Genomic DNA, 144179 nt, shown 5'->3' with positions numbered 1-144179 from the left:
ACTCTATACCCTAAACTCTATACCATACACTCTATACCCTACATTCTATACCATACACTCTACACCCTACAATCTATACTATACACTCTATACCCTACACTCTACACTCTATACCCTACACTCTATACCCTACACTCTACACCCTACACTCTATACCATACACTCTATACCCTACACTCTACACTCTATACCCTACACTCTATATGCTACACTCTATACCCTACACTCTATACCCTACACTCTACACTCTATACCCTATACTCTATTGCAAACACTCTATACCCTACACTCTAATCCCTACACTCTACACTCTATACCCTACACTCTATACCCTACACTCTTTTCCATACACTCTATACTCTATACCATACACTCTATACCCTACACTCTACACTCTGTACTCTACACTCTAATCCCTACACTCTACAAGCTTTACCCTACACTCTATACCCTACACTCTACACCCTACACTCTATACCCTACACTCTACACTCTATACCCTATACTCTATTGCAAACACTCTATACCCTACACTCTAATCCCTACACTCTACACTCTATACCCTACACTCTATACCCTACACTCTACACTCTACACTCTTTTCCATACACTCTATACTCTTTACCATACACTCTATACCCTACACTCTACACTCTATACTCTACACTCTAATCCCTACACTCTACACGCTTTACCCTACACTCTATACCCTACACTCTACACCCTACACTCTATACCCTACACTCTACACTCTATACCCTACACTCTATACCCTACACTCTATACCCAACACTCTATACCCTACACTCTATACCCTACACTCTACACTCTATACCCTACACTCTATACCCTACACTCTAATACCCTACACTCTACACTCTATACCCTACACTCTATACCCTACACTCTATACCCTACACTCTACACTCTATAGCCTACACTCTATACCCTACACTCTATACCCTACACTCTATACCCTACACTCTATACCCTACACTCAATACCCTACACTCTACACTCTATACCATACACTCTATACCCTACACTCTACACCCTACACTCTATACCCTACACTCTATACCCTACACTCTATACCCTACACTGTACTCTCTATACCCTACACTCTATACCATACACTCTATACCCTACACTCTACACTCTATACCCTACACTCTATACCCAACACTCTATACCCTACACTCTATACTCTACACTCTATACCCTACACTCTATACCCTACACTCTATACCCTACACTATATACCCTACACTCTATACCATACACTCTATACCGTACACTCTATACCGTACACTCTATACTCTACACTCTATACCCTAAACTCTATACCCTACACTATATACCATACACTCTATACCCTACACTCTATACCCTACACTCTATACCCTACACTCTATACCCTACACTCTATACCCTACAATCTATACCCTACACTCTATACCATACACTCTATACCCTACACTGTACACTCTAATCCCTACACTCTATACCCTACACTCTACACTCTATACCATACACTCTATACCCTACATTCTATACCATACACTCTACACCCTACAATCTATACTATACACTCTATACCCTACACTCTACACTCTATACCCTACACTCTATACCCTACACTCTACACCCTACACTCTATACCCTACACTCTATACCCTACACTCTATACCCTACACTCTATACCCTACACTCTATATGCTACACTCTATACCCTACACTCTATACCCTACACTCTACACTCTATACCCTATACTCTATTGCAAACACTCTATACCCTACACTCTAATCCCTACACTCTACACTCTATACCCTACACTCTATACCCGACACTCTACACTCTACACTCTTTTCCATACACTCTATACTCTTTACCATACACTCTATACCCTACACTCTACACTCTGTACTCTACACTCTAATCCCTACACTCTACACGCTTTACCCTACACTCTATACCCTACACTCTACACCCTACACTCTATATCCTACACTCTATACCCTACACTCTACACTCTATACCCTACACTCTATAACCTACACTCTATACCCTACACTCTACACTCTATACCCTACACTCTATACCCTACACTCTATACCCTACACTCTATACCCTACACTCTATACCCTACACTCTATACCCTACACTCTACACTCTATACCCTACACTCTACACTCTATACCCTACACTCTATACCCTACACTGTACACTCTATACCCTACACTCTATACCATACACTCTATACCCTACACTCTATACCCTACACTCTATGCCCTACACTCTATACCCTACACTCTACACTCTATACCATACACTCTATACCCTACACTGTACACTCTATACCCTACACTCTATACCCTACACTCTATACCATTCACTCTATACCCTACATTCTATACCATACACTCTACACCCCACAATCTATACTATACACTCTATACCCTACACTCTACACCCTTTACCCTACACTCTATACCCTACACTCTACACCCTACACTCTATACCATAAACTCTATACCCTAAACTCTATACCCTACACTCTACACTCTATACCCTACACTCTATACCCTACACTCTATACCATACACTCTATACCCTACACTCTATACCCTACACTCTACACTCTTTTCCATACACTCTATACCGTACACTCTATACCCTACACTCTACACTCTATACCCTACACTCTATACCCTACACTCTACACTCTATACCCTACACTCTATACCCTACACTCTATACCCTACACTCTATGCCCTACACTCTATACCCTACACTCTATACCCTACACTCTGTACCCTACACTCTACACTCTATACCCTACACTCTATACCCTACACTCTACACTCTATACCATACACTCTATACCCTACATTCTATGCCATACACTCTACACCCTACACTCTATACCATACACTCTATACCCTACACTCTGCACTCTATACCCTACACTCTATACCATACACTCTATACCCTACACTCTACACTCTATACCCTACACTCTATATCCTAAACTCTATACCCTACACTATATACCCTACACTCTACACTCTATACCCTATACTCTATTTCATATACTCTATACCCTACACTCTACACCCTACACTCTAATCCCTACACCCTACACTCTATACCCTACACTCTATACCCTACACTCTATACCCTACACTCTATACCATACACTCTATACACTACAATCTACACCCTACACTCTAATCCCTACACTCTACACTCTATACCCTACACTCTATACCCTACACTCTACACTCTATACCTTACACTCTATACCCTACACTCTATACCCTACACTCTACACTCTATACTCTACACTCTATACCCTACACTCTATACCCTACACTCTATACCCTACACTATATACCATACACTCTATACCATACACTCTATACCCTACACTCTATACCCTACACTCTATACCCTACACTCAATACCCTACAATCTATACTCTACACTCTATACCATACACTCTATACCCTACACTGTACACTCTATACCCTACACCCTATACCCTACACTCTATACCATACACTCTATACCCTACATTCTATACCATACACTCTACACCCTACAATCTATACTATACACTCTATACCCTACACTCTACACCCTATACCCTAAACTCTATACCCTACACTCTACACCCTACACTCTATACTATAAACTCTATACCCTACACTCTACACTCTATACCCTACACTCTATATGCTACACTCTATACCCTACACTCTATACCCTACACTCTACACTCTATACCCTATACTCTATTGCAAACACTCTATACCCTACACTCTAATCCCTACACTCTACACTCTATACCCTACACTCTATACCCTACACTCTATACCCTACACTCTATACCCTACACTCTATACCCTACACTCAATACCCTACACTATATACCATACACTCTATACCATACACTCTATACCCTACACTCTATACCCTACACTCTATACCCTACACTCTATACCCTACACTCAATACTCTACAATCTATACCCTACACTCTATACCATACACTCTATACCCTACACTGTACACTCTATACCCTACACTCTATACCCTACACTCTATACCATACACTCTATACCCTACATTCTATACCATACACTCTACACCCTACAATCTATACTATACACTCTATACCCTACACTCTACACTCTATACCCTACACTCTATACCCTACACTCTACACCCTACACTCTATACCATACACTCTATACCCTACACTCTACACTCTATACCCTACACTCTATATGCTACACTCTATACCCTACACTCTATACCCTACACTCTACACTCTATACCCTATACTCTATTGCAAACACTCTATACCCTACACTCTAATCCCTACACTCTACACTCTATACCCTACACTCTATACCCTACACTCTTTTCCATACACTCTATACTCTATACCATACACTCTATACCCTACACTCTACACTCTGTACTCTACACTCTAATCCCTACACTCTACACGCTTTACCCTACACTCTATACCCTACACTCTACACCCTACACTCTATACCCTACACTCTACACTCTATACCCTATACTCTATTGCAAACACTCTATACCCTACACTCTAATCCCTACACTCTACACTCTATACCCTACACTCTATACCCTACACTCTACACTCTACACTCTTTTCCATACACTCTATACTCTTTACCATACACTCTATACCCTACACTCTACACTCTATACTCTACACTCTAATCCCTACACTCTACACGCTTTACCCTACACTCTATACCCTACACTCTACACCCTACACTCTATACCCTACACTCTACACTCTATACCCTACACTCTATACCCAACACTCTATACCCTACACTCTATACCCTACACTCTACACTCTATACCCTACACTCTATACCCTACACTCTAATACCCTACACTCTACACTCTATACCCTACACTCTATACCCTACACTCTATACCCTACACTCTACACTCTATAGCCTACACTCTATACCCTACACTCTATACCCTACACTCTATACCCTACACTCTATACCCTACACTCAATACCCTACACTCTACACTCTATACCATACACTCTATACCCTACACTCTACACCCTACACTCTATACCCTACACTCTATACCCTACACTCTATACCCTACACTGTACTCTCTATACCCTACACTCTATACCATACACTCTATACCCTACACTCTACACTCTATACCCTACACTCTATACCCAACACTCTATACCCTACACTCTATACTCTACACTCTATACCCTACACTCTATACCCTACACTCTATACCCTACACTATATACCCTACACTCTATACCATACACTCTATACCGTACACTCTATACCGTACACTCTATACTCTACACTCTATACCCTACACTCTATACCCTAAACTCTATACCCTACACTATATACCATACACTCTATACCCTACACTCTATACCCTACACTCTATACCCTACACTCTATACCCTACACTCTATACCCTACAATCTATACCCTACACTCTATACCATACACTCTATACCCTACACTGTACACTCTAATCCCTACACTCTATACCCTACACTCTACACTCTATACCATACACTCTATACCCTACATTCTATACCATACACTCTACACCCTACAATCTATACTATACACTCTATACCCTACACTCTACACTCTATACCCTACACTCTATACCCTACACTCTACACCCTACACTCTATACCCTACACTCTATACCCTACACTCTATACCCTACACTCTATACCCTACACTCTATATGCTACACTCTATACCCTACACTCTATACCCTACACTCTACACTCTATACCCTATACTCTATTGCAAACACTCTATACCCTACACTCTAATCCCTACACTCTACACTCTATACCCTACACTCTATACCCTACACTCTACACTCTTTTCCATACACTCTATACTCTTTACCATACACTCTATACCCTACACTCTACACTCTGTACTCTACACTCTAATCCCTACACTCTACACGCTTTACCCTACACTCTATACCCTACACTCTACACCCTACACTCTATATCCTACACTCTATACCCTACACTCTACACTCTATACCCTACACTCTATAACCTACACTCTATACCCTACACTCTATACCCTACACTCTACACTCTATACCCTACACTCTATACCCTACACTCTATACCCTACACTCTATACCCTACACTCTATACCCTACACTCTACACTCTATACCCTACACTCTACACTCTATACCCTACACTCTATACCCTACACTGTACACTCTATACCCTACACTCTATACCATACACTCTATACCCTACACTCTATACCCTACACTCTATGCCCTACACTCTATACCCTACACTCTACACTCTATACCATACACTCTATACCCTACACTGTACACTCTATACCCTACACTCTATACCCTACACTCTATACCATACACTCTATACCCTACATTCTATATCATACACTCTACACCCTACAATCTATACTATACACTCTATACCCTACACTCTACACCCTATACCCTACACTCTATACCCTGCACTCTATACCCTACACTCTATACCCTACACTCAATACCCTACAATCTATACTCTACACTCTATACCATACACTCTATACCCTACACTCTACACTCTATACCCTACACTCTATACCCTACACTCTACACTCTATACCATACACTCTATACCCTACATTCTATGCCATACACTCTACACCCTACACTCTACACCCTACACTCTATACCATACACTCTATACCCTACACTCTACACTCTATACCCTACACTCTATACCATACACTCTATACCCTACACTCTATACCCTACACTCTATACCCTACACTCTATACCCTACACTCTATACCCTACACTCTACACTCTATACCCTATACTCTATTTCATACACTCTATACCCTACACTCTACACCCTACACTCTAATCCCTACACCCTACACTCTATACCCTACACTCTATACCCTACACTCTATACCATACACTCTATACCCTACACTCTACACTCTATACCCTATACTCTATTTCATACACTCTATACCCTACAATCTACACCCTACACTCTAATCCCTACACTCTACACTCTATACCCTACACTCTATACCCTACACTCTATACCCTACACTCTACACTCTATACCCTACACTCTATACCCTACACCCTACACTCTATACCCTACACTCTATACCCTACACTCTATACCCTACACTCTATACCCTACACTCTACTCTCTATACCCTACACTTTATACCCTACACTCTATACCCTACACTCTATACCCTACACTCTATACCCTACACTCTATACCCTACACTCTATACCCTACACTCTATACCCTACACTCTATACCCTACACTCTACACTCTATACTCTACACTCTAATCCCTACACTCTACACGCTTTACCCTACACTCTATAACCTACACTCTATACCCTACACTCTACACTCTATACCCTACACTCTATACCCTACACTCTATACCCTACACTCTACACCCTACACTCTATACCCTACACTCTATTCCCTACACTCTATACCCTACACTCTGTACCCTACACTGTACACTCTATACCCTACACTCTATACCCTACACTCTACACTCTATACCATACACTCTATACTCTACATTCTATACCATACACTCTACACCCTACAATCTATACTATACACTCTATACCCTACACTCTACACTCTATACCCTACACTCTATACCCTACACTCTACACCCTACACTCTATACCATACACTCTATACCCTACACTCTACACCCTACACTCTATACCATACACTCTATACCCTACACTCTTCACTCTATACCCTACACTCTATACCCTACACTCTATACCCTACACTCTACACTCTATTCCCTATACTCTATTCCATACACTCTATACACTGCACTCTAATCCCTACGCTCTACACTCTATACCCTGCACTCTACACTCTATACCATACACTCTATACCCTACACTCTATACCCTACACTCTACACTCTACACTCTTTTCCATACACTCTATACCGTACACTCTATACCCTACACCATACACTCTACACCCTACACTCTATACCATACACTCTATACCCTACACTCTTCACTCTATACCCTACACTCTATACCCTACACTCTATACCCTACACTCTACACTCTATTCCCTATACTCTATTCCATACACTCTATACACTGCACTCTAATCCCTACGCTCTACACTCTATACCCTGCACTCTACACTCTATACCATACACTCTATACCCTACACTCTATACCCTACACTCTACACTCTACACGCTTTACCCTACACTCTATACCCTACACTCTATACCCAACACTCTATACCCTACACTCTATACCCTACACTCTACACTCTATACCCTACACTCTATACCCTACACTCTAATACCCTACACTCTACACTCTATACCCTACACTCTATACCCTACACTCTATACCCTACACTCTACACTCTATAGCCTACACTCTATACCCTACACTCTATACCCTACACTCTATACCCTACACTCTATACCCTACACTCAATACCCTACACTCTACACTCTATACCATACACTCTATACCCTACACTCTACACCCTACACTCTATACCCTACACTCTATACCCTACACTCTATACCCTACACTGTACTCTCTATACCCTACACTCTATACCATACACTTTATACCCTACACTCTACACTCTATACCCTACACTCTATACCCAACACTCTATACCCTACACTCTATACTCTACACTCTATACCCTACACTCTATACCCTACACTCTATACCCTACACTATATACCCTACACTCTATACCATACACTCTATACCGTACACTCTATACCGTACACTCTATACTCTACACTCTATACCCTACACTCTATACCCTAAACTCTATACCCTACACTATATACCATACACTCTATACCCTACACTCTATACCCTACACTCTATACCCTACACTCTATACCCTACACTCTATACCCTACACTCTATACCCTACAATCTATACCCTACACTCTATACCATACACTCTATACCCTACACTGTACACTGTATACCCTACACTCTATACCCTACACTCTACACTCTATACCATACACTCTATACCCTACATTCTATACCATACACTCTACACCCTACAATCTATACTATACACTCTATACCCTACACTCTACACTCTATACCCTACACTCTATACCCCACACTCTACACCCTACACTCTATACCCTACACTCTACACTCTATACCCTACACTCTATACCCTACACTCTATATGCTACACTCTATACCCTACACTCTATACCCTACACTCTACACTCTATACCCTATACTCTATTGCAAACACTCTATACCCTACACTCTAATCCCTACACTCTACACTCTATACCCTACACTCTACACTCTACACTCTTTTCCATACACTCTATACTCTTTACCATACACTCTATACCCTACACTCTACACTCTATACTCTACACTCTAATCCCTACACTCTACACGCTTTACCCTACACTCTATACCCTACACTCTACACCCTACACTCTATACCCTACACTCTACACTCTATACCCTACACTCTATACCCTACACTCTATACCCAACACTCTATACCCTACACTCTATACCCTACACTCTACACTCTATACCCTACACTCTATACCCTACACTCTAATACCCTACACTCTACACTCTATACCCTACACTCTATACCCTATACTCTATACCCTACACTCTACACTCTATAGCCTACACTCTATACCCTACACTCTATACCCTACACTCTATACCCTACACTCTATACCCTACACTCAATACCCTACACTCTACACTCTATACCATACACTCTATACCCTACACTCTACACCCTACACTCTATACCCTACACTCTATACCCTACACTGTACTCTCTATACCCTACACTCTATACCATACACTCTATACCCTACACTCTACACTCTATACCCTACACTCTATACCCAACACTCTATACCCTACACTCTATACTCTACACTCTATACCCTACACTCTATACCCTACACTCTATACCCTACACTATATACCCTACACTCTATACCATACACTCTATACCGTACACTCTATACCGTACACTCTATACTCTACACTCTATACCCTACACTCTATACCCTAAACTCTATACCCTACACTATATACCATACACTCTATACCCTACACTCTGTACCCTACACTCTATACACTACACTCTATACCCTACACTCTATACCCTACAATCTATACCCTACACTCTATACCATACACTCTATACCCTACACTGTACACTCTATACCCTACACTCTATACCCTACACTCTACACTCTATACCATACACTCTATACCCTACATTCTATACCATACACTCTACACCCTACAATCTATACTATACACTCTATACCCTACACTCTACACTCTATACCCTACACTCTACACTCTATACCCTACACTCTATACCCTACACTCTACACCCTACACTCTATACCCTACACTCTATACCCTACACTCTATATGCTACACTCTATACCCTACACTCTATACCCTACACTCTACACTCTATACCCTATACTCTATTGCAAACACTCTATACCCTACACTCTAATCCCTACACTCTACACTCTATACCCTACACTCTATACCCTACACTCTACACTCTACACTCTTTTCCATACACTCTATACTCTTTACCATACACTCTATACCCTACACTCTACACTCTGTACTCTACACTCTAATCCCTACACTCTACACGCTTTACCCTACACTCTATACCCTACACTCTACACCCTACACTCTATATCCTACACTCTATACCCTACACTCTACACTCTATACCCTACACTCTATAACCTACACTCTATACCCTACACTCTATACCCTACACTCTACACTCTATACCCTACACTCTATACCCTACACTCTATACCCTACACTCTATACCCTACACTCTATACCCTACACTCTATACCCTACACTCTACACTCTATACCCTACACTCTACACTCTATACCCTACACTCTATACCCTACACTGTACACTCTATACCCTACACTCTATACCATACACTCTATACCCTACACTCTATACCCTACACTCTATGCCCTACACTCTATACCCTACACTCTACACTCTATACCATACACTCTATACCCTACACTGTACACTCTATACCCTACACTCTATACCCTACACTCTATACCATACACTCTATACCCTACATTCTATACCATACACTCTACACCCTACAATCTATACTATACACTCTATACCCTACACTCTACACCCTATACCCTACACTCTATACCCTACACTCTACACCCTACACTCTATACCATAAACTCTATACCCTAAACTCTATACCCTACACTCTACACTCTATACCCTACACTCTATACCCTACACTCTATACCATACACTCTATACCCTACACTCTATACCCTACACTCTACACTCTTTTCCATACACTCTATACCGTACACTCTATACCCTACACTCTACACTCTATACCCTACACTCTATACCCTACACTCTACACTCTATACCCTACACTCTATACCCTACACTCTATACCCTACACTCTATGCCCTACACTCTATACCCTACACTCTATACCCTACACTCTATACCCTACACTCTACACTCTATACCCTACACTCTATACCCTACACTCTACACTCTATACCATACACTCTATACCCTACATTCTATGCCATACACTCTACACCCTACACTCTATACCATACACTCTATACCCTACACTCTGCACTCTATACCCTACACTCTATACCATACACTCTATACCCTACACTCTACACTCTATACCCTACACTCTATATCCTAAACTCTATACCCTACACTATATACCCTACACTCTACACTCTATACCCTATACTCTATTTCATATACTCTATACCCTACACTCTACACCCTACACTCTAATCCCTACACCCTACACTCTATACCCTACACTCTATACCCTACACTCTATACCCTACACTCTATACCCTACACTCTATACCCTACACTCTATACACTACAATATACACCCTACACTCTAATCCCTACACTCTACACTCTATACCCTACACTCTATACCCTACACTCTACACTCTATACCTTACACTCTATACCCTACACTCTATACCCTACACTCTACACTCTATACTCTACACTCTATACCCTACACTCTATACCCTACACTCTATACCCTACACTATATACCATACACTCTATACCATACACTCTATACCCTACACTCTATACCCTACACTCTATACCCTACACTCAATACCCTACAATCTATACTCTACACTCTATACCATACACTCTATACCCTACACTGTACACTCTATACCCTACACCCTATACCCTACACTCTATACCATACACTCTATACCCTACATTCTATACCATACACTCTACACCCTACAATCTATACTATACACTCTATACCCTACACTCTACACCCTATACCCTAAACTCTATACCCTACACTCTACACCCTACACTCTATACTATAAACTCTATACCCTACACTCTACACTCTATACCCTACACTCTATATGCTACACTCTATACCCTACACTCTATACCCTACACTCTACACTCTATACCCTATACTCTATTGCAAACACTCTATACCCTACACTCTAATCCCTACACTCTACACTCTATACCCTACACTCTATACCCTACACTCTATACCCTACACTCTATACCCTACACTCTATACCCTACACTCAATACCCTACACTATATACCATACACTCTATACCATACACTCTATACCCTACACTCTATACCCTACACTCTATACCCTACACTCTATACCCTACACTCAATACTCTACAATCTATACCCTACACTCTATACCATACACTCTATACCCTACACTGTACACTCTATACCCTACACTCTATACCCTACACTCTATACCATACACTCTATACCCTACATTCTATACCATACACTCTACACCCTACAATCTATACTATACACTCTATACCCTACACTCTACACTCTATACCCTACACTCTATACCCTACACTCTACACCCTACACTCTATACCATACACTCTATACCCTACACTCTACACTCTATACCCTACACTCTATATGCTACACTCTATACCCTACACTCTATACCCTACACTCTACACTCTATACCCTATACTCTATTGCAAACACTCTATACCCTACACTCTAATCCCTACACTCTACACTCTATACCCTACACTCTATACCCTACACTCTTTTCCATACACTCTATACTCTATACCATACACTCTATACCCTACACTCTACACTCTGTACTCTACACTCTAATCCCTACACTCTACAAGCTTTACCCTACACTCTATACCCTACACTCTACACCCTACACTCTATACCCTACACTCTACACTCTATACCCTATACTCTATTGCAAACACTCTATACCCTACACTCTAATCCCTACACTCTACACTCTATACCCTACACTCTATACCCTACACTCTACACTCTACACTCTTTTCCATACACTCTATACTCTTTACCATACACTCTATACCCTACACTCTACACTCTATACTCTACACTCTAATCCCTACACTCTACACGCTTTACCCTACACTCTATACCCTACACTCTACACCCTACACTCTATACCCTACACTCTACACTCTATACCCTACACTCTATACCCTACACTCTATACCCAACACTCTATACCCTACACTCTATACCCTACACTCTACACTCTATACCCTACACTCTATACCCTACACTCTAATACCCTACACTCTACACTCTATACCCTACACTCTATACCCTACACTCTATACCCTACACTCTACACTCTATAGCCTACACTCTATACCCTACACTCTATACCCTACACTCTATACCCTACACTCTATACCCTACACTCAATACCCTACACTCTACACTCTATACCATACACTCTATACCCTACACTCTACACCCTACACTCTATACCCTACACTCTATACCCTACACTCTATACCCTACACTGTACTCTCTATACCCTACACTCTATACCATACACTCTATACCCTACACTCTACACTCTATACCCTACACTCTATACCCAACACTCTATACCCTACACTCTATACTCTACACTCTATACCCTACACTCTATACCCTACACTCTATACCCTACACTATATACCCTACACTCTATACCATACACTCTATACCGTACACTCTATACCGTACACTCTATACTCTACACTCTATACCCTAAACTCTATACCCTACACTATATACCATACACTCTATACCCTACACTCTATACCCTACACTCTATACCCTACACTCTATACCCTACACTCTATACCCTACAATCTATACCCTACACTCTATACCATACACTCTATACCCTACACTGTACACTCTAATCCCTACACTCTATACCCTACACTCTACACTCTATACCATACACTCTATACCCTACATTCTATACCATACACTCTACACCCTACAATCTATACTATACACTCTATACCCTACACTCTACACTCTATACCCTACACTCTATACCCTACACTCTACACCCTACACTCTATACCCTACACTCTATACCCTACACTCTATACCCTACACTCTATACCCTACACTCTATATGCTACACTCTATACCCTACACTCTATACCCTACACTCTACACTCTATACCCTATACTCTATTGCAAACACTCTATACCCTACACTCTAATCCCTACACTCTACACTCTATACCCTACACTCTATACCCGACACTCTACACTCTACACTCTTTTCCATACACTCTATACTCTTTACCATACACTCTATACCCTACACTCTACACTCTGTACTCTACACTCTAATCCCTACACTCTACACGCTTTACCCTACACTCTATACCCTACACTCTACACCCTACACTCTATATCCTACACTCTATACCCTACACTCTACACTCTATACCCTACACTCTATAACCTACACTCTATACCCTACACTCTATACCCTACACTCTACACTCTATACCCTACACTCTATACCCTACACTCTATACCCTACACTCTATACCCTACACTCTATACCCTACACTCTATACCCTACACTCTACACTCTATACCCTACACTCTACACTCTATACCCTACACTCTATACCCTACACTGTACACTCTATACCCTACACTCTATACCATACACTCTATACCCTACACTCTATACCCTACACTCTATGCCCTACACTCTATACCCTACACTCTACACTCTATACCATACACTCTATACCCTACACTGTACACTCTATACCCTACACTCTATACCCTACACTCTATACCATTCACTCTATACCCTACATTCTATACCATACACTCTACACCCCACAATCTATACTATACACTCTATACCCTACACTCTACACCCTTTACCCTACACTCTATACCCTACACTCTACACCCTACACTCTATACCATAAACTCTATACCCTAAACTCTATACCCTACACTCTACACTCTATACCCTACACTCTATACCCTACACTCTATACCATACACTCTATACCCTACACTCTATACCCTACACTCTACACTCTTTTCCATACACTCTATACCGTACACTCTATACCCTACACTCTACACTCTATACCCTACACTCTATACCCTACACTCTACACTCTATACCCTACACTCTATACCCTACACTCTATACCCTACACTCTATGCCCTACACTCTATACCCTACACTCTATACCCTACACTCTATACCCTACACTCTACACTCTATACCCTACACTCTATACCCTACACTCTACACTCTATACCATACACTCTATACCCTACATTCTATACCCTACACTCTATACCCTACACTATATACCATACACTCTTTTCCATACACTCTATACTCTTTACCATACACTCTATACCCTACACTCTACACTCTATACTCTACACTCTAATCCCTACACTCTACACGCTTTACCCTACACTCTATACCCTACACTCTACACCCTACACTCTATACCCTACACTCTACACTCTATACCCTACACTCTATACCCAACACTCTATACCCTACACTCTATACCCTACACTCTACACTCTATACCCTACACTCTATACCCTACACTCTAATACCCTACACTCTACACTCTATACCCTACACTCTATACCCTACACTCTATACCCTACACTCTACACTCTATAGCCTACACTCTATACCCTACACTCTATACCCTACACTCTATACCCTACACTCTATACCCTACACTCAATACCCTACACTCTACACTCTATGCCATACACTCTATACCCTACACTCTACACCCTACACTCTATACCCTACACTCTATACCCTACACTCTATACCCTACACTGTACTCTCTATACCCTACACTCTATACCATACACTCTATACCCTACACTCTACACTCTATACCCTACACTCTATACCCAACACTCTATACCCTACACTCTATACTCTACACTCTATACCCTACACTCTATACCCTACACTCTATACCCTACACTATATACCCTACACTCTATACCATACACTCTATACCGTACACTCTATACCGTACACTCTATACTCTACACTCTATACCCTACACTCTATACCCTAAACTCTATACCCTACACTATATACCATACACTCTATACCCTACACTCTATACCCTACACTCTATACCCTACACTCTATACCCTACACTCTATACCCTACAATCTATACCCTACACTCTATACCATACACTCTATACCCTACACTGTACACTCTAATCCCTACACTCTATACCCTACACTCTACACTCTATACCATACACTCTATACCCTACATTCTATACCATACACTCTACACCCTACAATCTATACTATACACTCTATACCCTACACTCTACACTCTATACCCTACACTCTATACCCTACACTCTACACCCTACACTCTATACCCTACACTCTATACCCTACACTCTATACCCTACACTCTATACCCTACACTCTATATGCTACACTCTATACCCTACACTCTATACCCTACACTCTACACTCTATACCCTATACTCTATTGCAAACACTCTATACCCTACACTCTAATCCCTACACTCTACACTCTATACCCTACACTCTATACCCTACACTCTACACTCTTTTCCATACACTCTATACTCTTTACCATACACTCTATACCCTACACTCTACACTCTGTACTCTACACTCTAATCCCTACACTCTACACGCTTTACCCTACACTCTATACCCTACACTCTACACCCTACACTCTATATCCTACACTCTATACCCTACACTCTACACTCTATACCCTACACTCTATAACCTACACTCTATACCCTACACTCTATACCCTACACTCTACACTCTATACCCTACACTCTATACCCTACACTCTATACCCTACACTCTATACCCTACACTCTATACCCTACACTCTACACTCTATACCCTACACTCTACACTCTATACCCTACACTCTATACCCTACACTGTACACTCTATACCCTACACTCTATACCATACACTCTATACCCTACACTCTATACCCTACACTCTATGCCCTACACTCTATACCCTACACTCTACACTCTATACCATACACTCTATACCCTACACTGTACACTCTATACCCTACACTCTATACCCTACACTCTATACCATACACTCTATACCCTACATTCTATATCATACACTCTACACCCTACAATCTATACTATACACTCTATACCCTACACTCTACACCCTATACCCTACACTCTATACCCTACACTCTACACCCTACACTCTATACCATAAACTCTATACCCTAAACTCTATACCCTACACTCTACACTCTATACCCTACACTCTATACTCTACACTCTATACCCTACACTCTACACTCTATAGCCTACACTCTATACCCTACACTCTATACCCTACACTCTATACCCTACACTCTATACCCTACACTCAATACCCTACACTCTACACTCTATACCATACACTCTATACCCTACACTCTACACCCTACACTCTATACCCTACACTCTATACCCTACACTCTATACCCTACACTGTACTCTCTATACCCTACACTCTATACCATACACTCTACACTCTATACCCTACACTCTATACCCAACACTCTATACCCTACACTCTATACTCTACACTCTATACCCTACACTCTATACCCTACACTCTATACCCTACACTATATACCCTACACTCTATACCATACACTCTATACCGTACACTCTATACCGTACACTCTATACTCTACACTCTATACCCTACACTCTATACCCTAAACTCTATACCCTACACTATATACCATACACTCTATACCCTACACTCTATACCCTACACTCTATACCCTACACTCTATACCCTACAATCTATACCCTACACTCTATACCATACACTCTATACCCTACACTGTACACTGTATACCCTACACTCTATACCCTACACTCTACACTCTATACCATACACTCTATACCCTACATTCTATACCATACACTCTACACCCTACAATCTATACTATACACTCTATACCCTACACTCTACACTCTATACCCTACACTCTATACCCTACACTCTACACCCTACACTCTATACCCTACACTCTACACTCTATACCCTACACTCTATACCCTACACTCTACACCCTACACTCTATACCATACACTCTATACCCTACACTCTACACTCTATACCCTACACTCTATATGCTACACTCTATACCCTACACTCTATACCCTACACTCTACACTCTATACCCTATACTCTATTGCAAACACTCTATACCCTACACTCTAATCCCTACACTCTACACTCTATACCCTACACTCTATACCCTACACTCTTTTCCATACACTCTATACTCTATACCATACACTCTATACCCTACACTCTACACTCTGTACTCTACACTCTAATCCCTACACTCTACACGCTTTACCCTACACTCTATACCCTACACTCTACACCCTACACTCTATACCCTACACTCTACACTCTATACCCTATACTCTATTGCAAACACTCTATACCCTACACTCTAATCCCTACACTCTACACTCTATACCCTACACTCTATACCCTACACTCTACACTCTACACTCTTTTCCATACACTCTATACTCTTTACCATACACTCTATACCCTACACTCTACACTCTATACTCTACACTCTAATCCCTACACTCTACACGCTTTACCCTACACTCTATACCCTACACTCTACACCCTACACTCTATACCCTACACTCTACACTCTATACCCTACACTCTATACCCTACACTCTATACCCAACACTCTATACCCTACACTCTATACCCTACACTCTACACTCTATACCCTACACTCTATACCCTACACTCTAATACCCTACACTCTACACTCTATACCCTACACTCTATACCCTACACTCTATACCCTACACTCTACACTCTATAGCCTACACTCTATACCCTACACTCTATACCCTACACTCTATACCCTACACTCAATACCCTACACTCTACACTCTATACCATACACTCTATACCCTACACTCTACACCCTACACTCTATACCCTACACTCTATACCCTACACTCTATACCCTACACTGTACTCTCTATACCCTACACTCTATACCATACACTCTATACCCTACACTCTACACTCTATACCCTACACTCTATACCCAACACTCTATACCCTACACTCTATACTCTACACTCTATACCCTACACTCTATACCCTACACTCTATACCCTACACTATATACCCTACACTCTATACCATACACTCTATACCGTACACTCTATACCGTACACTCTATACTCTACACTCTATACCCTACACTCTATACCCTAAACTCTATACCCTACACTATATACCATACACTCTATACCCTACACTCTATACCCTACACTCTATACCCTACACTCTATACCCTACACTCTATACCCTACAATCTATACCCTACACTCTATACCATACACTCTATACCCTACACTGTACACTCTATACCCTACACTCTATACCCTACACTCTACACTCTATACCATACACTCTATACCCTACATTCTATACCATACACTCTACACCCTACAATCTATACTATACACTCTATACCCTACACTCTACACTCTATACCCTACACTCTATACCCTACACTCTACACCCTACACTCTATACCCTACACTCTATACCCTACACTCTATACCCTACACTCTATACCCTACACTCTATATGCTACACTCTATACCCTACACTCTATACCCTCCACTCTACACTCTATACCCTATACTCTATTGCAAACACTCTATACCCTACACTCTAATCCCTACACTCTACACTCTATACCCTACACTCTATACCCTACACTCTACACTCTACACTCTTTTCCATACACTCTATACTCTTTACCATACACTCTATACCCTACACTCTACACTCTGTACTCTACACTCTAATCCCTACACTCTACACGCTTTACCCTACACTCTATACCCTACACTCTACACCCTACACTCTATATCATACACTCTATACCCTACACTCTACACTCTATACCCTACACTCTATAACCTACACTCTATACCCTACACTCTATACCCTACACTCTACACTCTATACCCTACACTCTATACCCTACACTCTATACCCTACACTCTATACCCTACACTCTATACCCTACACTCTATACCCTACACTCTACACTGTATACCCTACACTCTACACTCTATACCCTACACTCTATACCCTACACTGTACACTCTATACCCTACACTCTATTCCATACACTCTATACCCTACACTCTATACCCTACACTCTATGCCCTACACTCTATACCCTACACTCTACACTCTATACCATACACTCTATACCCTACACTGTACACTCTATACCCTACACTCTATACCCTACGCTCTATACCATACACTCTATACCCTACATTCTATACCATACACTCTACACCCTACAATCTATACTATACACTCTATACCCTACACTCTACACCCTATACCCTACACTCTATACCCTACACTCTACACCCTACACTCTACACCCTACACTCTATACCATAAACTCTATACCCTAAACTCTATACCCTACACTCTACACTCTATACCCTACACTCTATACCCTACACTCTATACCCTACACTCTACACTCTATAGCCTACACTCTATACCCTACACTCTATACCCTACACTCTATACCCTACACTCTATACCCTACACTCAATACCCTACACTCTACACTCTATACCATACACTCTATACCCTACACTCTACACCCTACACTCTATACCCTACACTCTATACCCTACACTCTATACCCTACACTGTACTCTCTATACCCTACACTCTATACCATACACTCTATACCCTACACTCTACACTCTATACCCTACACTCTATACCCAACACTCTATACCCTACACTCTATACTCTACACTCTATACCCTACACTCTATACCCTACACTCTATACCCTACACTATATACCCTACACTCTATACCATACACTCTATACCGTACACTCTATACCGTACACTCTATACTCTACACTCTATACCCTACACTCTATACCCTAAACTCTATACCCTACACTATATACCATACACTCTATACCCTACACTCTATACCCTACACTCTATACCCTACACTCTATACCCTACAATCTATACCCTACACTCTATACCATACACTCTATACCCTACACTGTACACTGTATACCCTACACTCTATACCCTACACTCTACACTCTATACCATACACTCTATACCCTACATTCTATACCATACACTCTACACCCTACAATCTATACTATACACTCTATACCCTACACTCTACACTCTATACCCTACACTCTATACCCTACACTCTACACCCTACACTCTATACCCTACACTCTACACTCTATACCCTACACTCTATACCCTACACTCTATATGCTACACTCTATACCCTACACTCTATACCCTACACTCTACACTCTATACCCTATACTCTATTGCAAACACTCTATACCCTACACTCTAATCCCTACACTCTACACTCTATACCCTACACTCTATACCCTACACTCTACACTCTTTTCCATACACTCTATACTCTTTACCATACACTCTATACCCTACACTGTACACTCTATACTCTACACTCTAATCCCTACACTCTACACGCTTTACCCTACACTCTATACCCTACACTCTACACCCTACACTCTATACCCTACACTCTACACTCTATACCCTACACTCTATACCCTACACTCTATACCCAACACTCTATACCCTACACTCTATACCCTACACTCTACACTCTATACCCTACACTCTATACCCTACACTCTAATACCCTACACTCTACACTCTATACCCTACACTCTATACCCTACACTCTATACCCTACACTCTACACTCTATAGCCTACACTCTATACCCTACACTCTATACCCTACACTCTATACCCTACACTCAATACCCTACACTCTACACTCTATACCATACACTCTATACCCTACACTCTACACCCTACACTCTATACCCTACACTCTATACCCTACACTGTACTCTCTATACCCTACACTCTATACCATACACTCTATACCCTACACTCTACACTCTATACCCTACACTCTATACCCAACACTCTATACCCTACACTCTATACTCTACACTCTATACCCTACACTCTATACCCTACACTCTATACCCTACACTATATACCCTACACTCTATACCATACACTCTATACCGTACACTCTATACCGTACACTCTATACTCTACACTCTATACCCTACACTCTATACCCTAAACTCTATACCCTACACTATATACCATACACTCTATACCCTACACTCTATACCCTACACTCTAAACCCTACACTCTATACCCTACACTCTATACCCTACAATCTATACCCTACACTCTATACCATACACTCTATACCCTACACTGTACACTCTATACCCTACACTCTATACCCTGCACTCTACACTCTATACCATACACTCTATACCCTACATTCTATACCATACACTCTACACCCTACAATCTATACTATACACTCTATACCCTACACTCTACACTCTATTCCCTACACTCTACACTCTATACCCTACACTCTATACCCTACACTCTACACCCTACACTCTATACCCTACACTCTATACCCTACACTCTATATGCTACACTCTATACCCTACACTCTATACCCTACACTCTACACTCTATACCCTATACTCTATTGCAAACACTCTATACCCTACACTCTAATCCCTACACTCTACACTCTATACCCTACACTCTATACCCTACACTCTACACTCTACACTCTTTTCCATACACTCTATACTCTTTACCATACACTCTATACCCTACACTCTACACTCTGTACTCTACACTCTAATCCCTACACTCTACACGCTTTACCCTACACTCTATACCCTACACTCTACACCCTACACTCTATATCCTACACTCTATACCCTACACTCTACACTCTATACCCTACACTCTATAACCTACACTCTATACCCTACACTCTATACCCTACACTCTACACTCTATACCCTACACTCTATACCCTACACTCTATACCCTACACTCTATACCCTACACTCTATACCCTACACTCTACACTCTATACCCTACACTCTACACTCTATACCCTACACTCTATACCATACACTGTACACTCTATACCCTACACTCTATACCATACACTCTATACCCTACACTCTATACCCTACACTCTATGCCCTACACTCTATACCCTACACTCTACACCATACACTCTATACCCTACATTCTATACCATACACTCTATACCATACACTGTACACTCTATACCCTACACTCTATACCCTACACTCTATACCATACACTCTATACCCTACATTCTATACCATACACTCTACACCCTACAATCTATACTATACACTCTATACCCTACACTCTACACCCTATACCCTACACTCTATACCCTACACTCTACACCCTACACTCTATACCATAAACTCTATACCCTAAACTCTATACCCTACACTCTACACTCTATACCCTACACTCTATACCCTACACTCTATACCATACACTCTATACCCTACACTCTATACCCTACACTCTACACTCTTTTCCATACACTCTATACCGTACACTCTATACCCTACACTCTATACTCTATACCATACACTCTATACACTACACTCTAATCCCTACACTCTACACGCTTTTCCCTACACTCTATACCCTACACTCTATATGCTACACTCTATACCCTACACTCTATACCCTACACTCTACACTCTATACCCTATACTCTATTGCAAACACTCTATACCCTACACTCTAATCCCTACACTCTACACTCTATACCCTACACTCTATACCCTACACTCTACACTCTACACTCTTTTCCATACACTCTATACTCTTTACCATACACTCTATACCCTACACTCTACACTCTGTACTCTACACTCTAATCCCTACACTCTACACGCTTTACCCTACACTCTATACCCTACACTCTACACCCTACACTCTATATCCTACACTCTATACCCTACACTCTACACTCTATACCCTACACTCTATAACCTACACTCTATACCCTACACTCTATACCCTACACTCTACACTCTATACCCTACACTCTATACCCTACACTCTATACCCTACACTCTATACCCTACACTCTATACCCTACACTCTACACTCTATACCCTACACTCTATACCCTACACTCTATACCATACACTGTACACTCTATACCCTACACTCTATACCATACACTCTATACCCTACACTCTATACCCTACACTCTATGCCCTACACTCTATACCCTACACTCTACACCATACACTCTATACCCTACATTCTATACCATACACTCTATACCATACACTGTACACTCTATACCCTACACTCTATACCCTACACTCTATACCATACACTCTATACCCTACATTCTATACCATACACTCTACACCCTACAATCTATACTATACACTCTATACCCTACACTCTACACCCTATACCCTACACTCTATACCGTACACTCTACACCCTACACTCTATACCATAAACTCTATACCCTAAACTCTATACCCTACACTCTACACTCTATACCCTACACTCTATACCCTACACTCTATACCATACACTCTATACCCTACACTCTATACCCTACACTCTACACTCTTTTCCATACACTCTATACCGTACACTCTATACCCTACACTCTATACTCTATACCATACACTCTATACCCTACACTCTAATCCCTACACTCTACACGCTTTTCCCTACACTCTATACCCTACACTCTATACCCTACACCCTACACTCTATACCCTACACTCTATACCCTACACTCTACACTCTATACCCTACACTCTATACCCTACACTCTATACCCTACACTCTATGCCCTACACTCTACACTCTATACCCTACACTCTATACCCTACACTCTATACCCTACACTCTACACTCTATACCCTACACTCTATACTCTACACTCTATACCATACACTCTATACCCTACATTCTATGCCATACACTCTACACCCTACACTCTATACCATACACTCTATACCCTACACTCTGCACTCTATACCCTACACTCTATACCATACACTCTATACCCTACACTCTACACTCTATACCCTACACTCTATATCCTAAACTCTATACCCTACACTATATACCCTACACTCTACACTCTATACCCTATACTCTATTTCATATACTCTATACCCTACACTCTACACCCTACACTCTAATCCCTACACCCTACACTCTATACCCTACACTCTATACCCTACACTCTATACCCTACACTCTATACCATACACTCTATACACTACAATCTACACCCTACACTCTAATCCCTACACTCTACACTCTATACCCTACACTCTATACCCTACACTCTACACTCTATACCCTACACTCTATACCCTACACTCTATACCCTACACTCTACACTCTATACTCTACACCCTACACTCTATACCCTACACTCTATACCCTACACTATATACCATACACTCTATACCATACACTCTATACCCTACACTCTATACCCTACACTCTATACCCTACACTCAATACCCTACAATCTATACTCTACACTCTATACCATACACTCTATACCCTACACTGTACACTCTATACCCTACACCCTATACCCTACACTCTATACCATACACTCTATACCCTACATTCTATACCATACACTCTACACCCTACAATCTATACTATACACTCTATACCCTACACTCTACACCCTATACCCTAAACTCTATACCCTACACTCTACACCCTACACTCTATACTATAAACTCTATACCCTACACTCTACACTCTATACCCTACACTCTATATGCTACACTCTATACCCTACACTCTATACCCTACACTCTACACTCTATACCCTATACTCTATTGCAAACACTCTATACCCTACACTCTAATCCCTACACTCTACACTCTATACCCTACACTCTATACCATACACTCTATACCCTACACTCTATACCCTACACTCTATACCCTACACTCAATACCCTACACTATATACCATACACTCTATACCATACACTCTATACCCTACACTCTATACCCTACACTCTATACCCTACACTCTTTACCCTACACTCAATACTCTACAATCTATACCCTACACTCTATACCATACACTCTATACCCAACACTGTACACTCTATACCCTACACTCTATACCCTACACTCTACACTCTATACCATACACTCTATACCCTACATTCTATACCATACACTCTACACCCTACAATCTATACTATACACTCTATACCCTACACTCTACACTCTATACCCTACACTCTATACCCTACACTCTACACCCTACACTCTATACCATACACTCTATACCCTACACTCTACACTCTATACCCTACACTCTATATGCTACACTCTATACCCTACACTCTATACCCTACACTCTACACTCTATACCCTATACTCTATTGCAAACACTCTATACCCTACACTCTAATCCCTACACTCTACACTCTATACCCTACACTCTATACCCTACACTCTTTTCCATACACTCTATACTCTATACCATACACTCTATACCCTACACTCTACACGCTTTACCCTACACTCTATACCCTACACTCTACACCCTACACTCTATACCCTACACTCTACACTCTATACCCTATACTCTATTGCAAACACTCTATACCCTACACTCTAATCCCTACACTCTACACTCTATACCCTACACTCTATACCCTACACTCTACACTCTACACTCTTTTCCATACACTCTATACTCTTTACCATTCACTCTATACCCTACACTCTACACTCTATACTCTACACTCTAATCCCTACACTCTACATGCTTTACCCTACACTCTATACCCTACACTCTACACCCTACACTCTATACCCTACACTCTACACTCTATACCCTACACTCTATACCCAACACTCTATACCCTACACTCTATACCCTACACTCTACACTCTATACCCTACACTCTATACCCTACACTCTAATACCCTACACTCTACACTCTATACCCTACACTCTATACCCTACACTCTATACCCTACACTCTACACTCTATAGCCTACACTCTATACCCTACACTCTATACCCTACACTCTATACCCTACACTCAATACCCTACACTCTACACTCTATACCATACACTCTATACCCTACACTCTACACCCTACACTCTATACCCTACACTCTATACCCTACACTCTATACCCTACACTGTACTCTCTATACCCTACACTCTATACCATACACTCTATACCCTACACTCTACACTCTATACCCTACACTCTATACCCAACACTCTATACCCTACACTCTATACTCTACACTCTATACCCTACACTCTATACCCTACACTCTATACCCTACACTATATACCCTACACTCTATACCATACACTCTATACCGTACACTCTATACCGTACACTCTATACTCTACACTCTATACCCTACACTCTATACCCTAAACTCTATACCCTACACTATATACCATACACTCTATACCCTACACTCTATACCCTACACTCTATACCCTACACTCTATACCCTACACTCTATACCCTACACTCTATACCCTACAATCTATACCCTACACTCTATACCATACACTCTATACCCTACACTGTACACTCTATACCCTACACTCTATACCCTACACTCTACACTCTATACCATACACTCTATACCCTACATTCTATACCATACACTCTACACCCTACAATCTATACTATACACTCTATACCCTACACTCTACACTCTATACCCTACACTCTATACCCTACACTCTACACCCTACACTCTATACCCTACACTCTATACCCTACACTCTATACCCTACACTCTATACCCTACACTCTATATGCTACACTCTATACCCTACACTCTATACCCTACACTCTACACTCTATACCCTATACTCTATTGCAAACACTCTATACCCTACACTCTAATCCCTACACTCTACACTCTATACCCTACACTCTATACCCTACACTCTACACTCTACACTCTTTTCCATACACTCTATACTCTTTACCATACACTCTATACCCTACACTCTACACTCTGTACTCTACACTCTAATCCCTACACTCTACACGCTTTACCCTACACTCTATACCCTACACTCTACACCCTACACTCTATATCCTACACTCTATACCCTACACTCTACACTCTATACCCTACACTCTATAACCTACACTCTATACCCTACACTCTATACCCTACACCCTACACTCTATACCCTACACTCTATACCCTACACTCTATACCCTACACTCTATACCCTACACTCTATACCCTACACTCTACACTCTATACCCTACACTCTACACTCTATACCCTACACTCTATACCCTACACTGTACACTCTATACCCTACACTCTATACCATACACTCTATACCCTACACTCTATACCCTACACTCTATGCCCTACACTCTATACCCTACACTCTACACTCTATACCATACACTCTATACCCTACACTGTACACTCTATACCCTACACTCTATACCCTACACTCTATACCATACACTCTATACCCTACATTCTATACCATACACTCTACACCCTACAATCTATACTATACACTCTATACCCTACACTCTACACCCTATACCCTACACTCTATACCCTACACTCTACACTCTATACCCTACACTCTATACCCTACACTCTATACCATACACTCTATACCCTACACTCTATACCCTACACTCTACACTCTTTTCCATACACTCTATACCGTACACTCTATACCCTACACTCTATACTCTATACCATACACTCTATACCCTACACTCTAATCCCTACACTCTACACGCTTTTCCCTACACTCTATACCCTACACCCTACACTCTATACCCTACACTCTATACCCTACACTCTACACTCTATACCCTACACTCTATACCCTACACTCTATACCCTACACTCTATGCCCTACACTCTACACTCTATACCCTACACTCTATACCCTACACTCTATACCCTACACTCTACACTCTATACCCTACACTCTATACCCTACACTCTACACTCTATACCATACACTCTATACCCTACATTCTATGCCATACACTCTACACCCTACACTCTACACCATACACTCTATACCCTACACTCTGCACTCTATACCCTACACTCTATACCATACACTCTATACCCTACACTCTACACTCTATACCCTACACTCTATATCCTAAACTCTATACCCTACACTATATACCCTACACTCTACACTCTATACCCTATACTCTATTTCATATACTCTATACCCTACACTCTACACCCTACACTCTAATCCCTACACCCTACACTCTATACCCTACACTCTATACCCTACACTCTATACCCTACACTCTATACCATACACTCTATACACTACAATCTACACCCTACACTCTAATCCCTACACTCTACACTCTATACCCTACACTCTATACCCTACATTCTACACTCTATACCCTACACTCTATACCCTACACTCTATACCCTACACTCTACACTCTATACTCTACACTCTATACCCTACACTCTATACCCTACACTCTATACCCTACACTATATACCATACACTCTATACCATACACTCTATACCCTACACTCTATACCCTACACTCAATACCCTACAATCTATACTCTACACTCTATACCATACACTCTATACCCTACACTGTACACTCTATACCCTACACCCTATACCCTACACTCTATACCATACACTCTATACCCTACATTCTATACCATACACTCTACACCCTACAATCTATACTATACACTCTATACCCTACACTCTACACCCTATACCCTAAACTCTATACCCTACACTCTACACCCTACACTCTATACTATAAACTCTATACTCTACACTCTATACCCTACACTCTATATGCTACACTCTATACCCTACACTCTATACCCTACACTCTACACTCTATACCCTATACTCTATTGCAAACACTCTATACCCTACACTCTAATCCCTACACTCTACACTCTATACCCTACACTCTATACCCTACACTCTATACCCTACACTCTATACCCTAAACTCTATACCCTACACTATATACCATACACTCTATACCATACACTCTATACCCTACACTCTATACCCTACACTCTATACCCTACACTCTATACCCTACACTCAATACCCTACAATCTATACCCTACACGCTATACCATACACTCTATACCCTACACTGTACACTCTATACCCTACACTCTATACCCTACACTCTACACTCTATAGCATACACTCTATACCCTACATTCTATACCATAGACTCTACACCCTACAATCTATACTATACACTCTATACCCTACACTCTACACTCTATACCCTACACTCTATACACTACACTCTACACCCTACACTCTATACCCTACACTCTATACCCTACACTCTATACCCTACACTCTATATGCTACACTCTATACCCTACACTCTATACCCTACACTCTACACTCTATACCCTATACTCTATTGCAAACACTCTATACCCTTCACTCTAATCCCTACACTCTACACTCTATACCCTACACTCTATACCCTACACTCTATACCATACACTCTATACCCTACACTCTACACTCTTTTCCATACACTCTATACTCTATACCATACACTCTATACCCTACACTCTACACTCTGTACTCTACACTCTAATCCCTACACTCTACACGCTTTACCCTACACTCTATACCCTACACTCTACACCCTACACTCTATACCCTACACTCTATAACCTACACTCTATACCCTACACTCTATACCCTACACTCTACACTCTATACCCTACACTCTATACCCTACACTCTATACCCTACACTCTATACCCTACACTCTACACTCTATACCCTACACTCTATACCCTACACTCTATACCCTACACTCTATACCCTACACTCTACACTCTATACCCTACACTCTACACTCTATACCCTACACTCTATACCCTACACTGTACACTCTATACCCTACACTCTACACTCTATACCCTACACTCTATACCCTACACTCTATACCCTACACTCTATACCCTACACTCTATACCCTACACTATATACCATACACTCTATACCATACACTCTATACTGTACACTCTATACCCTACACTCTATACCCTACACTCTATACCCTACACTCTATACCCTACACTCTATACTATACACTATATACCATACACTCTATACCATACACTCTATACCCTACACTCAATACCCTACAATCTATACTCTACACTCTATACCATACACTCTATACCCTACACTGTACACTCTATACCCTACACTCTATACCCTACACTCTATACCATACACTCTATACCCTACATTCTATACCATACACTCTACACCCTACAATCTATACTATACACTCTATACCCTACACTCTACACCCTATACCCTACACTCTATACTCTACACTCTACACCCTACACTCTATACCATAAACTCTATACCCTAAACTCTATACCCTACACTCTACACTCTATACCCTACACTCTATACCCTACACTCTATACCATACACTCTATACCCTACACTCTATACCCTACACTCTACACTCTACACTCTTTTCCATACACTCTATACCGTACACTCTATACCCTACACTCTACACCCTACACTCTATACCCTACACTCTACACCCTACACTCTATACCCTACACTCTATACCCTACACTCTATACCCTACACTCTATACCCTACACTCTATATGCTACACTCTATACCCTACACTCTATACCCTACACTCTACACTCTATACCCTATACTCTATTGCAAACACTCTATACCCTACACTCTAATCCCTACACTCTACACTCTATACCCTACACTCTATACCCTACACTCTACACTCTACACTCTTTTCCATACACTCTATACTCTTTACCATACACTCTATACCCTACACTCTACACTCTGTACTCTACACTCTAATCCCTACACTCTACACGCTTTACCCTACACTCTATACCCTACACTCTACACCCTACACTCTATATCCTACACTCTATACCCTACACTCTACACTCTATACCCTACACTCTATAACCTACACTCTATACCCTACACTCTATACCCTACACCCTACACTCTATACCCTACACTCTATACCCTACACTCTATACCCTACACTCTATACCCTACACTCTATACCCTACACTCTACACTCTATACCCTACACTCTACACTCTATACCCTACACTCTATACCCTACACTGTACACTCTATACCCTACACTCTATACCATACACTCTATACCCTACACTCTATACCCTACACTCTATGCCCTACACTCTATACCCTACACTCTACACTCTATACCATACACTCTATACCCTACACTGTACACTCTATACCCTACACTCTATACCCTACACTCTATACCATACACTCTATACCCTACATTCTATACCATACACTCTACACCCTACAATCTATACTATACACTCTATACCCTACACTCTACACCCTATACCCTACACTCTATACCCTACACTCTACACCCTACACTCTATACCATAAACTCTATACCCTAAACTCTATACCCTACACTCTACACTCTATACCCTACACTCTATACCCTACACTCTATACCATACACTCTATACCCTACACTCTATACCCTACACTCTACACTCTTTTCCATACACTCTATACCGTACACTCTATACCCTACACTCTATACTCTATACCATACACTCTATACCCTACACTCTAATCCCTACACTCTACACGCTTTTCCCTACACTCTATACCCTACACCCTACACTCTATACCCTACACTCTATACCCTACACTCTACACTCTATACCCTACACTCTATACCCTACACTCTATACCCTACACTCTATGCCCTACACTCTACACTCTATACCCTACACTCTATACCCTACACTCTATACCCTACACTCTACACTCTATACCCTACACTCTATACCCTACACTCTACACTCTATACCATACACTCTATACCCTACATTCTATGCCATACACTCTACACCCTACACTCTACACCATACACTCTATACCCTACACTCTGCACTCTATACCCTACACTCTATACCATACACTCTATACCCTACACTCTACACTCTATACCCTACACTCTATATCCTAAACTCTATACCCTACACTATATACCCTACACTCTACACTCTATACCCTATACTCTATTTCATATACTCTATACCCTACACTCTACACCCTACACTCTTTTCCCTACACCCTACACTCTATACCCTACACTCTATACCCTACACTCTATACCCTACACTCTATACCATACACTCTATACACTACAATCTACACCCTACACTCTAATCCCTACACTCTACACTCTATACCCTACACTCTATACCCTACATTCTACACTCTATACCCTACACTCTATACCCTACACTCTATACCCTACACTCTACACTCTATACTCTACACTCTATACCCTACACTCTATACCCTACACTCTATACCCTACACTATATACCATACACTCTATACCATACACTATATACCCTACACTCTATACCCTACACTCAATACCCTACAATCTATACTCTACACTCTATACCATACACTCTATACCCTACACTGTACACTCTATACCCTACACCCTATACCCTACACTCTATACCATACACTCTATACCCTACATTCTATACCATACACTCTACACCCTACAATCTATACTATACACTCTATACCCTACACTCTACACCCTATACCCTAAACTCTATACCCTACACTCTACACCCTACACTCTATACTATAAACTCTATACTCTACACTCTATACCCTACACTCTATATGCTACACTCTATACCCTACACTCTATACCCTACACTCTACACTCTATACCCTATACTCTATTGCAAACACTCTATACCCTACACTCTAATCCCTACACTCTACACTCTATACCCTACACTCTATACCCTACACTCTATACCCTACACTCTATACCCTAAACTCTATACCCTACACTATATACCATACACTCTATACCATACACTCTATACCCTACACTCTATACCCTACACTCTATACCCTACACTCTATACCCTACACTCAATACCCTACAATCTATACCCTACACGCTATACCATACACTCTATACCCTACACTGTACACTCTATACCCTACACTCTATACCCTACACTCTACACTCTATAGCATACACTCTATACCCTACATTCTATACCATAGACTCTACACCCTACAATCTATACTATACACTCTATACCCTACACTCTACACTCTATACCCTACACTCTATACACTACACTCTACACCCTACACTCTATACCCTACACTCTATACCCTACACTCTATACCCTACACTCTATATGCTACACTCTATACCCTACACTCTATACCCTACACTCTACACTCTATACCCTATACTCTATTGCAAACACTCTATACCCTTCACTCTAATCCCTACACTCTACACTCTATACCCTACACTCTATACCCTACACTCTATACCATACACTCTATACCCTACACTCTACACTCTTTTCCATACACTCTATACTCTATACCATACACTCTATACCCTACACTCTACACTCTGTACTCTACACTCTAATCCCTACACTCTACACGCTTTACCCTACACTCTATACCCTACACTCTACACCCTACACTCTATACCCTACACTCTATAACCTACACTCTATACCCTACACTCTATACCCTACACTCTACACTCTATACCCTACACTCTATACCCTACACTCTATACCCTACACTCTATACCCTACACTCTACACTCTATACCCTACACTCTATACCCTACACTCTATACCCTACACTCTATACCCTACACTCTACACTCTATACCCTACACTCTACACTCTATACCCTACACTCTATACCCTACACTGTACACTCTATACCCTACACTCTACACTCTATACCCTACACTCTATACCCTACACTCTATACCCTACACTCTATACCCTACACTCTATACCCTACACTATATACCATACACTCTATACCATACACTCTATACTGTACACTCTATACCCTACACTCTATACCCTACACTCTATACCCTACACTCTATACCCTACACTCTATACTATACACTATATACCATACACTCTATACCATACACTCTATACCCTACACTCAATACCCTACAATCTATACTCTACACTCTATACCATACACTCTATACCCTACACTGTACACTCTATACCCTACACTCTATACCCTACACTCTATACCATACACTCTATACCCTACATTCTATACCATACACTCTACACCCTACAATCTATACTATACACTCTATACCCTACACTCTACACCCTATACCCTACACTCTATACTCTACACTCTACACCCTACACTCTATACCATAAACTCTATACCCTAAACTCTATACCCTACACTCTACACTCTATACCCTACACTCTATACCCTACACTCTATACCATACACTCTATACCCTACACTCTATACCCTACACTCTACACTCTACACTCTTTTCCATACACTCTATACCGTACACTCTATACCCTACACTCTATACTCTATACCCTACACTCTATACCCTACACTCTATACCCTACACTCTATACCCTACACTCTACACTCTATACCCTACACTCTATACCCTACACTCTATACCCTACACTCTATGCCCTACACTCTACACTCTATACCCTACACTCTATACCCTACACTCTATACCCTACACTCTACACTCTATACCCTACACTCTATACCCTACACTCTACACTCTATACCATACACTCTATACCCTACATTCTATGCCATACACTCTACACCCTACACTCTATACCATACACTCTATACCCTACACTCTATACTCTATACCCTACACTCTATACCATACACTCTATACCCTACACTCTACACTCTATACCCTACACTCTATATCCTACACTCTATACCCTACACTATATACCCTACACTCTACACTCTATACCCTATACTCTATTTCATATACTCTATACCCTACACTCTACACCCTACACTCTAATCCCTACACCCTACACTCTATACTCTACACTCTATACCCTACACTCTATACCCTACACTCTATACCCTACACTATATACCATACGCTCTATACCATACACTCTATACCGTACACTCTATACCCTACACTCTATACTCTACACTCTATACCCTACACTCTATACCCTACACTCTATACCCTACACTCTATACCCTACACTATATACCATACACTCTATACCATACACTCTATACCGTACACTCTATACCCTACACTCTATACTCTACACTCTATACCCTACACTCTATACCCTAAACTCTATACCCTACACTATATACCATACACTCTATACTCTACACTCTAATCCCTACACTCTACACGCTTTACCCTACACTCTATACCCTACACTCTATACCCTACACTCTACACCCTACACTCTATACCCTACACTCTATACCCTACACTCTACACTCTATACCCTACACTCTATACCCTACACTCTATACCCTACACTCTACACTCTATACCCTACACTCTACACTCTATACCCTACACTCTATACCGTACACTCTATACCCTACACTCTACACTCTATACCCTACACTCTATACCCTACACTCTACACTCTATACCATACACTCTATACCCTACATTCTATGCCATACACTCTACACCCTACACTCTATACCATACACTCTATACCCTACACTCTATACCATACACTCTATACCCTACACTCTACACTCTATACCCTACACTCTATATCCTACACTCTATACCCTACACTATATACCCTACACTCTACACTCTATACCCTATACTTTATTTCATATACTCTATACCCTACACTCTACACCCTACACTCTAATCCCTACACCCTACACTCTATCCCCTACACTCTATACCCTACACTCTAAACCCTACACTCTATACCATACACTCTATACCCTACAATCTACACCCTACACTCTAATCCCTACACCCTACACTCTATACCCTACACTCTATACCCTACACTCTATACCCTACACTCTATACCCTACACTCTATACCCTACACTCTATACCCTACACGCTACACTCTATACTCTACACTCTATACCCTACACTCTATACCATACACTCTATACCCTACACTCTATACCCTACACTCTATACCCTACACTCAATACCCTACAATCTATACTCTACACTCTATACCATACACTCTATACCCTACACTGTACACTCTATACCCTACACTCTATACCCTACACTCTATACCCTACACTCTACTCTCTATACCCTACACTCTATACCCTACACTCTATTCCCTACACTCTATACCCTACACTCTATACCCTACACTCTGTACCCTACACTCTATACCCTACACTCTAAACTCTATACCCTACACTCTATACCCTACACTCTATACTCTACACTCTATACCCTACACTCTATACCCTACACTCTATACCCTACACTATATACCCTACACTCTATACCATACACTCTATACCGTACACTCTATACCCTACACTCTATACCCTAAACTCTATACCCTACACTATATACCATACACTCTATACCATACACTCTATACCCTACACTCTATACCCTACACTCTATACCCTACACTCTATACCCTACACTCTATACCCTACACTCAATACCCTACAATCTATACCCTACACTCTATACCATACACTCTATACCCTACACTGTACACTCTATACCCTACACTCTATACCCTACACTCTACACTCTATACCATACACTCTATACCCTACATTCTATACCATACACTCTACACCCTACAATCTATACTATACACTCTATACCCTACACTCTACACTCTATACCCTACACTCTATACCCTACACTCTACACCCTACACTCTATACCCTACACTCTATACCCTACACTCTATACCCTACACTCTATATGCTACACTCTATACCCTACACTCTACACTCTATACCCTATACTCTATTGCAAACACTCTATACCCTACACTCTAATCCCTACACTCTACACTCTATACCCTACACTCTATACCCTACACTCTATACCATACACTCTATACCCTACACTCTATACCCTACACTCTACACTCTACACTCTTTTCCATACACTCTATACTCTATACCATACACTCTATACCCTACACTCTACACTCTGTACTCTACACTCTAATCCCTACACTCTACACGCTTTACCCTACACTCTATACCCTACACTCTACACCCTACACTCTATACCCTACACTCTATACCCTACACTCTATACCCTACACTCTACACCCTACACTCTATACCCTACACTCTATACCCTACACTCTATACCCTACACTCTATAACCTACACTCTATACCCTACACTCTATACCCTACACTCTACACTCTATACCCTACACTCTATACCCTACACTCTATACCCTACGCTCTATACCCTACACTCTATACCCTACACTCTACACTCTATACCCTACACTCTATACCCTACACTCTATACCCTACACTCTATACCCTACACTCTACACTCTATACCCTACACTCTACACTCTATACCCTACACTCTATACCCTACACTGTACACTCTATACCCTACACTCTACACTCTATACCCTACACTCTATACCCTACACTCTATACCCTACACTCTATACCCTACACTATATACCATACACTCTATACCATACACTCTATACCGTACACTCTATACCCTACACTCTATACCCTACACTCTATACCCTACACTCTATACCCTACACTCTATACTATACACTATATACCATACACTCTATACCATACACTCTATACCCTACACTCAATACCCTACAATCTATACTCTACACTCTATACCATACACTCTATACCCTACACTGTACACTCTATACCCTACACTCTATACCCTACACTCTATACCATACACTCTATACCCTACATTCTATACCATACACTCTACACCCTACAATCTATACTGTACACTCTATACCCTACACTCTACACCCTATACCCTACACTCTATACCCTACACTCTACACCCTACACTCTATACCATAAACTCTATGCCCTAAACTCTATACCCTACACTCTACACTCTATACCCTACACTCTATACCCTACACTCTATACCATACACTCTATACCCTACACTCTATACCCTACACTCTACACTCTACACTCTTTTCCATACACTCTATACCGTACACTCTATACTCTATACCCTACACTCTATACCCTACACTCTATACCCTACACTCTATACCCTACACTCTATGCCCTACACTCTACACTCTATACCCTACACACTATACCCTACACTCTATACCCTACACTCTACACTCTATACCCTACACTCTATACCCTGCACTCTACACTCTATACCATACACTCTATACCCTACATTCTATGCCATACACTCTACACCCTACACTCTATACCATACACTCTATACCCTACACTCTACACTCTATACCCTACACTCTATACCATACAATCTATACCCTACACTCTACACTCTATACCCTACACTCTATATCCTACACTCTATACCCTACACTATATACCCTACACTCTACACTCTATACCCTATACTCTATTTCATATACTCTATACCCTACCCTTTACACCCTACACTCTAATCCCTACACCCTACACTCTATACCCTACACTCTATACCCTACACTCTATACCCTACACTCTATACCATACACTCTATACACTACAATCTACACCCTACACTCTAATCCCTACACTCTACACTCTATACCCTACACTCTATACCATACACTCTATACCCTACACTGTACACTCTATACCCTACACCCTATACCCTACACTCTATACCATACACTCTATACCCTACATTCTATACCATACACTCTACACCCTACAATCTATACTATACACTCTATACCCTACACTCTACACCCTATACCTTACACTCTATACCCTACACTCTACACCCTACACTCTATACCATAAACTCTATACCCTACACTCTACACTCTATACCCTACACTCTATACCCTACACTCTATACCCTACACTCTACTCTCTATACCCTACACTCTATACCCTACACTCTATTCCCTACACTCTATACCCTACACTCTATACCCTACACTCTGTACCCTACACTCTATACCCTACACTCTAAACTCTATACCCTACACTCTATACCCTACACTCTATACCCTACACTCACTACCCTACACTCTATACCCTACACTCTATACCCTACACTGTACTCTCTATACCCTACACTCTATACCATACACTCTATACCCTACACTCTACACTCTATACCCTACACTCTATACCCAACACTCTATACCCTACACTCTATACTCTACACTCTATACCCTACACTCTATACCCTACACTCTATACCCTACACTATATACCCTACACTCTATACCATACACTCTATACCGTACACTCTATACCCTACACTCTATACTCTACACTCTATACCCTACACTCTATACCCTAAACTCTATACCCTACACTATATACCATACACTCTATACCATACACTCTATACCCTACACTCTATACCCTACACTCTATACCCTACACTCTATACCCTACACTCAATACCCTACAATCTATACCCTACACTCTATACCATACACTCTATACCCTACACTGTACACTCTATACCCTACACTCTATACCCTACACTCTACACTCTATACCATACACTCTATACCCTACATTCTATACCATACACTCTACACCCTACAATCTATACTATACACTCTATACCCTACACTCTACACTCTATACCCTACACTCTATACCCTACACTCTACACCCTACACTCTATACCCTACACTCTATACCCTACACTCTATACCCTACACTCTATATGCTACACTCTATACCCTACACTCTACACTCTATACCCTATACTCTATTGCAAACACTCTATACCCTACACTCTAATCCCTACACTCTACACTCTATACCCTACACTCTATACCCTACACTCTATACCATACACTCTATACCCTACACTCTATACCCTACACTCTACACTCTACACTCTTTTCCATACACTCTATACTCTATACCATACACTCTATACCCTACACACTACACTCTGTACTCTACACTCTAATCCCTACACTCTACACGCTTTACCCTACACTCTATACCCTACACTCTACACCCTACACTCTATACCCTACACTCTATACCCTACACTCTATACCCTACACTCTATAACCTACACTCTATACCCTACACTCTATACCCTACACTCTACACTCTATACCCTACACTCTATACCCTACACTCTATACCCTACACTCTATACCCTACACTCTATACCCTACACTCTACACTCTATACCCTACACTCTATACCCTACACTCTATACCCTACACTCTATACCCTACACTCTACACTCTATACCCTACACTCTACACTCTATACCCTACACTCTATACCCTACACTGTACACTCTATACCCTACACTCTACACTCTATACCCTACACTCTATACCCTACACTCTATACCCTACACTCTATACCCTACACTATATACCATACACTCTATACCATACACTCTATACCGTACACTCTATACCCTACACTCTATACCCTACACTCTATACCCTACACTCTATACCCTACACTCTATACTATACACTATATACCATACACTCTATACCATACACTCTATACCCTACACTCAATACCCTACAATCTATACTCTACACTCTATACCATACACTCTATACCCTACACTGTACACTCTATACCCTACACTCTATACCCTACACTCTATACCATACACTCTATACCCTACATTCTATACCATACACTCTACACCCTACAATCTATACTATACACTCTATACCCTACACTCTACACCCTATACCCTACACTCTATACCCTACACTCTACACCCTACACTCTATACCATAAACTCTATGCCCTAAACTCTATACCCTACACTCTACACTCTATACCCTACACTCTATACCCTACACTCTATACCATACACTCTATACCCTACACTCTATACCCTACACTCTACACTCTTTTCCATACACTCTATACCGTACACTCTATACTCTATACCCTACACTCTATACCCTACACTCTATACCCTACACTCTATACCCTACACTCTATGCCCTACACTCTACACTCTATACCCTACACACTATACCCTACACTCTATACCCTACACTCTACACTCTATACCCTACACTCTATACCCTGCACTCTACACTCTATACCATACACTCTATACCCTACATTCTATGCCATACACTCTACACCCTACACTCTATACCATACACTCTATACCCTACACTCTACACTCTATACCCTACACTCTATACCATACAATCTATACCCTACACTCTACACTCTATACCCTACACTCTATATCCTACACTCTATACCCTACACTATATACCCTACACTCTACACTCTATACCCTATACTCTATTTCATATACTCTATACCCTACCCTCTACACCCTACACTCTAATCCCTACACCCTACACTCTATACCCTACACTCTATACCCTACACTCTATACCCTACACTCTATACCATACACTCTATACACTACAATCTACACCCTACACTCTAATCCCTACACTCTACACTCTATACCCTACACTCTATACCATACACTCTATACCCTACACTGTACACTCTATACCCTACACCCTATACCCTACACTCTATACCATACACTCTATACCCTACATTCTATACCATACACTCTACACCCTACAATCTATACTATACACTCTATACCCTACACTCTACACCCTATACCTTACACTCTATACCCTACACTCTACACCCTACACTCTATACCATAAACTCTATACCCTACACTCTACACTCTATACCCTACACTCTATATGCTACACTCTATACCCTACACTCTACACTCTATACCCTATACTCTATTGCAAACACTCTATACCCTACACTCTAATCCCTACACTCTACACTCTATACCCTACACTCTATACCCTACACTCTATACCATACACTCTATACCCTACACTCTATACCCTACACTCTACACCCTACACTCTATACCATAAACTCTATGCCCTAAACTCTATACCCTACACTCTACACTCTATACCCTACACTCTATACCCTACACTCTATACCATACACTCTGTACCCTACACTCTATACCCTACACTCTACACTCTTTTCCATACACTCTATACCGTACACTCTATACCCTACACTCTATACTCTATACCCTACACTCTATACCCTACACTCTATACCCTACACTCTATACCCTACACTCTATGCCCTACACTCTACACTCTATACCCTACACACTATACCCTACACTCTATACCCTACACTCTACACTCTATACCCTACACTCTATACCCTGCACTCTACACTCTATACCATACACTCTATACCCTACATTCTATGCCATACACTCTACACCCTACACTCTATACCATACACTCTATACCCTACACTCTACACTCTATACCCTACACTCTATACCATACACTCTATACCCTACACTCTACACTCTATACCCTACACTCTATATCCTACACTCTATACCCTACACTATATACCCTACACTCTACACTCTATACCCTATACTCTATTTCATATACTCTATACCCTACACTCTACACCCTACACTCTAATCCCTACACCCTACACTCTATACCCTACACTCTATACCCTACACTCTATACCCTACACTCTATACCATACACTCTATACACTACAATCTACACCCTACACTCTAATCCCTACACTCTACACTCTATACCCTACACTCTATACCCTACACATTATACCCTACACTCTACACTCTATACCCTACACTCTATACCCTACACTCTATACCCTACACTCTATACCCTACACTCTACACTCTATACTCTACACTCTATACCCTACACTCTATACCCTACACTCTATACCCTACACTATATACCATACACTCTATACCATACACTCTATACCCTACACTCTATACCCTACACTCTATACCCTACACTCAATACCCTACAATCTATACTCTACACTCTATACCATACACTCTATACCCTACACTGTACACTCTATACCCTACACCCTATACCCTACACTCTATACCATACACTCTATACCCTACATTCTATACCATACACTCTACACCCTACAATCTATACTATACACTCTATACCCTACACTCTACACCCTATACCTTACACTCTATACCCTACACTCTACACCCTACACTCTATACCATAAACTCTATACCCTACACTCTACACTCTATACCCTACACTCTATATGCTACACTCTATACCCTACACTCTACACTCTATACCCTATACTCTATTGCAAACACTCTATACCCTACACTCTAATCCCTACACTCTACACTCTATACCCTACACTCTATACCCTACACTCTATACCATACACTCTATACCCTACACTCTATACCCTACACTCTACACTCTTTTCCATACACTCTATACTCTATACCATACACTCTATACCCTACACTCTACACTCTGTACTCTACACTCTAATCCCTACACTCTACACGCTTTACCCTACACTCTATACCCTACACTCTATACCCTACACTCTATACCATACACTCTATACCCTACACTCTATACCCTACACTCTATACCCTACACTCTATACCCTACACTCTATACCCTACACTCTATACTATACACTATATACCATACACTCTATACCATACACTCTATACCCTACACTCAATACCCTACAATCTATACTCTACACTCTATACCATACACTCTATACCCTACACTGTACACTCTATACCCTACACTCTATACCCTACACTCTACACTCTATACCATACACTCTATACCCTACATTCTATACCATACACTCTACACCCTACAATCTATACTATACACTCTATACCCTACACTCTATACCCTACACTCTATACCCTACACTCTACACCCTACACTCTATACCATACACTCTATACCCTACACTCTACACTCTATACCCTACACTCTATATGCTACACTCTATACCCTACACTCTATACCCTACACTCTACACTCTATACCCTATACTCTATTGCAAACACTCTATACCCTACACTCTAATCCCTACACACTACACTCTATACCCTACACTCTATTCCCTACACTCTATACCATACACTCTATACCCTACACTCTATACCCTACACTCTACACTCTTTTCCATACACTCTATACTCTATACAATGCACTCTATACCCTACACTCTACACTCTGTACTCTACACTCTAATCCTCACACTCTACACGCTTTACCCTACACTCTATACCCTACACTCTACACCCTACACTCTATACCCTACACTCTATACCCTACACTCTACACTCTATACCCTACACTCTATAACCTACACTCTATACCCTACACTCTATACCCTACACTCTACACTCTATACCCTACACTCTATACCCTACACTCTATACCCTACACTCTATACCCTACACTCTACACTCTATACCCTACACTCTACACTCTATACCCTACACTCTATACCCTACACTGTACACTCTATACCCTACACTCTATACCATACACTCTATACCCTACACTCTACACTCTATACCCTACACTATACCCTACACTCTACACTCTATACCCTACACTCTATACCCTACACTCTACACTCTATACCCTACACTCTATACCCTACACTATATACCATACACTCTATACCATACACTCTATACCGTACACTCTATACCCTACACTCTATTCTCTACACTCTATACCCTACACTTTATACCCTACACTCTACACCCTACACTATATACCATACACTCTATACCATACACTCAATACCCTACACTCTATACCCTACACTCTATACCCTACACTCAATACCCTACAATCTATACTCTACACTCTATACCCTACACTGTACACTCTATACCCTACACTATATACCATACACTCTATACCATACACTCTATACCGTACACTCTATACCCTACACTCTATTCTCTACACTCTATACCCTACACTTTATACCCTACACTCTATACCCTACACTATATACCATACACTCTATACCATACACTCTATGCCCTACATTCTATACCTTACACTCTACACCCTACAATCTATACTATACACTCTATACCCTACACTCTACACCCTATACCCTACACTGTATACCCTACACTCTACACCCTACACTCTATACCATAAACTCTATACCCTAAACTCTATACCCTAAACTCTATACCCTACACTCTACACTCTATACCCTACACTCTATACCCTACACTCTATACCATACACTCTATACCCTACACTCTATACCCTACACTCTACACTCTACACTCTTTTCCATACACTCTATACCGTACACTCTATACCCTACACTCTATACTCTATACCATACACTCTATACCCTACACTCTACACTCTATACTCTACACTCTAATCCCTACACTCTACACGCTTTACCCTACACTCTATACCCTACACTCTATACCCTACACTCTACACCCTACACTCTATACCCTACACTCTACACTCTATACCCTACACTCTATACCCTACACTCTATACCCTACACTCTACACTCTATACCCTACACTCTACACTCTATACCCTACACTCTATACCCTACACTCTACACTCTATACCCTACACTCTATACCCAACACTCTACACTCTATACCCTACACTCTATACCCTACACTCTATACCCTACACTCTACACTCTATACCCTACACTCTACACTCTATACCCTACATTCTAATCCCTACACTCTACACGCTTTACCCTACACTCTATACCCTACACTCTATACCCTACACTCTATACTCTACACTCTATACCCTACACTCTATACCCTACACTCTACACTCTATACCCTACACTCTATACCCTACACTCTATACCCTACACTCTACACTCTATACCCTACACTCTATACCCTACAATCTACACTCTATACCCTACACTCTATACCCTACACTCTATACCCTACACTCTATACCCTACACTCAATACCCTACACTCTACACTCTATACCCTACACTCTATACCCTACACTCTATACCCTACACTCTACACTCTATACCCTACACTCTATACCCTACACTCTATACCCTACACTCTACACTCTATACCCTACACTCTATACCCTACACTCTACACTTTATACCCTACACTCTATACCCTACACTCTATACCCTACACTCTACACTCTATACCCTACACTCTACACTCTATACCCTACACTCTAATCCCTACACTCTACACGCTTTACCCTACACTCTATACCCTACACTCTATACCCTACACTCTATACCCTACACTCTATACCCTACACTCTACACTCTATACCCTACACTCTACACTCTATACCCTACATTCTATACCCTACACTCTATACCCTACACTCTACACTCTATACCCTACACTCTATACCCTACACTCTATACCCTACACTCTACACTCTATACCCTACACTAAATACCCTACAATCTATACTCTACACTCTATACCATACACTCTATACCCTACACTCTACACTCTATACCCTACACTCTATACCCTACACTCAATACCCTACAATCTATACCCTACACTCTACACTCTATACCATACACTCTATACCCTACATTCTATGCCATACACTCTACACCCTACACTCTATACCATACACTCTATAACCTACACTCTACACTCTATACCCTACACTCTATACCCTACACTCTATACCATACACTCTATACCCTACACTCTATACCCTACACTCTATACCCTACACTCTATACCCTACACTCTAATCCCTACACTCTACACCATGCACTCCATACCTTACACTCTACACTCTATACCCTATACTCTATTTCATACACTCTATATCCTACACTCTACACGCTACACTCTAATCCCTACACCCTACACTCTATACCCTACACTCTATACCCTACACTCTATACCCTACACTCTACACCATGCACTCCATACCTTACACTCTACACTCTATACCCTATACTCTATTTCATACACTCTATATCCTACAATCTACACCCTACACTCTATACCCTACACTCTATACCCTACACTCTACACTCTATACCCTACACTCTATACCCTACACTCTATACCCTACACTCTACACTCTATACCCGACACTCTATACCCTACAGTCTATACCCTACACTCTACACTCTATACCCTACACTCTAATCCCTACACTCTACACGCTTTACCCTACACTCTATACCCTACACTCTATACCCTACACTCTACACTCTATACCCTACACTCTATACCCTACACTCTATACCCTACACTCTACACTCTATACCCTACACTCTATACCCTACACTCTATACCCTACACTCTATACCCCACACTCTACACTCTATACCCTACACTCTATACCCTACACGCTATACCCTACACTCTACACTCTATACCCTACACTCTATACCATACAGTCTATACACTACACTCTATACCCTACACTCTAAACTCTATACCATACACTCTATATCCTACACTCTATACCATACACTCTACACACTACACTCTATACCACACACTCTATACCCTACAATCTACACTCTATACCCTACACTCTATACCCTACACTCCATACCCTACACTCTATACTCTATTCCCTTCACTCTATACCCTACACTCTACACTCTATACCCTACACTCTATACCCTACACTCTATACCCTACACTCTATACCATACACTCTACACTCTATACCCTACACTCTATACCCTACACTCCATACCCTACACTCTACACTCTATACCCTACACTCTATACCCTACACTCTATACCCTACACTCTACACTCTATACCCTACACTCAATACCCTACAATCTATACTCTACACTCTATACCATACACTCTATACCCTACACTCTACACTCTATACCCTACACTCTATACCCTACACTCAATACCCTACAATCTATACCCTACACTCTACACTCTATACCCTACACTCAATACCCTACACTCAATACCCTACACTCTATACCCTACACTCTATACCATACACTCTACACTCTATACCCTACACTCTATACCCTACACTCCATACCCTACACTCTACACTCTATACCCTACACTCTATACCCTACACTCTATACCCTACACTCTACACTCTATACCCTACACTCAATACCCTAAAATCTATACTCTACACTCTATACCATACACTCTAATCCCTACTCTCTACACTCTATACCCTACACTCTATACCCTACACTCTATACCCTACACTCTATACCCTACACTCTATACCCTACACTCTACACTCTATACCCTACACTCTATACCCTACACCCTACACTCTATACCCTACACTCTATACCCTACACTCTATACCCTACACTCTATACCCTACACTCTATACCCTACACTCTATGCCCTACACTCTATACCCTACACTCTACACTATATACCCTACACTCTATACTCTACACTCTATACCCTACACTCTACACTCTATACCATACACTCTATACCCTACATTCTATACCATACACTCTACGCCCTACACTCTATACCATACACTCTATACCCTACACTCTACACTCTATACTCTACACTCTATACCCTACACTCTATACCCTACACTCAATACCCTACAATCTATACCCTACACTCTACACTCTATACCATACACTCTATACCCTACACTCTACACCCTACACTCTATACCATACACTCTATACCCTACACTCTACACTCTATACCCTACACTCTATACCCTACACTCTATACCCTACACTCTATACCCTGCACTGTACACTCTATACCCTACACTCTATACCATACACTCTATACCCTACACTCTACACTCTATACCCTACACTCTATATCCTACACTCTACACTCTATACCCTACACTCTATACCATACACTCTATACCCTACACTCTACACTATATACCCTACACTCTATACTCTACACTCTATACCCTACACTCTATACCCTACAGTCTATACTCTACACTCTATACCCTACACTCTATACCCTACACTCTATACTCTATACCCTACACTCTATACCCTACACTCTACACTCTATACCCTACACTCGAATCCCTACACTCTACACTCTATACCCCACACTCTATACCCTACACTCTACTCTCTATACCCTACACTCTATACCCTACACTCTATACCCTACACTCTATTCCCTACACTCTATACCCTACACTCTATACCCTACACTCTGTACCCTACACTCTATACCCTACACTCTACGCTCTATACCCTACACTCTACGCTCTATACCCTACACTCTACACTCTATACCCTACACTCTAGACCCTACACTCTATACCCTACACTCTATACCCTGCACTGTACACTCTATACCCTACACTCTATACCATACACTCTATACACTACACTCTACACTCTATACCCTACACTCTATATCCTACACTCTACACTCTATACCCTACACTCTATACCCTACACTCTATACTCTACACTTTATACCCTACACTCTGTACCCTACACTCTGTACCCTACACTATATACTATACACTCTATACCATACACTCTATGCCGTACACTCTATACCCTACACTCTATACCCTACACTCTACACTCTATACCCTACACTCTATACCCTACACTCTACACTCTATACCCTACACTCAATACCCTAAAATCTATACTCTACACTCTATACCATACACTCTAATCCCTACTCTCTACACTCTATACCCTACACTCTATACCCTACACTCTATACCCTACACTCTATACCCTACACTCTACACTCTATACCCTACACTCTATACCCTACACCCTACACTCTATATCCTACACTCTATACCCTACACTCTATACCCTACACTCTATACCCTACACTCTACTCTCTATACCCTACACTTTATACCCTACACTCTATACCCTACACTCTATACCCTACACTCTAATCCCTACACTCTACACGCTTTACCCTACACTCTATACCCTACACTCTATACCCTACACTCTACACCCTACACTCTATACCCTACACTCTATACCCTACACTCTACACTCTATACCCTACACTCTATACCCTACACTCTACACTCTATACCCTACACTCTACACTCTATACCCTACACTCTATACCCTACACTCTATACCCTACACTCTACACTCTATACCCTACACTCTATACCCTACACTCTACACTCTATACCCTACACTCTATACCCTACACTCTATACCCTACACTCTACACTCTATACCCTACACTCTACACTCTATACCCTACACTCTAATCCCTACACTCTACACGCTTTACCCTACACTCTATACCCTACACTCTATACCCTACACTCTATACTCTACACTCTATACCCTACACTCTATACCCTACACTCTACACTCTATACCCTACACTCTATACCCTACACTCTATACCCTACACTCTACACTCTATACCCTACACTCTATACCCTACAATCTACACTCTATACCCTACACTCTATACCCTACACTCTATACCCTACACTCTATACCCTACACTCAATACCCTACACTCTACACTCTATACCCTACACTCTATACCCTACACTCTATACCCTACACTCTACACTCTATACCCTACACTCTATACCCTACACTCTATACCCTACACTCTACACTCTATACCCTACACTCTATACCCTACACTCTATACCCTACACTCTACACTCTATACCCTACACTCTATACCCTACACTCTATACCCTACACTCTACACTCTATACCCTACACTCTATATCCTACACTCTACACTCTATACCCTACACTCTATACCATACACTCTATACCCTACACTCTACACTATATACCCTACACTCTATACTCTACACTCTATACCCTACACTCTATACCCTACAGTCTATACTCTACACTCTATACCCTACACTCTATACCCTACACTCTATACTCTATACCCTACACTCTATACCCTACACTCTACACTCTATACCCTACACTCGAATCCCTACACTCTACACTCTATACCCCACACTCTATACCCTACACTCTACTCTCTATACCCTACACTCTATACCCTACACTCTATACCCTACACTCTATTCCCTACACTCTATACCCTACACTCTATACCCTACACTCTGTACCCTACACTCTATACCCTACACTCTACGCTCTATACCCTACACTCTACGCTCTATACCCTACACTCTACACTCTATACCCTACACTCTAGACCCTACACTCTATACCCTACACTCTATACCCTGCACTGTACACTCTATACCCTACACTCTATACCATACACTCTATACACTACACTCTACACTCTATACCCTACACTCTATATCCTACACTCTACACTCTATACCCTACACTCTATACCCTACACTCTATACTCTACACTTTATACCCTACACTCTGTACCCTACACTCTGTACCCTACACTATATACTATACACTCTATACCATACACTCTATGCCGTACACTCTATACCCTACACTCTATACCCTACACTCTACACTCTATACCCTACACTCTATACCCTACACTCTACACTCTATACCCTACACTCAATACCCTAAAATCTATACTCTACACTCTATACCATACACTCTAATCCCTACTCTCTACACTCTATACCCTACACTCTATACCCTACACTCTATACCCTACACTCTATACCCTACACTCTACACTCTATACCCTACACTCTATACCCTACACCCTACACTCTATATCCTACACTCTATACCCTACACTCTATACCCTACACTCTATACCCTACACTCTACTCTCTATACCCTACACTTTATACCCTACACTCTATACCCTACACTCTATACCCTACACTCTAATCCCTACACTCTACATTCTTTACCCTACACTCTATACCCTACACTCTATACCCTACACTCTACACCCTACACTCTATACCCTACACTCTATACCCTACACTCTACACTCTATACCCTACACTCTATACCCTACACTCTACACTCTATACCCTACACTCTACACTCTATACCCTACACTCTATACCCTACACTCTATACCCTACACTCTACACTCTATACCCTACACTCTATACCCTACACTCTACACTCTATACCCTACACTCTATACCCTACACTCTATACCCTACACTCTACACTCTATACCCTACACTCTACACTCTATACCCTACACTCTAATCCCTACACTCTACACGCTTTACCCTACACTCTATACCCTACACTCTATACCCTACACTCTATACTCTACACTCTATACCCTACACTCTATACCCTACACTCTACACTCTATACCCTACACTCTATACCCTACACTCTATACCCTACACTCTACACTCTATACCCTACACTCTATACCCTACAATCTACACTCTATACCCTACACTCTATACCCTACACTCTATACCCTACACTCTATACCCTACACTCAATACCCTACACTCTACACTCTATACCCTACACTCTATACCCTACACTCTATACCCTACACTCTACACTCTATACCCTACACTCTATACCCTACACTCTATACCCTACACTCTACACTCTATACCCTACACTCTATACCCTACACTCTATACCCTACACTCTACACTCTATACCCTACACTCTATACCCTACACTCTATACCCTACACTCTACACTCTATACCCTACACTCTACACTCTATACCCTACACTCTAATCCCTACACTCTACACGCTTTACCCTACACTCTATACCCTACACTCTATACCCTACACTCTATACCCTACACTCTATACCCTACACTCTATACCCTACACTCTACACTCTATACCCTACACTCTATACCCTACACTCTATACCCTACACTCTATACCCTACACTCTATACCCTACACTCTATACCCTACACTCTATACCCTACATTCTATACCCTACACTCTATACCCTACACTCTACACTCTATACCCTACACTCTATACCCTACACTCTATACCCTACACTCTACACTCTATACCCTACACTAAATACCCTACAATCTATACTCTACACTCTATACCATACACTCTATACCCTACACTCTACACTCTATACCCTACACTCTATACCATACACTCTATACCCTACATTCTATGCCATACACTCTACACCCTACACTCTATACCATACACTCTATAACCTACACTCTACACTCTATACCCTACACTCTATACCCTACACTCTATACCATACACTCTATACCCTACACTCTATACCCTACACTCTATACCCTACACTCTATACCCTATACTCTATTTCATACACTCTATACCCTACACTCTACACGCTACACTCTAATCCCTACACCCTACACTCTATACCCTACACTCTATACCCTACACTCTATACCCTACACTCTACACCATGCACTCCATACCTTACACTCTACACTCTATACCCTATACTCTATTTCATACACTCTATACCCTACAATCTACACTCTATACCCTACACTCTACACTCTATACCATACACTCTATACCCTACACTGTACACTCTATACCCTACACTCTATACCCTACACTCTATACCCTACGCTCTATACCCTACACTCTATACCCTACACTCTACACTCTATACCATACACTCTATACCCTACACTCTATACCCTACACTCTATACCCTACACTCTACACTCTATACCCTACACTCTATACCCTACACTCTATACCCTACACTCTACACTCTATACCCTACACTCTAATCCCTACACTCTACACGCTTTACCCTACACTCTATACCCTACACTCTATACCCTACACTCTACACTCTATACCCTACACTCTATACCCTACACTCTACACTCTATACCCTACACTCTATACCCTACACTCTATACCCTACACTCTATACCCTACACTCTATACCCTACACTCTACACTCTATACCCTACACTCTATACCCTACACGCTATACCCTACACTCTACACTCTATACCCTACACTCTATACCATACAGTCTATACACTACACTCTATACCCTACACTTTAAACTCTATACCATACACTCTATATCCTACACTCTATACCATACACTCTACACCCTACACTCTATGCCATACACTCTATACCCTACAATCTACACTCTATACCCTACACTCTATACCCTACACTCCATACCCTACACTCTATACTCTATACCCTTCACTCTATACCCTACACTCTACACTCTATACCCTACACTCTATACCCTACACTCTATACCCTACACTCTATACCATACACTCTACACTCTATACCCTACACTCTATACCCTACACTCCATACCCTACACTCTACACTCTATACCCTACACTCTATACCCTACACTCTATACCCTACACTCTACACTCTATACCCTACACTCAATAGCCTACAATCTATACCCTACAATCTATACCCTACACTCTACACTCTATACCCTACACTCAATACCCTACACTCAATACCCTACACTCTATACCCTACACTCTATACCATACACTCTACACACTATACCCTACACTCTATACCCTACACTCCATACCCTACACTCTATACCCTACACTCTATACCCTACACTCTATACCCTACACTCTACACTCTATACCCTACACTCAATACCCTAAAATCTAAACTCTACACTCTATACCATACACTCTAATCCCTACTCTCTACACTCTATACCCTACACTCTATACCCTACACTCTATACCCTACACTCTATACCCTACACTCTATACCCTACACTCTACACTCTATACCCTACACCCTACACTCTATACCCTACACTCTATACCCTACACTCTATACCCTACACTCTACTCTCTATACCCTACACTTTATACCCTACACTCTATACCCTACACTCTATACCCTACACTCTATACCCTACACTCTACACTCTATACCCTACACTCTATACCCTACACTCTATACCCTACACTCTATACCCTACACTCTATACCCTACACTCTATACCCTACACTCTACACTATATACCCTACACTCTATACTCTACACTCTATACCCTACACTCTACACTCTATACCATACACTCTATACCCTACATTCTATACCATACACTCTATGCCCTACACTCTATACCATACACTCTATACCCTACACTCTACACTCTATACTCTACACTCTATACCCTACACTCTATACCCTACACTCAATACCCTACAATCTATACCCTACACTCTACACTCTATACCATACACTCTATACCCTACACTCTACACCCTACACTCTATACCATACACTCTATACCCTACACTCTACACTCTATACCCTACACTCTATACCCTACACTCTATACCCTACAGTCTATACCCTTCACTGTACACTCTATACCCTACACTCTATACCATACACTCTATACCCTACACTCTACACTCTATACCCTACACTCTATATCCTACACTCTACACTCTATACCCTACACTCTATACCATACACTCTATACCCTACACTCTACACTATATACCCTACACTCTATACTCTACACTCTATACCCTACACTCTATACCCTACAGTCTATACTCTACACTCTATACCCTACACTCTATACCCTACACTCTATACCCTTCACTCTATACTCTATACCCTACACTCTACACTCTATACCCTACACTCGAATCCCTACACTCTACACTCTATACCCTACACTCTATACCCTACACTCTACTTTCTATACCCTACACTCTATACCCTACACTCTATACCCTACACTCTATTCCCTACACTCTATACCCTACACTCTATACCCTACACTCTGTACCCTACACTCTATACCCTACACTCTACGCTCTATACCCTACACTCTACACTCTATACCCTACACTCTATACCCTACACTCTATACCCTGCACTGTACACTCTATACCCTACACTCTATACCATACACTCTATACACTACACTCTACACTCTATACCCTACACTCTATATCCTACACTCTACACTCTATACCCTACACTCTATACCCTACACTCTATACTCTACACTTTATACCCTACACTCTGTACCCTACACTCTATTCCCTACACTATATACTATACACTCTATACCATACACTCTATGCCGTACACTCTATACCCTACACTCTATACCCTACACTCTACACTCTATACCCTACACTCTATACCCTACACTCTATACCCTACACTCTATACTATATACCCTACACTCTATACCCTACACTCTATACCCTACACTCTACACTCTATACCCTGCACTCTATACCCTACACTCTATACCCTACACTCTATACCCTACACTCTATACCATACACTCTATACCCTACACTCTGCACTCTATACCCTACACTCTATACCCTACACTCTACACTCTATATCATACACTCTATACCCTACATTCTATACCATACACTCTACTCCCTACAATCTATACTATAAACTCTATACCCTACACTCTATACCCTACACTCTATACCTACACTCTATACCCAACACTCTACACTCTATACCCTATACTCTATTCCATACACTCTATACCCTAAACTCTACACCCTACACTCTAATCCCTACACTCTACACTCTATACCCTACACTCTATACCCTACACTCTATACCATACACTCTATACCCTACACTCTATACCCTACACTCTACACTCTATACCCTACACTCTATACCCTACACCCTACACTCTATTCCATACACTCTATACCGTACACTCTATACCTTACACTCTATACTCTATACCATACACTCTATACCCTACACTCTACACTCTATACCCTACACTCTATACTATATACCCTACACTCTATACCCTACACTCTATACCCTACACTCTACACTCTATACCCTGCACTCTATACCCTACACTCTATACCCTACACTCTATACCCTACACTCTATACCATACACTCTATACCCTACACTCTACACTCTATACCCTACACTCTATACCCTACACTCTACACTCTATATCATACACTCTATACCCTACATTCTATACCATACACTCTACTCCCTACAATCTATACTATACAGTCTATACCCTACACTCTATACCCTACACTCTATACCCAACACTCTACACTCTATACCCTATACTCTATTCCATACACTCTATACCCTAAACTCTACACCCTACACTCTAATCCCTACACTCTACACTCTATACCCTACTCTCTATACCCTACACTCTATACCATACACTCTATACCCTACACTCTATACCCTACACTCTACACTCTATACCCTACACTCTATACCCTACACCCTACACTCTATTCCATACACTCTATACCGTACACTCTATACCTTACACTCTATACTCTATACCATACACTCTATACCCTACACTCTACACTCTATACCCTACACTCTAATCCCTACACTCTATTCCCTACACTCTACACGCTTTACCCTACACTCTATACCCTACACTCTATACCTTACACTCTATACCCTACACTCTATACCCTACACTCTACACTCTATACCCTACACTCTATACCCTACACTCTACACTCTATACCCTACACTCTATAACCTACACTCTACACTCTATACCCTACACTCTATACCCTACACTCTATACCCTACACTCTACACTCTATACCCTACACTCTATACCCTACACTCTACACCCTACACTCTATACCATACACTCTATACCCTACACTCTACACTCTATACCCTACACTCTATAACCTACACTCTATACCCTACACTCTATACCCTACACTCTATACCCTACACTCTATACCCTACACTCTATACCCTACACTCTATACCCTACACTCTACACCCTACACTTTATACCCTACACTCTATACCCTACACTCTACACTCTATACCCTACACTCTATAACCTACACTCTATACCCTACACTCTATACCCTACACTCTATACCCTACACTCAATACCCTACATTCTATACTCTACACTCTATACCATACACTCTATACCCTACACTCTATACCCTACACCCTACACTCTATACCCTACACTCTATACCCTACACTCTATGCCCTACACTCTACACTCTATACCCTACACTCTATACCCTACACTCTATACCCTACACTCTACACTCTATACCCTACACTCTATACCCTACACTCTACACTCTATACCATACACTCTATACCCTACATTCTATGCCATACACTCTACACCCTACACTCTATACCATACACTCTATACCCTACACTCTGCACTCTATACCCTACACTCTATACCATACACTCTATAACCTACACTCTACACTCTATACCCTACACTCTATATCCTAAACTCTATACCCTACACTATATACCCTACACTCTACACTCTATACCCTATACTCTATTTCATATACTCTATACCCTACACTCTACACCCTACACTCTAATCCCTACACCCTACACTCTATACCCTACACTCTATACCCTACACTCTATACCCTACACTCTATACCCTACACTCTATACCATACACTCTATACACTACAATCTACACCCTACACTTTAATCCCTACACTCTACACTCTATACCCTACACTCTATACCCTACACTCTACACTCTATACCCTACACTCTATACCCTACACTCTATACCCTACACTCTACACTCTATACTCTACACTCTATACCCTACACTCTATACCCTACACTCTATACCCTACACTATATACCATACACTCTATACCATACACTCTATACCCTACACTCTATACCCTACACTCAATACCCTACATTCTATACTCTACACTCTATACCATACACTCTATACCCTACACTGTACACTCTATACCCTACACCCTATACCCTACACTCTATACCATACACTCTATACCCTACATTCTATACCATACACTCTACACCCTACAATCTATACTATACACTCTATACCCTACACTCTACACCCTATACCCTAAACTCTATACCCTACACTCTACACCCTACACTCTATACTATAAACTCTATACCCTACACTCTACACTCTATACCCTACACTCTATATGCTACACTCTATACCCTACACTCTATACCCTACACTCTACACTCTATACCCTATACTCTATTGCAAACACTCTATACCCTACACTCTAATCCCTACACTCTACACTCTATACCCTACACTCTATACCCTACACTCTATACCCTACACTCTATACCCTACACTCTATACCCTACACTCAATACCCTACACTATATACCATACACTCTATACCATACACTCTATACCCTACACTCTATACCCTACACTCTATACCCTACACTCTATACCCTACACTCTATACCCTACACTCTATACCCTACACTCTATACCCTTCACTCTATACCCTACACTCTATACCCTACACTCTATACCCTGCACTCTATACCCTACACTGTACACTCTATACCCTACACTCTATACCCTACACTCTATACCCTACACTCTACACTCTATACCGTACACTCTATACTCTACATTCTATACCATACACTCTACACCCTACAATCTATACTATACACTCTATACCCTACACTCTACACTCTATACCCTACACTCTACACCCTACACTCTATACCATACACTCTATACCCTACACTCTACACCCTACACTCTATACCATACACTCTATACCCTACACTCTTCACTCTATACCCTACACTCTATACCCTACACTCTATACCCTACACTCTATACCCTACACTCTACACTCTATTCCCTATACTCTATTCCATACACTCTATACACTACACTCTAATCCCTACGCTCTACACTCTATACCCTGCACTCTACACTCTATACCATACACTCTATACCCTACACTCTATACCCTGCACTCTACACTCTATACCATACACTCTATACCCTACACTCTATACCCTACACCATACACTCTATACCCTACACTCTACACTCTATACTCTACACTCTAATCCCTACACTCTACACGCTTTACCCTACACTCTATACCCTACACTCTATACCCAACACTCTATACCCTACACTCTATACCCTACACTCTACACTCTATACCCTACACTCTATACCCTACACTCTAATACCCTACACTCTACACTCTATACCCTACACTCTATACCCTACACTCTATACCCTACACTCTACACTCTATAGCCTACACTCTATACCCTACACTCTATACCCTACACTCTATACCCTACACTCTATACCCTACACTCAATACCCTACACTCTACACTCTATACCATACACTCTATACCCTACACTCTACACCCTACACTCTATACCCTACACTCTATACCCTACACTCTATACCCTACACTGTACTCTCTATACCCTACACTCTATACCATACACTCTATACCCTACACTCTACACTCTATACCCTACACTCTATACCCAACACTCTATACCCTACACTCTATACCCTACACTCTATACCCTACACTATATACCCTACACTCTATACCATACACTCTATACCGTACACTCTATACCGTACACTCTATACTCTACACTCTATACCCTACACTCTATACCCTAAACTCTATACCCTACACTATATACCATACACTCTATACCCTACACTCTATACCCTACACTCTATACCCTACAATCTATACCCTACACTCTATACCATACACTCTATACCCTACACTGTACACTGTATACCCTACACTCTATACCCTACACTCTACACTCTATACCATACACTCTATACCCTACATTCTATACCATACACTCTACACCCTACAATCTATACTATACACTCTATACCCTACACTCTACACTCTATACCCTACACTCTATACCCTACACTCTACACCCTACACTCTATACCCTACACTCTACACTCTATACCCTACACTCTATACCCTACACTCTATATGCTACACTCTATACCCTACACTCTATACCCTACACTCTACACTCTATACCCTATACTCTATTGCAAACACTCTATACCCTACACTCTAATCCCTACACTCTACACTCTATACCCTACATTCTATACCCTACACTCTACACTCTACACTCTTTTCCATACACTCTATACTCTTTACCATACACTCTATACCCTACACTCTACACTCTATACTCTACACTCTAATCCCTACACTCTACACGCTTTACCCTACACTCTATACCCTACACTCTACACCCTACACTCTATACCCTACACTCTACACTCTATACCCTACACTCTATACCCTACACTCTATACCCAACACTCTATACCCTACACTCTATACCCTACACTCTACACTCTATACCCTACACTCTATACCCTACACTCTAATACCCTACACTCTACACTCTATACCCTACACTCTATACCCTACACTCTATACCCTACACTCTACACTCTATAGCCTACACTCTATACCCTACACTCTATACCCTACACTCTATACCCTACACTCTATACCCTACACTCAATACCCTACACTCTATACCATACACTCTATACCCTACACTCTACACCCTACACTCTATACCCTACACTCTATACCCTACACTGTACTCTCTATACCCTACACTCTATACCATACACTCTATACCCTACACTCTACACTCTATACCCTACACTCTATACCCAACACTCTATACCCTACACTCTATACTCTACACTCTATACCCTACACTCTATACCCTACACTCTATACCCTACACTCTATACCCTACACTCTATACCCTACACTGTACTCTCTATACCCTACACTCTATACCATACACTCTATACCCTACACTCTACACTCTATACCCTACACTCTATACCCAACACTCTATACCCTACACTCTATACTCTACACTCTATACCCTACACTCTATACCCTACACTCTATACCCTACACTATATACCCTACACTCTATACCATACACTCTATACCGTACACTCTATACCGTACACTCTATACTCTACACTCTATACCCTACACTCTATACCCTAAACTCTATACCCTACACTATATACCATACACTCTATACCCTACACTCTATACCCTACACTCTATACCCTACACTCTATACCCTACACTCTATACCCTACAATCTATACCCTACACTCTATACCATACACTCTATACCCTACACTGTACACTGTATACCCTACACTCTATACCCTACACTCTACACTCTATACCATACACTCTATACCCTACATTCTATACCATACACTCTACACCCTACAATCTATACTATACACTCTATACCCTACACTCTACACTCTATACCCTACACTCTATACCCTACACTCTACACCCTACACTCTATACCCTACACTCTACACTCTATACCCTACACTCTATACCCTACACTCTATATGCTACACTCTATACCCTACACTCTATACCCTACACTCTACACTCTATACCCTATACTCTATTGCAAACACTCTATACCCTACACTCTAATCCCTACACTCTACACTCTATACCCTACACTCTATACCCTACACTCTACACTATACACTCTTTTCCATACACTCTATACTCTTTACCATACACTCTATACCCTACACTCTACACTCTATACTCTACACTCTAATCCCTACACTCTACACGCTTTACCCTACACTCTATACCCTACACTCTACACCCTACACTCTATACCCTACACTCTACACTCTACACCCTACACTCTATACCCTACACTCTATACCCAACACTCTATACCCTACACTCTATACCCTACACTCTACACTCTATACCCTACACTCTATACCCTACACTCTAATACCCTACACTCTACACTCTATACCCTACACTCTATACCCTACACTCTATACCCTACACTCTACACTCTATAGCCTACACTCTATACCCTACACTCTATACCCTACACTCTATACCCTACACTCTATACCCTACACTCAATACCCTACACTCTACACTCTATACCATACACTCTATACCCTACACTCTACACCCTACACTCTATACCCTACACTCTATACCCTACACTGTACTCTCTATACCCTACACTCTATACCATACACTCTATACCCTACACTCTACACTCTATACCCTACACTCTATACCCAACACTCTATACCCTACACTCTATACTCTACACTCTATACCCTACACTCTATACCCTACACTCTATACCCTACACTATATACCCTACACTCTATACCATACACTCTATACCGTACACTCTATACCGTACACTCTATACTCTACACTCTATACCCTACACTCTATACCCTAAACTCTATACCCTACACTATATACCATACACTCTATACCCTACACTCTATACCCTACACTCTATACCCTACACTCTATACCCTACACTCTATACCCTACAATCTATACCCTACACTCTATACCATACACTCTATACCCTACACTGTACACTCTATACCCTACACTCTATACCCTACACTCTACACTCTATACCATACACTCTATACCCTACATTCTATACCATACACTCTACACCCTACAATCTATACTATACACTCTATACCCTACACTCTACACTCTATACCCTACACTCTACACTCTATACCCTACACTCTATACCCTACACTCTACACCCTACACTCTATACCCTACACTCTATACCTTACACTCTATATGCTACACTCTATACCCTACACTCTATACCCTACACTCTACACTCTATACCCTATACTCTATTGCAAACACTCTTTACCCTACACTCTAATCCCTACACTCTACACTCTATACCCTACACTCTATACCCTACACTCTACACTCTACACTCTTTTCCATACACTCTATACTCTTTACCATACACTCTATACCCTACACTCTACACTCTGTACTCTACACTCTAATCCCTACACTCTACACGCTTTACCCTACACTCTATACCCTACACTCTACACCCTACACTCTATATCCTACACTCTATACCCTACACTCTACACTCTATACCCTACACTCTATAACCTACACTCTATACCCTACACTCTATACCCTACACTCTACACTCTATACCCTACACTCTATACCCTACACTCTATACCCTACACTCTATACCCTACACTCTATACCCTACACTCTATACCCTACACTCTACACTCTATACCCTACACTCTACACTCTATACCCTACACTCTATACCCTACACTGTACACTCTATACCCTACACTCTATACCATACACTCTATACCCTACACTCTATACCCTACACTCTATGCCCTACACTCTATACCCTACACTCTACACTCTATACCATACACTCTATACCCTACACTGTACACTCTATACCCTACACTCTATACCCTACACTCTATACCATACACTCTATACCCTACATTCTATACCATACACTCTACACCCTACAATCTATACTATACACTCTATACCCTACACTCTACACCCTATACCCTACACTCTATACCCTACACTCTACACCCTACACTCTATACCATAAACTCTATACCCTAAACTCTATACCCTACACTCTACACTCTATACCCTACACACTATACCCTACACTCTATACCATACACTCTATACCCTACACTCTATACCCTACACTCTACACTCTTTTCCATACACTCTATACCGTACACTCTATACCCTACACTCTATACTCTATACCATACACTCTATACCCTACACTCTAATCCCTACACTCTACACGCTTTTCCCTACACTCTATACCCTACACTCTATACCCTACACCCTACACTCTATACCCTACACTCTATACCCTACACTCTATGCCCTACACTCTACACTCTATACCCTACACTCTATACCCTACACTCTATACCCTACACTCTACACTCTATACCCTACACTCTATACCCTACACTCTACACTCTATACCATACACTCTATACCCTACATTCTATGCCATACACTCTACACCCTACACTCTATACCATACACTCTATACCCTACACTCTGCACTCTATACCCTACACTCTATACCATACACTCTATAACCTACACTCTACACTCTATACCCTACACTCTATATCCTAAACTCTATACCCTACACTATATACCCTACACTCTACACTCTATACCCTATACTCTATTTCATATACTCTATACCCTACACTCTACACCCTACACTCTAATCCCTACACCCTACACTCTATACCCTACACTCTATACCCTACACTCTATACCCTACACTCTATACCCTACACTCTATACCATACACTCTATACACTACAATCTACACCCTACACTTTAATCCCTACACTCTACACTCTATACCCTACACTCTATACCCTACACTCTACACTCTATACCCTACACTCTATACCCTACACTCTATACCCTACACTCTACACTCTATACTCTACACTCTATACCCTACACTCTATACCCTACACTCTATACCCTACACTATATACCATACACTCTATACCATACACTCTATACCCTACACTCTATACCCTACACTCAATACCCTACATTCTATACTCTACACTCTATACCATACACTCTATACCCTACACTGTACACTCTATACCCTACACCCTATACCCTACACTCTATACCATACACTCTATACCCTACATTCTATACCATACACTCTACACCCTACAATCTATACTATACACTCTATACCTTACACTCTACACCCTATACCCTAAACTCTATACCCTACACTCTACACCCTACACTCTATACTATAAACTCTATACCCTACACTCTACACTCTATACCCTACACTCTATATGCTACACTCTATACCCTACACTCTATACCCTACACTCTACACTCTATACCCTATACTCTATTGCAAACACTCTATACCCTACACTCTAATCCCTACACTCTACACTCTATACCCTACACTCTATACCCTACACTCTATACCCTACACTCTATACCCTACACTCTATACCCTACACTCAATACCCTACACTATATACCATACACTCTATACCATACACTCTATACCCTACACTCTATACCCTACACTCTATACCCTACACTCTATACCCTACACTCAATACTCTACAATCTATACCCTACACTCTATACCATACACTCTATACCCTACACTGTACACTCTATACCCTACACTCTATACCCTACACTCTACACTCTATACCATACACTCTATACCCTACATTCTATACCATACACTCTACACCCTACAATGTATACTATACACTCTATACCCTACACTCTACACTCTATACCCTACACTCTATATGCTACACTCTATACCCTACACTCTATACCCTACACTCTACACTCTATACCCTATACTCTATTGCAAACACTCTATACCCTACACTCTAATCCCTACACTCTACACTCTATACCCTACACTCTATACCCTACACTCTATACCCTACACTCTATACCCTACACTCTATACCCTACACTCAATACCCTACACTATATACCATACACTCTATACCATACACTCTATACCCTACACTCTATACCCTACACTCTATACCCTACACTCTATACCCTACACTCAATACTCTACAATCTATACCCTACACTCTATACCATACACTCTATACCCTACACTGTACACTCTATACCCTACACTCTATACCCTACACTCTACACTCTATACCATACACTCTATACCCTACATTCTATACCATACACTCTACACCCTACAATGTATACTATACACTCTATACCCTACACTCTACACTCTATACCCTACACTCTATACCCTACACTCTACACCCTACACTCTATACCATACACTCTATACCCTACACTCTACACTCTATACCCTACACTCTATATGCTACACTCTATACCCTACACTCTATACCCTACACTCTACACTCTATACCCTATACTCTATTGCAAACACTCTATACCCTACACTCTAATCCCTACACTCTACACTCTATACCCTACACTCTATACCCTACACTCTTTTCCATACACTCTATACTCTATACCATACACTCTATACCCTACACTCTACACTCTATACTCTACACTCTAATCCCTACACTCTACACGCTTTACCCTACACTCTATACCCTACACTCTACACTCTATACCCTATACTCTATTGCAAACACTCTATACCCTACACTCTAATCCCTACACTCTACACTCTATACCCTACACTCTACACTCTACACTCTTTTCCATACACTCTATACTCTTTACCATACACTCTATACCCTACACTCTACACTCTATACTCTACACTCTAATCCCTACACTCTACACGCTTTACCCTACACTCTATACCCTACACTCTACACCCTACACTCTATACCCTACACTCTACACTCTATACCCTACACTCTATACCCTACACTCTATACCCAACACTCTATACCCTACACTCTATACCCTACACTCTACACTCTATACCCTACACTCTATACCCTACACTCTAATACCCTACACTCTACACTCTATACCCTACACTCTATACCCTACACTCTATACCCTACACTCTACACTCTATAGCCTACACTCTATACCCTACACTCTATACCCTACACTCTATACCCTACACTCTATACCCTACACTCAATACCCTACACTCTACACTCTATACCATACACTCTATACCCTACACTCTACACCCTACACTCTATACCCTACACTCTATACCCTACACTCTATACCCTACACTGTACTCTCTATACCCTACACTCTATACCATACACTCTATACCCTACACTCTACACTCTATACCCTACACTCTATACCCAACACTCTATACCCTACACTCTATACTCTACACTCTATACCCTACACTCTATACCCTACACTCTATACCCTACACTATATACCCTACACTCTATACCATACACTCTATACCGTACACTCTATACCGTACACTCTATACTCTACACTCTATACCCTACACTCTATACCCTAAACTCTATACCCTACACTATATACCATACACTCTATACCCTACACTCTATACCCTACACTCTATACCCTACACTCTATACCCTACACTCTATACCCTACAATCTATACCCTACACTCTATACCATACACTCTATACCCTACACTGTACACTCTATACCCTACACTCTATACCCTACACTCTACACTCTATACCATACACTCTATACCCTACATTCTATACCATACACTCTACACCCTACAATCTATACTATACACTCTATACCCTACACTCTACACTCTATACCCTACACTCTATACCCTACACTCTACACCCTACACTCTATACCCTACACTCTATACCCTACACTCTATACCCTACACTCTATACCCTACACTCTATATGCTACACTCTATACCCTACACTCTATACCCTACACTCTACACTCTATACCCTATACTCTATTGCAAACACTCTATACCCTACACTCTAATCCCTACACTCTACACTCTATACCCTACACTCTATACCCTACACTCTACACTCTACACTCTTTTCCATACACTCTATACTCTTTACCATACACTCTATACCCTACACTCTACACTCTGTAATCTACACTCTAATCCCTACACTCTACACGCTTTACCCTACACTCTATACCCTACACTCTACACCCTACACTCTATATCCTACACTCTATACCCTACACTCTACACTCTATACCCTACACTCTATAACCTACACTCTATACCCTACACTCTATACCCTACACTCTACACTCTATACCCTACACTCTATACCCTACACTCTATACCCTACACTCTATACCCTACACTCTATACCCTACACTCTATACCCTACACTCTACACTCTATACCCTACACTCTACACTCTATACCCTACACTCTATACCATACACTCTATACCCTACACTCTATACCCTACACTCTATGCCCTACACTCTATACCCTACACTCTACACTCTATACCATACACTCTATACCCTACACTGTACACTCTATACCCTACACTCTATACCCTACACTCTATACCATACACTCTATACCCTACATTCTATACCATACACTCTACACCCTACAATCTATACTATACACTCTATACCCTACACTCTACACCCTATACCCTACACTCTATACCCTACACTCTACACCCTACACTCTATACCATAAACTCTATACCCTAAACTCTATACCCTACACTCTACACTCTATACCCTACACTCTATACCCTACACTCTATACCATACACTCTATACCCTACACTCTATACCCTACACTCTACACTCTTTTCCATACACTCTATACCGTACACTCTATACCCTACACTCTATACTCTATACCATACACTCTATACCCTACACTCTAATCCCTACACTCTACACGCTTTTCCCTACACTCTATACCCTACACTCTATACCCTACACCCTACACTCTATACCCTACACTCTATACCCTACACTCTACACTCTATACCCTACACTCTATACCCTACACTCTATACCCTACACTCTATGCCCTACACTCTACACTCTATACCCTACACTCTATACCCTACACTCTATACCCTACACTCTACACTCTATACCCTACACTCTATACCCTACACTCTACACTCTATACCATACACTCTATACCCTACATTCTATGCCATACACTCTACACCCTACACTCTATACCATACACTCTATACCCTACACTCTGCACTCTATACCCTACACTCTATACCATACACTCTATACCCTACACTCTACACTCTATACCCTACACTCTATATCCTAAACTCTATACCCTACACTATATACCCTACACTCTACACTCTATACCCTATACTCTATTTCATATACTCTATACCCTACACTCTACACCCTACACTCTAATCCCTACACCCTACACTCTATACCCTACACTCTATACCCTACACTCTATACCCTACACTCTATACCCTACACTCTATACCATACACTCTATACACTACAATCTACACCCTACACTCTAATCCCTACACTCTACACTCTATACCCTACACTCTATACCCTACACTCTACACTCTATACCCTACACTCTATACCCTACACTCTATACCCTACACTCTACACTCTATACTCTACACTCTATACCCTACACTCTATACCCTACACTCTATACCCTACACTATATACCATACACTCTATACCATACACTCTATACCCTACACTCTATACCCTACACTCTATACCCTACACTCAATACCCTACAATCTATACTCTACACTCTATACCATACACTCTATACCCTACACTGTACACTCTATACCCTACACCCTATACCCTACACTCTATACCATACACTCTATACCCTACATTCTATACCATACACTCTACACCCTACACTCTATACCATACACTCTATACCCTACACTCTGCACTCTATACCCTACACTCTATACCATACACTCTATACCCTACACTCTACACTCTATACCCTACACTCTATATCCTACACTCTATGCCCTACACTCTACACTCTATACCCTACACTCTATAACCTACACTCTATGCCCTACACTCTACACTCTATACCCTACACTCTATACCCTACACTCTATACCCTACACTCTACACTCTATACCCTACACTCTATACCCTACACTCTATACCCTACACTCTATACCCTACACTCTATACCCTACACTCTACACTCTATACCATACACTCTATACCCTACATTCTATGCCATACACTCTACACCCTACACTCTATACCATACACTCTATACCCTACACTCTGCACTCTATACCCTACACTCTATACCATACACTCTATACCCTACACTCTACACTCTATACCCTACACTCTATATCCTAAACTCTATACCCTACACTATATACCCTACACTCTACACTCTATACCCTATACTCTATTTCATATACTCTATACCCTACACTCTACACCCTACACTCTAATCCCTACACCCTACACTCTATACCCTACACTCTATACCCTACACTCTATACCCTACACTCTATACCCTACACTCTATACCATACACTCTATACACTACAATCTACACCCTACACTTTAATCCCTACACTCTACACTCTATACCCTACACTCTATACCCTACACTCTACACTCTATACCCTACACTCTATACCCTACACTCTATACCCTACACTCTACACTCTATACTCTACACTCTATACCCTACACTCTATACCCTACACTCTATACCCTACACTATATACCATACACTCTATACCATACACTCTATACCCTACACTCTATACCCTACACTCAATACCCTACATTCTATACTCTACACTCTATACCATACACTCTATACCCTACACTGTACACTCTATACCCTACACCCTATACCCTACACTCTATACCATACACTCTATACCCTACATTCTATACCATACACTCTACACCCTACAATCTATACTATACACTCTATACCCTACACTCTACACCCTATACCCTAAACTCTATACCCTACACTCTACACCCTACACTCTATACTATAAACTCTATACCCTACACTCTACACTCTATACCCTACACTCTATATGCTACACTCTATACCCTACACTCTATACCCTACACTCTACACTCTATACCCTATACTCTATTGCAAACACTCTATACCCTACACTCTAATCCCTACACTCTACACTCTATACCCTACACTCTATACCCTACACTCTATACCCTACACTCTATACCCTACACTCTATACCCTACACTCAATACCCTACACTATATACCATACACTCTATACCATACACTCTATACCCTACACTCTATACCCTACACTCTATACCCTACACTCTATACCCTACACTCAATACTCTACAATCTATACCCTACACTCTATACCATACACTCTATACCCTACACTGTACACTCTATACCCTACACTCTATACCCTACACTCTACACTCTATACCATACACTCTATACCCTACATTCTATACCATACACTCTACACCCTACAATGTATACTATACACTCTATACCCTACACTCTACACTCTATACCCTACACTCTATACCCTACACTCTACACCCTACACTCTATACCATACACTCTATACCCTACACTCTACACTCTATACCCTACACTCTATATGCTACACTCTATACCCTACACTCTATACCCTACACTCTACACTCTATACCCTATACTCTATTGCAAACACTCTATACCCTACACTCTAATCCCTACACTCTACACTCTATACCCTACACTCTATACCCTACACTCTTTTCCATACACTCTATACTCTATACCATACACTCTATACCCTACACTCTACACTCTGTACTCTACACTCTAATCCCTACACTCTACACGCTTTACCCTACACTCTATACCCTACACTCTACACCCTACACTCTATACCCTACACTCTACACTCTATACCCTATACTCTATTGCAAACACTCTATACCCTACACTCTAATCCCTACACTCTACACTCTATACCCTACACTCTATACCCTACACTCTACACTCTACACTCTTTTCCATACACTCTATACTCTTTACCATACACTCTATACCCTACACTCTACACTCTATACTCTACACTCTAATCCCTACACTCTACACGCTTTACCCTACACTCTATACCCTACACTCTACACCCTACACTCTATACCCTACACTCTACACTCTATACCCTACACTCTATACCCTACACTCTATACCCAACACTCTATACCCTACACTCTATACCCTACACTCTACACTCTATACCCTACACTCTATACCCTACACTCTAATACCCTACACTCTACACTCTATACCCTACACTCTATACCCTACACTCTATACCCTACACTCTACACTCTATAGCCTACACTCTATACCCTACACTCTATACCCTACACTCTATACCCTACACTCTATACCCTACACTCAATACCCTACACTCTACACTCTATACCATACACTCTATACCCTACACTCTACACCCTACACTCTATACCCTACACTCTATACCCTACACTCTATACCCTACACTGTACTCTCTATACCCTACACTCTATACCATACACTCTATACCCTACACTCTACACTCTATACCCTACACTCTATACCCAACACTCTATACCCTACACTCTATACTCTACACTCTATACCCTACACTCTATACCCTACACTCTATACCCTACACTATATACCCTACACTCTATACCATACACTCTATACCGTACACTCTATACCGTACACTCTATACTCTACACTCTATACCCTACACTCTATACCCTAAACTCTATACCCTACACTATATACCATACACTCTATACCCTACACTCTATACCCTACACTCTATACCCTACACTCTATACCCTACACTCTATACCCTACAATCTATACCCTACACTCTATACCATACACTCTATACCCTACACTGTACACTCTATACCCTACACTCTATACCCTACACTCTACACTCTATACCATACACTCTATACCCTACATTCTATACCATACACTCTACACCCTACAATCTATACTATACACTCTATACCCTACACTCTACACTCTATACCCTACACTCTATACCCTACACTCTACACCCTACACTCTATACCCTACACTCTATACCCTACACTCTATACCCTACACTCTATACCCTACACTCTATATGCTACACTCTATACCCTACACTCTATACCCTACACTCTACACTCTATACCCTATACTCTATTGCAAACACTCTATACCCTACACTCTAATCCCTACACTCTACACTCTATACCCTACACTCTATACCCTACACTCTACACTCTACACTCTTTTCCATACACTCTATACTCTTTACCATACACTCTATACCCTACACTCTACACTCTGTACTCTACACTCTAATCCCTACACTCTACACGCTTTACCCTACACTCTATACCCTACACTCTACACCCTACACTCTATATCCTACACTCTATACCCTACACTCTACACTCTATACCCTACACTCTATAACCTACACTCTATACCCTACACTCTATACCCTACACTCTACACTCTATACCCTACACTCTATACCCTACACTCTATACCCTACACTCTATACCCTACACTCTATACCCTACACTCTACACTCTATACCCTACACTCTACACTCTATACCCTACACTCTATACCATACACTCTATACCCTACACTCTATACCCTACACTCTATGCCCTACACTCTATACCCTACACTCTACACTCTATACCATACACTCTATACCCTACACTGTACACTCTATACCCTACACTCTATACCCTACACTCTATACCATACACTCTATACCCTACATTCTATACCATACACTCTACACCCTACAATCTATACTATACACTCTATACCCTACACTCTACACCCTATACCCTACACTCTATACCCTACACTCTACACCCTACACTCTATACCATAAACTCTATACCCTAAACTCTATACCCTACACTCTACACTCTATACCCTACACTCTATACCCTACACTCTATACCATACACTCTATACCCTACACTCTATACCCTACACTCTACACTCTTTTCCATACACTCTATACCGTACACTCTATACCCTACACTCTATACTCTATACCATACACTCTATACCCTACACTCTAATCCCTACACTCTACACGCTTTTCCCTACACTCTATACCCTACACTCTATACCCTACACCCTACACTCTATACCCTACACTCTATACCCTACACTCTACACTCTATACCCTACACTCTATACCCTACACTCTATACCCTACACTCTATGCCCTACACTCTACACTCTATACCCTACACTCTATACCCTACACTCTATACCCTACACTCTACACTCTATACCCTACACTCTATACCCTACACTCTACACTCTATACCATACACTCTATACCCTACATTCTATGCCATACACTCTACACCCTACACTCTATACCATACACTCTATACCCTACACTCTGCACTCTATACCCTACACTCTATACCATACACTCTATACCCTACACTCTACACTCTATACCCTACACTCTATATCCTAAACTCTATACCCTACACTATATACCCTACACTCTACACTCTATACCCTATACTCTATTTCATATACTCTATACCCTACACTCTACACCCTACACTCTAATCCCTACACCCTACACTCTATACCCTACACTCTATACCCTACACTCTATACCCTACACTCTATACCCTACACTCTATACCATACACTCTATACACTACAATCTACACCCTACACTCTAATCCCTACACTCTACACTCTATACCCTACACTCTATACCCTACACTCTACACTCTATACCCTACACTCTATACCCTACACTCTATACCCTACACTCTACACTCTATACTCTACACTCTATACCCTACACTCTATACCCTACACTCTATACCCTACACTATATACCATACACTCTATACCATACACTCTATACCCTACACTCTATACCCTACACTCTATACCCTACACTCAATACCCTACAATCTATACTCCACACTCTATACCATACACTCTATACCCTACACTGTACACTCTATACCCTACACCCTATACCCTACACTCTATACCATACACTCTATACCCTACATTCTATACCATACACTCTACACCCTACAATCTATACTATACACTCTATACCCTACACTCTACACCCTATACCCTAAACTCTATACCCTACACTCTACACCCTACACTCTATACTATAAACTCTATACTCTACACTCTATACCCTACACTCTATATGCTACACTCTATACCCTACACTCTATACCCTACACTCTACACTCTATACCCTATACTCTATTGCAAACACTCTATACCCTACACTCTAATCCCTACACTCTACACTCTATACCCTACACTCTATACCCTACACTCTATACCCTACACTCTATACCCTACACTCTATACCCTACACTCTATACCCTACACTCAATACCCTACACTATATACCATACACTCTATACCATACACTCTATACCCTACACTCTATACCCTACACTCTATACCCTACACTCTATACCCTACACTCAATACTCTACAATCTATACCCTTCACTCTATACCATACACTCTATACCCTACACTGTACACTCTATACCCTACACTCTATACCCTACACTCTACACTCTATACCATACACTCTATACCCTACATTCTATACCATACACTCTACACCCTACAATCTATACTATACACTCTATACTCTACACTCTACACTCTATACCCTACACTCTATACCCTACACTCTACACCCTACACTCTATACCATACACGCTATACCCTACACTCTACACTCTATACCCTACACTCTATATGCTACACTCTATACCCTACACTCTATACCCTACACTCTACACTCTATACCCTATACTCTATTGCAAACACTCTATACCCTACACTCTAATCCCTACACTCTACACTCTATACCCTACACTCTATACCCTACACTCTTTTCCATACACTCTATACTCTATACCATACACTCTATACCCTACACTCTACACTCTGTACTCTACACTCTAATCCCTACACTCTACACGCTTTACCCTACACTCTATACCCTACACTCTACACCCTACACTCTATACCCTACACTCTATACCCTACACTCTATACCCTACACTCTATAACCTACACTCTATACCCTACACTCTATACCCTACACTCTACACTCTATACCCTACACTCTATACCCTACACTCTATACCCTACACTCTATACCCTACACTCTACACTCTATACCCTACACTCTATACCCTACACTCTATACCCTACACTCTATACCCTACACTCTACACTCTATACCCTACACTCTACACTCTATACCCTACACTCTATACCCTACACTGTACACTCTATACCCTACACTCTATACCCTACACTCTATACCCTACACTCTATACCCTACACTCTATACCCTACACTATATACCATACACTCTATACCATACACTCTATACCGTACACTCTATACCCTACACTCTATACCCTACACTCTATACCCTACACTCTATACCCTACACTCTATACTATACACTATATACCATACACTCTATACCATACACTCTATACCCTACACTCAATACCCTACAATCTATACTCTACACTCTATACCATACACTCTATACCCTACACTGTACACTCTATACCCTACACTCTATACCATACACTCTATACCCTACATTCTATACCATACACTCTACACCCTACAATCTATACTATACACTCTATACCCTACACTCTACACCCTATACCCTACACTCTATACCCTACACTCTACACCCTACACTCTATACCATAAACTCTATACCCTAAACTCTATACCCTACACTCTACACTCTATACCCTACACTCTATACCCTACACTCTATACCATACACTCTATACCCTACACTCTATACCCTACACTCTACACTCTACACTCTTTTCCATACACTCTATACCGTACACTCTATACCCTACACTCTATACTCTATACCCTACACTCTATACCCTACACTCTATACCCTACACTCTATACCCTACACTCTACACTCTATACCCTACACTCTATACCCTACACTCTATGCCCTACACTCTACACTCTATACCCTACACACTATACCCTACACTCTATACCCTACACTCTACACTCTATACCCTACACTCTATACCCTACACTCTACACTCTATACCATACACTCTATACCCTACATTCTATGCCATACACTCTACACCCTACACTCTATACCATACACTCTATACCCTACACTCTACACTCTATACCCTACACTCTATACCCTACACTCTATACCCTACACTCTACACTCTATACCCTACACTCTATACCCTACACTCTACACTCTATACCATACACTCTATACCCTACATTCTATGCCATACACTCTACACCCTACACTCTATACCATACACTCTATACCCTACACTCTACACTCTATACCCTACACTCTATATCCTACACTCTATACCCTACACTATATACCCTACACTCTACACTCTATACCCTATACTCTATTTCATATACTCTATACCCTACACTCTACACCCTACACTCTAATCCCTACACCCTACACTCTATACCCTACACTCTATACCCTACACTCTATACCATACACTCTATACACTACAATCTACACCCTACACTCTAATCCCTACACTCTACACTCTATACCCTACACTCTATACCCTACACTCTACACTCTATACCCTACACTCTATACCCTACACTCTATACCCTACACTCTATACTCTACACTCTATACCCTACACTCTATACCCTACACTCTATACCCTACACTATATACCATACACTCTATACCATACACTCTATACCCTACACTCTATACCCTACACTCTATACCCTACACTCAATAACCTACAATCTATACTCTACACTCTATACCATACACTCTATACCCTACACTGTACACTCTATACCCTACACCCTATACCCTACACTCTATACCATACACTCTATACCCTACATTCTATACCATACACTCTACACCCTACAATCTATACTATACACTCTATACCCTACACTCTACACCCTATACCCTACACTCTATACCCTACACTCTACACCCTACACTCTATACCATAAACTCCATACCCTACACTCTACACTCTATACCCTACACTCTATATGCTACACTCTATACCCTACACTCTACACTCTATACCCTATACTCTATTGCAAACACTCTATACCCTACACTCTAATCCCTACACTCTACACTCTATACCCTACACTCTATACCCTACACTCTATACCATACACTCTATACCCTACACTCTATACCCTACACTCTACACTCTTTTCCATACACTCTATACTCTATACCATACACTCTATACCCTACACTCTACACTCTGTACTCTACACTCTAATCACTACACTCTACACGCTTTACCCTACACTCTATACCCTACACTCTATACCCTACACTCTATACCATACACTCTATACCCTACACTCTATACCCTACACTCTATACCCTACACTCTATACCCTACACTCAATACCCTACAATCTATACCCTACACTCTATACCATACACTCTATACCCTACACTGTACACTCTATACCCTACACTCTATACCCTACACTCTACACTCTATACCATACACTCTATACCCTACATTCTATACCATACACTCTACACCCTACAATCTATACTATACACTCTATACCCTACACTCTACAGTCTATACCCTACACTCTATACCCTACACTCTACACTCTATACCCTACACTCTATATGCTACACTCTATACCCTACACTCTATACCCTACACTCTACACTCTATACCCTATACTCTATTGCAAACACTCTATACCCTACACTCTAATCCCTACACACTACACTCTATACCCTACACTCTATTCCCTACACTCTATACCATACACTCTATACCCTACACTCTATACCCTACACTCTACACTCTTTTCCATACACTCTATACTCTATACCATGCACTCTATACCCTACACTCTACACTCTGTACTCTACACTCTATATGCTACACTCTATACCCTACACTCTATACCCTACACTCTACACTCTATACCCTATACTCTATTGCAAACACTCTATACCCTACACTCTAATCCCTACACACTACACTCTATACCCTACACTCTATTCCCTACACTCTATACCATACACTCTATACCCTACACTCTATACCCTACACTCTACACTCTTTTCCATACACTCTATACTCTATACCATGCACTCTATACCCTACACTCTACACTCTGTACTCTACACTCTAATCCCTACACTCTACACGCTTTACCCTACACTCTATACCCTACACTCTACACCCTACACTCTATACCCTACACTCTATACCCTACACTCTACACTCTATACCCTACACTCTATAACCTACACTCTATACCCTACACTCTACACTCTATACCCTACACTCTATACCCTACACTCTATACCCTACACTCTATACCCTACACTCTACACTCTATACCCTACACTCTACACTCTATACCCTACACTCTATACCCTACACTGTACACTCTATACCCTACACTCTATACCATACACTCTATACCCTACACTCTACACTCTATACCCTACACTCTATACCCTACACTCTACACTCTATACCCTACACTCTATACCCTACACTCTACACTCTATACCCTACACTCTATACCCTACACTATATACCATACACTCTATACCATACACTCTATACCGTACACTCTATACCCTACACTCTATTCTCTACACTCTATACCCTACACTTTATACCCTACACTCTACACCCTACACTATATACCATACACTCTATACCATACACTCTATACCCTACACTCTATACCCTACACTCTATACCCTACACTCAATACCCTACAATCTATACTCTACACTCTATACCCTACACTGTACACTCTATACCCTACACTATATACCATACACTCTATACCATACACTCTATACCGTACACTCTATACCCTACACTCTATTCTCTACACTCTATACCCTACACTTTATACCCTACACTCTATACCCTACACTATATACCATACACTCTATACCATACACTCTATGCCCTACATTCTATACCATACACTCTACACCCTACAATCTATACTATACACTCTACAGGTCCTTCTCAAAAAATTAGCATATAGTGTTAAATTTCATTATTTACCATAATGTAATGATTACAATTAAACTTTCATATATTATAGATTCATTATCCACCAACTGAAATTTGTCAGGTCTTTTATTGTTTTAATACTGATGATTTTGGCATACAACTCCTGATAACCCAAAAAACCTGTCTCAATAAATTAGCATATCAAGAAAAGGTTCTCTAAACGACCTATTACCCTAATCTTCTGAATCAACTAATTAACTCTAAACACATGCAAAAGATACCTGAGGCTTTTATAAACTCCCTGCCTGGTTCATTACTCAAAACCCCCATCATGGGTAAGACTAGCGACCTGACAGATGTCAAGAAGGCCATCATTGACACCCTCAAGCAAGAGGGTAAGACCCAGAAAGAAATTTCTCAACAAATAGGCTGTTCCCAGAGTGCTGTATCAAGGCACCTCAATGGTAAGTCTGTTGGAAGGAAACAATGTGGCAGAAAACGCTGTACAACGAGAAGAGGAGACCGGACCCTGAGGAAGATTGTGGAGAAGGACCGATTCCAGACCTTGGGGAACCTGAGGAAGCAGTGGACTGAGTCTGGTGTGGAAACATCCAGAGCCACCGTGCACAGGTGTGTGCAGGAAATGGGCTACAGGTGCCGCATTCCCCAGGTAAAGCCACTTTTGAGCTACAGAGAAGCAGCACTGGACTGTTGCTAAGTGGTCCCAAGTACTTTTTTCTGATGAAAGCAAATTTTGCATGTCATTCGGAAATCAAGGTGCCAGAGTCTGGAGGAAGACTGGGGAGAAGGAAATGCCAAAATGCCTGAAGTCCAGTGTCAAGTACCCACAGTCAGTGATGGTGTGGGGTGTCATGTCAGCTGCTGGTGTTGGTCCACTGTGTTTCATCAAGGGCAGGGTCAATGCAGCTAGCTATCAGGAGATTTTGGAGCACTTCTTGCTTCCATCGGCTGAAATGCTTTATGGAGATGAAGATTTCATTTTTCAGCACGACCTGGCACCTGCTCACAGTGCCAAAACCACTGGTAAATGGTTTACTGACCATGGTATTACTGTGCTCAATTGGCCTGCCAACTCTCCTGACCTGAACCCCATAGAGAATCTGTGGGATATTGTGAAGAGAAAGTTGAGAGACGCAAGACCCAACACTCTGGATGAGCTTAAGGCCGCTATTGAAGCATCCTGGGCCTCCATAACATCTCAGCAGTGTCACAGGCTGATTGCCTCCATGCCACGCCGCATTGAAGCAGTCATTTCTGCCAAAGGATTCCCGACCAAGTATTGAGTGCATAACTGAACATTATTATTTGTTGGTTTTTTTGTTTGTTATTAAAAAACACTTTTATTTGATTGGATGGGTGAAATATGCTAATTTATTGAGACAGGTTTTTTGGGTTATCAGGAGTTGTATGCCAAAATCATCAGTATTAAAACAATAAAAGACCTGACAAATTTCAGTTGGTGGATAATGAATCTATAATATATGAAAGTTTAATTGTAATCATTACATTATGGTAAATAATGAAATTTAACACTATATGCTAATTTTTTGAGAAGGACCTGTATACCCTACACTCTACACCCTATACCCTACACTGTATACCCTACACTCTACACCCTACACTCTATACCATAAACTCTATACCCTAAACTCTATACCCTAAACTCTATACCCTACACCCTACACTCTATACCCTACACTCTATACCCTACACTCTATACCATACACTCTATACCCTACACTCTATACCCTACACTCTACACTCTACACTATTTTCCATACACTCTATACCGTACACTCTATACCCTACACTCTATACTCTATACCATACACTCTATACCCTACACTCTACACTCTATACTCTACACTCTAATCCCTACACTCTACACGCTTTACCCTACACTCTATACCCTACACTCTATACCCTACACTCTACACCCTACACTCTATACCCTACACTCTACACTCTATACCCTACACTCTATACCCTACACTCTATACCCTACACTCTACACTCTATACCCTACACTCTACACTCTATACCCTACACTCTATACCCTACACTCTATACCCTACACTCTACACTCTATACCCTACACTCTATACCCTACACTCTACACTCTATACCCTACACTCTATACCCTACACTCTATACCCTACACTCTACACTCTATACCCTACACTCTACACTCTATACCCTACACTCTAATCCCTACACTCTACACGCTTTACCCTACACTCTATACCCTACACTCTATACCCTACACTCTATACTCTACACTCTATACCCTACACTCTATACCCTACACTCTACACTCTATACCCTACACTCTATACCCTACACTCTATACCCTACACTCTACACTCTATACCCTACACTCTATACCCTACAATCTACACTCTATACCCTACACTCTATACCCTACACTCTATACCCTACACTCTATACCCTACACTCAATACCCTACACTCTACACTCTATACCCTACACTCTATACCCTACACTCTATACCCTACACTCTACACTCTATACCCTACACTCTACACTCTATACCCTACACTCTATACCCTACACTCTATACCCTACACTCTACACTCTATACCCTACACTCTATACCCTACACTCTACACTCTATACCCTACACTCTATACCTACACTCTATACCCTACACTCTACACTCTATACCCTACACTCTACACTCTATACCCTACACTCTAATCCCTACACTCTACACGCTTTACCCTACACTCTATACCCTACACTCTATAGCCTACACTCTATACTCTACACTCTATACCCTACACTCTATACCCTACACTCTACACTCTATACCCTACACTCTATACCCTACACTCTATACCCTACACTCTACACTCTATACCCTACACTCTATACCCTACAATCTACACTCTATACCCTACACTCTATACCCTACACTCTATACCCTACACTCTATACCCTACACTCAATACCCTACACTCTACACTCTATACCCTACACTCTATACCCTACACTCTATACCCTACACTCTACACTCTATACCCTACACTCTATACCCTACACTCTATACCCTACACTCTACACTCTATACCCTACACTCTATAACCTACACTCTATACCCTACACTGTACACTCTATACCCTACACTCTACACTCTATACCCTACACTCTAATCCCTACACTCTACACGCTTTACCCTACACTCTATACCCTACACTCTATACCCTACACTCTATACCCTACACTCTATACCCTACACTCTACACTCTATACCCTACACTCTACACTCTATACCCTACATTCTATTCCCTACACTCTATACCCTACACTCTACACTCTATACCCTACACTCTATACCCTACACTCTATACCCTACACTCTACACTCTATACCCTACACTAAATACCCTACAATCTATACTCTACACTCTATACCATACACTCTTTACCCTACACTCTACACTCTATACCCTACACTCTATACCCTACACTCAATACCCTACAATCTATACCCTACACTCTACACTCTATACCATACACTCTATACCCTACATTCTATGCCATACACTCTACACCCTACACTCTATACCATACACTCTATAACCTACACTCTACACTCTATACCCTACACTCTATACCCTACACTCTATACCATACACTCTATACCCTACACTCTATACCCTACACTCTATACCCTACACTCTATACCCTATACTCTATTTCATACACTCTATACCCTACACTCTACACGCTACACTCTAATCCCTACACCCTACACTCTATACCCTACACTCTATACCCTACACTCTATACCCTACACTCTACACCATGCACTCCATACCTTACACTCTACACTCTATACCCTATACTCTATTTCATACACTCTATACCCTACAATCTACACCCTACACTCTAATCCCTACACTCTACACTCTATACCCTACTCTCTATACCCTACACTCTATACCCTACACTCTATACCCTACACTCTACACTCTATACCCTACACTCAATACCCTACACTCTATACCCTACACTCTACACTCTATACCCTACACTCTATACCCTACAGTCTATACCCTACACTCTACACTCTATACCCTACACTCTAATCCCTACACTCTACATGCTTTACCCTACACTCTGTACCCTACACTCTATACCCTACACTCTACACTCTATACCCTACAATCTATACCCTACACTCTATACCCTACACTCTACACTCTATACCCTACACTCTATACCCTACACTCTATACCCTACACTCTATACCCTACACTCTATACCCCACACTCTACACTCTATACCCTACACTCTATACCCTACACGCTAAACCCTACACTCTACACTCTATACCCTACACTCTATACCATACAGTCTATACACTACACTCTATACCCTACACTCTAAACTCTATACCATACACTCTATATCCTACACTCTATACCATACACTCTACACCCTACACTCTATACCATACACTCTATACCCTACAATCTACACTCTATACCCTACACTCTATACCCTACACTCCATACCCTACACTCTATACTCTATTCCCTTCACTCTATACCCTACACTCTACACTCTATACCCTACACTCTATACCCTACACTCTATACCCTACACTCTATACCATACACTCTACACTCTATACCCTACACTCTATACCCTACACTCCATACCCTACACTCTACACTCTATACCCTACACTCTATACCCTACACTCTATACCCTACACTCTACACTCTATACCCTACACTCAATACCCTACAATCTATACTCTACACTCTATACCATACACTCTATACCCTACACTCTACACTCTATACCCTACACTCTATACCCTACACTCAATACCCTACAATCTATACCCTACACTCTACACTCTATACCCTACACTCAATACCCTACACTCAATACCCTACACTCTATACCCTACACTCTATACCATACACTCTACACTCTATACCCTACACTCTATACCCTACACTCCATACCCTACACTCTACACTCTATACCCTACACTCTATACCCTACACTCTATACCCTACACTCTACACTCTATACCCTACACTCAATACCCTAAAATCTATACTCTACACTCTATACCATACACTCTAATCCCTACTCTCTACACTCTATACCCTACACTCTATACCCTACACTCTATACCCTACACTCTATACCCTACACTCTACACTCTATACCCTACACTCTATACCCTACACCCTACACTCTATACCCTACACTCTATACCCTACACTCTATACCCTACACTCTATACCCTACACTCTATTCTCTATACCCTACACTTTATACCCTACACTCTATACCCTACACTCTATACCCTGCACTCTATACCCTACACTCTATACCCTACACTCTATGCCCTACACTCTATACCCTACACTCTACACTATATACCCTACACTCTATACTCTACACTCTATACCCTACACTCTACACTCTATACCATACACTCTATACCCTACATTCTATACCATACACTCTACGCCCTACACTCTATACCATACACTCTATACCCTACACTCTACACTCTATACTCTACACTCTATACCCTACACTCTATACCCTACACTCAATACCCTACAATCTATACCCTACACTCTACACTCTATACCATACACTCTATACCCTACACTCTACACCCTACACTCTATACCATACACTCTATACCCTACACTCTACACTCTATACCGTACACTCTATACCCTACACTCTATACCCTACAGTCTATACCCTGCACTGTACACTCTATACCCTACACTCTATACCATACACTCTATACCCTACACTCTACACTCTATACCCTACACTCTATACCCTACACTCTATACCATACACTCTATACCCTACACTCTACACTATATACCCTACACTCTATACTCTACACTCTATACCCTACACTCTATACCCTACAGTCTATACTCTACACTCTATACCCTACACTCTATACCCTACACTCTATACTCTATACCCTACACTCTATACCCTACACTTTACACTCTATACCCTACACTCGAATCCCTACACTCTACACTCTATACCCCACACTCTATACCCTACACTCTACTCTCTATACCCTACACTCTATACCCTACACTCTATTCCCTACACTCTATACCCTACACTCTATACCCTACACTCTGTACCCTACACTCTATACCCTACACTCTACGCTCTATACCCTACACTCTACACTCTATACCCTACACTCTAGACCCTACACTCTATACCCTACACTCTATACCCTGCACTGTACACTCTATACCCTACACTCTATACCATACACTCTATACACTACACTCTACACTCTATACCCTACACTCTATATCCTACACTCTACACTCTATACCCTACACTCTATACCCTACACTCTATACTCTACACTTTATACCCTACACTCTGTACCCTACACTCTATACCCTACACTATATACTATACACTCTATACCATACACTCTATGCCGTACACTCTATACCCTACACTCTATACCCTACACTCTACACTCTATACCCTACACTCCATACCCTACACTCTACACTCTATACCCTACACTCAATAACCTAAAATCTATACTCTACACTCTATACCATACACTCTAATCCCTACTCTCTACACTCTATACCCTACACTCTATACCCTACACTCTATACCCTACACTCTATACCCTACACTCTACACTCTATACCCTACACTCTATACCCTACACCCTACACTCTATACCCTACACTCTATACCCTACACTCTATACCCTACACTCTATACCCTACACTCTACTCTCTATACCCTACACTTTATACCCTACACTCTATACCCTACACTCTATACCCTACACTCTAATCCCTACACTCTACACGCTTTACCCTACACTCTATACCCTACACTCTATACCCTACACTCTACACCCTACACTCTATACCCTACACTCTATACCATACAGTCTATACACTACACTCTATACCCTACACTCTAAACTCTATACCATACACTCTATATCCTACACTCTATACCATACACTCTACACCCTACACTCTATACCATACACTCTATACCCTACAATCTACACTCTATACCCTACACTCTATACCCTACACTCCATACCCTACACTCTATACTCTATTCCCTTCACTCTATACCCTACACTCTACACTCTATACCCTACACTCTATACCCTACATTCTATACCCTACACTCTATACCATACACTCTACACTCTATACCCTACACTCTATACCCTACACTCCATACCCTACACTCTACACTCTATACCCTACACTCTATACCCTACACTCTATACCCTACACTCTACACTCTATACCCTACACTCAATACCCTACAATCTATACTCTACACTCTATACCATACACTCTATACCCTACACTCTACACTCTATACCCTACACTCTATACCCTACACTCAATACCCTACAATCTATACCCTACACTCTACACTCTATACCCTACACTCAATACCCTACACTCAATACCCTACACTCTATACCCTACACTCTATACCATACACTCTACACTCTATACCCTACACTCTATACCCTACACTCCATACCCTACACTCTACACTCTATACCCTACACTCTATACCCTACACTCTATACCCTACACTCTACACTCTATACCCTACACTCAATACCCTAAAATCTATACTCTACACTCTATACCATACACTCTAATCCCTACTCTCTACACTCTATACCCTACACTCTATACCCTACACTCTATACCTACACTCTATACCCTACACTCTATACCCTACACTCTACACTCTATACCCTACACTCTATACCCTACACCCTACACTCTATACCCTACACTCTATACCCTACACTCTATACCCTACACTCTACTCTCTATACCCTACACTTTATACCCTACACTCTATACCCTACACTCTATACCCTACACTCTATACCCTACACTCTATACCCTACACTCTATGCCCTACACTCTATACCCTACACTCTACACTATATACCCTACACTCTATACTCTACACTCTATACCCTACACTCTATACCCTACACTCTACACTCTATACCATACACTCTATACCCTACATTCTATACCATACACTCTACGCCCTACACTCTATACCATACACTCTATACCCTACACTCTACACTCTATACTCTACACTCTATACCCTACACTCTATACCCTACACTCAATACCCTACAATCTATACCCTACACTCTACACTCTATACCATACACTCTATACCCTACACTCTACACCCTACACTCTATACCATACACTCTATACCCTACACTCTACACTCTATACCCTACACTCTATACCCTACACTCTATACCCTACAGTCTATACCCTGCACTGTACACTCTATACCCTACACTCTATACCATACACTCTATACCCTACACTCTACACTCTATACCCTACACTCTATATCCTACACTCTACACTCTATACCCTACACTCTATACCATACACTCTATACCCTACACTCTACACTATATACCCTACACTCTATACTCTACAATCTATACCCTACACTCTATACCCTACAGTCTATACTCTACACTCTATACCCTACACTCTATACCCTACACTCTATACTCTATACCCTACACTCTATACCCTACACTCTACACTCTATACCCTACACTCGAATCCCTACACTCTACACTCTATACCCCACACTCTATACCCTACACTCTACTCTCTATACCCTACACTCTATACCCTACACTCTATACCCTACACTCTATACCCTACACTCTATTCCCTACACTCTATACCCTACACTCTATACCCTACACTCTGTACCCTACACTCTATACCCTACACTCTACGCTCTATACCCTACACTCTACACTCTATACCCTACACTCTAGACCCTACACTCTATACCCTACACTCTATACCCTGCACTGTACACTCTATACCCTACACTCTATACCATACACTCTATACACTACACTCTACACTCTATACCCTACACTCTATATCCTACACTCTACACTCTATACCCTACACTCTATACCCTACACTCTATACTCTACACTTTATACCCTACACTCTGTACCCTACACTCTATACCCTACACTATATACTATACACTCTATACCATACACTCTATGCCGTACACTCTATACCCTACACTCTATACCCTACACTCTACACTCTATACCCTACACTCTATACCCTACACTCTACACTCTATACCCTACACTCAATACCCTAAAATCTATACTCTACACTCTATACCATACACTCTAATCCCTACTCTCTACACTCTATACCCTACACTCTATACCCTACACTCTATACCCTACACTCTATACCCTACACTCTACACTCTATACCCTACACTCTATACCCTACACTCTATACCCTACACTCTATACCCTACACTCTATACCCTACACTCTACTCTCTATACCCTACACTTTATACCCTACACTCTATACCCTACACTCTATACCCTACACTCTACACTCTATACCCTACACTCTATACCCTACACTCTACACTCTATACCCTACACTCTATACCCTACACTCTATACCCTACACTCTACACTCTATACCCTACACTCTACACTCTATACGCTACACTCTAATCCCTACACTCTACACGCTTTACCCTACACTCTATACCCTACACTCTATACCCTACACTCTATACTCTACACTCTATACCCTACACTCTATACCCTACACTCTACACTCTATACCCTACACTCTATACCCTACACTCTATACCCTACACTCTACACTCTATACCCTACACTCTATACCCTACAATCTACACTCTATACCCTACACTCTATACCCTACACTCTATACCCTACACTCTATACCCTACACTCAATACCCTACACTCTACACTCTATACCCTACACTCTATACCCTACACTCTATACCCTACACTCTATACCCTACACTCTATACCTTACACTCTATACCCTACACTCTACACTCTATACCCTACACTCTATACCCTACACTCTATACCCTACACTCTACACTCTATACCCTACACTCTATACCCTACACTCTATACCCTACACTCTACACTCTATACCCTACACTCTACACTCTATACCCTACACTCTAATCCCTACACTCTACACGCTTTACCCTACACTCTATACCCTACACTCTATACCCTACACTCTATACCCCACACTCTATACCCTACACTCTATACCCTACACTCTATACCCTACACTCTACACTCTATACCCTACATTCTATACCCTACACTCTATACCCTACACTCTACACTCTATACCCTACACTCTATACCCTACACTCTATACCCTACACTCTACACTCTATACCCTACACTAAATACCCTACAATCTATACTCTACACTCTATACCATACACTCTATACCCTACACTCTACACTCTATACCCTACACTCTATACCCTACACTCAATACCCTACAATCTATACCCTACACTCTACACTCTATACCATACACTCTATACCCTACATTCTATGCCATACACTCTACACCCTACACTCTATACCATACACTCTATGACCTACACTCTACACTCTATACCCTACACTCTATACCCTACACTCTATACCATACACTCTATACCCTACACTCTATACCCTACACTCTATACCCTATACTCTATTTCATACACTCTATACCCTACACTCTACACGCTACACTCTAATCCCTACACCCTACACTCTATACCCTACACTCTATACCCTACACTCTATACCCTACACTCTACACCATGCACTCCATACCTTACACTCTACACTCTATACCCTATACTCTATTTCATACACTCTATACCCTACAATCTACACCCTACACTCTAATCCCTACACTCTACACTCTATACCCTACGCTCTATACCCTACACTCTATACCCTACACTCTACACTCTATACCCTACACTCTATACCCTACACTCTATACCCTACACTCTACACTCTATACCCTACACTCTATACCCTACACTCTACACTCTATACCCTACACTCTAATCCCTACACTCTACACGCTTTACCCTACACTCTATACCCTACACTCTATACCCTACACTCTACACTCTATACCCTACACTCTATACCCTACACTCTATACCCTACACTCTACACTCTATACCCTACACTCTATACCCTACACTCTATACCCTACACTCTATACCCTACACTCTATACCCTACACTCTACACTCTATACCCTACACTCTATACCCTACACGCTATACCCTACACTCTACACTCTATACCCTACACTCTATACCATACAGTCTATACACTACACTCTATAGCCTACACTCTAAACTCTATACCATACACTCTATATCCTACACTCTATACCATACACTCTACACCCTACACTCTATACCATACACTCTATACCCTACAATCTACACTCTATACCCTACACTCTATACCCTACACTCCATACCCTACACTCTATACTCTATACCCTTCACTCTATACCCTACACTCTACACTCTATACCCTACACTCTATACCCTACACTCTATACCCTACACTCTATACCATACACACTACACTCTATACCCTACACTCTATACCCTACACTCCATACTCTACACTCTATACCCTACACTCTATACCCTACACTCTATACCCTACACTCTACACTCTATACCCTACACTCAATACCCTACAATCTATACTCTACACTCTATACCATACACTCTATACCCTACACTCTACACTCTATACCCTACACTCTATACCCTACACTCAATACCCTACAATCTATACCCTACACTCTACACTCTATACCCTACACTCAATACCCTACACTCAATACCCTACACTCTATACCCTACACTCTATACCATACACTCTACACTCTATACCCTACACTCTATACCCTACACTCCATACCCTACACTCTACACTCTATACCCTACACTCTATACCCTACACTCTATACCCTACACTCTACACTCTATACCCTACACTCAATACCCTAAAATCTATACTCTACACTCTATACCATACACTCTAATCCCTACTCTCTACACTCTATACCCTACACTCTATACCCTACACTCTATACCCTACACTCTATACCCTACACTCTACACTCTATACCCTACACTCTATACCCTACACCCTACACTCTATACCCTACACTCTATACCCTACACTCTATACCCTACACTCTATACCCTACACTCTACTCTCTATACCCTACACTTTATACCCTACACTCTATACCCTACACTCTATACCCTACACTCTATACCCTACACTCTATACCCTACACTCTATACCCTACACTCTACACTATATACCCTACACTCTATACTCTACACTCTATACCCTACACTCTACACTCTATACCATACACTCTATACCCTACATTCTATACCATACACTCTATGCCCTACACTCTATACCATACACTCTATACCCTACACTCTACACTCTATACTCTACACTCTATACCCTACACTCTATACCCTACACTCAATACCCTACAATCTATACCCTACACTCTACACTCTATACCATACACTCTATACCCTACACTCTACACCCTACACTCTATACCATACACTCTATACCCTACACTCTACACTCTATACCCTACACTCTATACCCTACACTCTATACCCTACAGTCTATACCCTGCACTGTACACTCTATACCCTACACTCTATACCATACACTCTATACCCTACACTCTACACTCTATACCCTACACTCTATATCCTACACTCTACACTCTATACCCTACACTCTATACCATACACTCTATACCCTACACTCTACACTATATACCCTATACTCTATACTCTACACTCTATACCCTACACTCTATACCCTACAGTCTATACTCTACACTCTATACCCTACACTCTATACCCTACACTCTATACCCTACACTCTATACCCTACACTCTACACTCTATACCCTACACTCGAATCCCTACACTCTACACTCTATACCCTACACTCTATACCCTACACTCTACTTTCTATACCCTACACTCTATACCCTACACTCTATACCCTACACTCTATTCCCTACACTCTATACCCTCCACTCTATACCCTACACTCTGTACCCTACACTCTATACCCTACACTCTACGCTCTATACCCTACACTCTACACTCTATACCCTACACTCTATACCCTACACTCTATACCCTACACTTTATACCCTGCACTGTACACTCTATACCCTACACTCTATACCATACACTCTATACACTACACTCTACACTCTATACCCTACACTCTATATCCTACACTCTACACTCTATACCCTACACTCTATACCCTACACTCTATACTCTACACTTTATACCCTACACTCTGTACCCTACACTCTATACCCTACACTATATACTATACACTCTATACCATACACTCTATGCCGTACACTCTATACCCTACACTCTATACCCTACACTCTACACTCTATACCCTACACTCTATACCCTACACTCTATACCCTACACTCTATACTATATACCCTACACTCTATACCCTACACTCTATACCCTACACTCTACACTCTATACCCTGCACTCTATACCCTACACTCTATACCCTACACTCTATACCCTACACTCTATACCATACACTCTATACCCTACACTCTACACTCTATACCCTACACTCTATACCCTACACTCTACACTCTATATCATACACTCTATACCCTACATTCTATACCATACACTCTACTCCCTACAATCTATACTATACACTCTATACCCTACACTCTATACCCTACACTCTATACCCAACACTCTACACTCTATACCCTATACTCTATTCCATACACTCTATACCCTAAACTCTACACCCTACACTCTAATCCCTACACTCTACACTCTATACCCTACACTCTATACCCTACACTCTATACCATACACTCTGTACCCTACACTCTATACCCTACACTCTACACTCTATACCCTACACTCTATACCCTACACCCTACACTCTATTCCATACACTCTATACCGTACACTCTATACCTTACACTCTATACTCTATACCATACACTCTATACCCTACACTCTACACTCTATACCCTACACTCTAATCCCTACACTCTATTCCCTACACTCTACACGCTTTACCCTACACTCTATACCCTACACTCTATACCTTACACTCTATACCCTACACTCTATACCCTACACTCTACACTCTATACCCTACACTCTATACCCTACACTCTACACTCTATACCCTACACTCTATAACCTACACTCTACACTCTATACCCTACACTCTATACCCTACACTCTACACTCTATACCCTACACTCTATACCCTACACTCTACACCCTACACTCTATACCATACACTCTATACCCTGCACTCTACACTCTATACCCTACACTCTATACCCTACACTCTACACTCTATACCCTACACTCTATTTCTTACAGTCTATACTCTACACTCTATACCCTACACTCTATACCCTACACTCTACACTCTATACCCTACACTCTATACTCTACACTCTACACTCTATACCGTACACTCTATACCCTACATTCTATACCCTACAGTCTATACCCTACACTCTATACCCTACACTCTACACTCTATACCCTACACTCGAATCCCTACACTCTACACTCTATACGCTACACTCTATACCCTACACTCTACTCTCTATACCCTACACTCTATACCCTACACTCTATTCCCTACACTCTATACCCTACACTCTATACCCTACACTCTGTACCCTACACTCTGTACCCTACACTCTATACCCTACACTCTACACCCTACACTTTATACCCTACACTCTATACCCTACACTCTACACTCTATACCCTACACTCTATAACCTACACTCTATACCCTACACTCTATACCCTACACTCTATACCCTACACTCTATACCCTTCACTCTATACCCTACACTCTATACCCCACACTCTATACCCTACACTCTACACTCTATACCCTACACTCTATACCCTGCACTCTATACCCTACACTCTATACCCTACACTCAATACCCTACAATCTATACTCTACACTCTATACCATACACTCTATACCCTACACTCTACACTCTATACCCTACACTCTATACCCTACACTCTACACTCTATACCATACACTCTATACCCTACATTCTATGCCATACACTCTACACCCTACACTCTACACCCTACACTCTATACCATACACTCTATACCCTACACTCTACACTCTATACCCTACACTCTATACCATAAACTCTATACCCTACACTCTATACCCTACACTCTACACTCTATACCCTATACTCTATTTCATACACTCTATACCCTACACTCTACACCCTACACTCTAATCCCTACACCCTACACTCTATACCCTACACTCTATACCCTACACTCTATACCATACACTCTATACCCTACACTCTACACTCTATACCCTATACTCTATTTCATACACTCTATACCCTACAATCTACACCCTACACTCTAATCCCTACACTCTACACTCTATACCCTACACTCTATACCCTACACTCTACACTCTATACCCTACACTCTATACCCTACACCCTACACTCTATACCCTACACTCTATACCCTACACTCTATACCCTACACTCTATACCCTACACTCTACTCTCTATACCCTACACTTTATACCCTACACTCTATACCCTACACTCTATACCCTACACTCTATACCCTACACTCTACACTCTATACCCTACACTCTATACCCTACACTCTATACCCTACACTCTATACCCTACACTCTACACTCTATACTCTACACTCTAATCCCTACACTCTACACGCTTTACCCTACACTCTATAACCTACACTCTATACCCTACACTCTACACTCTATACCCTACACTCTATACCCTACACTCTATACCCTACACTCTACACCCTACACTCTATACCCTACACTCTATTCCCTACACTCTATACCCTACACTCTGTACCCTACACTGTACACTCTATACCCTACACTCTATACCCTACACTCTACACTCTATACCATACACTCTATACCCTACATTCTATACCATACACTCTACACCCTACAATCTATACTATACACTCTATACCCTACACTCTACACTCTATACCCTACACTCTATACCCTACACTCTACACCCTACACTCTATACCATACACTCTATACCCTACACTCTACACCCTACACTCTATACCATACACTCTATACCCTACACTCTTCACTCTATACCCTACACTCTATACCCTACACTCTATACCCTACACTCTATACCCTACACTCTACACTCTATTCCCTATACTCTATTCCATACACTCTATACACTACACTCTAATCCCTACGCTCTACACTCTATACCCTGCACTCTACACTCTATACCATACACTCTATACCCTACACTCTATACCCTACACTCTACACTCTATACTCTACACCCTACACTCTATACCCTACACTCTATACCCTACACTATATACCATACACTCTATACCATACACTCTATACCCTACACTCTATACCCTACACTCTATACCCTACACTCAATACCCTACAATCTATACTCTACACTCTATACCATACACTCTATACCCTACACTGTACACTCTATACCCTACACCCTATACCCTACACTCTATACCATACACTCTATACCCTACATTCTATACCATACACTCTACACCCTACAATCTATACTATACACTCTATACCCTACACTCTATACCCTACACTCTACACTCTATACTCTACACCCTACACTCTATACCCTACACTCTATACCCTACACTATATACCATACACTCTATACCATACACTCTATACCCTACACTCTATACCCTACACTCTATACCCTACACTCAATACCCTACAATCTATACTCTACACTCTATACCATACACTCTATACCCTACACTGTACACTCTATACCCTACACCCTATACCCTACACTCTATACCATACACTCTATACCCTACATTCTATACCATACACTCTACACCCTACACCATACACTCTACACTCTATACTCTACACTCTAATCCCTACACTCTACACGCTTTACCCTACACTCTATACCCTACACTCTATACCCAACACTCTATACCCTACACTCTATACCCTACACTCTACACTCTATACCCTACACTCTATACCCTACACTCTAATACCCTACACTCTACACTCTATACCCTACACTCTATACCCTACACTCTATACCCTACACTCTACACTCTATAGCCTACACTCTATACCCTACACTCTATACCCTACACTCTATACCCTACACTCTATACCCTACACTCAATACCCTACACTCTACACTCTATACCATACACTCTATACCCTACACTCTACACCCTACACTCTATACCCTACACTCTATACCCTACACTCTATACCCTACACTGTACTCTCTATACCCTACACTCTATACCATACACTCTATACCCTACACTCTACACTCTATACCCTACACTCTATACCCAACACTCTATACCCTACACTCTATACTCTACACTCTATACCCTACACTCTACACTCTATACCCTACACTCTATAACCTACACTCTACACTCTATACCCTACACTCTATACCCTACACTCTATACCCTACACTCTACACTCTATACCCTACACTCTATACCCTACACTCTACACCCTACACTCTATACCATACACTCTATACCCTACACTCTACACTCTATACCCTACACTCTATACCCTACACTCTACACTCTATACCCTACACTCTATTTCTTACAGTCTATACTCTACACTCTATACCCTACACTCTATACCCTACACTCTACACTCTATACCTTACACTCTATACCCTACACTCTATACCCTACACTCTACACTCTATACCGTACACTCTATACCCTACATTCTATACCCCACAGTCTATACCCTACAGTCTATACCCTACACTCTACACTCTATACCCTACACTCGAATCCCTACACTCTACACTCTATACCCTACACTCTATACCCTACACTCTACTCTCTATACCCTACACTCTATACCCTACACTCTATTCCCTACACTCTATACCCTACACTCTGTACCCTACACTCTGTACCCTACACTCTATACCCTACACTCTATACCCTACACTCTATACCCTACACTCTGTACCCTACACTCTGTACCCTACACTCTATACCCTACACTCTACACCCTACACTTTATACCCTACTCTCTATACCCTACACTCTATACCCTACACTCTATTCCCTACACTCTATAACCTACACTCTATACCCTACACTCTATACCCTACACTCTACACTCTATACCCTACACTCTATACCCTACACTCTAATACCCTACACTCTACACTCTATACCCTACACTCTATACCCTACACTCTATACCCTACACTCTATACCCTACACTCTATACCCTACACTCAATACCCTACACTCTACACTCTATACCATACACTCTATACCATACACTCTACACCCTACACTCTATACCCTACACTCTATACCCTACACTCTATACCCTACACTGTACTCTCTATACCCTACACTCTATACCATACACTCTATACCCTACACTCTACACTCTATACCCTACACTCTATACCCAACACTCTATACCCTACACTCTATACTCTACACTCTATACCCTACACTCTACACTCTATACCCTACACTCTATAACCTACACTCTACACTCTATACCCTACACTCTATACCCTACACTCTATACCCTACACTCTACACTCTATACCCTACACTCTATACCCTACACTCTACACCCTACACTCTATACCATACACTCTATACCCTACACTCTACACTCTATACCCTACACTCTATACCCTACACTCTACACTCTATACCCTACACTCTATTTCTTACAGTCTATACTCTACACTCTATACCCTACACTCTATACCCTACACTCTACACTCTATACCTTACACTCTATACCCTACACTCTATACCCTACACTCTACACTCTATACCGTACACTCTATACCCTACATTCTATACCCTACAGTCTATACCCTACACTCTATACCCTACACTCTACACTCTATACCCTACACTCGAATCCCTACACTCTACACTCTATACCCTACACTCTATACCCTACACTCTACTCTCTATACCCTACACTCTATACCCTACACTCTATTCCCTACACTCTATACCCTACACTCTATACCCTACACTCTGTACCCTACACTCTGTACCCTACACTCTATACCCTACACTCTACACCCTACACTTTATACCATACACTCTATACCCTACACTCTACACTCTATACCCTACACTCTATAACCTACACTCTATACCCTACACTCTATACCCTACACTCTATACCCTACACTCTATACCCTTCACTCTATACCCTACACTCTATACCCTACACTCTATACCCTACACTCTACACTCTATACCCTACACTCTATACCCTGCACTCTATACCCTACACTCTATACCCTACACTCAATACCCTACAATCTATACTCTACACTCTATACCATACACTCTATACCCTACACTCTACACTCTATACCCTACACTCTATACCCTACACTCTACACTCTATACCATACACTCTATACCCTACATTCTATGCCATACACTCTACACCCTACACTCTACACCCTACACTATATACCATACACTCTATACCCTACACTCTACACTCTACACCCTACACTCTATACCCTACACTCTATTCCCTACACTCTATACCCTACACTCTATACCCTACACTCTGTACCCTACACTCTGTACCCTACACTCTATACCCTACACTCTACACCCTACACTTTATACCCTACACTCTATACCCTACACTCTACACTCTATACCCTACACTCTATAACCTACACTCTATACCCTACACTCTATACCCTACACTCTATACCCTACACTCTATACCCTTCACTCTATACCCTACACTCTATAACCTACACTCTATACCCTACACTCTACACTCTATACCCTACACTCTATACCCTGCACTCTATACCCTACACTCTATACCCTACACTCAATACCCTACAATCTATACTCTACACTCTATACCATACACTCTATACCCTACACTCTACACTCTATACCCTACACTCTATACCCTACACTCTACACTCTATACCATACACTCTATACCCTACATTCTATGCCATACACTCTACACCCTACACTCTACACCCTACACTCTATACCATACACTCTATACCCTACACTCTACACTCTATACCCTACACTCTATACCATACACTCTATACCCTACACTCTATACCCTACACTCTATACCCTACACTCTATACCCTACACTCTATACCCTACACTCTACACTCTATACCCTACACTCTATACCCTACACTCTACACCCTACACTCTATACCATACACTCTATACCCTACACTCTACACTCTATACCCTACACTCTATACCCTACACTCTACACTCTATACCCTACACTCTATTTCTTACAGTCTATACTCTACACTCTATACCCTACACTCTATACCCTACACTCTACACTCTATACCTTACACTCTATACCCTACACTCTATACCCTACACTCTACACTCTATACCGTACACTCTATACCCTACATTCTATACCCTACAGTCTATACCCTACACTCTATACCCTACACTCTACACTCTATACCCTACACTCGAATCCCTACACTCTACACTCTATACCCTACACTCTATACCCTACACTCTACTCTCTATACCCTACACTCTATTCCCTACACTCTATACCCTACACTCTATACCCTACACTCTGTACCCTACACTCTGTACCCTACACTCTATACCCTACACCCTACACTTTATACCCTACACTCTATACCCTACACTCTACACTCTATACCCTACACTCTATAACCTACACTCTATACCCTACACTCTATACCCTACACTCTATACCCTACACTCTATACCCTTCACTCTATACCCTACACTCTATACCCTACACTCTATACCCTACACTCTACACTCTATACCCTACACTCTATACCCTGCACTCTATACCCTACACTCTATACCCTACACTCAATACCCTACAATCTATACTCTACACTCTATACCATACACTCTATACCCTACACTCTACACTCTATACCCTACACTCTATACCCTACACTCTACACTCTATACCATACACTCTATACCCTACATTCTATGCCATACACTCTACACCCTACACTCTACACCCTACACTCTATACCATACACTCTATACCCTACACTCTACACTCTATACCCTACACTCTATACCATACACTCTATACCCTACACTCTATACCCTACACTCTATACCCTACACTCTATACCCTACACTCTATACCCTACACTCTACACTCTATACCCTATACTCTATTTCATACACTCTATACCCTACACTCTACACCCTACACTCTAATCCCTACACCCTACACTCTATACCCTACACTCTATACCCTACACTCTATACCATACACTCTATACCCTACACTCTACACTCTATACCCTATACTCTATTTCATACACTCTATACCCTACAATCTACACCCTACACTCTAATCCCTACACTCTACACTCTATACCCTACACTCTATACCCTACACTCTATACCCTACACTCTACACTCTATACCCTACACTCTATACCCTACACCCTACACTCTATACCCTACACTCTATACCCTACACTCTATACCCTACACTCTATACCCTACACTCTACTCTCTATACCCTACACTTTATACTCTACACTCTATACCCTACACTCTATACCCTACACTCTATACCCTACACTCTACACTCTATACCCTACACTCTATACCCTACACTCTATACCCTACACTCTACACTCTATACTCTACACTCTAATCCCTACACTCTACACGCTTTACCCTACACTCTATAACCTACACTCTATACCCTACACTCTACACTCTATACCCTACACTCTATACCCTACACTCTATACCCTACACTCTACACCCTACACTCTATACCCTACACTCTATTCCCTACACTCTATACCCTACACTCTGTACCCTACACTGTACACTCTATACCCTACACTCTATACCCTACACTCTACACTCTATACCATACACTCTATACTCTACATTCTATACCATACACTCTACACCCTACAATCTATACTATACACTCTATACCCTACACTCTACACTCTATACCCTACACTCTATACCCTACACTCTATACCCTACACTCTACACTCTATACCCTACACTCTATACCCTACACTCTATACCCTACACTCTACACTCTATACTCTACACTCTAATCCCTACACTCTACACGCTTTACCCTACACTCTATAACCTACACTCTATACCCTACACTCTACACTCTATACCCTACACTCTATACCCTACACTCTATACCCTACACTCTACACCCTACACTCTATACCCTACACTCTATTCCCTACACTCTATACCCTACACTCTGTACCCTACACTGTACACTCTATACCCTACACTCTATACCCTACACTCTACACTCTATACCATACACTCTATACTCTACATTCTATACCATACACTCTACACCCTACAATCTATACTATACACTCTATACCCTACACTCTACACTCTATACCCTACACTCTATACCCTACACTCTACACCCTACACTCTATACCATACACTCTATACCCTACACTCTACACCCTACACTCTATACCATACACTCTATACCCTACACTCTTCACTCTATACCCTACACTCTATACCCTACACTCTATACCCTACACTCTATACCCTACACTCTATACCCTACACTCTACACTCTATTCCCTATACTCTATTCCATACACTCTATACACTACACTCTAATCCCTACGCTCTACACTCTATACCCTGCACTCTACACTCTATACCATACACTCTATACCCTACACTCTATACCCTACACTCTACACTCTTTTCCATACACTCTATACCGTACACTCTATACCCTACACCATACACTCTATACCCTACACTCTACACTCTATACTCTACACTCTAATCCCTACACTCTACACGCTTTACCCTACACTCTATACTCTACACTCTATACCCAACACTCTATACCCTACACTCTATACCCTACACTCTACACTCTATACCCTACACTCTATACCCTACACTCTATACCCTACACTCTATACCCTACACTCTACACTCTATAGCCTACACTCTATACCCTACACTCTATACCCTACACTCTATACCCTACACTCTATACCCTACACTCAATACCCTACACTCTACACTCTATACCATACACTCTATACCCTACACTCTACACCCTACACTCTATACCCTACACTCTATACCCTACACTCTATACCCTACACTGTACTCTCTATACCTTACACTCTATACCATACACTCTATACCCTACACTCTACACTCTATACCCTACACTCTATACCCAACACTCTATACCCTACACTCTATACTCTACACTCTATACCCTACACTCTATACCCTACACTCTATACCCTACACTATATACCCTACACTCTATACCATACACTCTATACCGTACACTCTATACCGTACACTCTATACTCTACACTCTATACCCTACACTCTATACCCTAAACTCTATACCCTACACTATATACCATACACTCTATACCCTACACTCTATACCCTACACTCTATACCCTACACTCTATACCCTACACTCTATACCCTGCAATCTATACCCTACACTCTATACCATACACTCTATACCCTACACTGTACACTCTATACCCTACACTCTATACCCTACACTCTTCACTCTATACCATACACTCTATACCCTACATTCTATACCATACACTCTACACCCTACAATCTATACTATACACTCTATACCCTACACTCTACACTCTATACCCTACACTCTATACCCTACACTCTACACCCTACACTCTATACCCTACACTCTACACTCTATACCCTACACTCTATACCCTACACTCTATATGCTACACTCTATACCCTACACTCTATACCCTACACTCTACACTCTATACTCTATTGCAAACACTCTATACCCTACACTCTAATCCCTACACTCTACACTCTATACCCTACACTCTATACCCTACACTCTACACTCTACACTCTTTTCCATACACTCTATACTCTTTACCATACACTCTATACCCTACACTCTACACTCTATACTCTACACTCTAATCCCTACACTCTACACGCTTTACCCTACACTCTATACCCTACACTCTACACCCTACACTCTATACCCTACACTCTACACTCTATACCCTACACTCTATACCCTACACTCTATACCCAACACTCTATACCCTACACTCTATACCCTACACTCTACACTCTATACCCTACACTCTATACCCTACACTCTAATACCCTACACTCTACACTCTATACCCTACACTCTATACTCTACACTCTACACTCTATACCGTACACTCTATACCCTACATTCTATACCCTACAGTCTATACCCTACACTCTATACCCTACACTCTACACTCTATACCCTACACTCGAATCCCTACACTCTACACTCTATACGCTACACTCTATACCCTACACTCTACTCTCTATACCCTACACTCTATACCCTACACTCTATTCCCTACACTCTATACCCTACACTCTATACCCTACACTCTGTACCCTACACTCTGTACCCTACACTCTATACCCTACACTCTACACCCTACACTTTATACCCTACACTCTATACCCTACACTCTACACTCTATACCCTACACTCTATAACCTACACTCTATACCCTACACTCTATACCCTACACTCTACACTCTATACCCTACACTCTATACTCTACACTCTACACTCTATACCGTACACTCTATACCCTACATTCTATACCCTACAGTCTATACCCTACACTCTATACCCCTACACTCTACACTCTATACCCTACACTCGAATCCCTACACTCTACACTCTATACGCTACACTCTATACCCTACACTCTACTCTCTATACCCTACACTCTATACCCTACACTCTATTCCCTACACTCTATACCCTACACTCTATACCCTACACTCTGTACCCTACACTCTGTACCCTACACTCTATACCCTACACTCTACACCCTACACTTTATACCCTACACTCTATACCCTACACTCTACACTCTATACCCTACACTCTATAACCTACACTCTATACCCTACACTCTATACCCTACACTCTATACCCTACACTCTATACCCTTCACTCTATACCCTACACTCTATACCCCACACTCTATACCCTACACTCTACACTCTATACCCTACACTCTATACCCTGCACTCTATACCCTACACTCTATACCCTACACTCAATACCCTACAATCTATATTCTACACTCTATACCATACACTCTATACCCTACACTCTACACTCTATACCCTACACTCTATACCCTACACTCTACACTCTATACCATACACTCTATACCCTACATTCTATGCCATACACTCTACACCCTACACTCTACACCCTACACTCTATACCATACACTCAATACCCTACACTCTACACTCTATACCCTACACTCTATACCATAAACTCTATACCCTACACTCTATACCCTACACTCTACACTCTATACCCTATACTCTATTTCATACACTCTATACCCTACACTCTACACCCTACACTCTAATCCCTACACCCTACACTCTATACCCTACACTCTATACCCTACACTCTATACCATACACTCTATACCCTACACTCTACACTCTATACCCTATACTCTATTTCATACACTCTATACCCTACAATCTACACCCTACACTCTAATCCCTACACTCTACACTCTATACCCTACACTCTATACCCTACACTCTATACCCTACACTCTACACTCTATACCCTACACTCTATACCCTACACCCTACACTCTATACCCTACACTCTATACCCTACACTCTATACCCTACACTCTATACCCTACACTCTACTCTCTATACCCTACACTTTATACCCTACACTCTATACCCTACACTCTATACCCTACACTCTATACCCTACACTCTACACTCTATACCCTACACTCTATACCCTACACTCTATACCCTACACTCTATACCCTACACTCTACACTCTATACTCTACACTCTAATCCCTACACTCTACACGCTTTACCCTACACTCTATAACCTACACTCTATACCCTACACTCTACACTCTATACCCTACACTCTATACCCTACACTCTATACCCTACACTCTACACCCTACACTCTATACCCTACACTCTATTCCCTACACTCTATACCCTACACTGTACACTCTATACCCTACACTCTATACCCTACACTCTACACTCTATACCATACACTCTATACCCTACATTCTATACCATACACTCTACACCCTACAATCTATACTATACACTCTATACCCTACACTCTACACTCTATACCCTACACTCTATACCCTACACTCTACACCCTACACTCTATACCATACACTCTATACCCTACACTCTACACCCTACACTCTATACCATACACTCTATACCCTACACTCTTCACTCTATACCCTACACTCTATACCCTACACTCTATACCCTACACTCTATACCCTACACTCTACACTCTATTCCCTATACTCTATTCCATACACTCTATACACTACACTCTAATCCCTACGCTCTACACTCTATACCCTGCACTCTACACTCTATACCATACACTCTATACCCTACACTCTATACCCTACACTCTACACTCTATACTCTACACCCTACACTCTATACCCTACACTCTATACCCTACACTATATACCATACACTCTATACCATACACTCTATACCCTACACTCTATACCCTACACTCTATACCCTACACTCAATACCCTACAATCTATACTCTACACTCTATACCATACACTCTATACCCTACACTGTACACTCTATACCCTACACCCTATACCCTACACTCTATACCATACACTCTATACCCTACATTCTATACCATACACTCTACACCCTACAATCTATACTATACACTCTATACCCTACACTCTATACCCTACACTCTACACTCTATACTCTACACCCTACACTCTATACCCTACACTCTATACCCTACACTATATACCATACACTCTATACCATACACTCTATACCCTACACTCTATACCCTACACTCTATACCCTACACTCAATACCCTACAATCTATACTCTACACTCTATACCATACACTCTATACCCTACACTGTACACTCTATACCCTACACCCTATACCCTACACTCTATACCATACACTCTATACCCTACATTCTATACCATACACTCTACACCCTACACCATACACTCTACACTCTATACTCTACACTCTAATCCCTACACTCTACACGCTTTACCCTACACTCTATACCCTACACTCTATACCCAACACTCTATACCCTACACTCTATACCCTACACTCTACACTCTATACCCTACACTCTATACCCTACACTCTAATACCCTACACTCTACACTCTATACCCTACACTCTATACCCTACACTCTATACCCTACACTCTACACTCTATAGCCTACACTCTATACCCTACACTCTATACCCTACACTCTATACCCTACACTCTATACCCTACACTCAATACCCTACACTCTACACTCTATACCATACACTCTATACCCTACACTCTACACCCTACACTCTATACCCTACACTCTATACCCTACACTCTATACCCTACACTGTACTCTCTATACCCTACACTCTATACCATACACTCTATACCCTACACTCTACACTCTATACCCTACACTCTATACCCAACACTCTATACCCTACACTCTATACTCTACACTCTATACCCTACACTCTACACTCTATACCCTACACTCTATAACCTACACTCTACACTCTATACCCTACACTCTATACCCTACACTCTATACCCTACACTCTACACTCTATACCCTACACTCTATACCCTACACTCTACACCCTACACTCTATACCATACACTCTATACCCTACACTCTACACTCTATACCCTACACTCTATACCCTACACTCTACACTCTATACCCTACACTCTATTTCTTACAGTCTATACTCTACACTCTATACCCTACACTCTATACCCTACACTCTACACTCTATACCTTACACTCTATACCCTACACTCTATACCCTACACTCTACACTCTATACCGTACACTCTATACCCTACATTCTATACCCCACAGTCTATACCCTACAGTCTATACCCTACACTCTACACTCTATACCCTACACTCGAATCCCTACACTCTACACTCTATACCCTACACTCTATACCCTACACTCTACTCTCTATACCCTACACTCTATACCCTACACTCTATTCCCTACACTCTATACCCTACACTCTGTACCCTACACTCTGTACCCTACACTCTATACCCTACACTCTATACCCTACACTCTATACCCTACACTCTGTACCCTACACTCTGTACCCTACACTCTATACCCTACACTCTACACCCTACACTTTATACCCTACTCTCTATACCCTACACTCTATACCCTACATTCTATTCCCTACACTCTATAACCTACACTCTATACCCTACACTCTATACCCTACACTCTACACTCTATACCCTACACTCTATACCCTACACTCTAATACCCTACACTCTACACTCTATACCCTACACTCTATACCCTACACTCTATACCCTACACTCTATACCCTACACTCTATACCCTACACTCAATACCCTACACTCTACACTCTATACCATACACTCTATACCATACACTCTACACCCTACACTCTATACCCTACACTCTATACCCTACACTCTATACCCTACACTGTACTCTCTATACCCTACACTCTATACCATACACTCTATACCCTACACTCTACACTCTATACCCTACACTCTATACCCAACACTCTATACCCTACACTCTATACTCTACACTCTATACCCTACACTCTACACTCTATACCCTACACTCTATAACCTACACTCTACACTCTATACCCTACACTCTATACCCTACACTCTATACCCTACACTCTACACTCTATACCCTACACTCTATACCCTACACTCTACACCCTACACTCTATACCATACACTCTATACCCTACACTCTACACTCTATACCCTACACTCTATACCCTACACTCTACACTCTATACCCTACACTCTATTTCTTACAGTCTATACTCTACACTCTATACCCTACACTCTATACCCTACACTCTACACTCTATACCTTACACTCTATACCCTACACTCTATACCCTACACTCTACACTCTATACCGTACACTCTATACCCTACATTCTATACCCTACAGTCTATACCCTACACTCTATACCCTACACTCTACACTCTATACCCTACACTCGAATCCCTACACTCTACACTCTATACCCTACACTCTATACCCTACACTCTACTCTCTATACCCTACACTCTATACCCTACACTCTATTCCCTACACTCTATACCCTACACTCTATACCCTACACTCTGTACCCTACACTCTGTACCCTACACTCTATACCCTACACTCTACACCCTACACTTTATACCATACACTCTATACCCTACACTCTACACTCTATACCCTACACTCTATAACCTACACTCTATACCCTACACTCTATACCCTACACTCTATACCCTACACTCTATACCCTTCACTCTATACCCTACACTCTATACCCTACACTCTATACCCTACACTCTACACTCTATACCCTACACTCTATACCCTGCACTCTATACCCTACACTCTATACCCTACACTCAATACCCTACAATCTATACTCTACACTCTATACCATACACTCTATACCCTACACTCTACACTCTATACCCTACACTCTATACCCTACACTCTACACTCTATACCATACACTCTATACCCTACATTCTATGCCATACACTCTACACCCTACACTCTACACCCTACACTATATACCATACACTCTATACCCTACACTCTACACTCTACACCCTACACTCTATACCCTACACTCTATTCCCTACACTCTATACCCTACACTCTATACCCTACACTCTGTACCCTACACTCTGTACCCTACACTCTATACCCTACACTCTACACCCTACACTTTATACCCTACACTCTATACCCTACACTCTACACTCTATACCCTACACTCTATAACCTACACTCTATACCCTACACTCTATACCCTACACTCTATACCCTACACTCTATACCCTTCACTCTATACCCTACACTCTATAACCTACACTCTATACCCTACACTCTACACTCTATACCCTACACTCTATACCCTGCACTCTATACCCTACACTCTATACCCTACACTCAATACCCTACAATCTATACTCTACACTCTATACCATACACTCTATACCCTACACTCTACACTCTATACCCTACACTCTATACCCTACACTCTACACTCTATACCATACACTCTATACCCTACATTCTATGCCATACACTCTACACCCTACACTCTACACCCTACACTCTATACCATACACTCTATACCCTACACTCTACACTCTATACCCTACACTCTATACCATACACTCTATACCCTACACTCTATACCCTACACTCTATACCCTACACTCTATACCCTACACTCTATACCCTACACTCTACACTCTATACCCTACACTCTATACCCTACACTCTACACCCTACACTCTATACCATACACTCTATACCCTACACTCTACACTCTATACCCTACACTCTATACCCTACACTCTACACTCTATACCCTACACTCTATTTCTTACAGTCTATACTCTACACTCTATACCCTACACTCTATACCCTACACTCTACACTCTATACCTTACACTCTATACCCTACACTCTATACCCTACACTCTACACTCTATACCGTACACTCTATACCCTACATTCTATACCCTACAGTCTATACCCTACACTCTATACCCTACACTCTACACTCTATACCCTACACTCGAATCCCTACACTCTACACTCTATACCCTACACTCTATACCCTACACTCTACTCTCTATACCCTACACTCTATTCCCTACACTCTATACCCTACACTCTATACCCTACACTCTGTACCCTACACTCTGTACCCTACACTCTATACCCTACACCCTACACTTTATACCCTACACTCTATACCCTACACTCTACACTCTATACCCTACACTCTATAACCTACACTCTATACCCTACACTCTATACCCTACACTCTATACCCTACACTCTATACCCTTCACTCTATACCCTACACTCTATACCCTACACTCTATACCCTACACTCTACACTCTATACCCTACACTCTATACCCTGCACTCTATACCCTACACTCTATACCCTACACTCAATACCCTACAATCTATACTCTACACTCTATACCATACACTCTATACCCTACACTCTACACTCTATACCCTACACTCTATACCCTACACTCTACACTCTATACCATACACTCTATACCCTACATTCTATGCCATACACTCTACACCCTACACTCTACACCCTACACTCTATACCATACACTCTATACCCTACACTCTACACTCTATACCCTACACTCTATACCATACACTCTATACCCTACACTCTATACCCTACACTCTATACCCTACACTCTATACCCTACACTCTATACCCTACACTCTACACTCTATACCCTATACTCTATTTCATACACTCTATACCCTACACTCTACACCCTACACTCTAATCCCTACACCCTACACTCTATACCCTACACTCTATACCCTACACTCTATACCATACACTCTATACCCTACACTCTACACTCTATACCCTATACTCTATTTCATACACTCTATACCCTACAATCTACACCCTACACTCTAATCCCTACACTCTACACTCTATACCCTACACTCTATACCCTACACTCTATACCCTACACTCTACACTCTATACCCTACACTCTATACCCTACACCCTACACTCTATACCCTACACTCTATACCCTACACTCTATACCCTACACTCTATACCCTACACTCTACTCTCTATACCCTACACTTTATACCCTACACTCTATACCCTACACTCTATACCCTACACTCTATACCCTACACTCTACACTCTATACCCTACACTCTATACCCTACACTCTATACCCTACACTCTACACTCTATACTCTACACTCTAATCCCTACACTCTACACGCTTTACCCTACACTCTATAACCTACACTCTATACCCTACACTCTACACTCTATACCCTACACTCTATACCCTACACTCTATACCCTACACTCTACACCCTACACTCTATACCCTACACTCTATTCCCTACACTCTATACCCTACACTCTGTACCCTACACTGTACACTCTATACCCTACACTCTATACCCTACACTCTACACTCTATACCATACACTCTATACTCTACATTCTATACCATACACTCTACACCCTACAATCTATACTATACACTCTATACCCTACACTCTACACTCTATACCCTACACTCTATACCCTACACTCTATACCCTACACTCTACACTCTATACCCTACACTCTATACCCTACACTCTATACCCTACACTCTACACTCTATACTCTACACTCTAATCCCTACACTCTACACGCTTTACCCTACACTCTATAACCTACACTCTATACCCTACACTCTACACTCTATACCCTACACTCTATACCCTACACTCTATACCCTACACTCTACACCCTACACTCTATACCCTACACTCTATTCCCTACACTCTATACCCTACACTCTGTACCCTACACTGTACACTCTATACCCTACACTCTATACCCTACACTCTACACTCTATACCATACACTCTATACTCTACATTCTATACCATACACTCTACACCCTACAATCTATACTATACACTCTATACCCTACACTCTACACTCTATACCCTACACTCTATACCCTACACTCTACACCCTACACTCTATACCATACACTCTATACCCTACACTCTACACCCTACACTCTATACCATACACTCTATACCCTACACTCTTCACTCTATACCCTACACTCTATACCCTACACTCTATACCCTACACTCTATACCCTACACTCTATACCCTACACTCTACACTCTATTCCCTATACTCTATTCCATACACTCTATACACTACACTCTAATCCCTACGCTCTACACTCTATACCCTGCACTCTACACTCTATACCATACACTCTATACCCTACACTCTATACCCTACACTCTACACTCTTTTCCATACACTCTATACCGTACACTCTATACCCTACACCATACACTCTATACCCTACACTCTACACTCTATACTCTACACTCTAATCCCTACACTCTACACGCTTTACCCTACACTCTATACTCTACACTCTATACCCAACACTCTATACCCTACACTCTATACCCTACACTCTACACTCTATACCCTACACTCTATACCCTACACTCTATACCCTACACTCTATACCCTACACTCTACACTCTATAGCCTACACTCTATACCCTACACTCTATACCCTACACTCTATACCCTACACTCTATACCCTACACTCAATACCCTACACTCTACACTCTATACCATACACTCTATACCCTACACTCTACACCCTACACTCTATACCCTACACTCTATACCCTACACTCTATACCCTACACTGTACTCTCTATACCCTACACTCTATACCATACACTCTATACCCTACACTCTACACTCTATACCCTACACTCTATACCCAACACTCTATACCCTACACTCTATACTCTACACTCTATACCCTACACTCTATACCCTACACTCTATACCCTACACTATATACCCTACACTCTATACCATACACTCTATACCGTACACTCTATACCGTACACTCTATACTCTACACTCTATACCCTACACTCTATACCCTAAACTCTATACCCTACACTATATACCATACACTCTATACCCTACACTCTATACCCTACACTCTATACCCTACACTCTATACCCTACACTCTATACCCTGCAATCTATACCCTACACTCTATACCATACACTCTATACCCTACACTGTACACTCTATACCCTACACTCTATACCCTACACTCTTCACTCTATACCATACACTCTATACCCTACATTCTATACCATACACTCTACACCCTACAATCTATACTATACACTCTATACCCTACACTCTACACTCTATACCCTACACTCTATACCCTACACTCTACACCCTACACTCTATACCCTACACTCTACACTCTATACCCTACACTCTATACCCTACACTCTATATGCTACACTCTATACCCTACACTCTATACCCTACACTCTACACTCTATACTCTATTGCAAACACTCTATACCCTACACTCTAATCCCTACACTCTACACTCTATACCCTACACTCTATACCCTACACTCTACACTCTACACTCTTTTCCATACACTCTATACTCTTTACCATACACTCTATACCCTACACTCTACACTCTATACTCTACACTCTAATCCCTACACTCTACACGCTTTACCCTACACTCTATACCCTACACTCTACACCCTACACTCTATACCCTACACTCTACACTCTATACCCTACACTCTATACCCTACACTCTATACCCAACACTCTATACCCTACACTCTATACCCTACACTCTACACTCTATACCCTACACTCTATACCCTACACTCTAATACCCTACACTCTACACTCTATACCCTACACTCTATACCCTACACTCTATACCCTACACTCTACACTCTATAGCCTACACTCTATACCCTACACTCTATACCCTACACTCTATACCCTACACTCAATACCCTACACTCTACACTCTATACCATACACTCTATACCCTACACTCTACACCCTACACTCTATACCCTACACTCTATACCCTACACTCTATACCCTACACTGTACTCTCTATACCCTACACTCTATACCATACACTCTATACCCTACACTCTACACTCTATACCCTACACTCTATACCCAACACTCTATACCCTACACTCTATACTCTACACTCTATACCCTACACTCTATACCCTACACTTTATACCCTACACTATATACCCTACACTCTATACCATACACTCTATACCGTACACTCTATACCGTACACTCTATACTCTACACTCTATACCCTACACTCTATACCCTAAACTCTATACCCTACACTATATACCATACACTCTATACCCTACACTCTATACCCTACACTCTATACCCTACACTCTATACCCTACACTCTATACCCTACAATCTATACCCTACACTCTATACCATACACTCTATACCCTACACTGTACACTCTATACCCTACACTCTATACCCTACACTCTACACTCTATACCATACACTCTATACCCTACATTCTATACCATACACTCTACACCCTACAATCTATACTATACACTCTATACCCTACACTCTACACTCTATACCCTACACTCTATACCCTACACTCTACACCCTACACTCTATACCCTACACTCTATACCCTACACTCTATATGCTACACTCTATACCCTACACTCTATACCCTACACTCTACACTCTATACCCTATACTCTATTGCAAACACTCTATACCCTACACTCTAATCCCTACACTCTACACTCTATACCCTACACTCTATACCCTACACTCTACACTCTACACTCTTTTCCATACACTCTATACTCTTTACCATACACTCTATACCCTACACTCTACACTCTGTACTCTACACTCTAATCCCTACACTCTACACGCTTTACCCTACACTCTATACCCTACACTCTACACCCTACACTCTATATCCTACACTCTATACCCTACACTCTACACTCTATACCCTACACTCTATAACCTACACTCTATACCCTACACTCTATACCCTACACTCTACACTCTATACCCTACACTCTATACCCTACACTCTATACCCTACACTCTATACCCTACACTCTATACCCTACACTCTATACCCTACACTCTATACCCTACACTCTACACTCTATACCCTACACTCTATACCCTACACTCTATACCCTACACTGTACACTCTATACCCTACACTCTATACCATACACTCTATACCCTACACTCTATACCCTACAATCTATGCCCTACACTCTATACCCTACACTCTACACTCTATACCATACACTCTATACCCTACACTGTACACTCTATACCCTACACTCTATACCCTACACTCTATACCATACACTCTATACCCTACATTCTATACCATACACTCTACACCCTACAATCTATACTATACACTCTATACCCTACACTCTACACCCTATACCCTACACTCTATACCCTACACTCTACACCCTACACTCTATACCATAAACTCTATACCCTAAACTCTATACCCTACACTCTACACTCTATACCCTACACTCTATACCCTACACTCTATACCATACACTCTATACCCTACACTCTATACCCTACACTCTACACTCTTTTCCATACACTCTATACCGTACACTCTATACCCTACACTCTATAGTCTATACCATACACTCTATACCCTACACTCTAATCCCTACATTCTACACGCTTTTCCCTACACTCTATACCCTACACTCTATACCCTACACTCTACACCCTACACTCTATACCCTACACTCTATACCCTACACTCTACACTCTATACCCTACACTCTATACCCTACACTCTATACCCTACACTCTATGCCCTACACTCTACACTCTATACCCTACACTCTATACCCTACACTCTACACTCTATACCATACACACTATACCCTACATTCTATGCCATACACTCTACACCCTACACTCTATACCATACACTCTATACCCTACACTCTGCACTCTATACCCTACACTCTATACCATACACTCTATACCCTACACTCTACACTCTATACCCTACACTCTATATCCTAAACTCTATACCCTACACTATATACCCTACACTCTACACTCTATACCCTATACTCTATTTCATATACTCTATACCCTACACTCTACACCCTACACTCTAATCCCTACACCCTACACTCTATACCCTACACTCTATACCCTACACTCTATACCCTACACTCTATACCCTACACTCTATACCATACACTCTATACACTACAATCTACACCCTACACTCTAATCCCTACACTCTACACTCTATACCCTACACTCTATACCCTACACTCTACACTCTATACCCTACACTCTATACCCTACACTCTATACCCTACACTCTACACTCTATACTCTACACTCTATACCCTACACTCTATACCCTACACTCTATACCCTACACTATATACCATACACTCTATACCATACACTCTATACCCTACACTCTATACCCTACACTCTATACCCTACACTCAATACCCTACAATCTATACTCTACACTCTATACCATACACTCTATACCCTACACTGTACACTCTATACCCTACACCCTATACCCTACACTCTATACCATACACTCTATACCCTACATTCTATACCATACATTCTACACCCTACAATCTATACTATACACTCTATACCCTACACTCTACACCCTATACCCTAAACTCTATACCCTACACTCTACACCCTACACTCTATACTATAAACTCTATACCCTACACTCTACACTCTATACCCTACACTCTATATGCTACACTCTATACCCTACACTCTATACCCTACACTCTACACTCTATACCCTATACTCTATTGCAAACACTCTATACCCTACACTCTATACCCTACACTCTATACCCTACACTCTATACCCTACACTTAATACCCTACACTATATACCATACACTCTATACCATACACTCTATACCCTACACTCTATACCCTACACTCTATACCCTACACTCAATACTCTACAATCTATACCCTACACTCTATACCATACACTCTATACCCTACACTGTACACTCTATACCCTACACTCTATACCCTACACTCTACACTCTATACCATACACTCTATACCCTACATTCTATACCATACACTCTACACCCTACAATCTATACTATACACTCTATACCCTACACTCTACACTCTATACCCTACACTCTATACCCTACACTCTACACCCTACACTCTATACCATACACTCTATACCCTACACTCTACACTCTATACCCTACACTCTATATGCTACACTCTATACCCTACACTCTATACCCTACACTCTACACTCTATACCCTATACTCTATTGCAAACACTCTATACCCTATACTCTAATCCCTACACTCTACACTCTATACCCTACACTCTATACCCTACACTCTTTTCCATACACTCTATACTCAATACCATACACTCTATACCCTACACTCTACACTCTGTACTCTACACTCTAATCCCTACACTCTACACGCTTTACCCTACACTCTATACCCTACACTCTACACCCTACACTCTATACCCTACACTCTATACCCTACACTCTACACTCTATACCCTACACTCTATAACCTACACTCTATACCCTACACTCTATACCCTACACTCTATACCCTACACTCTATACCCTACACTCTATACCCTACACTCTATACCCTACACTCTACACTTTATACCCTACACTCTATACCCTACACTCTATACCCTACACTCTATACCCTACACTCTATACCCTACACTCTACACTCTATACCTCACACTCTATACCCTACACTGTACACTCTATACCCTACACTCTATACCATACACTCTATACCCTACACTCTACACTCTATACCCTACACTCTATACCCTACACTCTACACTCTATACCCTACACTCTATACCCTACACTCTATACCCTACACTCTATACCCTACACTCTATACCCTACACTATATACCATACACTCTATACCGTACACTCTATACCGTACACTCTATACCCTACACTCTATACTCTACACTCTATACCCTACACTCTATACCCTACACTCTATACCCTACACTCTATACCCTACACTATATACCCTACACTATATACCATACACTCTATACCATACACTCTATACCCTACACTCTATACCCTACACTCTATACCCTACACTCAATACCCTACAATCAATACTCTACACTCTATACCATACACTCTATACCCTACACTGTACACTCTATACCCTACACTGTACACTCTATACCCTACACTCTATACCCTACACTCTATACCATACACTCTATGCCCTACATTCTATACCATACACTCTACACCCTACAATCTATAATATACACTCTATACCCTACACTCTACACCCTATACCCTACACTCTATACCCTACACTCTACACTCTATACCCTACACTCTATACCCTACACTCTATACCCTACACTCTATACCCTACACTCTATACCCTACACTCTATACCCTACACTCTACACTCTATACCCTACACTCTACACTCTATACCCTACACTCTATACCCTACACTGTACACTTTATACCCTACACTCTATACCATACACTCTATACCCTACACTCTGCACTCTATACCCTACACTCTATACCCTACACTCTACACTCTATACCCTACACTCTATACCCTACACTCTATACTCTACACTCTATACCCTACACTCTATACCCTACACTCTATACCCTACACTATATACCATACACTCTATACCATACACTCTATACCGTACACTCTATACCCTACACTCTATACCCTACACTCTATACCCTACACTCTATACCCTACACTATATACCCTACACTCTATACCATACACTCCATACCCTACACTCTATACCCTACACTCAATACCCTACAATCTATACTCTACACTCTATACCATACACTCTATACCCTACACTGTACACTCTATACCCTACACTCTATACCCTACACTCTATACCATACACTCTATACCCTACATTCTATACCATACACTCTACACCCTACAATCTATACTATACACTCTATACCCTACACTCTACACCCTATACCCTACACTCTATACCCTACACTCTACACCCTACACTCTATACCATAAACTCTATACCCTAAACTCTATACCCTACACTCTACACTCTATACCCTACACTCTATACCCTACACTCTATACCATACACTCTATACCCTACACTCTATACCCTACACTCTACACTCTTTTCCATACACTCTATACCGTACACTCTATACCCTACACTCTATACTCTATACCATACACTCTATACCCTACACTCTAATCCCTACACTCTACACGCTTTTCCCTACACTCTATACCCTACACTCTATACCCTACACTCTACAACCTACACTCTATACCCTATACTCTATACCCTACACTCTACACTCTATAACCTACTCTCTATACCCTACACTCTATACCCTACACTCTATGCCCTACACTCTACACTCTATACCCTACACTCTATACCCTACACTCTATACCCTACACTCTACACTCTATACCCTACACTCTATACTCTACACTCTACACTCTATACCATACACTCTATACCCTACATTCTATGCCATACACTCTACACCCTACACTCTATACCATACACTCTATACCCTACACTCTGCACTCTATACCCTACACTCTACACTCTATACTCTACACCCTACACTCTATACCCTACACTCTATACCCTACACTATATACCATACACTCTATACCATACACTCTATACCCTACACTCTATACCCTACACTCTATACCCTACACTCAATACCCTACAATCTATACTCTACACTCTATACCATACACTCTATACCCTACACTGTACACTCTATACCCTACACCCTATACCCTACACTCTATACCATACACTCTATACCCTACATTCTATACCATACACTCTACACCCTACAATCTATACTATACACTCTATACCCTACACTCTACACCCTATACCCTAAACTCTATACCCTACACTCTACACCCTACACTCTATACTATAAACTCTATACCCTACACTCTACACTCTATACCCTACACTCTATATGCTACACTCTATACCCTACACTCTATACCCTACACTCTACACTCTATACCCTATACTCTATTGCAAACACTCTATACCCTACACTCTAATCCCTACACTCTACACTCTATACCCTACACTCTATACCCTACACTCTATACCATACACTCTATACCCTACACTCTATACCCTACAATCTATACCCTACACTCTATACCATACACTCTATACCCTACACTGTACACTCTATACCCTACACTCTATACCCTACACTCTACACTCTATACCATACACTCTATACCCTACATTCTATACCATACACTCTACACCCTACAATCTATACTATACACTCTATACCCTACACTCTACACTCTATACCCTACACTCTATACCCTACACTCTACACCCTACACTCTATACCCTACACTCTATACCCTACACTCTATATGCTACACTCTATACCCTACACTCTATACCCTACACTCTACACTCTATACCCTATACTCTATTGCAAACACTCTATACCCTACACTCTAATCCCTACACTCTACACTCTATACCCTACACTCTATACCCTACACTCTACACTCTACACTCTTTTCCATACACTCTATACTCTTTACCATACACTCTATACCCTACACTCTACACTCTGTACTCTACACTCTAATCCCTACACTCTACACGCTTTACCCTACACTCTATACCCTACACTCTACACCCTACACTCTATATCCTACACTCTATACCCTACACTCTACACTCTATACCCTACACTCTATAACCTACACTCTATACCCTACACTCTATACCCTACACTCTACACTCTATACCCTACACTCTATACCCTACACTCTATACCCTACACTCTATACCCTACACTCTATACCCTACACTCTATACCCTACACTCTATACCCTACACTCTACACTCTATACCCTACACTCTATACCCTACACTCTATACCCTACACTGTACACTCTATACCCTACACTCTATACCATACACTCTATACCCTACACTCTATACCCTACAATCTATGCCCTACACTCTATACCCTACACTCTACACTCTATACCATACACTCTATACCCTACACTGTACACTCTATACCCTACACTCTATACCCTACACTCTATACCATACACTCTATACCCTACATTCTATACCATACACTCTACACCCTACAATCTATACTATACACTCTATACCCTACACTCTACACCCTATACCCTACACTCTATACCCTACACTCTACACCCTACACTCTATACCATAAACTCTATACCCTAAACTCTATACCCTACACTCTACACTCTATACCCTACACTCTATACCCTACACTCTATACCATACACTCTATACCCTACACTCTATACCCTACACTCTACACTCTTTTCCATACACTCTATACCGTACACTCTATACCCTACACTCTATAGTCTATACCATACACTCTATACCCTACACTCTAATCCCTACATTCTACACGCTTTTCCCTACACTCTATACCCTACACTCTATACCCTACACTCTACACCCTACACTCTATACCCTACACTCTATACCCTACACTCTACACTCTATACCCTACACTCTATACCCTACACTCTATACCCTACACTCTATGCCCTACACTCTACACTCTATACCCTACACTCTATACCCTACACTCTACACTCTATACCATACACACTATACCCTACATTCTATGCCATACACTCTACACCCTACACTCTATACCATACACTCTATACCCTACACTCTGCACTCTATACCCTACACTCTATACCATACACTCTATACCCTACACTCTACACTCTATACCCTACACTCTATATCCTAAACTCTATACCCTACACTATATACCCTACACTCTACACTCTATACCCTATACTCTATTTCATATACTCTATACCCTACACTCTACACCCTACACTCTAATCCCTACACCCTACACTCTATACCCTACACTCTATACCCTACACTCTATACCCTACACTCTATACCCTACACTCTATACCATACACTCTATACACTACAATCTACACCCTACACTCTAATCCCTACACTCTACACTCTATACCCTACACTCTATACCCTACACTCTACACTCTATACCCTACACTCTATACCCTACACTCTATACCCTACACTCTACACTCTATACTCTACACTCTATACCCTACACTCTATACCCTACACTCTATACCCTACACTATATACCATACACTCTATACCATACACTCTATACCCTACACTCTATACCCTACACTCTATACCCTACACTCAATACCCTACAATCTATACTCTACACTCTATACCATACACTCTATACCCTACACTGTACACTCTATACCCTACACCCTATACCCTACACTCTATACCATACACTCTATACCCTACATTCTATACCATACATTCTACACCCTACAATCTATACTATACACTCTATACCCTACACTCTACACCCTATACCCTAAACTCTATACCCTACACTCTACACCCTACACTCTATACTATAAACTCTATACCCTACACTCTACACTCTATACCCTACACTCTATATGCTACACTCTATACCCTACACTCTATACCCTACACTCTACACTCTATACCCTATACTCTATTGCAAACACTCTATACCCTACACTCTATACCCTACACTCTATACCCTACACTCTATACCCTACACTTAATACCCTACACTATATACCATACACTCTATACCATACACTCTATACCCTACACTCTATACCCTACACTCTATACCCTACACTCAATACTCTACAATCTATACCCTACACTCTATACCATACACTCTATACCCTACACTGTACACTCTATACCCTACACTCTATACCCTACACTCTACACTCTATACCATACACTCTATACCCTACATTCTATACCATACACTCTACACCCTACAATCTATACTATACACTCTATACCCTACACTCTACACTCTATACCCTACACTCTATACCCTACACTCTACACCCTACACTCTATACCATACACTCTATACCCTACACTCTACACTCTATACCCTACACTCTATATGCTACACTCTATACCCTACACTCTATACCCTACACTCTACACTCTATACCCTATACTCTATTGCAAACACTCTATACCCTATACTCTAATCCCTACACTCTACACTCTATACCCTACACTCTATACCCTACACTCTTTTCCATACACTCTATACTCAATACCATACACTCTATACCCTACACTCTACACTCTGTACTCTACACTCTAATCCCTACACTCTACACGCTTTACCCTACACTCTATACCCTACACTCTACACCCTACACTCTATACCCTACACTCTATACCCTACACTCTACACTCTATACCCTACACTCTATAACCTACACTCTATACCCTACACTCTATACCCTACACTCTATACCCTACACTCTATACCCTACACTCTATACCCTACACTCTATACCCTACACTCTACACTTTATACCCTACACTCTATACCCTACACTCTATACCCTACACTCTATACCCTACACTCTATACCCTACACTCTACACTCTATACCTCACACTCTATACCCTACACTGTACACTCTATACCCTACACTCTATACCATACACTCTATACCCTACACTCTACACTCTATACCCTACACTCTATACCCTACACTCTACACTCTATACCCTACACTCTATACCCTACACTCTATACCCTACACTCTATACCCTACACTCTATACCCTACACTATATACCATACACTCTATACCGTACACTCTATACCGTACACTCTATACCCTACACTCTATACTCTACACTCTATACCCTACACTCTATACCCTACACTCTATACCCTACACTCTATACCCTACACTATATACCCTACACTATATACCATACACTCTATACCATACACTCTATACCCTACACTCTATACCCTACACTCTATACCCTACACTCAATACCCTACAATCAATACTCTACACTCTATACCATACACTCTATACCCTACACTGTACACTCTATACCCTACACTGTACACTCTATACCCTACACTCTATACCCTACACTCTATACCATACACTCTATGCCCTACATTCTATACCATACACTCTACACCCTACAATCTATAATATACACTCTATACCCTACACTCTACACCCTATACCCTACACTCTATACCCTACACTCTACACTCTATACCCTACACTCTATACCCTACACTCTATACCCTACACTCTATACCCTACACTCTATACCCTACACTCTATACCCTACACTCTACACTCTATACCCTACACTCTACACTCTATACCCTACACTCTATACCCTACACTGTACACTTTATACCCTACACTCTATACCATACACTCTATACCCTACACTCTGCACTCTATACCCTACACTCTATACCCTACACTCTACACTCTATACCCTACACTCTATACCCTACACTCTATACTCTACACTCTATACCCTACACTCTATACCCTACACTCTATACCCTACACTATATACCATACACTCTATACCATACACTCTATACCGTACACTCTATACCCTACACTCTATACCCTACACTCTATACCCTACACTCTATACCCTACACTATATACCCTACACTCTATACCATACACTCCATACCCTACACTCTATACCCTACACTCAATACCCTACAATCTATACTCTACACTCTATACCATACACTCTATACCCTACACTGTACACTCTATACCCTACACTCTATACCCTACACTCTATACCATACACTCTATACCCTACATTCTATACCATACACTCTACACCCTACAATCTATACTATACACTCTATACCCTACACTCTACACCCTATACCCTACACTCTATACCCTACACTCTACACCCTACACTCTATACCATAAACTCTATACCCTAAACTCTATACCCTACACTCTACACTCTATACCCTACACTCTATACCCTACACTCTATACCATACACTCTATACCCTACACTCTATACCCTACACTCTACACTCTTTTCCATACACTCTATACCGTACACTCTATACCCTACACTCTATACTCTATACCATACACTCTATACCCTACACTCTAATCCCTACACTCTACACGCTTTTCCCTACACTCTATACCCTACACTCTATACCCTACACTCTACAACCTACACTCTATACCCTATACTCTATACCCTACACTCTACACTCTATAACCTACTCTCTATACCCTACACTCTATACCCTACACTCTATGCTCTACACTCTACACTCTATACCCTACACTCTATACCCTACACTCTATACCCTACACTCTACACTCTATACCCTACACTCTATACTCTACACTCTACACTCTATACCATACACTCTATACCCTACATTCTATGCCATACACTCTACACCCTACACTCTATACCATACACTCTATACCCTACACTCTGCACTCTATACCCTACACTCTACACTCTATACTCTACACCCTACACTCTATACCCTACACTCTATACCCTACACTATATACCATACACTCTATACCATACACTCTATACCCTACACTCTATACCCTACACTCTATACCCTACACTCAATACCCTACAATCTATACTCTACACTCTATACCATACACTCTATACCCTACACTGTACACTCTATACCCTACACCCTATACCCTACACTCTATACCATACACTCTATACCCTACATTCTATACCATACACTCTACACCCTACAATCTATACTATACACTCTATACCCTACACTCTACACCCTATACCCTAAACTCTATACCCTACACTCTACACCCTACACTCTATACTATAAACTCTATACCCTACACTCTACACTCTATACCCTACACTCTATATGCTACACTCTATACCCTACACTCTATACCCTACACTCTACACTCTATACCCTATACTCTATTGCAAACACTCTATACCCTACACTCTAATCCCTACACTCTACACTCTATACCCTACACTCTATACCCTACACTCTATACCCTACACTCTATACCCTACACTCTATACCCTACACTCTATATCCTACACTCTATACCCTACACTCAATACCCTACACTATATACCATACACTCTATACCATACACTCTATACCCTACACTCTATACCCTACACTCTATACCCTACACTCTATACCCTACACTCAATACTCTACAATCTATACCCTACACTCTATACCATACACTCTATACCTTACACTGTACACTCTATACCCTACACTCTATACCCTACACTCTACACTCTATACCATACACTCTATACCCTACATTCTATACCATACACTCTACACCCTACAATCTATACTATACACTCTATACCCTACACTCTATATGCTACACTCTATACCCTACACTCTATACCCTACACTCTACACTCTATACCCTATACTCTATTGCAAACACTCTATACCCTACACTCTAATCCCTACACTCTACACTCTATACCCTACACTCTATACCCTACACTCTACACTCTTTTCCATACACTCTATACTCTATACCATACACTCTATACCCTACACTCTACACTCTGTACTCTACACTCTAATCCCTACACTCTACACGCTTTACCCTACACTCTATACCCTACACTCTACACCCTACACTCTATACCCTACACTCTATACCCTACACTCTACACTCTATACCCTACACTCTATAACCTACACTCTATACCCTACACTCTATACCCTACACTCTACACTCTATACCCTACACTCTATACCCTACACTCTATACCCTACACTCTATACCCTACACTCTACACTCTATACCCTACACTCTATACCCTACACTCTATACCCTACACTCTATACCCTACACTCTACACTCTATACCCTACACTCTACACTCTATACCCTACACTCTATACCCTACACTGTACACTCTATACCCTACACTCTATACCATACACTCTATACCCTACACTCTATACCATACACTCTATACCCTACACTCTACACTCTATACCCTACACTCTATACCCTACACTCTACACTCTATACCCTACACTCTATACCCTACACTCTATACTCTACACTCTATACCCTACACTCTATACCCTACACTATATACCATACACTCTATACCATACACTCTATACCGTACACTCTATACCCTACACTCTATACTCTACACTCTATACCCTACACTCTATACCCTACACTCTATACCCTACACTCTATACCCTACACTATATACCATACACTCTATACCATTCACTCTATACCCTACACTCTATACCCTACACTCAATACCCTACAATCTATACTCTACACTCTATACCATACACTCTATACCCTACACTGTACACTCTATACCCTACACTCTATACCCTACACTCTATACCATACACTCTATGCCCTACATTCTATACCATACACTCTACACCCTACAATCTATACTATACACTCTATACCCTAAACTCTACACCCTATACCCTACACTGTATACCCTACACTCTACACCCTACACTCTATACCATAAACTCTATACCCTAAACTCTATACCCTACACTCTACACTCTATACCCTACACTCTATACCCTACACTCTATGCCATACACTCTATACCCTACACTCTATACCCTACACTCTACACTCTACACTCTTTTCCATACACTCTATACCGTACACTCTATACCCTACACTCTATACTCTATACCATACACTCTATACCCTACACTCTACACTCTATACTCTACACTCTAATCCCTACACTCTACACGCTTTACCCTACACTCTATACCCTACACTCTATACCCTACACTCTACACCCTACACTCTATACCCTACACTCTATACCCTACACTCTACACTCTATACCCTACACTCTATACCCTACACTCTATACCCTACACTCTACACTCTATACCCTACACTCTACACTCTATACCCTACACTCTATACCGTACACTCTATACCCTACACTCTACACTCTATACCCTACACTCTATACCCTACACTCTACACTCTATACCATACACTCTATACCCTACATTCTATGCCATACACTCTACACCCTACACTCTATACCATACACTCTATACCCTACACTCTATACCATACACTCTATACCCTACACTCTACACTCTATACCCTACACTCTATATCCTACACTCTATACCCTACACTATATACCCTACACTCTACACTCTATACCCTATACTCTATTTCATATACTCTATACCCTACACTCTACACCCTACACTCTAATCCCTACACCCTACACTCTATACCCTACACTCTATACCCTACACTCTATACCCTACACTCTATACCATACACTCTATACCCTACAATCTACACCCTACACTCTAATCCCTACACCCTACACTCTATACCCTACACTCTATACCCTACACTATATACCATACACTCTATACCATACACTCTATACCCTACACTCTATACCCTACACTCAATACCCTACAATCTATACCCTACACTCTACACTCTATACCATACACTCTATACCCTACACTGTACACTCTATACCCTACACTCTATACCCTACATTCTATACCATACACTCTACACCCTGCAATCTATACTATACACTCTATACCCTACACTCTACACCCTATACCCTACACTCTATACCCTACACTCTACACCCTACACTCTATACCATACACTCTATACCCTACACTCTACACTCTATACCCTACACTCTATACCATACACTCTATACCCTACACTCTAATCCCCACACTCTACACTCTATACCCTACACTCTATACCATACACTCTATACCCTACACTCTATACCCTACACTCTACACTCTTTTCCATACACTCTATACCTTACACTCTATACCCTACACTCTATACCCTACACTCTACACTCTATACCCTACACTCTACACTCTATACCCTACACTCTATACCCTACAATCTATACCATACACTCTATACCACACACTCTATACCCTACACTCTATACCCTACACTCTATACTCTACACTCTATACCCTACACTCTATACCCTACACTCTATACTCTACACTCTATATCCTACACTCTATACCCTACACTCTATACCCTACACTCTATACCCTACACTCTATACCCTACACTCTATACCCTACACTCTATACCCTACACTCTATACTCTACACCCTACACTCTATACCCTACACTCTATACCCTACACTCTACACTCTATACCCTACACTCTATACCATACACTATACCATACACTCTATACCCTACACTCTATACCATACACTCTACACTCTATACCCTACAATCTATACCCTACACTCTATACCCTACACTCTATACCATACACTCTATACCCTTTACTCTACACTTTATACCTTACACTCTATACCCTACACTCTATACCCTACACCCTACGCTCTATACCCTACACTCTATACCCTACACTCTATACCCTACACTCTATACCCTACACTCTACACTCTATACCCTACACTCTACACTCTATACCCTACACTCTATACCCTACAATCTATACCATACACTCTATACCACACACTCTATACCCTACACTCTATACCCTACACGCTATACTCTACACTCTATACCCTACACTCTATACCCTACACTCTATACTCTACACTCTATATCCTACACTCTATGCCCTACACTCTATACCCTACACTCTATACCCTACACTCTATACCCTACACTCTATACCCTACACTCTATACCATACAGTCTATACCCTACATTCTATACCCTACACTCTAAACTCTATATCATACACTCTATACCTGGGAAGAAAAACATTAGACTCGAACAAAGAAGACCCAGGAAAACCTACTCAGAAGGGAGGTAAGAACATTTCTAAAACAATCCACAGCGAGGAGATTGAAACAAAACAAAATCCTCTAAACTGCATGCTCGCAAACGCCAGAAGCCTGACAAACAAGATGGAATTACTAGAAGCTGAAATATCTACAGGTAACTTTGACATAGTGGGAATAACCGAGACATGGTTAGATGAAAGCTATGACTGGGCAGTTAACTTACAGGGTTACAGTCTGTTTAGAAAGGATCGTAAAAATCGGAGAGGAGGAGGGGTTTGTCTCTATGTAAAGTCTTGTCTAAAGTCCACTTTAAGGGAGGATATTAGCGAAGGGAATGAGGATGTCGAGTCCATATAGGTCAAAATTCATGGAGGGGAAAATGGTAACAAAATTCTCATTGGGGTCTGTTACAAACCCCCAAATATGGCAGAAACCATGGAAAGTCTACTTCTAAAGCAGATAGATGAAGCTGCAACCCATAATGAGGTCCTGGTTATGGGGGACTTTAACTACCCGGATATTAACTGGGAAACAGAAACCTGTGAAACCCATAAAGGCAACAGGTTTCTGCTAATAACCAAGAAAAATTATCTTTCACAATTGGTGCAGAATCCAACCAGAGGAGCAGCACTTTTAGACCTGATACTATCTAATAGACCTGACAGAATAACAAATCTGCAGGTGGTCGGGCATCTAGGAAATAGCGACCACAATATTGTAGAGTTTCACCTGTCTTTCACTAGGGGGACTTGTCAGGGAGTCACAAAAACACTGAACTTTAGGAAGGCAAAGTTTGACCAGCTTAGATATGCCCTTAATCTGGTAGACTGGGACAATATCCTCAGAAATAAGAATACAGATAATAAATGGAACATTTTTAAGAACATCCTATATAGGCACTGTAAGCGGTTTATACCTTGTGGGAATAAAAGGACTAGAAATAGGAAAATGTGGCTAAACAAAGAAGTAAGACAGGCAATTAACAGTAAAAAGAAAGCATTTGCACTACTAAAGCAGGAAGGCACCATTGAAGCTCTAAAAAACTATAGGGAGAAAAATACTTTATCTAAAAAACTAATTAAAGCTGCCAAAAAGGAAACAGAGAAGCACATTGCTAAGGAGAGTAAAACTAATCCCAAACTGTTCTTCAACTATATCAATAGTAAAAGAATAAAAACTGAAAATGTAGGCCCCTTAAAAAATAGTGAGGAAAGAATGGTTGCAGATGACGAGGAGAAAGCTAACATATTAAACACATTCTTCTCCACAGTATTCACGGTGGAAAATGAAATGCTAGGTGAAATCCCAAGAAACAATGAAAACGCTATATTGAGGGTCACCAATCAAACCCACGAAGAGGTACACTCTATACCCTACACTCTATACCCTACACTCTATACTCTACACTCTATACCCTACACTCTACATTCTATACCCTACACTCTATACCATACACTCTATACCCTACACTCTATACCCTACACTCTATACCCTACACTCTACACTCTATACCTTACACTCTATACCCTACACTATATACCCTACACTCTATACCATACACTCTATACCCTACACTCTATACCCTACACTATACACTCTATACCCTACACTCTACACTCTACACCATACACTCTACACCATACACTCTATACCATACACTCTACACCCTACACTCTATACCATACACTCTATACCCTACACTCTACACTCTATACCCTACACTCTATACCCTACAGTCTATACTCTACACTCTATACCCTACACTCTATACCCTACACTCTATACCCTACACTCTACACTCTATACCCTACACTCTATACCCTACACTCTATACTCTATACCCTACACTCTACACCCTACACTCTATACCATACACTCTATACCCTACACTCTACACTCTATACCATACACTCTATACCCTACACTCTATACTCTACACTCTATACCCTACACTCTATACCCTACAGTCTATACTCTACACTCTATACCCTACACTCTATACCCTACACTCTATACCCTACACTCTACACTCTATACCCTACACTCTATACCCTACACTCTATACCCTACACTCTACACCCTACACTCTATACCATACACTCTATACCCTACACTCTACACTCTATACCCTACACTCTATACCCTACACTCTATACTCTACACTCTATACCCTACACTCTGTACCCTACAGTCTATACTCTACACTCTATACCCTACACTCTATACCCTACACTCTATACCCTACACTCTACACTCTATACCCTACACTCTATACCCTACACTCTATACCCTACACTCTATACCCTACACCCTACACTCTATACCCTACACTCTACACCCTACACTCTATACTCTACACTCTATACCCTACACTCTACATTCTATACCCTACACTCTATACCATACACTCTATACCCTACACTCTATACCCTACACTCTATACCCTACACTCTACACTCTATACCTTACACTCTATACCCTACACTATATACCCTACACTCTATACCATACACTCTATACCCTACACTCTATACCCTACACTATACACTCTATACCCTACACTCTACACTCTACACCATACACTCTACACCATACACTCTATACCATACACTCTACACCCTACACTCTATACCATACACTCTATACCCTACACTCTACACTCTATACCCTACACTCTATACCCTACAGTCTATACTCTACACTCTATACCCTACACTCTATACCCTACACTCTATACCCTACACTCTACACTCTATACCCTACACTCTATACCCTACACTCTATACTCTATACCCTACACTCTACACCCTACACTCTATACCATACACTCTATACCCTACACTCTACACTCTATACCATACACTCTATACCCTACACTCTATACTCTACACTCTATACCCTACACTCTATACCCTACAGTCTATACTCTACACTCTATACCCTACACTCTATACCCTACACTCTATACCCTACACTCTACACTCTATACCCTACACTCTATACCCTACACTCTATACCCTACACTCTACACCCTACACTCTATACCATACACTCTATACCCTACACTCTACACTCTATACCCTACACTCTATACCCTACACTCTATACTCTACACTCTATACCCTACACTCTATACCCTACAGTCTATACTCTACACTCTATACCCTACACTCTATACCCTACACTCTATACCCTACACTCTACACTCTATACCCTACACTCTATACCCTACACTCTATACCCTACACTCTATACCCTACACCCTACACTCTATACCCTACACTCTACACCCTACACTCTATACCATACACTCTATACCCTACACCCTACACTTAAACTAGAAGAAGAGGGGACGGGAAGAAAAACATTAGACTCGAACAAAGACGACCCAGGAAAACATACTCAGAAGGGAGGTAAGAACATTTCTAAAACAATCCACAGTGAGGAGATTGGAACAAAACAAAATCCTCTAAACTGCATGCTCGCAAACGCCAGAAGCCTGACAAACAAGATGGAAGAACTAGAAGCAGAAATATCTACAGGTAACTTTGACATAGTGGGAATAACCGAGACATGGTTAGATGAAAGCTATGACTGGGCAGTTAACTTACAGGGTTACAGTCTGTTTAGAAAGGATCGTAAAAATCGGAGAGGAGGACGGGTTTGTCTCTATGTAAAGTCTTGTCTAAAGTCCACTTTAAGGGAGGATATTAGCGAAGGGAATGAGGATGTCGAGTCCATATGGGTTGAAATTCATGGAGGGAAAAATGGTAACAAAATTCTCATTGGGGTCTGTTACAAACCCCCAAATATAACAGAAACCATGGAAAGTCTACTTCTAAAGCAGATAGATGAAGCTGCAACCCATAATGAGGTCCTGGTTATGGGGGACTTTAACTACCCGGATATTAACTGGGAAACAGAAACCTGTGAAACCCATAAAGGCAACAGGTTTCTGCTAATAACCAAGAAAAATTATCTTTCACAATTGGTGCAGAATCCAACCAGAGGAGCAGCACTTTTAGACCTAATACTATCTAATAGACCTGACAGAATAACAAATCTGCAGGTGGTTGGGCATTTAGGAAATAGCGACCACAATATTGTGCAGTTTCACCTGTCTTTCACTAGGGGGACTTGTCAGGGAGTCACAAAAACATTGAACTTTAGGAAGGCAAAGTTTGAACAGCTTAGAGATGCCCTTAATCTGGTAGACTGGGACAATATCCTCAGAAATGAGAATACAGATAATAAATGGGAAATGTTTAAGAACATCCTAAATAGGCAGTGTAAGCGGTTTATACCTTGTGGGAATAAAAGGACTAGAAATAGGAAAAACCCAATGTGGCTAAACAAAGAAGTAAGACAGGCAATTAACAGTAAAAAGAAAGCATTTGCACTACTAAAGCAGGATGGCACCATTGAAGCTCTAAAAAACTATAGGGAGAAAAATACTTTATCTAAAAAACTAATTAAAGCTGCCAAAAAGGAAACAGAGAAGCACATTGCTAAGGAGAGTAAAACTAATCCCAAACTGTTCTTCAACTATATTAATAGTAAAAGAATAAAAACTGAAAATGTAGGCCCCTTAAAAAATAGTGAGGAAAGAATGGTTGTAGATGACGAGGAAAAAGCTAACATATTAAACACCTTCTTCTCCACAGTATTCACGGTGGAAAATGAAATGCTAGGTGAAATCCCAAGAAACAATGAAAACCCTATATTAAGGGTCACCAATCTAACCCAAGAAGAGGTGCGAAACCGGCTAAATAAGATTAAAATAGATAAATCTCCGGGTCCGGATGGCATACACCCACGAGTACTAAGAGAACTAAGTAATGTAATAGATAAACCATTATTTCTTATTTTTAGTGACTCTATAGCGACAGGGTCTGTTCCGCAGGACTGGCGCATAGCAACTGTGGTGCCAATATTCAAAAAGGGCTCTAAAAGTGAACCTGGAAATTATAGGCCAGTAAGTCTAACCTCTATTGTTGGTAAAATATTTGAAGGGTTTCTGAGGGATGTTATTCTGGATTATCTCAATGAGAATAACTGTTTAACTCCATATCAGCATGGGTTTATGAGAAATCGCTCCTGTCAAACCAATCTAATCAGTTTTTATGAAGAGGTAAGCTATAGGCTGGACCACGGTGAGTCATTGGACGTGGTATATCTCGATTTTTCCAAAGCGTTTGATACCGTGCCACACAAGAGGTTGGTACACAAAATGAGAATGCTTGGTCTGGGGGAAAATGTGTGTAAATGGGTTAGTAACTGGCTTAGTGATAGAAAGCAGAGAGTGGTTATAAATGGTATAGTCTCTAACTGGGTCGCTGTGACCAGTGGGGTACCGCAGGGGTCAGTATTGGGACCTGTTCTCTTCAACATATTCATTAATGATCTGGTAGAAGGTTTACACAGTAAAATATCGATATTTGCAGATGATACAAAACTATGTAAAGCAGTTAATACAAGAGAAGATAGTATTCTGCTACAGATGGATCTGGATAAGTTGGAAACTTGGGCTGAAAGGTGGCAGATGAGGTTTAACAATGATAAATGTAAGGTTATACACATGGGAAGAGGGAATCAATATCACCATTACACACTGAACGGGAAACCACTGGGTAAATCTGACAGGGAGAAGGACTTGGGGATCCTAGTTAATGATAAACTTACCTGGAGCAGCCAGTGCCAGGCAGCAGCTGCCAAGGCAAACAGGATCATGGGGTGCATTAAAAGAGGTCTGGATACACATGATGAGAGCATTATACTGCCTCTGTACAAATCCCTAGTTAGACCGCACATGGAGTACTGTGTCCAGTTTTGGGCACCGGTGCTCAGGAAGGATATAATGGAACTAGAGAGAGTACAAAGGAGGGCAACAAAATTAATAAAGGGGATGGGAGAACTACAATACCCAGATAGATTAGCGAAATTAGGATTATTTAGTCTAGAAAAAAGACGACTGAGGGGCGATCTAATAACCATGTATAAGTATATAAGGGGACAATACAAATATCTCGCTGAGGATCTGTTTATACCAAGGAAGGTGACGGGCACAAGGGGGCATTCTTTGCGTCTGGAGGAGAGAAGGTTTTTCCACCAACATAGAAGAGGATTCTTTACTGTTAGGGCAGTGAGAATCTGGAATTGCTTGCCTGAGGAGGTGGTGATGGCGAACTCAGTCGAGGGGTTCAAGAGAGGCCTGGATGTCTTCCTGGAGCAGAACAATATTGTATCATACAATTATTAGGTTCTGTAGAAGGACGTAGATCTGGGTATTTATTATAATGGAATATAGGCTGAACTGGATGGACAAATGTCTTTTTTCGGCCTTACTAACTATGTTACTATGTTACTATGTTACTATACCATACACTCTATGCCCTACATTCTATACCATACACTCTACACCCTACACTCTATACCATACACTCTATACCCTACACTCTACACCCTACACTCTATACCCTACACTCTACACTCTATACCCTACACTCTATACCCTACACTCTATACCCTACAGTCTATACTCTACACTCTATACCCTACACTCTATACCCTACACTCTATACCCTACACTCTACACTCTATACCCTACACTCTATACCCTACACTCTATACCCTACACTCTATACCCTACACCTTACACTCTATACCCTACACTCTACATTCTATACCCTACACTCTATACCCTACACTCTATACCCTACACTATACACTCTATACCCTACATTCTACACTGTATACCATACACTCTATACCCTACACTCCATACCCTACACTCTATACCCTACACTCTACACCCTACACTCTATACCATACACTCTATACCCTACACTCTACACTCTATACCTTACACTCTATACCCTACACTCTATACCCTACACCCTACGCTCTATACCCTACACTCTATTCCATTCCATACACTCTATACCCTACACTCTTTACCCTACACTTTACACTCTATACCCTACACTCTTTACCCTACACTCTATACTCTATACCCTACACTCTATACCCTACACTCTACACTCTATACCCTGCACTCTATACCCTACACTCAATACCCTACACTCTATACCCAACACTGTACACTCTATACCATACACTCTATACCCTACACTCTACACTCTATACCCTACACTCTATACCCTACTCTCTACACTCTATACCAAACACTCTATACCCTACATTCTATACCATACACTCTACACCCTGCACTCTATATCATACACTCTATACCCTACTCTCTACACTCTATACCCTACACTCTACACCCTACACTCTATACCATACACTCTATACCCTACACTCTACACTCTATACCTTACTCTCTATACCCTACACTCTATACGCTATACCCTACACCCTACATTCTATACCCTACACTCTATACCCTACACTCTATACCCTACACTCTACATTCTATACCCTACACTCGAATCCCTACACGCTACACCCTACACTCTATACCCTACACTCTGCTCTCTATACCCTACACTCTATACCCTACACTCTATACCCTACACTCTATACCCTACACTCTATACCCTACACTCTATACCCTACACTCTGTACCCTACTCTATACCCTACACTCTACACTCTATACCCTACACTCTACACTCTATACCCTACACTCTATACTCTACACTCTATACACTACACTCTATACCCTACACTCTATACCCTACACTCTATACCCTACACTGTACACTCTATACCCTACACTCTATACTATACACTCTATACCCTACACTCTACACTCTATACCCTACACTCTATACCCTACACTCTACACCCTACACTCTATACCCTACACTCTATACCCTACACTCTATACCCTACACTATATACCATACACTCTATACCGTACACTCTATGCCGTACACTCTATACCCTACACTCTATACCCTACACTCTACACCTTACACTCTATACCCTACACTCTATACCCTACACTCTATACCCTACACTCTATACCGTACACTCTATACCCTACACTCTATACCCTGCATTCTATAGCCTACACTCAATACCCTACACTCTATACCCTACACTCTACACTCTATACCATACACTCTATACCCTACACTCTATACCCTACACTCTATACCCTACACTCTATACAATACACTCTATACCCTACATTCTATACCATACACTCTACTACCTACAATCTATACTATACACTCTATACCCTACACTCTATACCCTACACTCTATACCCTACACTCTACACTTTATACCGTATACTCTATTCCATACACTCAAGATTCAAAGATTCAAGATTCAAAGAAGCTTTATTGGCAGGACCAAATACACATCAGTTTTGCCAAAGCAAGTGTATAGAGGCAATAGGGATAGGGACTGAGGGGATGTTGGGTAGGAGCTGTGGGGGGAGGTGGATGGGGCAGATCCAGGTTGGGGGCTATAGTCCATGGCATAGGGGAGGTGGATGGGGCAGATCCAGGTTGGGGGCTATAGTCCATGGCATAGGGGAGGTGGATGGGGCAGGTTCAGGTTGGGGGCTATAGTCCATGGCATAGGGGAGGTGGATGGGGCAGGTCCATTGTGGGGGCTATAGTCCATGGCATAGGGGAGGTGGATGGGGCAGATCCAGGTTGGGGGCTATAGTCCATGGCATCATAGTTCTCTTTCTCGCAGTCTATGGCATTCGCTCACATACCGCGCTGCTATCTCCACCGCTCTCTCTTCTTCTCCCAGTAAGATATATGTTTTCTCTTCCTCCTTCATGGTGATGAAGTCTGGGAAGAGATGTGAGAGTCTCCTGAAGTGAGTGTCCCTCACTGCTGAGTATTTGGAGCAGTGTAGCAGGAAGTGGGTTTCGTCCTCTATGGCCTCCTGGTCACAGTGTTGGCACAGTCTTTCCTCCCTGGGCTTGTAGCTCTGCCTGTGTCGGCCACATTCGATGGCCAGACTGTGGGCGCTGAGTCTATATCGGCTCAGGATCTGGCGGTCTCTGGGGTCCGGGAGTTTCTCCAGATATGGGGCCAGTCTGTAGTCTCTCTGTAGGCTCCGGTACATGGTCAGTTTCTGTGAGCTGATGATATCATTCTTCCAGTCACTGACATACCTCTCCTGGCCTTCATCTGCCATCTTCCTAATTCCGGCTTTTGTCAGGTTGTTGTGATTGGTGTTCCGCTCCGGTTGGGTTTGGCTGGGCTGTTCCGGGGGTTCTGGTTTTTCTGTTTCACCTTCATGTATCAGGGCTTTATGGTGATGGGAGCTTGGATTGCTCCTATGCAGGTGAGCCCGGAATGACAGCGCCCTCTTTAGAACTGTCAGGTGTAGAGGGAATCTGCCCAGCTCGGCCCGACAAGCACTGTTGGAGGTGCTCCGATGGACCTGGAGAAGGTGCTTGCAGAATTCCAGGTGGAATATTTCTGTTGGACTGGAGTCCCACTTTGACCAGTCTGGGTAGGTGTGAGGACCCCAGACTTCGCTGCCATACAGGAGGATTGGGGCGATGATGGAGTCGAAGATTTTTAGCCAGACCCTCACTGGTGGCTTCAGATGGTAGAGTGTCCTTCGGATGGCATAGAAGGTTTTGCAGGCCTTGTCTTTCAGGGTCTCTATGGCTTGTTTGAAGTTCCCTGACCGGTGAATCTCTAGGCCCAGGTAGGTATATTTGTCCGTTCCTGTGAGGTCGCAGTTGTTGAGGATAAATGATGGGTGTTGGTCTGATCTTCTCTTTCTCCTCTGGAACACCATGGTGTTGGTTTTCTTTAGGTTGACCGGTAGGGCCCAGGTGGAGCTGAATTTCTCTAGGATTTTCAGGTTGTCCTGGAGGCCTTTCTCGGTTGGTGACAGCAGCAGCAGGTCATCTGCATACAGCAGGAATTTCACCTGAGCGTCGTGGAGGGTGAGTCCTGGTGCTGAGGAGGATTCCAGGGCGGTAGCCAGCTCGTTGATGTAGATGTTGAAGAGCGTTGGGCTTAGGCTGCAGCCTTGTCTTACTCCGCGGCTCTGCTGGAAAAAAGCCGTTCTTTTGCCGCTCACACTCACGCTGCAGCTGCTCTCGGTGTAGGAGCTTTTGATGACATCGTAGGTCTTTCCTCCTATTCCACTCTCCAGCAGTTTCAGGAATAAGCCCGGGTGCCACACTGAATCAAAGGCCTTTTTAAAGTCCACAAAGCAGGCGTATATCTTCCCATTCTTTGTATTGTAGATGTGTCTCTGAATGAGGCTGTGCAGAGTATAGATGTGGTCAGTGGTGCGGTGGTTCGGCATGAACCCTGCTTGGCTCTTGTTGAGGACGTTGTGAATGCCGTCTATGCCGTACACTCTATACCCTACACTCTATACCCTACACTCTACACCTTACACTCTATACCCTACACTCTATACCCTACACTCTATACTCTATACCCTACACTCTATACCGTACACTCTATACCCTACACTCTATACCCTGCACTCTATAGCCTACACTCAATACCCTACACTCTATACCCTACACTCTACACTCTATACCATACACTCTTTACCCTACACTCTATACTCTATACCCTACACTCTATACCCTACACTCTACACTCTATACCCTGCACTCTATACCCTACACTCAATACCCTACACTCTATACCCAACACTCTACACTCTATACCATACACTCTATACCCTACACTCTACACTCTATACCCTACACTCTATACCCTACTCTCTACACTCTATACCAAACACTCTATACCCTACATTCTATACCATACACTCTACACCCTGCACTCTATATCATACACTCTATACCCTACTCTCTACACTCTATACCCTACACTCTACACCCTACACTCTATACCATACACTCTATACCCTACACTCTACACTCTATACCTTACTCTATACCCTACACTCTATACGCTATACCCTACACCCTACATTCTATACCCTACACTCTATACCCTACACTCTATACCCTACACTCTACATTCTATACCCTACACTCGAATCCCTACACGCTACACCCTACACTCTATACCCTACACTCTGCTCTCTATACCCTACACTCTATACCATACACTCTATACCCTACACTCTATACCCTACACTCTATACCCTACACTCTATACCCTACACTCTGTACCCTACTCTATACCCTACACTCTACACTCTATACCCTACACTCTACACTCTATACCCTACACTCTATACTCTACACTCTATACACTACACTATACCCTACACTTTATACCCTACACTCTATACCCTACACTGTACACTCTATACCCTACACTCTATACCATACACTCTATACCCTACACTCTACACTCTATACCCTACACTCTATACCCTACACTCTATACCCTACACTCTACGCCCTACACTCTATACCCTACACTATATACCATACACTCTATACCGAACACTCTATGCCGTACACTCTATACCCTACACTCTATACCCTACACTCTACACCTTACACTCTATACCCTACACTCTAT

Source organism: Ranitomeya imitator, chromosome 7 (genome assembly GCF_032444005.1).
Source record: "Ranitomeya imitator isolate aRanImi1 chromosome 7, aRanImi1.pri, whole genome shotgun sequence".
In the NCBI taxonomy this organism is placed as follows: Eukaryota; Metazoa; Chordata; class Amphibia; order Anura; family Dendrobatidae; genus Ranitomeya; species Ranitomeya imitator.
This window is presented reverse-complemented; position numbering follows the sequence as displayed.